General features: G+C 40.1%; 4 protein-coding genes and 1 long non-coding RNA gene across 11 annotated transcripts; 3 read left to right on the top strand and 2 right to left on the bottom strand.

Moving 5' to 3' along the window:
* The first annotated feature begins 1,273 nt into the window (after positions 1–1,273).
* On the top strand, positions 1,274–9,606 carry LOC120741738. Of its 4 annotated transcripts, none has more exons than XR_005697674.1 (3): positions 1,274–1,315; positions 5,028–5,506; positions 9,417–9,606. It is a non-coding gene; the product is annotated as an uncharacterized LOC120741738 (long non-coding RNA). The 4 variants fall into 4 exon arrangements; XR_005697675.1 differs by lacking the exons at positions 1,274–1,315; positions 5,028–5,506 and adding exons at positions 7,991–8,029; positions 8,556–8,557; XR_005697676.1 differs by lacking the exons at positions 1,274–1,315; positions 5,028–5,506 and adding an exon at positions 7,990–8,029.
* A 4,348-nt stretch (positions 9,607–13,954) lies between these two features.
* polr1b (RNA polymerase I subunit B) lies at positions 13,955–21,635 on the top strand. The gene is made up of 15 exons (XM_040044742.1): positions 13,955–14,813; positions 15,183–15,350; positions 15,433–15,579; positions 15,662–15,794; positions 15,873–16,009; positions 16,101–16,324; positions 16,418–16,589; positions 17,866–18,037; positions 18,127–18,408; positions 18,758–18,891; positions 19,410–19,580; positions 19,663–19,819; positions 19,904–20,100; positions 20,175–20,425; positions 20,528–21,635. Exons 1-15 carry the CDS (start codon positions 14,637–14,639, stop codon positions 21,408–21,410), a joined length of 3,405 nt encoding a protein of 1,134 aa, XP_039900676.1. The 5' UTR covers positions 13,955–14,636; the 3' UTR covers positions 21,411–21,635.
* LOC120741721 (N-acetylneuraminic acid phosphatase) lies at positions 21,527–25,370 on the bottom strand. The gene is made up of 2 exons (XM_040044743.1): positions 25,199–25,370; positions 21,527–24,357 (listed from the first exon to the last, which is right to left on the bottom strand). Exons 1-2 carry the CDS (start codon positions 25,361–25,363, stop codon positions 23,725–23,727), a joined length of 798 nt encoding a protein of 265 aa, XP_039900677.1. The 5' UTR covers positions 25,364–25,370; the 3' UTR covers positions 21,527–23,724.
* Positions 25,371–54,109: 28,739 nt separating this feature from the next.
* Positions 54,110–58,663, top strand: LOC120741654 (cytochrome P450 1B1). Its single transcript, XM_040044630.1, has 3 exons — positions 54,110–54,535; positions 54,644–55,648; positions 56,279–58,663. The coding sequence occupies exons 1-3, from the start codon at positions 54,519–54,521 to the stop codon at positions 56,868–56,870; spliced, it is 1,614 nt and encodes a 537-aa protein (XP_039900564.1). The 5' UTR covers positions 54,110–54,518; the 3' UTR covers positions 56,871–58,663.
* Positions 58,664–62,306: 3,643 nt separating this feature from the next.
* On the bottom strand, positions 62,307–101,246 carry LOC120741655 (regulator of microtubule dynamics protein 2). Of its 4 annotated transcripts, none has more exons than XM_040044631.1 (11): positions 101,126–101,246; positions 97,511–97,965; positions 82,405–82,582; positions 82,213–82,315; positions 79,877–79,937; positions 70,117–70,192; positions 69,526–69,603; positions 67,413–67,511; positions 65,554–65,607; positions 65,366–65,446; positions 62,307–64,118 (listed from the first exon to the last, which is right to left on the bottom strand). In XM_040044631.1, the coding sequence occupies exons 2-11, from the start codon at positions 97,954–97,956 to the stop codon at positions 64,065–64,067; spliced, it is 1,230 nt and encodes a 409-aa protein (XP_039900565.1). In that variant the 5' UTR covers positions 97,957–97,965; positions 101,126–101,246; the 3' UTR covers positions 62,307–64,064. The 4 variants fall into 4 exon arrangements, with proteins under 4 accessions (XP_039900565.1, XP_039900567.1, XP_039900566.1 ...); XM_040044633.1 differs by lacking the exon at positions 101,126–101,246 and adding an exon at positions 99,317–101,033; XM_040044632.1 differs by lacking the exon at positions 101,126–101,246 and adding an exon at positions 99,322–101,033.
* Between the last annotated feature and the right edge of the window lie 14,548 nt (positions 101,247–115,794).

The raw sequence follows: 115,794 nt of genomic DNA, 5'->3' as shown, positions 1-115,794 counted from the left end.
GATCCTTGGGACATTCGGTTTCCAAAAGCACAGCACCGACAGAAGTTTTACAGGAGTTATAATATTATAAAATGACACACACACACACACACACACACACACACCACACTATATAAATACAGAGACAAATATAAATAAAATATACGAAGGGATAAATAGAATAATTGGAATAAAAATAAAATACAAGTGAATTGCACATTTCAAGTATGAGGTCTATTGCACCAGACTATTAACAAAAGTATTGCATCAAAAGGTATTGCCAGTGAAGTGGAGAGGCACTACAGCTTTAGTCACCCGAGGGATTAATAAAGTTTTTCTTATCTTATCTTATCTTAGTAGTGTGGGAAGGAATGGATGAGTGGAAGATGATGCATGTAGTAGTGCCAAAAGTAAACCAAACCTAACACAGCCAAAGTCAAACCTGGTGTCTCAGAGCCAACTAAAACTATGCCCTAAAGGCTTTTTATATAGAGTCCTGGCACACTGGCCCAGGTGTTGCCAGTGTCACTGATTGTAAACGGGAACTCCGCCTCTCCATTACCTGCAAACAAGACACACATGAGCCAAAAGGAAGGCAGGGTGCAGTGGGTCGTCACGCAGGGGTTTTGGCTTCTTTGTAGTGATGGTGAGATGAAGCCTCATGATGAACTGAAGCTTTCCACCCAATTGTCGTTGGTTCGAAGCGTTGTGATGATTCATTTGCTCTACTGCGCCATCAAGTGGACAATTCAAGTGAAGCGGGCTCTGTGATTATAATGATGTGTAAACCTCTAAACTGAATAAGTAAATTGTTTTCATGGTTATTTATCCCGAATATTGTCTCAGTATGTGTGACACAAAAGAGAAAGTGGAAACTATTTGGTATGATTGTGTAACTGTTAGCCTCAGACAGTCAGTCAGTCAATAGTATACAGGGAGTGCAGAATTATTAGGCAAGTTGTATTTTTGAGGAATAATGTTATTATTGAACAACAACCATGTTCTCAATGAACCCAAAAAACTCATTAATATCAAAGCTGAATGTTTTTGGAAGTAGTTTTTAGTTTGTTTTTAGTTTTAGCTATTTTAGGGGGATATCTGTGTGTGCAGGTGACTATTACTGTGCATAATTATTAGGCAACTTAACAAAAAACAATATATACCCATTTCAATTATTTATTTTTACCAGTGAAACCAATATAACATCTCCACATTCACAAATATACATTTCTGACATTAAACAAAACAAAAACAAATCAGCGACCAATATAGCCACCTTTCTTTGCAAGGACACTCAAAAGCCTGCCATCCATGGATTCTGTCAGTGTTTTGATCTGTTCACCATCAACATTGCGTGCAGCAGCAACCACAGCCTCCCAGACACTGTTCAGAGAGGTGTACTGTTTTCCCTCCTTGTAAATCTCACATTTGATGATGGACCACAGGTTCTCAATGGGGTTCAGATCAGGTGAACAAGGAGGCCATGTCATTAGTTTTTCTTCTTTTATACCCTTTCTTGCCAGCCACGCTGTGGAGTACTTGGACGCGTGTGATGGAGCATTGTCCTGATATCTCACTATTTTTGACTTTTCTGAGCCTGTCAAGTCCTTCTTTTGACCCATTTTGCCAAAGGAAAGGAAGTTGCCTAATAATTATGCACACCTGATATAGGGTGTTGATGTCATTAGACCACACCCCTTCTCATTACAGAGATGCACATCACCTAATATGCTTAATTGGTAGTAGGCTTTCGAGCCTATACAGCTTGGAGTAAGACAACATGCATGAAGAGGATGATGTGGACAAAATACTCATTTGCTTAATAATTCTGCACTCCCTGTATAGAGAGCGGAGCTGCTTCATCATTTAAAAAACAAAACAAAGAAAACAACGTGTTTGGCTGAGCACAAACACAAGCGCTCAGGAATCAGATTAACCAACAACAGCCAAGATTTGTTTCAACAACTCAGAGTAAAAGAGTAATTAGCCAACACTGAGTAACTGTTGGCCAGTAAAAATCCACATTTGCTAACTTTCACATTCAGAAGCTCATTAAGACACTTCAAATAAATCTAATTAAGACATTTAAATGTTGGTTGTATTTTCCTTCCTGATGCATGTGAAAGGTTAAGACTTACATCTCCAAATGTAGTGGAACTGATTTGAACCAGAGGACTCAGCCACACTGTTACTATGTACTGCATAAACATGTTTACCGATGAAGGTAAACCAGATGCTGTCCTGACTGTGTGACTAAATTCTGTGCTGAAAGCATCAAATTAATTTAATGATTAACTTGCTGTGAGAGGTTTTTACTCCAAGTGTGACTTTTTCTGGGGTTCATAAACCTTTTTCAGGGTCAAATTCAAGCACTTTGTAAGCACCTTCAATGTCCATTTTCAAACTTTTCAGCACATTACCAAAAAAGGATGCATATTTCACTTCATCACCTCAGTAAGACCATGTGAAAGGCCAAATTAATAAGTCTTCTCATCAGATATTGATGCTTCTTTCTTATGTGACACAAAAATCAGGAGGAGACAGATCTTTGCTTGTGTTATTTTTTAATTTCATTCAAAACTAACTGTAAGACGCTTAACTACATTGCAGTCTGTGTTATTGTTAAAGTCCTAAGTTATCATCTTTAAAGTGTTTGTGCTAATAACATCATGTACAGTAAGACAAGCACAGAGAACAGCACTGACTGGGAGAGGCTTTGAACAGATGACATACTCGGTTCAATTCAACACTTTAGATGCACAAGCATCTTTCAAAAACCTATTTAATCTATCATCTGTGACATTATGTACAATTATAATGTATTGTTCATCTCCCTTAAATAAACAAGCAGCCTTAAGGTATGAAATAGTCATTTGTCTACTGCCTCAGTGGCTGATAGGCCTCATTGTGAGATTGAGGCAATTATGTTTAAGTTTTTTAACGATAAACAGATTTTGAATGAAAGCGAGGGAACTTCGGTAGCACAAAAAAGTGGCTATTCTTTGTGTCCATATGGATCAGTCATATTACCATTATTTCCCCCTAAGGTTGCCAAAAGCACCAAGTTAATACTTGGAGAAGCTGCAGCAATACACAAAAATATAATCAATATTCTATTTACTTGGTGACAACGCCGCTTTTAGCCTTCAATCAGAAAGCCTTATGTTGACTAGTTAAGCATCGGGCTAACATTTAAAGCTTTCACTTGAGGGAAATAACTCGCATTACTGCTACTGCTGTGTTGTTATTGTGCAAACAGAGCAGGGTACTGGAAGATGTTTAAATAATTAAGAATATTTAGAATATTTACAAAATGTACAAATTGTGCATCCCCCATTGTGAAAAAATACAAATCCTTCTTCAAGACTCCTTATATTTTTCGTTTGAACACTCATTAAAACGGTATCCTCCAGGCAGGACTGGACTGGGACAAAAAATCAGCCCGGGCATTTTGACTAGAGAACGGCCCACCAGGTATTATAGGAAAAGCCATAAAGCCTCTGAATGAAAACAAATGCTGTTGTGACAGTGATGTACGCTGTCCTGTTGGTATATATGTATCAATCTAATAAACTTAAACCTACACCATCCTCCCTATTCTGGTATTTTAAACAGTACTTACCGGAAATATCAAACAACCTAATCAATAATTACATATACCTAACTAGCAGAGTTGCCAACTCCCAGCAAAAATAGGGAACCGCCCCCCACCCTCCGCCTAATGATGCTTAATCAACGTAATCGACTTTAATTTATTGCCAGGGTAAAACAAATGCACAGAAACCAATTATTTTTCTACAGTAAATAAATAGATTCAACATCTTTCCGCAACAGAATTGCAGACTGCACACATGGTACCTTCCCAAAGGAAAAAGTACTATAGCTTATTAGGGCATATATTAGACTTAATATTTACTATATACAATAATGGATTGTTTTTACATATTTTACATCAGATGACCACTTTGGTTGTAAGATTCAGTTGTATTTATTAAAACCTAGACATTTTAAATGAGAATAAGAAAGAAAGGTATTTCTCTGTGCCCCCCTTTCCCTGTTAATGCCCTACCTGGCCCCCTGGCAAAACTTTGCTAGACCCGCCCCTGCACAGTTACCAGCTGTCAGCTACTTAGAAAAGGATGCTGGTGTTATTTGTCTCTCAGAAACAGTTCATAACTTCCCTTCCAGGTAACCCTGTTTCTCCATCACCTGTTCAACTCTGATGATTTAGTAAGGAACCCCTGGTTTCATCTTCATGTTTCCCTCTCACTAGATATTGGTCAACAGCTTATCAAGCTTAAACGTGCTGCTGTTGTTTAGCACGACGATAAACAAACGAGACGGGACTAAGGACACCAAAGCCGATCAGCTGATCATTGATCAGTTTCATGGTTGAAGTAGCAGCAGGAGATGGAGGGGGAGAGAATGAGAGAAGAAGAGGAAGCTGTGCAGCGTAAAGACACAGCATAAATTCAGCTTTGTGTCTGTTTTTTTTTTTTTAATTTTTGCTGAAGTTCGGGACAAATCGCGTTCCTTTACACCTAAATACGGAACTTTAAAGTTCGACCGCTGTAATTGGTCCAGCCCAGAGTCGATCATGACCAACTGGCCAATCCACCACCTTTCATTGTTTATACGGTTAAAAACCAAACAAACAAACAAAAAATCGTCGGCCCATAAGCGAAAAATCACCATCGGTCCACTGGGCAAATGCCCGGTATACCCGATGGCCAGTCCAGCTATGCTGAAGGATAATGTTGTTGGCTGCTATCTGCAGCACTGTTTCCAGATGACGTCACGTGTAGACACCTTAAAGTCTGCGTAAACGAGAGCGCCTCTCGCCGGGTGCGGTGGCGCGCGCCTGTAATCCAAGCTACCGGGAGGCTGAGGCTGGCGGATCGTTTGAGCTCAGGAGCTCTGAGCTGCAGTGGACTATGCCGATCGGGTGTCCGCACTAAGTTCGGCATCGATATGGTGCTCCTGAGGGAGCTCGGGACCACCAGGTCGCCTAAGGAGGGGTGCACCGGCTCAGGTCGGAAACGGAGCAGGTCAAAGCCCCCGTGCCCCTCAGTAGTGGGATCGCGCCTGTGAATAGACGCTGTAGTCCAGCCTGAGTAATACAGCGGGACCCAGTCCTTTTACACTCTTTCTCCTCTCCACAGAAATATACACACAGCACACACACTCACACATCACGTTTTTACATCTTATAAAAGCGTCAACGCAGTTTCTTTGTCCTCTCTTTCCATTGAAAACCACCGCTGTTTGTTGGTCCCACAGCGCCTCCACCTCGAGGGGAGTAGCAATTACTAAAAACACTGCAACTTCACAGAAACGTTTTTTTTTTTAAATTTCTTTCAGTGACTGAAATGGATAAATGTAAAAACAAACAAAAGCAATCTAAAGCAAAGCTAGAGTTTTTTTATTTTAATTAAATGGAGCACGAATACTTTCAGCTATTAGTATTAATGCTACAGTGCATGCTCAGTTCAATTTTGGTGTTAAGGACCAAAAAGCTCTTCAGAGAGTGATCCGTACAGCAGAACGCTGCTGCTGTCCCACCCTACTGGTCTCCCACAAACTGTTCCAACTTCTGCAATTCGGTAGAAGGTTCCGCATCATCCAGGCAAGGAGAGAGAGACTCAAGAGGAGCTTCTATCCCCAAGCCATCCGGGCCCTAAACCATAACATGCCCCCACCCCCCCCCCCCCCCACACACACACACACACAGAGCATCCATAAGTGACTGAGACAGGACTCTCTTCCAGACACTTTGACTTTGTACATTTCAGATTTTATTTTAAAATGTTCAGATTGCGTATTTTATTTTTTTCATTTAATGTACAAACTTCACCTACTTGCTGCACACAATGCCACTTACTGCTCATAATGTCCTCCATGTATATATTCACTTTATGTATATAATGTTCTTCTCTCCCCTTTTGCAGTTGAAGAGTGTTTCAGGATAAATTTCACTGCGTGTTGTACTTGTATAACTATGCATGTGACAAATAATACATGCTTCCCCTAGGCAGCATCATTAGAAGACATAGCATAAATTTTCACTGCTATGCAGATGACACCCAGCTCTATCTATCTATGAAGCCAGATAACACACACCAATTAGTTAAACTGCAGGAATGTCTTAAAGACATAAAGACCTGGATGGCCGCTAACTTTCTGCTTCTTAATTCAGATAAAACTGAGGTTATTGTACTCGGCCCTGAAAATCTTAGAAATATGGTATCTAACCAGATTCTTACTCTGGATGGCATTACCTTGGCCTCCAGTAACGCTGTGAGGAACCTTGGAGTCATTTTTGACCAGGATATGTCCTTCAATGCACATATTAAACAAATATGTAAGACTGCGTTCTTCCATTTGAGCAACATCTTTAAAGTTAGAAATATCCTGTCTCAGAGTGACGCTGAAAAGCTAGTTCATGCATTTATTACTTCCAGGCTGGACTACTGCAATTCATTATTATCAGGATGTCCAAAAAACTCACTGAAAAGCCTTCAGCTAATCCTAAATGCTGCAGCAAGAGTCCTGACAGGGACTAGAAAGAGAGAGCTTATTTCTCCTGTTTTGGCTTCCCTTCATTGGCTTCCTGTTAAATCCAGAATTGAATTCAAAATCCTGCTCCTCACATACAAAGTCTTAAATAATCAGGCCCCATCTTATCTTAATGACCTTGTAGTACCGTATCACCCTATTAGAGCACTTCGCTCTCGCACTGCAGAACTACTTGTTGTTCCTAGAGTATTTAAAAGTAGAATGGGAGGGAGAGCCTTCAGTTTTCAGGCCCCTCTTCTGTGGAACCAGCTTCCAGTTTGGATTCGGGAGACAGACACTATCTCTACTTTCAAGATTAGGCTTAAAACTTTCCTTTTTGCTAAAGCATATAGTTAGGGCTGGACCAGGTGACCCTGAATCCTCCCTTAGTTATGCTGCAATAGAATAGGCTGCCGGGAATTCCCATGATGCATTGAGTTTTTCCTTTCCAGTCACCTTTCTCACTCACTATGTGTTAATAGACCTCTCTGCATTGAATCATATCTGTTATTAATCTCTGTCTCTCTTCCACAGCATGTCTTTATCCTGTCTTCCTTCTCTCACCCCAACCGGTCGCAGCAGATGGCCCCGCCCCTCCCTGAGCCTGGTTCTGCCGGAGGTTTCTTCCTGTTAAAAGGGAGTTTTTCCTTCCCACTGTCGCCAAAGTGCTTGCACATAGGGGGTCATGTGATTGTTGGGTTTTTCTCTGTATCTATGAAGCGCCTTGAGGCGACTTTTGTTGTGATTTGGCGCTATATAAATAAAATTGAATTGAATTAAAGAATCTTGAATCCTGAATTGTGAATCTTCAGTATAATAAACATCACAGTGTTACATTAAAAAGCAGCTGAATTTGTCAGATGACCTATTATAGTGTCTAAGAATAATTTGGAGTGAATAATCATAGATTTTAATATAATCCACCTGTTTTAAAGTGAAGACTTTAGTCATCAAACCAGAGGCAAAGGCTCAGTCATTAAAGAACCCCCAAAAGTTGATTCTGTTCATCTGGACGTAGCGTTTTGTGGGAGAAATGTTTCGTCACTCATCCAAGTGACTTCTTCAGTCTCAGCTGACTGCAGGTTTCCCCAATCTTATAAACAGTACATTTGCATAATGACTGAAACCAGCCCACTGAAGGAACAATGGGCTGAGAGATCAGTTCCTTCATCATAATTATGCAAATTCTCATGACCAATGACCAAAACCCACTGATCAAAGACCACTGATCAATGGCCATGAGTACCATTCACAGAGAGTTGGGGAATGGCTGCAATCACAGCATTGTAAGATGGCGAAAGATGTACCCTTAGGCCCCCTCCTCAATTCAGAGATGGTCTTTCCCTTTTCACGTAAATGGCCTCCTTGACTCCGCACTCAAACCAGCGTTCCTCCCTGTCCAGGATGTGTACATCCTCATCATTGAAAGAGTGTCCACTGGCCTGTAGGTGTAAATAGATTGCAGAGTCCTGGCCTGACGAGGTAGCTCTTCTGTGTTGTGCCATCCACTTCGCCAGAGGTTGTTTGGTTTCCCAGATGTATGAATCATAACAACCCTCCTGGCACTTAGCAGCGTACACTATGTTACTCTGTTTCTGTCGGGGGTCCAGCGTGCTTTGGGGTTTAAAAGCCACAGAGACGTGGTGTTTAGAAAAAATGTGTCTCAACTGTTCTGATACTCCTGACACATACGGGATCACTACAGGTTTTCACTTAGTCAGCGGTTGTCCTTCTTGGCTGGATTGCATGGAGCTTCCTTTAGGAGCCTTCCCAGCTTTGACAAATGTCCAGCTGGGATAACCACATGTACTCAGGGCCTTCTTGATGTGATGTTCTTCTGCTTTCCTGGCCACAATTCAATCCCTGTTTATAAGATTGGGGAAACCTGCAGTCAGCTGAGACTGAAGAAGTCACTTGGATGAGTGATGAAACGTTTCTAGCAGTGAAAGCGCTACATCCAGATGAACAGAATCAACTTTTGGAGATTTGCTTACCTGGATGATTGAGAATGCATCAAGAAGTCGTTAAAGAAGATTTAAAGGACCATTTATTGCCAAGCAGATAAGATGAAAAACATGCACAACATTATTTCAGTCTATTAATCACATAGAGTCAGTCCACCATATCATCAAGCACTTAAAGTAGCATCATTCAGTACAGACATTGGATAATCAAACTGCCACTCCCTGTACCCGAAGCAAACTGGTAATAGAGTTGTTTTATATGAAAGTTTCTGCATTCATACAAACCCTCCTGTCATTAAGCAGACTCAGCACAGAGCAGTTTTATTAACAACTCCTCAGCTCAAGGAGACTGTTGTTGTTTTTATTTACTAAATGTTGTAGTGTAAAATGATTGCTGCAAGCAAAGTGTAATAAGTGGAGTTGTGGATTATGTGTCAAGATAACCAGTACTGAATGATTTTAGAAACTGGAGCTGACAAAGGTCAGGAAGACAAAGTTATTTGGAGGGGAAAATGTTTTTCAGTTTGATCTGTGGACGTGTCCTATTAAGATTTAGCCTTGAAAAATAAAATGGTTGAAGTTGGTGTGACTTTGAATCGTGTTTTCAATGCACTTTTATTACATTACAATATGTCATTTTCTTGTAATCTTCTATTATTGTAGCATCTTTACCTTACAATATGAAGCACCTTGAGACAGTGTTGGGTTGTTACAGTGTGGCGCTATATAATGAAATTAAATTGAATATGTAATGTGAAACATTAAGATTTAATCTTTACCTTTAGCTTTTTTTAATTTCAGGAATAATAATAATGTTATTTTAAATGAGCAGGTGCCGCGAGGGCAGAGCCTCCCTCTCGGATGACGTCACGTGTAGACACCTTAAAGCCTGCATGAACGAGGGAGCTTCTCGCCGAGTGCGGTGGCGCGCGCCTGTAATCCAAGCTACCGGGAGGCTGAGGCTGGCGGATCGTTTGAGCTCAGGATCTTTGAGCTGCAGCGGACTATGCCGATCGGGTGTCCGCACTAAGTTCGGCATCGATATGGTGCTCCTGGGGGAGCTCGGGACCACCAGGTCGCCTAAAGAGGGGTGCACCGGCCCAGGTCGGAAACGGAGCAGGTCAAATCCCCCGTGCCGCTCAGTAGTGGGATCGCGCCTGTGAATAGACGCTGTAGTGCAGCCTGAGTAATACAGCGGGACCCAGTCTTTTTACACTCTTTCTTCTCTCCACAGAAATATGCACACACACTCACACATCACGTTTTTACAGCTTATAAAAGCGTCAACACAGTTTCTCTGTCCTCTCTTTCCATTCAAAACCACCGCTGTTTGTTGGTCCCACAGCGCCTCCACCTCGAGGGAGGGGAGTAGCAATTACTAAAAACACTGCAACTTCACAGAAACGTTTTTTTTTTTAAATTTCTTTCAGTGACTGAAATGGATAAATGTAAAAACAAACAAAAGCAATCTAAAGCAAAGCTAGAGTTTTTTTATTTTAATTAAATGGAGCACGAATACTTTCAGCTATTAGTATTAATGCTACAGTGCATGCTCAGTTCAATTTTGGTGTTAAGGACCAAAAAGCTCTTCAGAGAGTGATCCGTACAGCAGAACGCTGCTGCTGTCCCACCCTACTGGTCTCCCACAAACTGTTCCAACTTCTGCAATCCGGTAGAAGGTTCCGCATCATCCGGGCAAGGAGAGAGAGACTCAAGAGGAGCTTCTATCCCCAAGCCATCCGGGCCCTAAACCATAACATGCCCCCCCCCCCACACACAGAGCATCCATAAGTGGCTGAGACAGGACTCTCTTCCAGACACTTTGACTTTGTACATTTCAGATTTTTATTTTAAAATGTTCAGATTGCGTATTTTATTTTTTCATTTAATGTACAAACTTCACCTACTTGCTGCACACAATGCCACTTACTGCTCATAATGTCCTCCATGTATATATTCACTTTATGTATATAATGTTCTTCTCTCCCCTTTTGCAGTTGAAGAGTGTTTCAGGATAAATTTCACTGCGTGTTGTACTTGTATAACTATGCATGTGACAAATAATACATGCTTCCCCTAGGCAGCATCATTAGAAGACATAGCATAAATTTTCACTGCTATGCAGATGACACCCAGCTCTATCTATCTATGAAGCCAGATAACACACACCAATTAGTTAAACTGCAGGAATGTCTTAAAGACATAAAGACCTGGATGGCCGCTAACTTTCTGCTTCTTAATTCAGATAAAACTGAGGTTATTGTACTCGGCCCTGAAAATCTTAGAAATATGGTATCTAACCAGATTCTTACTCTGGATGGCATTACCTTGGCCTCCAGTAACGCTGTGAGGAACCTTGGAGTCATTTTTGACCAGGACATGTCCTTCAATGCACATATTAAACAAATATGTAAGACTGCGTTCTTCCATTTGAGCAACATCTTTAAAGTTAGAAATATCCTGTCTCAGAGTGACGCTGAAAAACTAGTTCATGCATTTATTACTTCCAGGCTGGACTACTGCAATTCATTATTATCAGGATGTCCAAAAAACTCACTGAAAAGCCTTCAGCTAATCCTAAATGCTGCAGCAAGAGTCCTGACAGGGACTAGAGAGAGAGAGCTTATTTCTCCTGTTTTGGCTTCCCTTCATTGGCTTCCTGTTAAATCCAGAATTGAATTCAAAATCCTGCTCCTCACATACAAAGTCTTAAATAATCAGGCCCCATCTTATCTTAATGACCTTGTAGTACCATATCACCCTAATAGAGCACTTCGCTCTCGCTCTGCAGGCCTACTTGTTGTTCCTAGAGTATTTAAAAGTAGAATGGGAGGCAGAGCCTTCAGTTTTCAGGCCCCTCTTCTGTGGAACCAGCTTCCAGTTTGGATTCGGGAGACAGACACTATCTCTACTTTCAAGATTAGGCTTAAAACTTTCCTTTTTGCTAAAGCATATAGTTAGGGCTGGACCAGGTGACCCTGAATCCTCCCTTAGTTATGCTGCAATAGAATAGGCTGCCGGGAATTCCCATGATGCATTGAGTTTTTCCTTTCCAGTCACCTTTCTCACTCACTATGTATTAACAGACCTCTCTGCATTGAATCATATCTGTTATTAATCTCTGTCTCTCTTCCACAGCATGTCTTTATCCTGTCTTCCTTCTCTCACCCCAACCGGTCGCAGCAGATGGCCCCGCCCCTCCCTGAGCCTGGTTCTGCCGGAGGTTTCTTCCTGTTAAAAGGGAGTTTTTCCTTCCCACTGTCGCCAAAGTGCTTGCACATAGGGGGTCATATGATTGTTGGGTTTTTCTCTGTATCTATGAAGCGCCTTGAGGCGACTTTTGTTGTGATTTGGCGCTATATAAATAAAATTGAATTGAATTAAAGAATCTTGAATCCTGAATCGTGAATCTTCAGTATAATAAACATCACAGTGTTACATTAAAAAGCAGCTGAATTTGTCAGATGACCTATTATAGTGTCTAAGAATAATTTGGAGTGAATAATCATAGATTTTAATATAATCCACCTGTTTTAAAGTGAAGAGTTTAGTCATCAAGCCAGAGGCAAAGGCTCAGTCATTAAAGAATCCCCAAAAGTTGATTCTGTTCATCTGGACGTAGCGTTTTGTGGGAGAAATGTTTCGTCACTCATCCAAGTGACTTCTTCAGTCTCAGCTGACTGCAGGTTTCCCCAATCTTATAAACAGTACATTTGCATAATGACTGAAACCAGCCCACTGAAGGAACAATGGGCTGAGAGATCAGTTCCTTCATCATAATTATGCAAATTCTCATGACCAATGACCAAAACCCACTGATCAAAGACCACTGATCAATGGCCATGAGTACCATTCACAGAGAGTTGGGGAATGGCTGCAATCACAGCATTGTAAGATGGCGAAAGATGTACCCTTAGGCCCCCTCCTCGATTCAGAGATGGTCTTTCCCTTTTCATGTAAATGGCCTCCTTGACTCCGCACTCAAACCGGAGTTCCTCCCTGTCCAGGATGTGTACATCCTCATCATTGAAAGAGTGTCCACTGGCCTGTAGGTGTAAATAGATTGCAGAGTCCTGGCCTGACGAGGTAGCTCTTCTGTGTTGTGCCATCCACTTCGCCAGAGGTTGTTTGGTTTCCCAGATGCATGAATCATAACAACCCTCCTGGCACTTAGCAGCGTACACTATGTTACTCTGTTTCTGTCGGGGGTCCAGCGTGCTTTGGGGTTTAAAAGCCACAGAGACATGGTGTTTAGAAAAAATGTGTCTCAGCTGTTCTGAAACTCCTGACACATACGGGATCACTACAGGTTTTCACTTAGTCAGCGGTTGTCCTTCTTGGCTGGATTGCATGGAGCTTCCTTTAGGAGCCTTCCCAGCTTTGACAAATGTCCAGCTGGGATAACCACATGTACTCAGGGCCTTCTTGATGTGATGTTCTTCTGCTTTCCTGGCCACAATTCAATCCCTGTTTATAAGATTGGGGAAACCTGCAGTCAGCTGAGACTGAAGAAGTCACTTGGATGAGTGATGAAACGTTTCTAGCAGTGAAAGCGCTACATCCAGATGAACAGAATCAACTTTTGGAGATTTGCTTACCTGGATGATTGAGAATGCATCAAGAAGTCGTTAAAGAAGTTTTAAAGGACCATTTATTGCCAAGCAGATAAGATGAAAAACATGCACAACATTATTTCACTCTATTAATCACATAGAGTCAGTCCACCATATCATCAAGCACTTAAAGCAGCATCATTCAGTACAGACACTGGATAATCAAACTGCCACTCCCTGTACCCGAAGCAAACTGGTAATAGAGTTGTTTTATATGAAAGTTTCTGCATTCATACAAACCCTCCTGTCATTAAGCAGACTCAGCACAGAGCAGTTTTATTAACAACTCCTCAGCTCAAGGAGACTGTTGTTGTTTTTCTTTACTAAATGTTGTAGTGTAAATATATTGCTGCAAGCAAAGTGTAATAAGTGGAGTTGTGGATTATGTGTCAAGATAACCAGTACTGAATGATTTTAGAAACTGGAGCTGACAAAGGTCAGGAAGACAAAGTTATTTGGAGGAGAAAATGTTTTTCAGTTTGATCTGTGGACGTGTCCTATTAAGATTTAGCCTTGAAAAATAAAATGGTTGAAGTTGGTGTGACTTTGAATCGTGTTTTCAATGCACTTTTATTACATTACAATATGCCATTTTCTTGTAATCTTCTATTATTGTAGCATCTTTACCTTACAATATGAAGCACCTTGAGACAGTGTTGGGTTGTTACAGTGTGGCGCTATATAATGAAATTAAATTGAATATGTAATGTGAAACATTAAGATTTAATCTTTACCTTTAGCTTTTTTTTAATTTCAGGAATAATAATAATGTTATTTTAAATGAGCAGGTGCCGCGAGGGCAGAGCCTCCCTCTCGGATGACGTCACGTGTAGACACCTTAAAGCCTGCATGAACAAGAGGACCTCTCGCCGGGTGCGGTGGCGCGCGCCTGTAATCCAAGCTACCGGGAGGCTGAGGCTGGCGGATCGTTTGAGCTCAGGAGCTCTGAGCTGCAGCGGACTATGCCGATCGGGTGTCCGCACTAAGTTCGGTATCGATATGGTGCTCCTGGGGGAGCTCGGGACCACCAGGTCGCCTAAAGAGGGGTGCACCGGCCCAGGTCGGAAACGGAGCAGGTCAAAGCCCCCGTGCCGCTCAGTAGTGGGATCGCGCCTGTGAATAGACGCTGTAGTGCAGCCTGAGTAATACAGCGGGACCCAGTCTTTTTATACTCTTTCTCCTCTCCACAGAAATATACACACAGCACACACACTTAAATATCATGTTTTTACAGCTTATAAAAGCGTCAACGCAGTTTCTCTGTCCTCTCTTTCCATTGAAAACCACCGCTGTTTGTCGGTTGCACAGCGCCTCCAACTGGAGGAGCGGCGCAATGACCACCACTCGCGTCATTTTAGCTAAACGAAATTTTATGCATAACTACGCCCACAAGATGGCGCTAAGCTAGCAGTGTGCGAGTCTAGTTACACCCAAAAAACTTAAGCGAAGAAGAAAACGCTTCTCTTCCTGTGTAGGGCATGTGCTTCCTGTGTCAACCATGCACATGTGGTAAACAAGCGCAAGCATGGATTTTTCAAGTAAGTGGAGTGATCTTCCCAAAGGTCCGAGTCTGAAAAATCTGACAGATGGAAGCTTTGGCCACATGAAGGACACCCAGCATGCTGCCATTCAGGATCTGACCAAAGCTCACATCGAGTCGTTTGACCAGGCAGTCACAGACGGACTCAACCGCGTTGTGCAGGTCAGCAAATGTTTCTTCAAAGTTCTCAACAATGTGATGAATCACTTCATTAAGACCAGCGATTAACCCCAACTAGTTAAAACTACGATTAATAGCGTACGCTGTGTGACTCGGAGTTGTGTAAGCTTGTCTTGAGCACGCAGTGCAGTCATATGCAGTGAGTTACTGTTGGCCAGTGAAAGCCACCATAACAACGATGAAATGAGTGAGTGAAGAATTTGGTTTCCTGCTGGTCGACTAGCTGCTGGTATCATTTCCAGCAGTATTTTCTCTGAAAGCTGCTCAACCTGCTGTGAACATCCCTCTTGCAGTTGCTTCCCATAATCTTTGCCTTTCTTACGTTTCTCACTTTTCCGTCACCTTTCCCAGTCCATCCCCCCATTAGAGTTCATGTTCAAAAATGAACGGATCAGCCTTGGTTTCGTTGAAGCTGCCATCCAAAACCCAGTGGTTGCCAAAGGAAACATCTGCAAGGAAATGAAGGTGTTCCCAGCAGAGTGCCGGGGAAGAAGATGCTCGTACAAAGGGAAAATAGTGGTAAGCCTGAGTCGTGTTTATATTCCCACAGCAACGTTTTAAAATAATCCATGTTGACTGGGTGAGTGTTGACTCATTTCAGGCAGACGTCAGCTGGTCGATCAATGGAGTTCCCAAAGGCATCATCAAGCAGTCTCTGGGTCATGTGCCCATCATGGTGAAGTCCAAGCTGTGTAACCTGCATGGCATGTCCCCCAAAGAGCTCGTAGAGCATCACGAAGAAGCCGAGGTAGGATATGGCAGCTGTACTTTTAAACTGAGCCAGGATGGGTTTAAATATTGTCCTATAATACCAGCATCAACTTTGACAGGAAATGGGAGGTTATTTCATTGTGAATGGAATTGAGAAGGTTATCCGCATGCTGATAATGCCAAGGAGGAACTATCCTATCGCCATGTCAAGACCCAAGTGGAAGAACAGGGGTCAGGGTTACACTCAGTACGGTAAGTATTACTTCTAAAGAAAACAGTGCAGCAATGAGTCCACGCCTGCATGTTTTCACCGGCTTTTTCTTCACTCAGGTATTTCTATGCGTTGCGTGAGGGAGGAGCACACAGCCATCAACATGAACCTGCATTATCTGGAAAATGGAACTGTGATGCTGAACTTCATCTACCAGAAAGAGCTCTTCTTCCTCCCACTAGGCTTTGCATTAAAGGTGAGCAAGCCTGCAGCTTTTATTACAGAACAGATTATGATAAAAAATCCTTTAGGCTCATTGTGTGCTCATTTGCTCTCATGTTCCTCAGGCTCTGGTGGACTTCACAGACTTCCAGATCTACCAGGAGCTGATCAAAGGCCGCGAGGACAATTCTTTCTACAAGACCTGTGTGTCGGAGATGCTGCGCATCGTCATGGAGGAGAACTGCACCACCCGCAGCAAGGTGCTCAATTACCTCGGAGAGCGCTTCAGGGTTAAGATGAACCTCCCTGAGTGGTACACAAATGAACAGTGTGCCAACTTCCTGTTAAAGTAAGTTCTGGGGATGGATACGGTTGACACCCTTCTGCTTTATGTTTGGTGGTATGTTTATTTTAAAAAAGGGGCTTACTCTGTTTTGATCAGTGAGTGTATCTGCATCCACCTGAAGTCAGACGTGGAGAAGTTCTACTTGCTCTGTCTGATGACGAGGAAGCTCTTCACTTTTGCCAAGCAGGAGTGCATGGAAGAAAACCCCGACAGTATCGTGTGCCAGGAAGTGCTCACTCCTGGTCAGCTCTACCTCATGTTTCTGAAGGCAAGAATCTTCAGTATTTTTCTTAGTTTTTTTGTCTTTGTCCTTTCTCTTTTGCTGAGCAGGAGGACTGTAGTAGCATTTCAGCTGCTCCTCTTAGGCAGATCATTTGCCTCCATCTCACCCGATTGCTAACATCTTTCACAGCAGCCCTCTGCATGTCCTCCTTCACTACATTCATGTTTCTTTTCTGTGGACTACTTCTTGTCTTTTTACCTGACTGCTCCATATCCACAGTCAGTGTTGGGTAGTAATGGAATACATGTACAGTGGTCCCTCGCTGTAACCTTTCACGGCCTCACTGTTTCGCGGATTTTTTTGGTGCAATTTTTCATGTTTTTTTTTTTTTTCAGCACATTGTGTTCTGCATCCTGATTGGCTGTAGACCATTGTCAGTCAATCTCGTGCCGTGTCTCCTTTACAGTACAGAATGCGTTCAGCTTGTTAAATTTACATAAATCTTCGATTGCTAGCAGTGTGCTGTACTGTATGTTTGTAACTTTTCTCCCCAACAAACACAATGTCGACGAGACGTTTTGCACCGTCAAAGGCAACCGCGGGTCCCTTTGCCTTCATTTTGTAATACTGGACTTATTTTTCTACGAAGGTTTGAACTTTGAGAGCGTTTAAGAGAGAAAAGTGTGAAAATGTTCATGCCTGTCTGCGAAAAGTGTATAAAGTGTGTAGTGACGGGTTTTACAGCCTTAAAACATCTATAGTAATTGTAAAAAAATAAAGTTGGCTACTTTGCGGATTTCACCTATCGTGGGTTATTTTTGGGACATAACTCCCGCAGTAAACGAGGGACCACTGTACCGGCATTATGTATTTAAAATAACTGTATTCTATTACAGTTAGCGTTTAAAAAGGTGGTATTCAGAATACAGTTACTTTGTTGAAATAAATGGATTACACGACAGTCTTTTCCTGATTCATATGTTAGACTATGCTCTCTTTTGGTATTTCCACGCCGGTGGAAAGCCATTATGGCGAGTAGCCTTCAGTAATAGTAATGAATCACACAGCAGTAGTACATTCATGTAGTTGTAAAAAGCATGATAATATATTAACTAATCCAAAGTATTTGGAATACGTTACTGTCATTGAGTAACGTAACGGAATACCTTACAAAATACATTTTGGGGCATGTATTCTGTAATCTGTAGTGGAATACATTTTAAAAGTAACCTTCCCAACACTTTCCACAGTGCTCACACAAAGTGTCTTCTTCCACTTAAGCCTTCAGTTGTGTGATTTAACCACTCAAACGTTTTTGCAGGAGAGACTGACTGCATGGTTGGTGTCTGTGAAGCTGTCCTTTGACAAGAGAGGCAGCAAAGTGACCGGAGGATGGAGCTCTGAAATGATGATAAAGATGCTCAACATGGGAACTGACTTGACCAGACCATTTGAATATCTGCTGGCCACTGGAAACCTCCAGTCTAAGACAGGTCCTGTCCAAGACTAATACATGGTCAGCTTTGAAAATTCACTAAAACATTCATTCATTCATCTAAAAATGTGCTCCCTCCTCCCACAGGTCTGGGCATGCTGCAGAACACCGGGCTGTGCGTTGTAGCTGACAAGCTCAACTTCATTCGCTACCTGTCTCACTTCCGCTGCGTGCACAGAGGAGCAGCGTTCGCTAAGATGAGGACCACCTCTGTGCGTAAGCTGCTGCCCGAGTCCTGGGGCTTCCTGTGTCCTGTCCACACTCCAGACGGCGAGCCTTGCGGACTCATGAACCACATGACAGCCAGCTGTGAAATTGTGGCATTGACCTTGTCCACCACGTCACTGCCTGCTCTGCTCTGTTCGCTTGGTGAGGACTGACTTCAGGCAGTTGTTGTACAATCTTACCCAGGACCAAAAGCTAGTCCATTGTCTACCACAGAACTAGACTCTATAGATTTGTGACAATTAGGGAGGAGAGGTCGGCGCGTGTGTGTGCAAATGAGAGACACAGCAGTACTTTCATGAATCAATTGTTAAATAGTACTTTTTTAAGGTACTCCAATAACAGTGACCTGCCTGTAGGGAAACATCATTAAAGTAATGCTGAAATAAAAGATTAACTCAGGCAGTCATTGATATACTTCGTAGGCCTGGCCAGGTAAAGTCTCTGCACGTGGCACTGGGTTGAAATGCGTTTGCTGTATCTGCTCGTTTAGGTGTCACTCCAGTGGATGGAACTCCTGGTCGGGCCTTCGCAGACTGCTACCCTGTGGTCCTGGACGGTGCTGTTGTTGGCTGGGTGGAGGCTGACTTGGCTCCAGTTGTGGTTGAATCACTGCGCAGGTTCAAGGTATTGTCTTCTGTTAGCTGCTCCCTTTAGCTGCGCCACAGTGGATCATCTGCCTCCATCCCTAGCATCCTCCCCTGTCACATCGGCCCTCTGCATGTCCATCCATGAATCTTTTCTTGCTCTTTTTCTCCTGCCTGGCAGCTTTATCTTCAACATCCTTTGTCCAGTATATCCACTGTCCCTCCTCTGCACATCCAAACCATCTCAGCTTTGCCTCTCTTCGTTTATATTAATTTCTTATTGCCTCCATCCTGGTCTCTCCCAATGAAAAGCTATGATAACATAAGCTCCACCTCTTTTTGTCAGTTCATCAGAGCAGGTCTTGCTACCTACTTATATCCCTTTTGCTCTTGTTGCTATCACCTCTGACACTGGTCTCCATCCACTCTACCCTGTATCACTCTCTTCTTCACTTCACTCGTGCACTGTCTGTTGCAGGTTCACGGTATACTAACTCCTGCTTGGTGTCACCTGTGTATACTGTGCAGAAAACTGATCTTTAAAACTTATACCTCCAGGTGTTAAGAGAGAAGAAGATTCCTCCCTGGACAGAGATTGTCCTGGTTCCCAAAACAGGCAAGGCCAGCTTATATCCAGGCCTGTTCCTCTTCACAACACCTTGTCGCATGGTGCGGCCTGTACAGAACTTGGCTTTTGGCAAGCAAGAGTTGATTGGCACCTTTGAACAGGTAATGTGTTAAAAGTGGAGGTTTTTTTTGTAGCTGTAAGAGCACCGTTTTAGTCCGAGCACCTTTTCTCCTTTGCCTGCAGCTTTACATCAATGTCGGAATCTTGGAGAATGAGATTGAACCAAGAGTAACCACACACCAGGAGCTCTTCCCTCACAGTATGCTCAGTGTGGTGGCAAACTTCATCCCATACTCGGACCACAACCAGAGTCCCAGAAACATGTACCAGTGTCAGATGGGTAGGTTATTTGAATCTTTTCTTTGACAGTTTTGAGCAAACCCACATTTTCCATGAACCACTGTGCTCATTCCCCTTATTTCAGGTAAGCAGACTATGGGCTTCCCGCTACACTCTTTCATGGATCGCTCTGATAACAAGCTGTACCGGCTCCAGACCCCACAGAGCCCACTAGTCAGGCCTTATATGTACGACCACTACGGCCTCGACAACTACCCCAGCGGCACCAACGCCATCGTGGCCGTCATATCCTACACAGGCTACGACATGGAAGATGCCATGGTGAGTTAAATGAAACTGTTCTCTATTTTTAATCGGCATAGGGTTGAACTCTTGACACATGTTGTTTTCATCAGATTGTGAACAAGTCGTCATGGGAGAGAGGCTTTGCCCATGGAAGTATCTACAAGACGGAGCTGGTGGACCTGGCAGAGAAGGTGAAGGGAGAAGACGGCGTGGTGTTTGGAACCAAGCCAGGCGACCCCAAAGTGAAAGAAAAACTAGACGCTGATGGACTGCCCTTCATCGGATCGGTGCTTCAGTATGGAGACCCTTTCTACAGCTACATCAACCTCAACACTGGGCAGACCTTTATCTCCTACTACAAGTACGCGATAACATTTTTGTAGCAGTGTGATCATTTTTCATCAGCTCAGTTGTAAAATACCTCTTTTATTCACATTTTATGGTTTCTCTTCTCTGTTTGCAGGAGTCAGGAGGCCTGTATTGTTGACAACATAAAGGTCTGCAGTAATGACGGCGGCTCAGGCCGCTTCAAGCGCGTCTGCATCACTGTACGAATGCCCCGAAATCCCACCATCGGTGACAAGTTTGCCAGCCGCCACGGACAGAAGGGCATCCTGAGCCGCCTGTGGCCGACGGAGGACATGCCCTTCACCGAGAGCGGCATGACTCCGGATATCCTGTTCAACCCCCACGGCTTCCCCTCCCGTATGACAATTGGGATGCTCATCGAGAGCATGGCCGGCAAGTCGGGCGCCCTGCACGGCCTCGGCCACGACGCCACACCCTTCACCTTTTCCGAGGAGAACTCGGCGCTCGATTACTTTGGCGAGCTGCTTCGGGCGGGCGGCTACAACTACTACGGTACGGAGCGGCTGTACAGCGGACTGAGCGGTCAGGAGCTAGAGGCAGACATCTTCATCGGCGTGGTCTACTACCAGCGGCTACGTCACATGGTCTCCGACAAGTTTCAAGTTAGGACGACAGGAGCACGAGACAAAGTGACCAACCAGCCCGTAGGAGGAAGGAACGTGCAGGGAGGCATCCGTTTCGGGGAGATGGAGCGAGACGCCCTGCTGGCTCACGGCTCTTCATTCTTACTTCACGATCGCCTCTTCAACTGCTCAGACCGCTCAGTGGCTCAGGTGTGCGTTGACTGTGGCAGCCTTCTCTCCCCTTTGTTGGAGAAACCGCCGCCCTACTGGTCATCCATGCGCCACCGTAAGACTGTCTGCACCCTGTGTGGCAAAAGTGACTCTGTTGACTCGGTGTCTGTTCCTTATGTCTTCCGCTACTTTGTAGCTGAGCTTGCTGCAATGAACATCAAAGTCAAATTAGAAGTCAAGTGAATTTTATAGGATGTAAAGATTCATGCCTTAAAGCGCCAACCCTGCACACTTTGTTCAGACGGGTTTCAATAAAGCTGCTCTAATCATGCGTGCCAACAGAAGACAAACACATAACATGATGTCCATGAAAAGTTTTATTAGCCCCAAAAACATGACCAAGTATCAGTGTATGATGGGATGCACGGGTTGACAATCTTCTGCGATGAATAAAAATGTTCAGTATCAGGTTAATTTGTCATTGCTACAGTAGAAGTCAAGACTACTCAGATCCATTAAGAGAAATTATGAAATATTAAAAGTGCCACATTGGACTAAAATTTCACGCATGACCACCAAATGCACTGGAAATATAAAGTGTCCTGAAAATGTCCCCTTGGGGAAAGTGTGTGCTTAATACTTTACTGAGGTGCTACTAACAGTAAATTAGTGTAAAAGTGATCAGGATGAAGTAAAGGCACTGAGCCCGTTTCCCACAAAATCGTATTTTCTTCAAACAAAACTGTTTCAAGCTTGATTAAATAAGAATAAATTAAAACTGGCTAAAACGATTTCATCACAACAATGGAGAAGAGGGAGGGGTGAGCAGCTCTGGATAAAAGGTGAGTTGCCTACAGTGCTGGGATCATTACTTTTTTTTAAGTAATGCGTTCCATTACTCACTGGAGAAAGTAATTTGTTATCCCACTCATGACATCAAATACATTAGCAGCCTCTTATATAAACCTTACTGGGAATTTATGCTTCAGTGAGAATGCTGTGACCACTGGTGTAACCTGTAAATACACGTTGGCTCAAAGTAGTCGACAAACACTGTCGACCAGTTCAGTACGTCATTTCCTCTTGTGCATTTCCAGCTACTGCTTTGTTGAGGTTTTTGGATTTATTAGTAAGAGAATAATCGTCTCAGTATAAGGATAAATAATAATAGCATCAATATAAGGACTAGCAAATGTCAGCAAATTCCTGGAGGGAGATTGCTCAAACTATTGGAATCACCACAATGAAGACCTGGATGCAGGAGGAAAAGAAGGCCCAGTGTCTTGACTGATACAGCATGTAAAACATAACCACATGGTAATTAACACATAATGCACCGGCACAAGTATAGACGCTTGCAATGAAGACAGCCGCTTGCGTAGTTTAGGTCGTAGGCTCTACAAAGCAGAAGTCTAAATCAAGCCTTAGGCTGCACTCCCACAAATCCCAGCCTATTGAGGACATAAATATTCTCTTATTTTAGTTTTAAGTGTGACTGCAGAGCAAAGTTTAAACAAAAAGACTTTGAATGGGTCAGCACTGATTCTGCTGTAGAAATGGAGGATACAATGCTGACTGCTCATTACTGCCTTTGTTACCTACTAAAGATCAGGCTTTGGCTGCTCAGCTTTAACATCTGCTTGGCTTCCTGAATGCTAGTTTGTGTGGGCGTGCTGTATGTGCTGATGCTCGCAATGAGACGATGTTGTCTTAGCAGTATGATGCAGTTGTTTCTGTCCTGGACACAGTTTGCACTTTACCTGTACACTCTTGTACTTTTGTGCAATAAAACAAAAATAATGTCCATATTCTCCAATTTTCAAAAGTCTAAAGAGCAGGTAACCTAGTAATAGGACGGCTGGTGATTCAGTCCCCATCTGCTCCAGTCTGCACGCCTTGGGCAAGATACTAACCCCAAGTTGCCAATCCATCGGTGTATGACACTGTGAATGTTAGAAAGCACTTACATAGGTAAGGCATAGAAAAACAGTGCTCGTATGAATGGGTGAATGAGGCAAGTTTTATAAAAGCACTTTAGTTCAGTCCATCTAACTCCTCCCAGCACACAAGCTGAAATTAGCTGATTATATACACGTGTTTTTATTTCATCATGCAGGTAACTTTGTGTAACTGAAGAATAAATTATAACTAATGTGATTACTGAATTGAATACAGAAATGCATGTGCTATGGAAAAATTTAACGTGATTACAGTAGGGCATCAGTCTGAAATGCCTTGAACCCAACAGTGCCAATGTCAAAAACATGCTTAATAATCTCGTACAAGTATCTTAACTGTACTCGAGTTTTTAACTAAATGCAATTACTTTGACTGCCTCATGTGTATAATAGTGAAGCTTCAACACACATTTTCTTACAGACTCTATGTTCAAAATTACGGTGTCTAAAATCCCAACCAGAAACCTCAAATTAAAATGCACCTCGTTGAACACTGGAAAACTAATAGGAGTAGTAGTCATATCTAAATCAATTATATCAATAGGTAAAAATTCCCACAACATCTCAAGTAAAACTCATTCACTCTTCACCAGTTGTTCTTATTGCAGCTGTGCCAGAATATCTGGTAATTCCAGAACAGTAGTGATAGTGTAGTGTGGCTTCTCTGACGCGCCCCCCCCTGCACTATTAATCCAAACTGTGGCCCGAACTCCGGCATTCAAGCCCCCCTGAATGTCTGTGTCCAGAGAATCTCCCACCATCACACAGTCCAGAGCCTCTACCTCCAGCATGCTGAAACACAACCTGAAGATGGAGGGGAATGGTTTCTGCTCTTTGTGTTCTCCTGCGATCACAATGGCATCGAAGAACTCCTCACATCCAGCCGTCGCCACTTTCTCTCTCTGGGTCTGGGCTACGCCATTGGTCAGCAGCAGCAGCTTGTATCTGCTGCGCAGCTGTTTCAGGAGGTTGCATACTTGAGGAGAAAGAGTGAGAAGCTCCAGGCGACTGCTTTTCCACATGTTATAACACTGAGCTGGCAAAGAAGGCGTAGAGCAATTCCCTACAGTCTCCTTGATGCTTTCCTCCCAGTGATGCGCACGGACATCATCTATGGTTTGACCAGCTGAGCAGTCAAAACTCTCATGGAACAGCTTCTGCTTGAACTTGTCACAAATGGTGCAGACGGTGCTGTCATCAAGGCCCAGCGTGGTCTTCAAAAATTCACTGGTCTGTATGAAATTCAGAAATTCACCACAAGATGTTAGCCTCCAAAATCCTTTTTCATTTTATGCAAATGCAAAAAATTAAAATAAAAATAGTCATCTGTGGCTGAAGAACAATCAAAGATACAAAGAAGGGTATTTATTTAGGTGGTTGTAGGGGCTTTAGTATTCTGGTACTCTAAACAAGCAATTTTGAGGTGCGACAGGATTTTAGTTCCTCACATGTATTATGTGCTTTTTTTCTGATTTTTCCATGCTTTAGTGGCATTTGGAATTTTTGTAGCAAAAAAAAAAAAAAAAAAAAAAAAATATATATATATATATATATATATATATATATATATATATATATATATCAATCAATCAAACAACTTTTTTTTCTAATCTCCCTTTCTTTATTCTCTTGTACAGTGTGAGTGTCGGGGATGGTCACCTCAGACGCACTGCTCTGTCTGTGAGCACACCCATCCACTAGCTGTTCAAAACTTTGGTTTGCAAGGATTAGCCAATCCGAAAGTTTTAGAAAGAAGGACAAACGGAGCCCCTGCCTGTTTAGTGATTAGCTGAATAGTGGCCCCTTCCGGAATCCGTATGCGGTCCTGCCAATCGGACAATAAAAGTGAAAACTAGGCGGCAACAGCAGCGCAAACGTCCATAACAGCCACTCAGTTAGTTAAAATAGACAATAAAGAGCCCCGAACTGAAGACAGTAAAATAAATGTATCATTGGGTTGACTGAAAGACGTCACTAGTCTACGCACTTCCATGTAAAACTTACAAAAACCGACTGTAATCAGCTTACGGAAATAACTTAAATTCTAGGCGAATATTTTCTTTATTTTATTACCTTTTTTAGCGCCACTTCACCTGCCCGACTCGTTTCAATGAGCGTGTTGTCCAAATCAAACAAAATCGCTTTCACAGCCATGCCGTCAGCGGTAGAGGAGTGCTCTATCATTCTACGCCAAAACGCTGGTCGTTTGCGGAAGTGCTGCCGAGTGAAACGATTCATGGGAGTTGTAGTCCTAATTAACATCAATCCATTGCTATGTAGCTGTTGGATGGAGAGAGACTTCACATACTTAATTCAACTTCTGCTTCTCCTGAATTTGAATGAAATGCAAATGAATGAAGTTTTATTACTATTATTATTATTATTATTAACATTATTATTATTATTATTATTATTATCGTCATTATTATATTCCTCCCTAGTTATTCCCTCTTATGTATCCCTGGCATTAATTGTTAACAATTTTTTGAGAAAACTAAAAAGAACATGATCGTCACGTGAATCGAATAGCCTTCAGATAGTTCCCGGAAGTGCTTAGCGGGTAATTACAATATATAAATACAGAACTTCAAAATTGCCTTTCCTACTGTAGTTTGTATTATACAAAAAGTGTAGTTAAATCTGTGGATAGTTTAACTTGCAAGCCTTACCCTCATATATTTTAAACTTGGTCTTTTTTTTTTTCTTTTTTCTTTTTTTAAAAGAATGCTAAATAACCACAGTCAAATAATAATATAATTACTATATTTTCTTGGAACAAAATAACCATTTTTAAGTTAATCATTTTCTGACAGTTGTTCTTCCTTGTTCTTTCAGTCATGTCGTGATAACTCTGACCGCTAATCTCTGACTAAGACTTTCGGGAAACGACATAATGGGACTGTAAGGTGACTATCAATGATGATTAAGTGCACTAGCATGAGGATAAGTGCTCTTTCTTATTAAATACAATGCACACTTAGTATTTCGAATGACTTACTCAAAGAGCTCTGGGCATTGTGATGTTTTTCCTCGCGATGGCGCCATTAAAACGAGGTATTGCATTCTTGCGTCCAGCATTATGTTGCAGATGAGATTCCTCGCTTTTTGTAATGACAATAATTTTAGTTCTTGTTTCCCCGATTGATAGTTACTAATACCTTTGATTATAACTTTATTCACAATTTGTCAAACTATAAATACAAATATTTGCAAGCAGTACAATAGTACAAGTGATATTTACTTGAAATGAAATACATCAAATCAATCAAGAATCTGATCACAGTGACTCAACAAAACACAAAACATTTACACAGTTTTTGGAACTCAGCATCTATAGTGCATTGGTCTTCATGATTTAAACAACTTGATGAGATGTATTCTATAGTTCATGACATAAATTCTCATTTATATTTTTTAAACTGGAGTTTTTATTTTAATCCTTTAACTATTAAAAAATAATAAATTAAATGTTACTGTCCATATATAGGTTTTAATTTGTAAGATTTTTTTTTGCTATATCGTGCAATGTATTGGTTTAAAAAGTCACTGTAAAATTTGTTCAGGTTTCTCAGAAAAAGAAAAAAAAAATCACACTGAAAGGTCCCAAAAACTCATGTATCAAATATAATAGTTTTGGCTTTACAGCTTTAATTTATATTTCTAAAGCCCAAATATAGCAGCTTTCCTAAATGTATCCATTGCCTCATTATGATTTAGACTCTGTGCACTATTTTCCACAGCCCTAGTTCCCTTTTAATGCGTGCACTTTGTCTGTGTCCTGCTTATCTTAACCACCAGAAGGTGATGATAGAGCAGGAAACCATCAGTGTCATCGCTTGTCTACATAAATTGCCTACGTGACTCCTGACCAGGCATATTTCTAATTTAAACCATATTCCGTGACACACACTCTTTCAAAATAAAAACATACCTCAGTTCTTATGCAACCTGTCCTTAACGCTGTCTCATCTGGCAGTGAGCCAGAGGTTCACACGCAACAGTGTGCGAGCCTGTTGTACTCTCGTACCAAACCTGATCAGAAATCACAACAATCCTTTCTCACGTTACTTCAGAGGACTCTGTCTGCAGCTCGAGCGATTGTGCCTTTTTACAGAAACTGGGGCAAAAATAGTGTGGGAGGCTTAACCTGTTTTTATCTGCCAGACCAAACAGCACCTGATGCTTGCATGCGAAGGATACGCTTATTCAAATTACAGACGTGCATTAAATGAATCCAAAACCTCTTTTTTTTTTTACTCCTAAACTTAAAAGGGGAAACGAAACATAAACAGTGAATGAGTGAAGAGCACACTTACAAGTGTAAAGATGGAATTTCCCCTCTCATGTGAGGGGGGGTGGGGGGGTACAAATAACTTCCCTAATACTTGTCACTCTTTCCAAGAAAGTGCAGGCATCTGAATGACCGATGAGACCTGGTGTCTTTGTGTGCACGACAGCCATCCTCCTTTATCTGTATGGGTAACCGTGGCTGCACAGTCACACGCTATCTCTCAGCTGGTCACGAATCTCCTGCAAAAGACGGTTATTAAGGGTGCAATTCCTCTTTGTAACCTTTTCATAACAGGAATATGATATCAGGGTATTTTTGATCTATTTTTCCCCCTTCACTAGTTTAAAGATATTATCATCACCTGTTTTTCTTGTGACCCTCACTCGGCTCTTTAGATCCGAGGTGCTCATCTGTGTTTCTGATCTCTTTATGTGTGTGTGTGTTTGTGCTTTTGGCGTGTCTTCTGCTCTCTCTGGACTAATTCTGGGTCAGGCCTACAAGTCATTGGGACAGGTGAGTGTAGGATATCAAAAGAAGGTGGTGATCATTTGTTATTAAATGGATTTTGCTGCTCCGCCTCATTATTAACAGCAGGTGAATATGGTTACCTGAACTTTACAGGCATGTTCTGAGTGCTACGTGACACCAGGCATGAATCATAGGAATTGTGCAGGTCAAAAGATATGAGGATCCCCTCATGTAGATAGTACTTCATCTGCACTTCTCATAACCAGGTGACACAACGTTTCATTAAATCATTGAAATATCTAAATGCTCTTCAGTTCTGAAAGATTTGGATCTGTCATGCACGCTGCGTTAGGAAGGATAACTGAAACCCAGTTGTCCCTACTTTGTAAAGTTGCCTCCAACAAACCTCCCTCTGATATAGAGACAAACTGCCACACACACATATACACGTACAAGTGAGATTTAATCGAGTGTAGGGGAATGCATGAACTACAGTCTAAATAGAGAAACACCGGTGTGTCAAATGGAACTTGTCATGGAAGCAATGGGATGAGTTTTAAGCTGCACGTACACACAAACAAAATCAACACGATCCGGGGCAGGATGGTGCCTCCTCGGGCAGTTATGAAATGCTCTCTGTGATCAAGGAGCGATACACCTTTCTGCACAGCTTATATAAATTGTGTGACCTATAGAAGTGTCTCCTCTACAAGCAGCAAATCTCAATAGTCAAATCTTAAGCTTCATGCGTCTCTTGGGTACTAAAAAATCCAAATGCACATAAACTGTCCACTTTCTTAGTGGGTTTTTTTTGTGGCTGATTATCATCTGAAATGTGGCTACTATGAGTGTTTCTGTGTAGGAGAATATAGGACCTCCCATAGTAGTCTGGCTGGTTGCCAGTTCTTCCACTAGCCTCGGTTTCTGTGCTGATGCACCTGAGCTCTCCTGACCGGCCACTGAACCAGCGCACCAGCAGGGAGGCAGGCAAACTATGTGTGGGCAGTGGAGTATAGCACTGAGAGCATCAGAGCCATCAACACAGCAATCGAAAGCCAGTATCCAGAGGGCCATGTGTGAATGTATACTGTGCACATTGTCAGTGCTTTTTTTTTGTATTTGAAATCATAAAGTTGCACACTGCATCAGATAAATGAAACTTCTATGATAAAAAAAGACAAATTTGAGGTTAATAATTGCTGCTGTTGTCTTGAATATATATCTTTCAACCTAAACAAATGCTTAAACAACTATCTAGTCAAAATTGGTGTCAAATATATTTAGTTTATTATGCAATTTTCATAAAACAATCTGTATTTAAATTCACCCTCCTAAGTGTTTACTTTTAAATCCCACATCTCCAGTTTGTAAAGCACTTTTTTACTGCAAATTAATACAAATACAAAGGAAAGACACAGACCAAACCAACAGGCTCAAACAGGCTTCATTAACAAAATGAAATAATTTTATTGGGAAATTTTCTTTGGGATAAAGTCCCAAAGAAAATTTCCCAATAAAATTATTTCATTTTGTTAATTTTCCAGCTCATCGAGTTTTCATTTCCATGAGCTGAAAGTGATGTCATTTCCCTAACACCTATAAAGATGTTGTATTTTATTATTACGGGCCTATTAAATCAGAGACGCTTGTTTTTTTTGTATTTGTTCCGGCAGGCCTACCAAAAAAAAAAAAAAAAAAATTCCACCTAACGAATAATTCACAGATTTCAGAAGAGGTGCGTTCATCTTAACAGTAAGCCCTGGACGGTGACTCCCTTCCTCGTTTCTGTTTAGGCAGGAACAAAGTCGCACGAATGACTCAGGATGTTAAAAATACACAGAAATGCTGCGTAACCGTGACTTGAAATAATCTGTGACTGCTGGTTTCACCAGAACGGCCAAGAAGTTGCAACAAGCTGAAAAGTTCCCCCGCACTGCTCTGCTGGCATGTCGCTGACATTAATTATAATGTCACATTTTCACAAGAGAGCAAAATAAACTGCCAGCAGAGTGAACCAGCTGACATATGTTTCCATGCATCCAATTACTTTTGCTTTTCAAAATGTACATTTATGTCTCTTTAGGTGTGGTCAAAATATGGCTTTTTGTCCCATTTTTAATTATTGGAAAATTCTGATATATTTTGAGGTGACTGAGTGAGATTCAGACTCACAATACACTAAACCTACCTCAAAATACACAATAGGAAATCCCTGTTATACATTCATGTTGTGAATATAATGAATATCGTGGATGTCGTGTGTGTGATGACACAGCAGCGATGCTGAATGATTCTACATCGTGTCACTGTATGCCAGTGGTGCAGTTTTTCAGGCTGACTGGATGAAGACAAGATGGGGGAGGCTGGGACAGATGAGTGGATGAAGTGGATCCGACGCTCTGATGGTTCCTTCTCACACGTGCAAGGAAAAACACAACACACATGAAACCATAGCCAGTCGCTTGTACTGCAGCTCCTGAAAAGCAATTTAATCTAATGAAATTATTATTTTTTCTATCTAGGACTCTTTCAGTCTTATTTAGAGTTTTAAAATCTTGGTCAATACAAATTAAAAGAAGGCAGAAACAGATTTTTATAGCACTGCTTCCAGTAAGAATGAAAGGAAAGGCTGAAAATGTAATACAACACTGGAAACAGAGTCGACTTTGTAGCCAAAAATCTGTCAACTTTAGCAGGTGATTTGCAACTCCTACTTTCCCATGTAATCTTGAAACTCTGACATCATGGGTTGTCGCACGCCATTTGCCTTGGAAAAACCCCCAGTGGGACATTTAGAAAGTTCCAATCAACTGACAGCAGTTGATTGGTGAAGTCCCATGACTTATCACAGGTTTCCGACCCATTAAAGATGATGATAAAATCTTAAAAAAATCTAATGGCCCCTATCATGACTGAGGGGTTAGGATAAGATATGTTGTGCGTTTCAAGATTCTGTTTCTTTTTGAGGTTTTCCCTAATTAGTTTTCATTTCTGGGAATATGATTTTTTTTAAAGTAAAAGTTCAAGTTCAAGTTTATTTTGCACCAGGGTATTTCCTCATTTTCTTCTTGTTTTGTTCTTTTTTTCTGCAAAATGTTTACTAGACATAACTTTGCAATATTATTTTCACTAATTCTAAAAAGAAATTGACACGTTTGAGGAATTTGTTTGTTTGTTTTTTGTTGACTTTTAAAACAGATTTACAAAGCAGCACACAGAAATTGCTCCATTTCAGACAGTCGGTTACTTTTACATGGACATTAAAAACCCCATTATGAGTCCTCTCCTGACTGGGAGTCATATTTGGGATCTGGCATTTACACTGAACCTGGTCAAGCAGTTTTCTGATTGTGTGACTGCCCTCAGTGTCATAACTGTAGCACGCCAGGCTGTTCCAAACCAGGATCCGGCCTTATCCAGGTTTTCTGAAACCAGCAAGCATATGGCAACACATTTTAGGATCCTCCATTATCCTTCTCTTTTAAAAAGCCACTGTGGGTAAACTGAAAGCTCAGCTCAGCATCTAGTAAATGATAAATGGCTTTTTTCTAGTCTTATTGCCCAATCAAAGCACTTTAACGCTGCCAAATTAATAACTTCTCTTATCGACAGCTGGAAAGCTTACAGATTAGCAAGTTATGTCATGTTTGTTTTATCTGTAAAAACCACTGAGTAAGAATTACAACATGTGGTGTTATAAGTGTTAATTATCACACACTGTAACTTTATAAAAACTTTGTGTTTTGATTTTATGGATGCTGAGAAGACAAGTAAAGTGGCCAAATGCCCTCAAAACAACCTAAATAATTATTATTGTACATGAATTAAAAAAAAATAAAAATGTTTCAACAGAATTGGGGGCGAAACATTACTTCATGTATACACACACCACAGTGCGGTGTGTGTATAATGTGCAGGGCTCTTCTCTGATATGACAAAAAACCCGCCCCCGATCAAATCTCCCTTTCCGTGCGCTCTCAAACTGGATCATCTGCTCGAAAAAAAACCCGGAGGTGGAGAGAACAGATGGCGTTTAGCTGCTTGACACTTTCCATCTGATGTTTTTTTTCCTTCATCAGGGAGGAGTGTTGATGACATGACATGCCCCAGTGTCGTTGCAGAGGTTTTAAAAGAGGCTTCCAGATGGAGGCTCTGGCACTGACGTGGAGGAGACATGACTCTGTATGGATTTTGTGTGTCATTCCTGCCTGTCCCTGTCTATGGGCTCACTATGAGATCACCCACCAGTCGCCTCCAAACGTATGACTTTAGAGCCATGACAAATAAGCGTGTCCTCTTTCAGTATGGAATAAAAGAGTGATCATTTAAAGGAAAAGTCACAGTCTTTTTCTGGTCATTATGACTCTGTGTGTAAACTTGCTTCAATGTGTAAACTGAAATGAATGTAATAATCAGTGCATCAGATTGAAATAACTCATTTTGCATGTCTATGTCATGTCACAGTGAGTTGCAGAAACCTTTGTAGGTAAAATGAAAAATAAACAAATGAATTGTGGGATAATATTTTGTATAATGTGTCCCCAAATGGCACACATGATCCAAAAACAGGTTGCTGTAATTTGGATTGTGCGTGGAGTTGTGTTTCTTGTGCATCTTGTGCCTCTGGGATTTGGAAAAGTCTTCTTTTAGCAGGGACTATATGGCTTATGTCATTACATAATTGGATCAAGTGGGTTTTGTTACCTGGGCGATGAAATCAAGCATGCTCCAAACTATACTAACCAGTTCCCATTAACACACCCCTGAAAATGCTGCTGGCAGAGATCTAAAGTACATATCGGAAGAGAAACCGTTTGCGTTTTAAAGATGCTTTTTTTGACTCGTTGGCATTAACCAAAGGTTCAGAAATGCTGGTGGGTTACATTCCACGCTCAACATCCTGTGGGTCTTTTGACAGAGCTCTCTCGTGAAGTAGGACACCAGATCTGGATAAGGGTGGTGACGGATGGCCCCCAGGAAGACTGTTAGCTGGACCCTCCTTTTATCTCACCTGGCTGGGAAGAACGAGGCCTCTGACCTTGGATGCAGAAGCTGAAGGGAGCCTTTGTTGTCAGTGTGGCATGGGAATAACGTTGGATAACAAAGAGGCCCTCTCTGCCGGGCAGCGACCTCCTCTTTTCATCTGTAACTTCTACACTGGTGAGAGTTACACCTGTGCCTTTGTGCAGGCTGTCAATGAGGTTATACAGCAGCACTGTTTATCTGCTGTTGGCTAAAACGATTCCAGCATGTGGAGCAGAGGGATGCGGAGTCTTAAAAGAAAAAAAAGGAAATATAAAAATAAGAGATAGGAAACATGAAGCTGTGACAATAAACAAAAAGCAGCCTAGGCCTGTTGCAGTGTAACAAACTGAGGACCTTATCCAGCACTAACTATATGCTTTATCAAAAAAGGAAATTTTAAACCTAATTTTAAAAGCAGGAAGGGCGTCTGTCTCCAGAATCGAAACTGGGAGCTGGTTCCACAGAAGAGGGCCCTGAAAGCTGAAGGCTCTGCCTCCCATTCTGCTTTTGATATCCAATTATAAGCCCGCAGTCTGAAAGCAACGTGCTCTGTTGGGGTGATGTGGTGCTATGAGGTCTTTGTGAGGTCTTTACCAAGACCATGGTGCATTCATGATAAGCAAGTGGGTGTAATGTGTCCTGCCAGCCAAGAGAGAAATGGATCTCCTACTTTATGTTACATGTAAACGATATTGCAACATGAATTTCCCAACACGGTCTGGAGTTCATGTGTGAACTTTAGTGGGGCGTTTTTTTCTTTCTTTCTTGATGAGGCACAAAGATAAGTCTAAATAAATCCTAATGTTGCACCATGTGTGCTGGATCTGTCAGCACAGGTGATTCTGTGCTAACGTGAGAAAAAGTAAAAGCAAAAGAAAAAGTAATAGAAACTAGTAATATCCCACCTTTTTCTTTGGTAATCATTCGGTTTTTATCTGCCTTTAAGTGCTTCATGTTCATATACCAGATGGGAACCGTGAACCAGCTGAAAAGCATAAGGAGTGTCTATTGGTCAAGTGGCCAAAACCAATTCAGACTTGGTAGGAATGACAGTAGGACAGAGAGGCCAAAAGACATCAGTCACTATTTGAAATGAAAGCCAGTGCAGAAGTACTTTGAAATGCTTTACACATGAGCTGCCCCCACAAAATCTTTGGCTCTGTGTTAGTAAGTTTTTTTTCCCCACAAGTCAATGTGACATTATTATGTAAATGTACTCTTCAGATCAATGTGCTGGTATTCATTTTGAAAATAATCCCATAATTAGGAAGGTTTTAAATGTTTGGGGATGTGATTGGCTTCACTGACGTGCTTGGTCTGAAGCGACTGACTGGGCACAGCAGGTCAGGAGGCTTGTTCACGGGTAAATCCAAGTCACATTCAAACAGTTTCAATTGCAGTGTAATGTAAAGCCTGCAATCATGCGTCATCTGTTGGTGAAGTAGCCAGGATTTTTTCCACAAACAGCTTTGCTGTTCCTTAGCAATCATTCGAATCAGTTTTCCATTCACTGTTATTACAGCTTCTTCTGTTAATTGTACAAACAGTCCCTCAATGAAGTCTAATATTCATTTTTGTTTCAGTAAGTAAATGTTTGTGCATCTTCCTATGGTTTACACTTTATCTACCTCAATCCCACTAACCAGAAAAGATGGCCTGACCATAAAGCTATTTTTCGAACTTTAATTTGTCTCCAATGTGTGAACCAATGCGTGCCACCATCAGACAGCTGAGATCACAGCACTTCACTTCAGAGTTTAGAAAATGAAGTGTAACCATGTTCTTGTTTTTCAGCTTGTATTAAAGAACACGAGGAGTGTCTGCTGTGTACATGGCACATTCAGCCTGTACCTGCTTTAGCGGTGACTATGCTTTGGAGAATTTTTGTATTTGTTCTCAATGATTGATGCATATCCTGAAGGTACATAAAGTACAAGCTGCAAAAGCACTTAGATCATTTTCCGTGACTAAGAAACGGTGAGTAAGCTGATAGTGATGTGTTGGGGCTTGGGTTTGTAAGGGCTGCTATCTTTGCTAGTAAGCTAATGATGACCCAGACTATGGTTACATTCCAGGAGGGATGTTAGTGACTCAAACGCCTCTGAACAGGAACACCGTGTTTGGAGCAGAGATAATTGGTGGGTCGTAGAAACGTAATCCTGTTACTGGATTATGTTTCTCATGACATGAGAGTTATACTGTAAATGTGTACATTTTATCAGATTTCATTGTACCTGCATTGCCAAAAGCACTCATACGTTACACGTTTATAACTGACTAGTGCATCTATAAAATAACAAAGTGTCCCAGTGGACGTTCGGTCTTTTCCTTTCCCTCTCTTTATGTTATTATCACTTCACTTCTCTTTTGCTAACCTGGCCTTCACCCCCTGTCAGCTCCGGTATAATAAGCGCAGAGATAATCATAATGAATAATAGATAAAGTAAAATAAAATAATAAATAAAATAAATAGAATAAAAAGAGAAGCCTATAGAGAGTCTATAGTGCTGCTATGAACTCCCTTTAGAAGCAATGAACCCTTAAGAAACAGCCCAAAGAGACCACATGGGACCACCCTCCTGTAGGCCCACCACCTGCCAGAGGCGCCGTAGGGGACGGGTGCACTGTCAGGGGCGGAGCCTCTGGATGACCAATCCCTGGCTATCTAGGCTGGCTATTTAATAATTTAAATCATGGAATGTTGATTTGAATTTGTAAAAATAAATATTGTAAAAAAAAAAATCTTTCAAAATTTAATTCACAAGGATATTTTTAAACATTTTATATTAATTACACACAAAGATAAATATTTCAAGGCTTTTCTTTGAGAGATGACAATGGCTTATAGCTTATGGAAATCCCAAATCCAGTCCAGGGTCTCAAATTACTAAAGATCCAATGTAGATTTTGGACATTTCTCATTTACAATACAGAAAAGTCCAACTTGTGCATTGACTTTGGACGTGATCAAACACTGGACCAACAATGCAAGAAGATGAGATGGCACAGACTGCAAAAACTTCACACGGGATTGCAAACACTTTGGATTCAGTGTCTCTCCAATCTTTCTCTGAAATCTAGGAGAAAGACTAGTCCAGAGAAGAAGCCTCCGACGCTCTAACTGGTTTAGGAGTTGGTTGACTCTTAAAACAGATATGGTTTCTGTTGCAGAGCCATTAGCCTTTCAGAACAGCTCTGAAAGGCTAATGTTTCCCCAAAAAACACCTTTTTCTTAATTTGCAGTGCGTTTGACCTCTCACCATAGAAAAGACTTACTGTGCCTTTCCCTACTTATGGAGAGTGTTTATGACCGCCTGGAAAACTTTCAAGTGTTCTCCATGATCAGGGTTTTATGTATGGAATTAGACTGAGGGATACACCATGTTTATGCCTTTTGAATAGTTATAAGCTGATACTCAAAATGTTTTTCAATAATGTGAGATACTGGATTTATAACTACAACAAATAAAGGCATGAAATATTTTACTTGAGAAAGGTTTATGGAATATACAGTCCAGACCAAAAGTTTGCGACCACTTGAAAAATGGCAAAAAAACATAATTTGCATGGCTGGATCTTAACAAGGTTCCAAGTAGAGCTTCAACATGCAACAAAAAGAAATGAGCATGCAAATTATTGAAGACTTTTTTTTTGATATTCTACATTGTTGAGATGCACAAGTATTTGTGGATGAATCTTAACCCCTTACAAAATTGTATATTTTCTTTACTTAATTACTTTTAACATTTTTTGTGCTAATTTTTAATTTAATTAATTAAAAATGCCCAAGGCTGAAGGTTCCTTCCGTCTTCCTGGTCAGTCACAGATATACAAAAAACACCTTAATGCATTTGCCTTCATCAGAAAAAAAATATATGCAAGAGTGGGTAAGAAATGTGGTGTAGAAGATATTTTCCCATCCCTCCCCAAATCCAAAACCAGGAAGCTGTAAATTGTTTGATAAAAAGACTCAGACAAAATGGCACCACATTGTTGTTTACTGTACCTGGCCTGACGGTTATTTTCCGACTAAACACCAGAGCAACAAAACTGAGCCAACTGTGCAAACACAATGGCAGCCAACAGTGAATACAAGGCAGCGATAAAAATAGAAATGTGGATATATCACGTACTGCACAGGTAGACAATCCATTTTTAGGAAATATGTCAAGTGATGCATGGGAGTAGGCGGGATATGCAGGCTGTGACATACACTGAATTTTATTCCATTATCCTCTGCCACCAGGGTTCTTCTCTCTCTTTCACAGAGAGTTCCAGTTGAGGTGCATTGCTTTCTTTCTCAGGGTGGGACAACGGTTGCCTTAACACAGTTAAGTGCTTGTAAAAACATACAGACCATAGTGACTGCCTTGTTGTGTGAAGGTGAAATCACGCCATACAGTATTTAAATGAGGTCCACTCAAACCCTCTGGTTTACAACACAATAGATCCATAAAGTAACAAACATACTGAGCACGTAGCGTTCCCATCAACACCCTAATCACACGATTCTTGGATCATTACTGGGTTTCGATTTCATATGTTGCGTGTTCCTGCGTTCCCATGAATTACACTTACACTACAGCTGAGGGATTGCAGCAGATGTTGACATCAATTAGCAACGAACAAACATGCGAAAACAAAGGTGTGTCACAAAGTTCTGAGGAAAGTGTTAAATTCAGCAGGCGCATGTAAACACTGAGACTTTACACACCACGGTGGGAAGCTGTCAGTGCCACTCTCAGCAGCCTGATAATTACCAAACACTATTTTAGTTGCACTGGCGGGAGACACCTGGCTCCACTGTCACTAAAAAGGCCTCGATGCCCAAGTGAGGCAGGGTACGTTTGAACATTTGGTAAAGATATGCAGCTGGTTTATTTGTAAGAGTTACTTTAACCAAGTAGAATAACAGTAGCAATAACAGATATTACTATTCTCTGGCAGGTATCTGCAAATTAAAGCATAAATGCACATTTTTTTAAATAATTGCATAGGAGGCCTGCCTGACCTACTGGTTCAGGGGGCTCAGGGAACTTTAAAAAAACAAAAAAGAGTGGTGCCAACAAGAAACATTGATTAACTTCTTGGACATGCAAAACTGACAAAAAACCAGAGGAAGATGCCAAACAACTACTAAGAGATGAGAACAAACCCTCTGACTGAAATACACATTTACAATTATTCAAACAGGAAATTAACCTCTTAAGCCCCAACGCCCCCTGAAATGGGGGTTAACTATAAATGATGGATGTGACTAAAAAGACATTCTGTGCCTTTGTGTGTGCATGCATGCTGTTCTCTCTCCAGCTGTAGGACTGAGAGCCACTCGAATTGTGCTTCAATCTTTTTTCTTCCATGGAGCAGCAGCTTTCCGAGTTCCTGTTTCAACTGGACTGATGGCTTGAATGCCTCAAGCTATACAATTGGATTCAAGTGTTGCACTTGAGTCTAGTGTTGAGGTACTTCTTCAATTTTCAGACTCCAATACATTTCAAAAGGACTTGTTCCTCTGCATTTACAGGGCACCTGCAGTGCTTTAAAATAAAAGTCTAATGAATATTAAGTCAAACACTGAGAAAACTTACATGCTGGCTGATTTTTAAACACTACTGACAGACATTAACCTTATAAAATTATAAGTTTATTATTTAAGCAGCACCTGTGTCCCAGCTGTGTCCGGTAATCATTTTGCAATCAATTTTTTCTGTGTTGGGGCAATGAGGTGACTAACTTGAACTCAGGACGACAGCAAGTAAGTCCTGCTGCCTTTAAGAAGAATAAAATAGAGTAAATAATAATCAGAACCATAATCATGTGTTACTGTGCTCTCTCTTGTTTAAGCTGACATGTTTAACGGACCTGAATATCACTACTGATGATAAGTATTAAAAAAACTTTTATGAAAGAGCAGCTTAACAACAAGAAAAAAAATGCTAAAGAAAATCACACATTTACATAAACAAGAACAGGAACATGAACAACTAGATGTGACATTACATATCTCAATGCATATTGACTTTACTCACTATTTTAAATAACATTGCATTGTTTGTTCCTTTAATGCACTTATTTTTCATTTATTATAGTATTTTGTTATAAGAGCTCAGACATATAATATTATATGTGTATATATATATATATATATATATATATATATATATATACATATATATATATATATGTGTATATATATATATATATGTATATATAAATATATAAATAGCTGCTACCCTATAACGGCAGGTTGCAACTAGCCTTGATCTTGATTGCAACACAATTGGCATTTAAATCTAGTGGAGACTTATTTTACAGTATTTTATTGTTCTTTCAAAACTCTTTTTATTTTGTACCTGTTTTTATGTGTCTGGACTGACTCATTATATTCTGTGCATTACAGCGGGTCTCTGCTCTGTGCACTGTCCCTGCCAAGTACACTAGCTGAATTTTAAAAATAGATTTTATATATAATGCTTCTTAATATTTACTTTTTTGTAGATTCGCAAGCTACCTTGCAGGGAGGTAATCCCTTTTGGTTAAGCAGATAATTAGAGCAGTAATAAGTTCAAACTATGCTTCACCATTCTGCAGAAACACACACATATAATGGTTTGTCATCTGCGAGTCTCCTTAATAATGTTTTTTTGCTCAGTTTTTATTCTAAACGTTTTATAACTCAATATAAACTCAGTATCGCACGTCATTTTAAAACACAGAAACCACCCGAGTACAAGAACAAAAGACTGCTGAATCTGCTTTGTGTTGTTGCCTTCAGATAACAGATGACAAATATTCGGACCGAGCCTACACCCATGAAACTCGGTGTTTGCATACCTTTAGGGAGCACACAAAACCTCGATAAGTTCATATTTAGGCCAACTAAGAATATATTACTTGGCCACTCATTGATTGTGCTGATCTCAGCCTCCTGTTGAACTGTTACCCTCCTGAGGCTCACACAGACATCCCTCTGACTCTGCCCCACTGAGGTAAGCGCTTCTAAGGCTTTTAACTAAAATCTTGATATGCATGCAAGCAGCATTCATCTGATGTCGTGGAGTCTTAATAGCTGCTTCTGAAAGATTCCTCATTAGATATCGCACCGCCCTGCAAATCCTCCCCTCCCTCGCTCGATCTTTTCGTGAGAAGAAGGCGCAACAGAGAGCTGTCCGGGCAGAGCTCCACACGTGATGGTTGCAGTGTAACAATAACTCTCCGACAGCTCATCTTACCATCTTACCTGCTCCTGTCTAGTGAGCATAAATCAGACACAGGCTACAAGCATTTGCAAAACAGGGAGTTTGTGCTGTTAAACGGGAATGAATGCATTTAAATATATTTAAAAAAAAATCCTGATGCTAATTTCAAAAGCCCTTCGAAAGTATTTGTGGCTGCAGAGCAAATGTCTCAGCAGGCGTGTTTGCGTGCATACATGAAAGCAGGAGTTGAAGATTACAGAGCATTGCGTGCTGCTGCAACCTTGTCCATCCAGTTTGGTATGTTTCATTCAGCCTGACACACACACTCAATTACCTGGTTATAAACAGGAATGTAAACTACAAGGAATGTCGACAAAAAAAAAAACCCTACAGGACAGAACACAGGGACTTTTATGAATGGGAAAAAAAGCTGTTCTCACATACCATTCATAAATTTGCTTTGATGCACTCGCAAGACAATCCAAGCCTGCAGAGAGAGGCTAATACAATAAGCTGTATTGTTGTGATATTAAAATTACTCAGTGTCAGTTTTGGGGGAAATTACATCTTACAATCTAAAACAAGTAAAAATAACCCGAAGTTGCGACAGATATTTTTCATCTGCTGATCAAGTTGCTTGTGTGCTGTAAATGCACTCATTTGAATGTTCTTCCTGCTTGTAAAAGTTATCTGAGGCTGTCACAGCACATCAAAGTCTCACTGAGACGGAGTTAATCCAGAGTGACAGGCCAGATTTTCACCTCTCTGCCAGAGTACCAAAGCCATGACAACATTTTCTCTTTTTTTTTTTTGTTCCACCGAGACAAAAGTCAAACAAACAAACAGTCCCATACAATCCTAGTGGTGCTTTATGCTCCTTGACAACCAACCGGCAGAGGTTTCGATGGGAGTTGATGCAGCAGCACAGGAAGTTATGTCACAAAGGCTCTGAAAAAGATGCTTCTGCTCAACCTATTACAATTCACATGACTTTGTAAATGGAGGATTGCCAGACCTGCTTTAAGGTCTCAGAGGGAACACAACAGAAAGAAATTCTCAGTGTTCTCAGTGGATGTGCTGCAGCGCACTAGAACCAGGCACTTATTGAATAAAATGGCAGTTAGAGGTCCTTCTGCCAATCCAGACAAGAGGAGAAGATTCAGTTCAACTAAATGAGTACCCAACAACGCCACTAATTAGAGTTCAGTCTGAATTAGTAGAGCATGTCGAGAAACACTCAAACAATGTTTGACATATATATACATCAATTAGACCAATCAATCAACAGCAGTATTGTAAGTTCACCCCCGCAGTCACGAAGGTTTTACACAAAATTACGTGAACGTGTAAACTTGGTTTTTTGAGAATAAAGGATGTTAAATGTTGAGAAGTGGTGTCTTAGAAAAACAAAACCAAGCTTGTGGTTTTACTCCAGCCTGCTCTCAGACAGGAACTAAACATCAAAGGATATTACAAGCATAAGACTGTGTTACAGTGAATTTAACTTTTTAGGTAAAAAAGCAACACTGGGGGCAACAAAGTAAACACTGATAGTCATCTTGCGATGATAATGTTGTTTTTGTTCACAAACTCTTGTCTGTCGGCACATCCAGAAGACGTGTAGTAACCCAGACACCTGACAAATGTGCTACAGACTCTCCCTCGAGCCATAATCTGGCCTCCTCCACCTCTGAGGAACATCCTGTATTTTGGCTAACTGCTGTTAAGCCAACAGAATCCAGCAGTTTATTTGGGATTTCCCTCAAAAACGAGCGTGTTTTTGAAAATAACACTGATGAGCACTGTGAGACTGAACCGAACTCTATGAAGCACAAAGCATGTGGGTTATAGAACCAACACAACATGCTGAAAGATGCCAAAATGTCTTGTAGAGCTAAAGGTACAGCTGCAGTCATTTCATAATTATTACACATAATCGTCTGATTATTCGCTAACAGACAATAATATATTCACTCAAATAAAGTAAAGCACGCACACACACACACACACACACACACACACACACACACACACACACACACACACACACACACACGCACAATGCTGATTCTGGCCCCCTCCACCCTCCACATGCTGAGGAGCTCTGGTAGTTTTGACAATGTTGTGACAACACGATGAGGACATTATGCTTGAGAGCACTGTCACTGCTGTCTCACAGTCAGTTTGGATCTTTTCACCGTGTGTGTGGTTGTGTGTACATGTAAAAATGTTTCCTCCTAACACAACAGGTTCCTTTGTGGTACAGGGGCCAAATCCCCACTATTCTCTTATTGCTTTGACTCCCAAAGATCCGGGGTCGTGACTCTTAGTTTCAACTTTGGCCTTATTTCTACAACTTTGCTTAATTTCCTTCTATTTAACTCCATTTACCTCATCTGCCGTTAGTGAAAATACACAACAGCTAAAATGAACACAGACCTTTTTGGATAACTAAACAAAAAGATAACTTTATAGTCATTCAGTGGCGTCTGGGCTTAACTTCTCTAGCCAATTAACTTCCTTAGAGACTCTTAGACTTCCTGTCACTTAAGTAAAGAGTTTTATGTTATACAGAAATTTATTAGACCACCTGTAATAAAAACAAGAAAATACAAATATTTGAGAAATCTGTCAAAACTTCTTTCTTAAATTTATTTTTTACTAAATTCACTGAACTGATTTCCCTTTTTTATACCCAAAGTTAAGCCGACACACAAACAGCTTTCAACCACTAAACCTAATTTTTCTGGTCAAGAATGCAAGTAATTAAATGTAATTTTGCATGTTAATTAAAGAAAAAAATACTGGTAGATTAACCATTTCAGAAACATTAAAAATAATTTTGGTAAATTAACAATACTGTTAATTTAAGACAGATGGGCTGCACACTTTGTATATATTACAATATATTGAGTGGTGGGCAAATAAATCTGTTAAGCACGGTAGCTGTGAGGCTTTTGAATGATGAATTGAAGTTATCCAAACAGAAAATTTACATGTATTAAAATAATTAAATAATGATGGCTTGATTAAGAGCTCCTTTTGTTAAATTGACCACATTACACATACAAAAAGAGAATGTGCATACGTGAACTCAGATGATGTGTTTTGCTGTGTTGCTCTTTCTGTATTCCTCCACCCTTCCTTCTCTCAATAGAATCAGATCCACTGGGACTCTATTATATTTCTGTCAGGGGTTTTTTCAGTCTAAGGGGTAGGGTGTGGGTGGAGAGGAAGTAGTTTCCAGCTTAGGAAACAAACTACTTATTGCACGGTGGTATTTATTGCTCTTTGTAGGACTTTTTTTAAACTTGATGTACCACCCTCATCTATAAATGTTTGTCTTGATTCTTTATGTATTTGTTATACATCAATAATTCATGACATTTCATAGGGAAGAATATAAAAATGCTGCGATCAATTGAATGAAAGTGTAAACAGTTAATATCAGTAAGAGGATTTAGGATATAGGATATATTTCCCAGCAATAAAAAACATTAAACAAAAGTTAAATAAAGTAAAATAATTATAGTAGACTAAAGCAGACAGTGAAACAAAACCAAAAACCATTTAACAGAACAAATGGGCAACGAATGTACATACATGTTTCCATATACAGTACACAGGATTATATGTTAATGCTCACTGAAACATTTGTAACTGCACAACTTCACATATATGCCAGTAATTACTTGGACACTATTCTGTGATATTAAAAAATCTACATAAAAGAGCTGTGTTGCCTTTTTTATTTACCGTGCTGGACTTTTCTAGATTGACAGCATCTCCTGTGTTATCATGGCGCCTGGATGAAAAGCTCACACATTTTAAATGAAGTGAATAAAGTGAAGTTTCAGACACAAAGAATCTGATGAGGAAAGCAGTTATAGACAGTTCAAACACTGCACAAGCTGATGAGGGAGGCGTCTGTGCATGATCCCCTTTTTACTTTGCCCTGATTTCTTTTCTTTCTTTTCTGTTTGCTCGGTTGTTCTTCTAAATCTGCAAAAACGTGCTGCGCTGCGTGGACAGAGAACAGACACCTTAACAGAAACTAAGAATCAGTCGATAATTATTAACTCATGAAACAAAATTCAGAGACAGAGTGGCTGTTACTTAATTTTGTTTGAGCACGCAAAAAGCAAATCCTTTCTGACTTCTAAAATTTGTATTTACTTCATTATGCATTATGCCCATGCCTGTGCTGAAGTACAGTTTGTAAGTGATGATATTCTTTGTTTTTCTCAACTGCCTGATGCCAGCAAAAAAAAAAAAAACCTGAACTACTTCCATATGACTCCGTCTGATAGACTGTGAGTGCTGCATCAGCAGGAACTGCGGGCCCAAAGGAAATACCAATCCCCTAATGAAACAATAAGCTAAGAATATACAGTTCAGAGCTTGAGTTCAGTATAATAGAGGATCTCATGTGGCTTCTTCCTGCTAGCCTCGTGTCCCGGCACTGTCCTTGATGAACTGCACACAACTGTATTTCGCATCAGCTGATTTACAGAAAATGCAACACGATCTGTAAAATAACCTAAATTATGATCACACCAAATATTCAACATGCTCCTCACTACAAATCAATTCATGTCACTTTTATATTTACTTGCTCGAAGCATTTCAGAGTTTTGAATGTACATATTTCAGCCGTTCACTGGTTCCATTCATAATTCTGCCAAACAGCCCAAGCAAGTTTCAGGTCTACTTTACATGGTGTAATCATACATGTTCCCGCTTTAACCGTTGTGTGATTAATACAAGTGATGTAATGATGTTGCTAATGCCCCAAAACAAAAATCCAGCCCTACTTCTGTAAGTATTGTTCCAGTACAATCAGTGCTTTATTTGTTCCAAGCGTCATCGCAATTACGAGCTAATACTTGTTCCGGGGTGTAATAATTTCCAGCATCTTCGCCATGATTGTGTAGAACCAAACTACAGAAGGGTAGAGTCACTATTTTTCAGCTGTTGGTATCCAGCCATTAGAAAGACATCGAGAATCCCAGATAAAAGTAGCAGAAGGGTGTCCGTGGATGTCATAATACAGCCGAGCAGGCGACCTGTGAGACGACCTTCTGATTACATTTCTCAAAATGAACCCAGGATGTTCATCTAAAAGCACAGAATCCCCATTTCTGTGAAACTTAAAAGCAGCTTTAAACACCAAAAAGTTTAAAAGAAGGAAGAAAAAGACAATCATTTCCACGGAAACCAATGTTCTGTCCGCACCATCCACCTTCTTGGGCACCAGATCATTTCAGTGTTGTGGCTGGGCATTTTATACACCCTTTGTTTTCACATGACTGGCAAAATATGTCACAGTTTAATGCTTCAGAGCACTGATGCTGGATTTGTTTGGGGTTTACCAGCCATGAAGACACAAACATAAGACAACAATGTAATGTGATACAAAGAATGAGAGCGTTTGCATAGCTTTGGTATACTGCATTTGTCCTTTCAAAAACCATGTTGTTAAATTGATAGGATGGAAATAAAAACCAGAAAGCATGCCATTTTCTTTTTTTTAAAGCTTGAATTTGATGTCAGCAACACTTTTGAAAAATGTTGGGATAGGGACAAGTTCATACTGTGTTACACAACTTCTTCATGGCTACAGGCATCAGAGACGAGGAGGGCAAATTCAGTAGTTTTGAAAAGCCATTGTTGCTTCATACGGGATTTCAGCTTGTTTGCAGAAGCTCTGTGGCTGCTGGATGTGATAAAGTAAATGCAGAGGAACAGATGAAATGAAAGTATGAATCAGCTCATTATTGTCACAGTAAACAATCCAAATATTAGACTGGCACATCCTTCATTTCCATGACAGAATCATATCTATTTCCATTTTCATCCAAGTCACTTGGATGAGTGACGAAATGTTTCTCCCACTGAAAACGCTACGTCCAGATGAACAGAATCAACCTTTGGAGATCTATTTTCATTATTGCTTAGTTTGACGATCAAGGCTATTCACTGCTTGTCCCTTCTCTACAGAGATTACCTGAATCTTTTATCACATTATGTTCTGTATATAATGATTTTTAATTTAAGAAGCTTTTTTTTTTTAATTGTTCAACTCTTGCAGGTTTTTTTTCCAATGCATTTCCTGTCCTAGCATTTCTAAAATGATGGCACAATTTTTTTTTTTCAGATAAGTAAATTAATAAATACATTTTACACTTTAACCTTATGTTATCCAGATAAATATGGGATTTTAAATGATCTGGAAATCAATTTGCTTTCCATTTTCAGCTATTATGCACACAGACTGTATATAAAAGATGGACAAATCTTTGTGGTCTAAAAAGTGTAGCTAATGCAGCACAGGCAAAAAGCATGACGTTTACAGAAAATTTCCCGTTTTCTCACTTTATTTATGACATCGATAATAATAATTTCTATCATGTCAGTGGTAAGTGACTGACTTCACATAACAATAAGTGACGTCAAGGTGGCCACATCAAGCTTTTAGATACCGTCTATAATTACAAAGCTACTTTCATAAACCAATGCTATTCTAAATGTAACTCCAGTTTTTGTGTTACTTATATTTGAACGTCATACAACAATTATTACATACAGTAACACAAGGACAAAACTTTGGATAATTCCTTGCTTTGCATTTCTGAAAGTAACCCCTCATGATGACATTATTATGATCTCAAAGCTATGCTAAATTACAGCATTTACTGGGAAATTGGGTTTGAAAGAAACTGGTATTAGTGAGAAGGGAAGCTAAAGTGAACAGATGATTTATGTTTTTGAAATGTAGGGTCAGCTTTTGGTTTTGGAGCCAGATATGTGTGTGGCCATTTGTCCTCTAGGAGCTTTCTGCTTGGCTACTTACAGCCAACCACAGCTGCCTATTTTCTCCTCCTTCAAATATCCCTGGTCTGATTCTTATGGTATATAGGAGCTCTGTGTGGGACAAGAGGCCACACTTCGCGTGACTTCCTCCTCTGCGGGTAACAGCCTATCGTGCGTGACTGTCCGTCATCATTAATTTCTTGTAAAAACACCAAAGACAGGACCCGGGAGGGGGTCGTAGAGAAGCGGGTTAGCTTCCCTTTGAGTGCTGCTTCACCTTTCACCTTGCACAGGGAGGAAAAGATAAACACAAGGGGGGAGACAAGTAAGCTTCAGTGACTTTTAATGACAGAGCCGGTTTGGGTTAGAATAGCAACTCTGTAATCCTGCAGAGACTAGATAAGATTAGGCGTCATCAAGCAAGTAGGAAGAAATGGCAGCCTCTCGTGTTCTGTTTTCCTCTGCATTTGTCTGTATGTATTTGCACAGATTTGTGTTTTGTGCACGAGGTGGATTTAGATATACACACTGTGCACAAACATCAGAGGTCATGTGGTTCATCACTTCCTGAAGGATGCAGTCGTTTGTAACAACAGCTCTACTTGGAGCAGCACTCGGTAAATGCGCTTTGGGACAAAACCCACAAAGAGCAAAAGCATGTCTTCACCAATTTTCATATCAGAGGTCTTGATCAAACTTGTCGTCAAAATGAATTTTCACATAATCCTCACCCCATTCCATTCACACAGTAATCTGCAAAAACAAAACACCTCCACATTCATTAAAAACTATTCACTGGTTATTTTCCATGGGCTTCTTGTCAGTCTCTTCAATTAAGCCAATAAAAACAACGACTGACAACAGTTGCGAGGATGGAGGCAGGCAAAGCTGTTTTTAGTTGGCGTGGATTTGAAAAGCGCAGTCATGCGGCTGAACACGTAATAAGCTTCCCATTCTTCCCAAAGAAACACCAACAGTTCAGTCGGACTCCGCAAACCCTTGAAAAGGTTTCCACCACCAGTAACACAAAAAATCCGACATGGACGCCGATTCAGAATTCAGGGGGAAAATGCCCTTTCAGTGTGAGAATGGAGAAGAGACGCCTTCACGGGCTGCTGATTACACTTTGGCAAGGGCCTCCTTAGAACTTGGCCAGACAAGAAAAGACCGTACAGATAGAAGTACCTCAATGAGCGCTCAGTTAATCCGCAAGGTCATTAGGATACTTGAAGCACTCATTAGCATCATTCTCATGCTTTTACATGGAAAGCTGGTGCTTTTTTTTTCACCGTCAGTTAAGAGAAGATAAACATGGGATTTGTGGACTTCTGGGAATTATTGGGGTGAGAGTTAGGGGGGAAGGTTGTTGTGGGACAGTTTGACATTTGGAGTCACTGAGGTCGCTCTGTTGTAATGAGGCGCTCGCGGGCGGACCAAAGTAAAGGGTTTGCCCTGGCGCTCAACTCTCCCTGTCTCATCGCCAAGCCAGATGACAGTTTCGTTTGGTGTAGGAGTAGTTAGACCAATCACACGGCGGCGGGCCGATTCATCTCTAATGGAAAGTAATTAACAAGACAGGGCCATACAGACAATCCTAATGTGTGTTTTTTCTGTGTTTCTGTTAGTGTGTGTATCTGCACTTCTTGAACTTACTTTTATTTCCTCTACTAAAATCTTGCACCAACTTAGCAATAGAGAGAGTAAAGAATAGAGCTCAATAGAGCTCAACAGTGATGCTGAAAATGCCATTTATATTCTCCATAGAAACTGTAAAATCTAAAGTAGATTTACTATGTGTGACACTGTGAGTTTCGTACTCCATTAGAAACCACAAGTCTTTATGACATCAGACTTTTTATAAAAAAAAAGGGCATTGTATTTGCGAAGTCGTGGAAAAAATCCTATCCATCCTGATTTGAAACAATGATGTCGTTGATTTGTAGAGGCTGCTGTAAAGTGTGTGAAACTTCAGGAAAAAACAAAGCATTGTACCATATTGCTAACTGGACTGTACTGCTATTAGTTACAATACACACTCTTCTTTATTTTCCTTTATTTTCTTTTAACTAAGTCCAATCCTGTTGTGTCATGACAACTTGTAGCTGGTTGGCTCTTTATTTAAGGATTTCTAAAATATAAAAAGTAAATAATAAATATGAAAATAAATGTGGAAATTCACTTGTGGAAATGGAGTGTTCACAGTTTTGTTCTATGGAGGCTAATGTCAGCTAAATGCTAAATGCTTAGCATAGTAGAAGATTATAACTATTTTGGGAATTTATTGTTACTGTTGTTAGACATATTAACCTGGTAATAACTTAAATCAAAATCTTTATATTTACTTTTGGCTATTTGGAACTGGCTGGTCCGCCTATATCCGGTTAACATCAAGACGCTATCATTGCCTTTTAATTGTTTTCTGGCTATTTGAAGCCCATTGTAAAATATGGAATGTAAAGCATGGGTCCTTTAGCGCTATTAGCCTGATCCATATAGCTTATTTCAGATATATAGCTTATTTAGTAAAACATGCTAACATCTGCTCCTTAAAGGAATCTGTAAATATAGTTTTTACGTTTTAGGTTATACTTTTGGTCTCTTTGGGGCTGTAGAGTAATGTGTAAAAGCAACTTTAATGATGTAATTGAATAATGCCATTAACAACAGTGCTAAACAAAAGCAGTTAGCGCAATACTGACCTTAATTTTGAGCATTTTTTCAATCCCTCATATATATTCATTTTCCTTTTTCTTTTTCCTCTGGGCTGGTCTTTACCAACTCCTTGGAGGAAATATCTAGCAGTAAGATGTTTCATTATGTTCATGATATAGCTGCTTACTATGCCTCAGCATACTGTATATACAGTTCCTAAGAGCGTTTTCACTTATATTAGCGGCTTGCTATTCAAAGGTTTGTAAAAGTGCTAAGACTGAATCAAAATGGTAACAGGAAGTTATACTGCAAGAACAATGATGTTAAAATGCTTTATGCAGCTTAAGTCATTTTACATGAATACTTTACAAAGTATTCATCTGATCCACTGTCTACACAAAAATATTGACTTGTGCAGCTTTTAAATAACTTTGCATACAGCTCTGGGCAAACAGTTTTGTTCTTTTGAAGCTGTTTTCTTGCTGCACTGAAAACTCAGAACAAAGTGCTGACTCAGGTAGAGTTTCTGTGGGGTTATTTTCAAGTCCACTTCCAAGAACTGCATTGTGTTCTAGTCCTTGTAGATGCCAAAGCCCCTATTGTGCTATAAATCACAGAAAACTGGCCAGTGACACAATGAGTTACTGCCTTTTGAATTACTTTCAGGGTTTAATAATCAGCATAACTAATCCATCTGTTCATTTTTATGAGAATATCTCAAAGATAACATTTATCTTTAGACCATAAATCTGATGATGTTTTAATTCAAGCATGACTTGTAAACTCTCATGGGCATGCCAAGATTGGAATAAAATATCTTTATATATTTACCAAGCCTCAGTTATATATTTACCAGCTTAGCAGCTCTTTTCTGTGCCTATCCATGACAGGCAGATGGAGGGAGACCTGTGTTTAGTGAAGCTGTCAGCAGCTTTCCCTTCAGTTGTCACCCCTGTGATGAAGCACATGTGCGTGACTGCACGGCACCTTTAGAATAGCCTTGGGCAGTCCCCTCTATTCACCGCACTGATTCACAGAACATGATAAGGCCCACAAGTGCTCTAGAAGGCATTCTTTTCGTCCAAGGTCGTGCATTGCTCCACTAATAACAGACATAAATCAGTGTAATGGCCTAGTTTATTAATTATTTGTGTTTGCAGGTTATGCAATTTCCTGGTATGTCTTACCTTGATTTTCCTTGCACAAAACTATGCTCTGAATGTGAAAAATGTTGCTGGAAGTAGAACTGTGCTGTGCTGTGCTAGGCTGGAACTTTACATTGCAACTGTACCTTTACCGTCTAAGCAAATCATCACCTGCACACACCTTTGTGAGCTCCTCCCCGAGCTCCATGCTCACTCACACGCGATGAGCAATTGAGCTGTCAGTCAAACAGGAAGGGAAACTGGTATCAGAGCTGCTAGCAAGGAGAAGCTTCAATGAAACGCTTGCAGAGTTGTGTAGGCCTGTATTTCCTTTTGCAGCTTTGAAAGGATTAACTTAAATGCCATGCACTAGTAAATTTCAGGTTTAAGGACTTTGTAACTCAGAGTTTATACAATATATTTGAAAATGCAGTGATACTAATAAAGATTAAAGGTTGCTTACTAAAAATATAGACTTCAAATACTGGCAACATGATGTGTTAATGCGATAGATCATTGATGAATAACTTTTTTTTAGACAAATAAAGATTATAAAGGATGTTTCTTGATATATACTGTAATTGAAAGGCATGTTGAGTGACTGACTTGGACACTTAGGAATATTTGATTTCTTTTCCTTAAGAAGAGCTCGGCTTGTTTTTCAATATGTTTGAACTCATTGTCATTGCATTGTGAAGCAGTCTCAAGAGTTTTTATTTTAGGATTTGACTAAAAATGTAGCGCTAAACACTACAGGAATATTCTGTACATTTTCACCTTGCTTTTTTTTTTTTTTTTTTTAAAGATGTTTAGCCTGGCTTTTTAGTTTGGTTTGAATCTTAAAGTAAACAAATAAACTGTCTGTATTTAGATTCATGACGGCAACTTTACGCTTAAACTGTTGATTTGGCCTCCTAAAGTTCCTACTGTCTCTGTAATAGGTCCTTCTGTCTTTTTAAAAAAAAATCTCCAATAGGCTTTGATTTAGTAATGTTGGTAAATTCCCTTCACTTGAAGCTGAAACCGTCACTCTTCAAAAAGGGATTCGACTCTAATATAGGCTTCAGAAGAAAGAAGTGGTAACTATGATACCCCATTTAATCCCATTTGCCTCAATTTTTCGTGGCAGAAAGAAGCGGTAACATTTTTTTATCATTTTGTATATTAACAGCAACAGGAAATAAGCATATGCCTACAAGAGCAGATAAATGAGTCCACATTTCCTCTCACCATTCAGTGGTACAGAGTTAAACCTATAACCTGCTGAGTAAAAGAAGTCAGCACTTCCAGTTTTTTGTCTTAACTGTGCGTTTTAAAGGATATATTGTGTTTAGAATGATTATGATGAGGTCACGTTTGGGATTATTTACACTCTGGAATAAAAGGCGGATGGACGTGCTTGGTCTAACAGCCGGGTCCTGCCAGCCAAGGAGGGGGCCAGGCACTTCACTGACTTGTCCCCACCCTCGTGTATCGGTTCATTATTGGAATAAAAGAAGATCACACACTGTCACCTTATGAGAAGTTTTTCAAGCAGCAGCAACAGCAGCAGTGGAGGGTCTCGTCTCAGTAAGTCTCTACGCCCTTTACATTCATTTCATCTGAATACATTAACATTACATTAACAACCTGCTTTTATACACTTTATTTATAACTCTGCATCTTAACAACTTGATAATGAGAAAATGTGTGTTTTAATTAAAACACACCATATGGACTAAAGTGATTGAAATATTTTTTTAAAGGTCGTCAGACCCTTTTCTAGATATCATGTTAGGCCACAGACAAAGTATACGCTTAATTAACGCAGAATTTTCAAGGAAATTTGAAGTGTTATTGACCCGTAATTTTCTATCCTAATGAAATTTGTTTAAATGTGGTTTTGCGTGTACTTCTATAACATAGTTTAGACATGTAAATATATACGACAAGTATTGTAAAATCCTTTTTCTGGTCCTTAATAATTTGGATTACATTTCGTCAAAGGAAAAAAGGGGGAAAGAGATGGAGTTAAACTGGCCGTATTTGATGGAGTTGGATATTTCTGAATTCAATTTGAAGATACAACAAACAGTTCAAATTTGCGCCTGCAGCTTCTCTGTGAAAGTTTTGGGTCACGGGACACGAGCCATCGTCTGAGCCGCTGTCCGCGGTGCTGAAGCGGGTTTCCCGAATCACATCATTTCAAAACCAGACCAGATGTTAGCAGGAAGGCTCGAGCGGGGCTCTGACACTTGAGCAATACTTGCAGATTCAAGAAAACTGAAACAGATTGAAATTAAATCTACACAGAATTTAATAGAAGAGCTATAAAATCAACCCGAACTCCGGATTCTATTTTTTAGATTAAATCTTAGAGGGGAACAAATATTTCTGTCATTTAAGACTTGACCAGAATCAGCTAAATATCTGGACAGTAGATCTAAAGTTCCCGTTCGTCCACACGTGTTTGTCATTTGAAGATCTGAGAGAGAAACGAGGGTGTATAACCTGCCGCTAGAGCAGCTCCGATGCCCGGCATGGCTGTTAATTGGGGGGAATTAATGAGTCACAACACGGGGTTCGCCTCCTCCTGGTGGCTCGAGCGAAAAGCGCACCCTCACACCGTCACCCTCGAGCATCAAGAGAAGTACTCCGCCAACACACCGAGCCCTGCGCCACGGACATGTGAGCCGGGAGTTTGTAGAAACAAGAATTTTTATTCTCAAAGCCGAAACACCAAAACGAGTAAAGGAGCAGCAAACATGGATTCTAGATTCCTTTAGCATTTTAAAGCGTCCCCATCACCCCGACTGCGTTTCTACATTTGCAACATACAGGCTGTTTGATCACACGCGACCAATTTCCAAAACTAAATATATTATATCATTTGATTTGATCAATATATTTATATAATATATATTAATGTATATATATTTTAAATACAATATAAAATATTTTTTAAAAACTATGTTTTCATAAAAAAGTAAAGTAGCAGTTAACAGTTAACGGGTCCGGACTATATAAATTATTTGAAAAGACTGAGACTGTGTCGGGTGTTACATAATTCCCTCAGGCAGACTCGCTCGTCGTTACAAGCACTTTGACTTGAAGCCATATTATTTAATACCGCATAGAAAGACTACTTATTCTACTTATTCCTCGTATTATTATTATTATTATTATTATTATTATTATTATTAATATTATTATTAATAATAATAATAATAATAATAATAAGATGGCAAACTATATTTAGGACTTGTAACTGGCAGTCCTGCTTTTATATTTTCTTAGAAGAATATCCAGTCATATAATTAACGTATTGTTTAGGTCCCGTTCCCTGGGCGTGAGCTATCATAAGAAAGAGAGTAAAAGAAAAAGAGTCAGTGAGAGAGAGAGAGGTGTTGGTGGTGGGGGTGACACCCTTTTGCAACAAACCTGCCCACTGTAACAAAGCCGTGATGTTGCGCTGTGTGGGGATAAATTACTTCGCCTGGTGTTGTGGGGCTTCAAAGCATGAGCAGGCTGCGGACAGAGAGGACGGATCTCCCACACAAGCTGCTGCACTGCCTGTGGATGCACAGTAGGCTGCTCACAGTCTGTTACTTTAAATCAGGCTGTGTGTGAGAGATATGCGCTAACCGGACTCTCTTTTTTTTTGAATGATTATTTTATTTGTCGAGGTTCTAGTGCTGTCCTTCGGCTCACAGAGAAACGTGTTTGATTATTTTTATTTTTATTTTAAAGAATATATTTTTTATTTTTTGGATCAGGCGCATTCAATATTTTGGAAAAATTCTAAAATATAATATTTTGCCATGAGGGAAAATACTAGGTATTTAATTATGCATTTTTTTCTACCCCATTTAATTGGGGTATCATATTTCAAGCCTTTAATCTGCAAACATATGCATTTAACAATGATTTTATGTCTTGCCTGCAGCATGTCTATCATGGATGTGACAGTGGAGGGAGTGAGCCCAGCAACTCCGAGGGCTCTGTTAGTGACATGCATGACTCTGCTGGTGTCCCTGCACCTGTTTCGGTGGCTGTGTCGGCAGCGGTCCCATTCCTGGCCGCCCGGCCCCCTCGCCTGGCCGGTCATCGGGAACGCACCGCAGCTTGGTAACGCACCGCACTTGTATTTTACGCGCATGGTGAAAAAATACGGCGACGTCTTCCAGATCAAGCTCGGCAGTCGGACGGTGGTGGTGCTGAACGGGGGGTCAATCAAACAGGCGCTGGTCAAGCAGGGCTCCCACTTCTCCGGCAGACCGGACTTCACCTCCTTCCAGTATATCTCCAGTGGGAACAGCATGGCGTTTGGCAACTCCACGGGCTGGTGGAAGATGCACCGCAAAGTGGCCCAGTCCACAGTCCGGATGTTTTCCACAGGAAACCCCCAAACTAAGAAGACATTTGAAAATCACGTGCTCAGCGAGGGCAAAGAGCTGCTGCGGCTGTTTCTGAGGAAAACGAAGGAGGACAAATACTTCCAGCCCCTGACCTACGTCGTGGTGTCCACTGCCAATATAATGAGCGCGGTTTGCTTTGGGAAGAGGTACTCCCATGAAGATGAGGAGTTTCAGCAGGTGGTGGGCAGGAACGACCAGTTCACCAAGACTGTAGGCGCAGGGAGCATAGTGGACGTTATGCCCTGGCTGCAGTACTTCCCCAACCCCATCAAAACCATCTTTGAAAATTTTAAGAAGCTCAACCTGGAGTTTAATGAATTCATTCGAGATAAAGTTGTGGAGCACAGAAAAACAATCGATTCAAGCACCATCAGAGACATGACTGATGCCTTTATAGTGACGCTGGACCAAATACGAAATAAGATGGGACTTTCTGAGAAAGACTATGTGTCCTCCACAGTCGGGGATGTGTTTGGAGCAAGTCAAGACACACTGTCGACTGCCCTACAGTGGATCATCCTCATTCTCGTCAAGTAAGAATTTTTTTTAAATCATTTTAAAGAATGATTTTATAGAAGGAGTTATTTATATGGATAAATAACTGCATGATAAATGACAGTTTATCTTCAACTTGTTGCTAAGGCTCTGCAGAATTGATGAAGTTTAGCTGCATTTGAGTTATGTAACAGCCCACTGGAGGTGTGTGTGTATGTGTGTGTACGTGTACTGGCAGTAATAAGCTGAAACTTCACACCACAATGAAAGAGAACAAAATGCCCAGTCAGCGTTTTAAAATCTTTAGTGCCATTTAATCCGTCCTGTGCCTGATACCTTTATCAGTGGATGCCTGGATTACAGAGCCACTATTTTTTTTTCTGCTTGAGTTGTGGCAAGGACTACTCGTGTCTATGGACTATCTAACATGATCCATTTAAGCTGTTAACATCCTACAGGTCACCAGTCATGCATCTAGGTGTAGGCAGTTAAATTAAACCTCATTTTAGTTGGAGGTGGGGGCAGGTGGGGGGGGGGGGGGGGGTGTTAACGGCAGAAACCATTTTCTAACGAAAAAGATTCTTCATTCCACTTTGTTCACCAGCAAGAGTGTTTAACTTCTATCCTGGCAGTAGTCACCTTAAATGTGTGTTCACCTGTGATTGCAGGTATCCAGAGATACAGGTGCGTCTCCAGCAGGAGGTGGACAAAGTGGTGGACCGGAGCCGTGTCCCTGCTATCGAGGACCAGCAGCAGTTGCCTTATGTCATGTCCTTCATCTACGAGGTGATGCGCTTCACATGTTTCGTCCCTCTCACCATCCCCCACTCCACCACCACAGACACATCCATCATGGGCTACACCATACCAAAGAACACAGTCATCTTCATCAACCAGTGGTCCGTCAACCATGACCCAAGCAATTGGTCCCAACCAGATATCTTTGACCCAGAGCGCTTCCTGGACCAGAGCGGAATGCTGAATAAAGACTTGACCAGCAACGTGCTCCTCTTCTCCCTGGGCAAGCGGCGGTGCATCGGCGAGGAGCTGTCCAAGACGCAGCTGTTCCTGCTCACAGCTCTCATAGCGCACCAGTGCAACATCACAGCCGACCCTGCAGTGCCGGTGAAACTGGGCTACAGCTATGGCCTGACTCTGAAGCCTCACCCTTTCTCTGTAGCCGTGTCTGCGCGCGATGATATGAAGTTGCTGGAAGCAGCTACCAGTCAGCCCTCATCAGACTCACAAACAAAAGAATAAATTAGATTCAAACTATAAGGTGCTAAAAGACATGAAGGCAGAGGAAAACGTAGAAACTTTAGCTTTTGTTTTAAGGCTGAGCACCATATTTAATGTCTGGAAATCTCAGGCCACTGCTTTTGCTTTTTGATCTCATATACACTGTTTAAAATGTTTCATGTATCAGAGTCGAGACTGATTTAACAGCCTTTGATTACTGACTTATTCTAATCAGGGCCAGAAAGAAATAGCCTTGGTATCCAAATCAAAGAAGATGTACATCTTGTAGACGCCATCTCACCTGGATCAATCTCACATCTAACTTCAAAAACAGTCTCACATGCCAGCCAGCAATTAGGCACACTCCTTTGATTCATCAGATTAGAGGACTGCAGCACATCACCAGCTGTGAACAGGACTTTCAAAGAAAGTCACACTGTGGTTACCTGAGTTCCAATTTACTGAAAAGCAGAAAGTTAAAGCTGTCAGTTAATTTGTTTTATTGTTGTTGTTTTTTTTTGCTGTTCTTTTGTGCTGTCAGTTAAAAGAAAACCAAAAAAAAAAAAAAAAGCCCCACAAAAAGCAAAATATGATTTTCAGGAAGCTCTTAAATTCTCTTTCTCTCTGTATTCTTTGTGTTTATTTTCCTAATTAGGGCTCCAAACCCTTTACAGTGCAATATCGAACTTGTAAAAGCAAAAATACGTGACATTTGAAGGTAAGCACTAAAGATTGGAGTTAATCCATTTTTGTGTGACGAAACAGAAAGTGCCAAGATCAGACATCTTGCCAATAAATAAGCTAATAGCGGAGCCTAAAGCTTCATATCTGCTAATATTAAATACCTGACTAACACGCAGTTGTTGTTGTTTTAATATAAGGTATATATGTGTAGATACTCAGGAATAAGGCTGATAAAAGCCAAATAGTATCTTTTAAGTGCTAATGTGATACATCTATATTCTGAAACCTGTTGTAGATGCTGTTTTAAAGAACGAGGCAAAGGAGGAAAACAAGGAGTACCCCGAGCAGACATGCTGAAGGGAACACATGTCTCTTCTTGCTGCCCAGTTCATGTATGAGAAAGTTAATAAAGCTAATATTAGATCAGTGATGAATTAGGGATTTGCTTCTCCTTTTGTTTAAATTTCAGTAATGAACCGAACCAGTTATGTCCTCTTTTGATTTCCACACTCATGTTGCCAGTAACCAAATTTCTTTTACCTTTTACTTTTTTTTAATCCCATTTTTCTGTTACAAAAATGCTGATGAAATTGGCTTTGAGACAATACAAGTACTTTGTTAATTTTGTTTATAGACTCATCTAATTGCTGTGTGAGCACTGGAGACTAATCCGACTGTAAAGTCTTGGATTTGAGCGTTTGTTGGCTTGCTGCTGATGCATTTGAATGAAATTCTGGCTAAAAAACCAACCGATTTTAGGTGTTAATGCATTTACAGCAGGCGGAAAAGCACGATGTCTGTGGACTTGTTCCACTGATGCTGTAATTCGCTTGATGAGATCAGAAAAAGTTGTATTGAAGATTAAAGCCGAAAGCATGACGAAAGTCAAGAAATACCTCAAATCCAACAATTTACATTACCTTTACCTCAAATGCGTTTTTTAATAGAAATATATACATTTGTGTAGATTTTTGGCACAAACAAGACATTTAGCTCTGCTTAAAGTAACAATACAGTGCTTTATGCTTCTGAGTACACAATGCTGCAGCTGTGATGTTATCTTGAGTGTTTCTTTAGTCTGTAATGAGATTGTACAGTTGTATAATAAAAAGATTTCTTTTTGTTTTTCACATTTGTAGTTGGCTCTGTTGTAATCAACTTAAAGGGAGAAATGATTACATTTAAAAATCTGTATTTAAAGCTCATAAATCCGACCTGATTAATAAATCACTCTGAAAGTGAAGGACCCTTCGCCGGGTATCATGTCAGGTGGGAACAAAGGAGAAGTGTTGGCGAGGTGCCTTTCCCTTCTCAGCATTTTATCTCACTCTGTCAGAACATCCTGTTCTTGATCAGCTGGATGATTATAGAAAGCTAGCCAGTGCACGGCCAGTTCAGACAGTAGTTGATTACTGATATGCCGTTGTCCACGCAACCCTTTGTCCATTTCTAATAATACAAAGTGAAATCTGAAGACTAAATAGTGCCAGTGAAGTCATGTGTGGCAATGCTGCAAGCATAATCTTTATGAATGGGAAGGAAAACAGTGGGCTTTCTTCAGCTGAAATGAGAAGACAGATGATAAATGAGTTAAAAAAGAGCAAAGAAGCGGACAATATTGTGGTTAATGCACCCAGTGCAGCTGCACAGCAACTTCAGGTATAACTGCAGGGACGGGACAAAAGCAGTAACCCACTGAAGGTTGATATCGTCTGTCGCCTTGCATTTCAGGAAGCTGCAGAAGGAAGCAAATATTCTTCTGTACAGTAACAGAGAGTGAAACATACAGACAAAGTGCATGGTGACTGAATGAAGGTGACGAGAAATATCATGCCTTGCACAGATGGGCGCGTGCTCTATACAAGCTTGGTGTGCACAAACCATAATAAGAAGGGCTGTGGTGGTTTTATCCTGCTAAGAAATTCAAAATATTGCAAGAAGTGGCGCTAAGACGCATCCTATGTCATTACAGCTTAGACCTGTCAAGGCTGCATTAACAAGATTAGCATGAAAGCTTGTATCCTTCATTGGCTGAAGATAAAGCACGTACACATGCGGCCCATTCACACAAGATCCATCTGCTGTTGACTGCAAGTTGTGTAACTTAGACATAGCTGAGCTTAGATTGTGAATGGAGGGATATACGGAGATCTGAATGAATGCGAGTGAGATTAAAACAGATGTGGTATTCAGACAGAAGGCAGCCAAACTCTTGAAGCCCGCTGCTAGGAATGGTGTGATAGAACTGTAATGACACTGCACGGTTAAGTTAAAATGATCTTAACCGAGCAAGTTATCAGCAGGCTGTGAGCAGCAGGGGTCAAAACCTTCATAAAGGGGTTAAGTTGAGATCAAGACAAGATCAGATTGGTCAAGATATAAAGACATGAACAGAGATCAGTAGGAAGTATGAAAACAATTTTGAAAATTTTGAAGAAGGTGATACCTGCAGTGTTATATAAATGCAGTCCTCTCTTGTGGAGGGACACCTGATTTGAAGACTAATTTATGTAGGTCAAATATGGACCTATAGCTCTAAAGTACCTGGGCCTACAACAGGGTTAAAAGAACTTACTGTAAGTTTGTTTGACTCTCTAATCAACTTCAAAATGGCATAGGTACCATTTAATGAAGATAATGAAGAGCTGGGAATGTCATACAATCACTCTGTTACTGAATGATTAAATGGACTATGTAGCTCATAACCTACAGAGGAAACATAAATGTACCACATGAATTGGTACAGTTCATGTAGCTAAAATCTTTTTAGCTCTTTATGAATACATCCAGGATTCAATAGCTCACAGAACCACCTTTAGCAGCAATGACTTAAGTAATTGTTTTCAGTCTCCATCAGTTTCTCACATAGTTGTGGTGGAACTTTGGCCCACTCTTCTTCACAGCGTTGTTTCAGTTTATTGAGGCTCGCGGTCATATTCGTTTATACGCAGCTCTCATAAACTCTTTTGTCCAAGCTTTAGTTGTCAAACAGATGGCCTCACATTTCATTCTAGCATATATTGGTATACACAGGAGTTCACGATTGACTCCTGTGGCGGCAAAACAAGCCCGAATCTCCACCCAACCACCACCGTGCTTGACAGTTGGTATGAGGTGTTTCTCTGAATGTGCTGTTTAGTTTTTGCCAAATGTGGTGCTGTGCATTATGGCCAAATATCTCTACTTTGTTTTCATCTGCCCAAAGGGCAATCCTCCAGAAATCTGGTAGTTTTTTAGGATACAATTTATAAACGTAAACCATGCTGCTGTTGGCAGGCTTCCTAAACAAGCCTGTAGACCACAGGTGTCAAACTCCAGGCCTTGAGGGATTTTAGATGTGTCCTTGATCCAACACAGCTGATTTCAATGGCTAAATGACCTCCTCAACATGTCTCGAAGTTCTCCAGAAGCCTGGTAATGAACTAATCATTTGATTCAGGTGTGTTGACCCTGGGTGAGATCTAAAACCTGCAGGACACCGGCCCTTGAGGCCTGGAGTTCGAGTTGTACATCTAAGGTTTGAACCTGCAGTGAGCTTGCTGAGATGTGCACTCACCAACACACACCAAATGTCCCAGATCAGCAAAAATATTAACACAACTGTTGTTTTTATAGAGGTGCTCACTCTTGCTGATGATCAGTTATTTAAGTGCAATTATTATTTAAGTATCAGCGACTGGCTGCCAATTACCCTTTTAATTCCCATGGAAGCAACAACAGCATGCACCTTGTTTTACCGTAGGACTGCAAACAGTTCTGTCAAGGTTTTATTTTTCATGACTGCACAAATAGATAGTAAATTATCCTTTGAACAACATGTAAATAAGTTGAGCACCAGATAAATAATTGCTGTCCATAAAAACTTGTTTGGACAAACTTGAATCTTGTGGGACGACAGGGGATCAGCAGAGAACAACTAGCCTAGCTAAGCTTGGTCACATTGCCCCCCCCCCAAAAAATACCATGTACCCTGCAAAAGTCTAGAATTTGCTGTTGTTTGTGCCTCTTTTGCACTTATTTACATTTCAGTCGAAATGTTAGAAAAAAAAAAACATTAGTTTCTCTAAAAGAAAACAAGCCAGCAATAAACTCTAAAGAAGAAATGTATCCCCGTTTGACTCTTTAACTCCTCCAACCCTCTAAATGCAACAATGCAACACCCTGTCTGCAAAACCATTAAACAAAGAGTTTGATAAACTGCACGTCTGTTTTATGATCAAAAACATAAATGACAGCCCGTCAGTTTCCTGGATAACAAACAGGTTATAAATCTGTTATGCAACAATGGACAGCTAGTGTGTGCACACACATCCAGACCAACGTGTAAGTGATTTCTGCAGCTGTCTCAACTCAGACTTTTGATTAAAGAGTACAGGAGGCTCATAAAATCAGCCAGGAAAGGTGAAGTTTTCATTCCTGTATAAACAAACACCTGTACTCACTTGGGAGGCACCCTTTTAAAATGGCTCTACTGCGGGAAAAAAGAAAAGAAAAGTTGAAACATGACTAGGCGGGTGGGAAGTTAGCCTGAATGTGATCCAGTAACAAACTCCGAATTGCCCTGGCACAAAATGTACAGTCTCCGTAATCATGTAGGCTCCAGCAGGAGCTTGTTACACTCTGTTGATTCTGGATTAAGATCAATTTAGAGTATAAGAAAAAAAAAATAAAACAAATAAATCACTGTATAGCTTAATTATAAGTTACAGCTTACATAACTTTACTCCTCAGCAATAAAACCTCAAAAAACATAAACAAGACAGACAAGCTGGCAAATTTGATCAAGATTGCACAGATTTAATTGTAGATTCCAGTACCATCAATCATTAAACACACACTGTCTAAAATACAGCACAAGTATAATGCATAATCTCCATCCGATGCGATACAACCTTGAGGAACTCGTTATGGCATTAGAAAAAAAGAAAAACATTTGTAGTGTTGGTAGAAAAATACATAAAGCGACAAAGCAAAATAATTCATTTTGTAAGTAGACTTAAAAAATACAATGAAATAAAAAATAAAAGCCCTAAACTAATTTCCAGTATCAACAGCACCGACGTTTTCAATCAATATGCACGTTTTTCTTCATTGAGTAGAGATAATAATAAAAAATAACAGCTGAGAATATGTAAAAGAGTAATAAAAGGAAACATTCAAACTTCATTTCAATCTGATTGGGTCACATTTTAGTGGCATTATGCAACCAGGAATTCAGTGCTGTGTCATGATAAACAACGAGTCTGAACCTGGCATTATTGATCGGTTTTAATGGACAGCCATCAGCCCTGTGGTTGTTGTTGTTGTTGTTCTTGTGTTTTTGATGGCAAAAAAACAAAACACGCCCTCAGATTTCCTGTCAGTGACTCTTTTTACATGAACACCAGATTCATTTGTTTTTTTTAAGTTCCTTGAATCCCAAGTCAGATTTGTTTTTCCATATTAACTGAAACATATCCATTTCACAGTAACCAGTACAATAACGTGTACTATATATGCAGCATAATGACACCTCTCTATATACATCAAACACCTTTTCGGTTTCCTGATTCATGTGGTACATGCTACATAGCTCTCCAAAAAAAATGCTGACTCAGAAAAATTCCTAACATGTTTCAAACTAATCACATGTGAGTGTGTCAGAGCTCAATTTAAAAGGTTAAAAAAAATGAAAGCGTGGAAAATCAAATGTTCTTGGTGACCTATGAGAGGAGGAAACCTTCCAGGAATAGGAACTCTGGAGTAAAAGGCGCTTCTGTTCAAAAAAAACCTGTTGTGTTCCTGTACAGGTGCTCTTTGAATCTATTAAGAGGAAGTCACTGACATCATTTATGGTTTCATTTTTTCCATGATCTGGCAAACATGCAAAAGGGCACATTAAATACAGGACTTCAGGTGTGTGGTGTACACACAGAACTTACTGCTGTCCAATACTACACTTCATTTGGTGGTACTGCTGTCACAGAAACTGAGGAGCAGGAGGTAAACGAGTTTGAGTCATGATCAGAGAATTTATCTGTGAGAAAATAATCTCATAAAGTCTGCATGTGAATGTTAAAAGAGACTATTATTGCTGGTTTGTATCGGGAGGGTGGTGGTGGCCGTTCAGTGGTCACAGCAATGCAAAATGTTTGGGTGCGTCATTGTCTGATGTGATAGGACGGAACAACAAACCCTGTTTGTCACTTTCCCAAAAGGCGACAGGTCTGTGTTATCAACCTGAGACACACTGGAATTAAGTTTCCTATCAGAGCAATCAGACCTCAGAGAATGTCTGCTACGCACTGCTATAAGCTGAAGAACACTGGTTTAGCTCACTCATTTAGCTGGAATCCTTTATGATGATTGGTTTCTACTTTTAAAAATTTCATAATACAAATATGACTGGAAAGGTACAACAGATGATCTGGATGCAGTAGCCTTTTACACCCACAGGGCGCTATCTACACTCACAGAGTGAAATAACACGATGGTCTATCACATGCAGCTGCAGTACTCGCATACTGATTCCCAAAAACCTTTCCTCTGCTGTCACACTCCAAGTGCTGGGCACAGTAAACTCAGCTCCTTTTGTGCCTCTTCATTCTGAAGGTAAAACACATGATAATGAATGAGTAACACCTTCAAACAGTTAAATATCTTGGTTTAATTTGCCTATTACAGCAGGCTATGATTAGGGATGGGTATCGAAAACCGGTTCTTGTTGAGAACCGGTTCCCACTGTTTCAATTCCTTGGAATTATTTGACATTTTCGCAAACGATTCTCTTATCGATTCCAGTCGACAACTTTTCTCCATGCCCCTGGTACACTGCTGAATAACGTCACCACGATGCGGAGCGTCATTTACCTGGCAGGAAACACGGCGCCTAAGCGGCTCAAATGCTAAAAAGTTTGGTTGTACTTTACGAGAACGGATGACAACAGGGCAACTTGCAATACTTGTAAGTAGATATTTCATTTAAGGGAGGAAACACTACGAATATGCAAAAGTATTTGCTCACAAAACACGTGATGACCTCGTGTTTTTAATTCCGCTCCGGACTCGTGAATCTCAACCCAGCAGCAGCGGTAACGTTTGCACGTCCTCTCCCGTTAATGCGGCAGGTAAATAATCAACTAACAGTGCATATTATGTTAGCGCAATCTGCCTTATTACCAAACTTGCCATTACTGTGCATTTAGGTGACCATGATGAGAGAGACAGAGTCTGGCTGGCTCAGATGCTGGCAGTTCTCGCTGCAGTCTACCGGTAGCGTCTCCTTTCAGGCCAGGATAGACGAATGTCACCGAGCAGTGAGTTTGTGGTAAAAGGCTTGCACCCATTTGCCACAGCAGATGCCCCCGATTTTCGGTAAGTGAATGTGTTTAATTGCAGGCAGGGACATTACTGGATATTCTTGTGTAATTGCTACAGAATAATTTATGTTATACTTTGTTATTGCTACAGAAGAATATTTATTTTACATTTACAATTTTTTCCCTGGGGACCCTGTGACACCCCATTGAAGAGCCGTAGGCTGGATCTCTTAAGGATCTCTTAAGATCTCACTGTTGGGTTTGTAAGGCCGTGCTACTCCTAAATTTCTATCTTGTTCAAAGAGAAGATATAAAACAAAGTTCTAAGCTAATCGACCTTAGTGTTCTCCTTTGTTTTAAAAAAGAATCGATAAGAGAATCGATAAAGAATCGAATCGTTAAACAGAATCGAAAATGGAATCAGAATCGTGAAAATCTTATCAATACCCATCCCTAGCTATGATGCGTTTTTGCTAGCTGGATTAGATGAGGCAAAAACAAACAGATCTGAATACAGACGGTCCTGAAGTGTACCTCTTTGGATTCAGCACTCATTGAACAAGCAGCTTGACACATCTTCTTAGCCTTTTCGCACTGGCCCAAGTCTTTGTAGCACTACCAAAGAAAAGACCCAGAACTGTCAAACGACTGTTTTGTCCTATTATAAACCGTTTTACAGGATGTTATTTCACAATCCAAGTACTGATATGTCTAGTACTAACCTTAGCCAGAAACACATAGTTGAGTTTAGAATAAGCTGGATGGAGCTCCTCGACCTGGTTAAAAACACAGACAAGAAAAGTTTCACAAGACTTAGTTAGACATAGTTTTCCAACGACCGCAAAAGACGCTAACATTTGTAGCATAGAAATAAAAAGCTAAGGTGCAAGTGCAAAAAAACAAAACAAAAGCGGTTAGAGGCAGCACCAAAAGGAATCCAATCCCCAAAGACACCACATGAGCCCATGTCCAATTTCAGAGAAGAAATAAAATACTTTTAAAACCGGTTACAACAGTTTTGACCTCTTAAGTCTTTTCCCCATTAGCTAACCAGAGCTAGTAATCAATGAGAAGTCCCAAGAACAAACGTTGACTTCGAATACCAACATGTCTACTGTGAAAGAAACAAACAACTAAACACACGCTGGAGTCATAAATAAGGCACCACAATAAAAGTCCACAAAATAAACGTCCATCTTTTATATACAGTTTATAGATTAGGTCAAAAACATTCAGATCACAGTCTGGACCTACACCAGAACTATTACTAGATTTTGACAGACCAGACTTTATCTTTCTATTTTAATCTGTGCAGCTTTTTCTTTGTTTTTTTTTCTTATGGTAGGTAACGTGTGTACACGTGTGATATTCAGCCAATCAAATCCTTTATTCGGCACATGAATACAGAAAATCCCACAAGACAGCCAGCTGTTGACTACATACAGACACTGATACAGATATAGTGATATACTGTTGAGCTACTTCAAAATATGTTGCATTGCATTAAAATGTATGCAATGCAACACAATGCAAGTTTGTTCAGTTGAGTTGAGGCGCTCCAACTCAGTACTTAGACAAAAGCAGACATATCAGCAAATTCCTCTGAACTGAGTGTCAAGCTAATCACACAGACAGAATCACTGTCTAAAAACGATAAAAGCCATGCTGTCACGACTTTCATTCACGTCTGTAATAACAGCTTCTGTTACTAACTGAAGCGTGTGCTTTTGGACTACACATGAATATTTTGGTTTCACAGAGCTTGCTTTCATTCTGAGAATTCGATCTTCACACAGAAGGAGTAACAAGTTTAGTCTGCAGCATTAAATATGTCAAGAACGGAGCCGCATCTCTACACTAAGCTCTAGCAAGGCTGGGGAGGTGTATAATGTTTTAGTTAAAGCTTCTCCAGGTCACTGGTGACATGTTGTAACTGTGACCACCTGAATCAAGCTTATGGTCTAGAAGACATGAAGATGAGGCATGCATAGGAATATTGGCCAAAAGCAAAAGTAATTTCCCCCACTACATAAACATTTCCAATGTAGGAACAGAGATTAAGCCTTTCTAAATACAGAGGGTTTGGGCTTTAAAAACAGGGAACAGATGCAACCTGCAGGCAAATTGCAACGTAGCACAAGATAAACAGGGGTGTGATTTACGTGTTTCATAACCGAGGTCAGAACAAGTATTCAGTTAAAAAGTACAAAAACATAAACCACTGAATAAGAAATAAGTCTCACTTCTTGGTTTGAGGACATGGACTGAATATTACATATAACCATCATGCCTACTTTATGCACTTTAGTTCAATGTGCTTAACTTTCTTGGTAAACTTTAAACCTCAGACGGCTACGCCCATCGTTTGTGCTCAGAAATGATTGCTCTTATTTGTACAGTTCATCGTGTTTCACCCCACTCTCTGACTTTGCCTCAAACACTTTATTCAGATGTGGACAGCATATTGCTTCAAGTATAATCCATTGGTTTAAAAAAAAATAAATAAATTAATTAATATTATATATATATATATATATATAAAAAACATCGCAGAATAGCTTAAGAAACAAAACACCAGTACCTTAAGGAAATTCTTCAGTGCGTCTTCAACTGTGGCGCTTGGTGGTTCTCCAAACAGAGTTGAAGCAACTTTCCTCTCAATCCACGATAACTGAGACACCTGAAAACAAACATCACCAATCAGAAGAAAATTGGCCACCTTGGCTTAACATTAATGGATGAGAGGGGTAATGCTACAGTCAAAGGCATCAAGTCAGTGATGAAATAGTAACAAGTTGGAGTCAGTCTAATTTCAGTTTGCAGCTGAATTGGTTGAATTAATCTTTACATGTAATCTGTTTACGACATGACGATTAAATGTGATAAAATGGCAAATCTTTGCCACTATTCTAACAACTCATCTGCATAATGTCTCTTTGCAATAGGGGACTGAACTCTTGTTGCCAGCATGTTGTATTCTAGTTATATTTCTATGTAAAAGCAGGGTTTCTGTGGGCCGCTCTTATTTTGCAGCGATTGTGTCACTATTTGTGGATGAATTTCTGAAGTTCTGTTTCATACCTATCAGGTTCCGACTATACTCTGAATGTACAGTGATGGAAAAAGTATTTTCGCCTTTGTGATTTCTTATTTTCTTCCACATTTTCACACTTAAATGTTTCAGCTCATCTATCTTTGTCTGATTCTAAAAATTTAATGTGAAAATCTTCGCAAGAAATGCAAAAAACTTCCATCCAGTTTTGACTCGTGTGACTGAGCCATAAAAAGCAGTGCATCACCGCCCCTTGTAACTGATATTTAAAAGCCTATTTTCTGACAGTGAATGAAAATTAAAGAACTGTTGTGAATAACCAAGACAATTAAACTTTCACAAACTTTCACACATCCTCTGACTTTTGACATAAAAAACAAACAAATAAACCCCCCAAAGAATTAGGTGTAGGTACAAACTTCTAAAGAACACTTAGTAATATACGTATATATGTATACATGTGAGCCAATATTTATAACTTTGACCCTATGTGGATCATAGAAATCTAGAATAAAGTCAAACTTGCGCACACAATTCTTAATTTTTAGAGTTATTAAAGACGAATGTTGTACAATCTAGAGAAAGAACAGTTCTAAGAAATCATTAAAAGCCCAAAATGACCCTGACATTCATGCCAGTGATGATTGTATGTAAACGTATGACCACAGCTGTATTGCTGCCATCTCTTGAGCTGTTTAGGTAATGTTGATGTTCAGTATGTGACATCCAAAACACCCTGGATAATGTATAAAACAGCAGCATCTCAGACCAAAACAAATGGTCTCATTTGACTCTGATATACACAACATGTAATAGAAATGACATCTCTGAACAAATATGAAGAAATGTAACAGTTAAAACATAGATTAAAATAATCTGCACCCATTTACCAGCAGGACTGGTTACATATCATTTTTCAGAACTCTTACAGCCAACTTCCTGTTATTTTACTAGTATTTCCATGACAACGGGAACCCCCGTCCACTTCTGCTCTGCTACTGACACCTTTTGCAGAAGAATGTCACCAGCCAGCAGCAGCTTGAGCCTCACACAGTCATCAGAGCCGTATCTAACTCCAGGTGTAGAATTGCTCTGGCAACATCAGGAAATTTCAAACAGAGATGCTGGCTGAATGTGAACAGTAGGTCATTGTTTAACATGAATGCCCCGTAGACAGCCCGTAAAATACAACCCCTGAAAATATCAGGTGTTATGAGCAGCTCATAAAACAACAGGAACCGTCAAAAGCAGAACGTCTGGAAATTTCGATCTAAACAACAGCAATTCATCATGTTACGTGAGTTTCTGAAAAGACTAGACAGTTACAGAAACAATCACGTGCTGCATCCCAAATGACTGCAGCTACTGAGCGAACACGAGCCAAACAGAAACAGGATGAAATTATCTCCCTGGTACAATCTGATTTAAAGCTAACAATGGATGGTGTTAACCTCCCATAGCGCTCTCTGTGAATATCGCAGAGGGAAAAACAAACCTTGAGGAAACCTAAACAGTGGAAATGAATGAGGGGAAACCGTGGGTGGGTTAGCATAGGGAGGTGGGAGGTCACGCAGACACGCTAGCCTTCATAAATGTACATCATGTTGAGCAGAGATAGAGATGTGCTGTACTGGTCACATACAGCGTAGCACCAGCGGCCCAGAAGGTAGTAGGACAGCGGGTCCTGCGGCTTCAGCTCAATGGCTTTATCCAGATGATCCTGAGAAGAGAAGCAGACAGACAGAGAGAAGATTTTCACTGTTGATTCATAGCACAGCTGCACCGCCTTCTGTTCTGACCTGATCTGTCCTGCTTCACCAACCCACAAGTATTTCACAAACACCTCTCACTCACGCGATCTAGTCGAGCTACCGCACACTCCTGGCTGTCACGCACCCTCCCTCGTTCTTTCCATTCTTCTTCTGTTTTTTTTTTTTTAATATCTTCCCTCTCCAGGGCTCTATCTCTCGCTTTCACCTGTCAAAGAGTTTTGAGGGCAAACAGTGTTTGCTAGAGGCTGCTGACAGAAGATAAAATGCTACGTGCTGCTATTCCACACTCTGATGCAACTTAATGACTGTAGGAGGGTCTTATTGGCTTAAACTGTGAAAATGACCATTCCTCTTTAGCCTAAGCACATATAGATGTATAATGCATTGTTTGCATTATATTATTATTTGACCATTCCAAGAATTTGCAAGGTCAAAACTAGCTCTCCGTTCACATGCCTTACCTTAAAGACGTATCCGTTCTTTATCTTGTTTTGGATGGTGTCATATTCGGCCATAATTCCACACATGATGGCATACCTGTGGGGAGACACTGCTATTAGAGGTTCAGGCCATCCTACTCTTAAACAAGCTATGTGAAGAAACACCCCAAATAACCCTAAACAAACAAATCGCACCAAACAGAAAATTAATATTTAATGTTTTCAAGCCTGTATGATATCATAAAGGGTTCAAGGAACTGAAGTTGCAGGAACCGTATTGGCAATTCTTCTAACCCTTCTGCTTATTTATTATTTGGCACCAAATTTGTTGTGTGCAATAAAAACCTTTGAGTTCTGGAAACATGAAAGTTCATGAAGTGCTTCCAGGTCATCCAACACTCAGACCCAAAAACTTGAGGTGGTGCTGAAATAAGTTTTACAATTACATTCTACCCTTATAAATATATAAATGGAATGAAAACAGCCAGATCCTAGGATCCAAACTGCATATTTTTATTAATTATATTCTGTATTTGTTTTTATTGCATAAACCATCCATGCAACTGGGACATTTGTCACACCACTGTGCTATAACACTGCAACTTGAGCCTTGGCTCTCTGTGCTTGGTGCTTCTTCAGGCATAGTACAAGTTTCTAAACAACAGAGGGGCCATGACTAAATTCAGGTGTAAAATGTAGTTATTGTTGTAAAGGTTGTGTGGTTTATTTGCAGCAAAACTCAGTTTCTATCTATATTTTTTTACCAGATTGAAAGGAAACTAGCCTTAAAAGGAAAACCTAACCTCTAACATCTTTAGCTTTTCACACAATTTGGATTTTAAGCAAAACAACGGCAGCATCAGGCATTCTCGGTTCCCCGGTTCTGACAAAACAGAAGTTAAACAATGATATTTTGCAGGGGGCGGTGAGAAGCACAGAGATGGTCAGCAGCACCTCACAGTCACACCACCTTTTCTTTGGGTCACTAACAACCAAAGGGCCTCCAAAAAACCCACCATACTCAGTGGTCTGTGGAAAGACTCCTCATTAGACAGCACCAGCAAAGATAAGCTGCTCCACCTTATTCCCCCGCTCTCTAATTAATACGCTGGCCTTGGACCAGTGGGCAGGTGGAAGCGAAACAAAGGGCGATTTCAGCTCTGGGATCTGTAAGTCAGCATGACGCCGAGGGTTTGGAGAGGAGAGGAGTGAGCTGATCAAAGCCTTTTCACTGCACGGCTGCTTTAATCCTGCTGGTACTCTGTCAAACACCACCGAGCAACATAAACACCTTGTTATATGAAGGATCAGTGTGTGCAAAGGTCATCTGACAGCGTCGCCTGACACGGTGGCGGTGATGGGAGATGGAATCTACAACTGTACGTGTGTACTACGGTGTCTGGTATGTGTGAGTAGATTTTTTTTAGCACAGTATAATGAAATGATGGGGTCTATGAAGTAAACTGCAGAGTATACTACACGATTAGCAGGTAATTACTAAATTAAGATCATGACGGCAGAAAGATTAATCTTATGAGCAAACGAGGAGATTTCATTCAGCTGAGAATGTTCCAACTATTATCTGATCGGTATCTGATGAAAATAAATTCACAATCATTGTGGTTATGGTTGGATGAAACATCATAAAACATGAATCTTCACACGAACTACTCACACTTACTGGAAAGTTGTCAGAGATGAGACACGCGTTAATCTCATCACTTTTAAATGCTTTAAATTGGCCAAACACGGGCAGATGTAACTTTAAACAAAAAAGACGTGTTTATTTTTCTTAAGTGGAGCAGGGTGTGCCCATGCGCCCAGTGGTTGGCGCTTGATGAGTGGAGCGCTCTACAACATCAGAGGAGCAGAGATGCTATCTGTCTACAGTTGTGCTGCCTGGCTTCCAATGAAAACACACAGCTGGATGTAAATGCTTTGAGCAAATCTTTGACTGGCAACTAAATATCTGCAGATAGGAAACCAAGCCACGACACAGTTGGTTTGCACGTGACCGTTTCACTTAAAAAAAAAAAAAGTAAATTAGTAGTTAAAAGCTGCTCACAGTATTTAATGGTTCACTGTTAGCAAAGAGTTAAAGCAAAAGTTTTTCGTTGGACATTGGCTGCTTTTATAGTCACTTCCAGTCCGCTCTTTATAACTGACCATTTTTTTTCTCCCTTGCTTCTTAAGATGCTCAACGGTGACCTATGAATCGTTCAGGCACAAAAAAAAGGAATAACCCAGTGTTGAGTCTACAGATAACAGACAACTTAGCAAAGAACAATTTTAAATTGCATCTTTAGGCACTTTGTTTCTACCATCCTGTTGCAAAAACACTTAATTTGTTCCAATTTCTTTAGCTGATCATCTATAAAAATGTTTGACAGGCTTAGGATATTTATTTTACACCATTAAGATGATTCTCAAAGGGGTATTACCTGAAAACTAAACAGTAACTCAAAGCCATGTCCTTAAGAACTGGGAGACACTGACACAGGGCCTGAGAGAGCCATCTGGCCCTTCATTTTATCCATCTACTGTTGACTGAAGCCGTATCAATAAAGGTCTCACAAGAGAAGCAGTGTTCAAAGAGTGATTCTTAAGGAAAGGAAACACGGAGCAAAGGTTGAACGATGGTTAATCAAACAATAACTTGTCTTAAAATCAGTTGCAACATGTTTTATGGAGTGATGAATCCAAATATGAAGTTTTTGGTTCAAATTGTAACCAGAATAGATTGAGATGGTCAGTGGAGACGTACAACAGTGAGTGTCTACAGCTCGAAAACATGGTGGAGGCTCTGGCATGGACTACATTATTGACAAATTTTCATGCACAATGATTGCTTAATTTTCCACATGACAATGATCCCAAACAGAACAAAAAGGCAACCAACAAGACAGAGCTTTGAATGTCCTGTAAGAAATATGGAGTACTATTCCTGAAAACTACTTGACGTACTGAAAAATAAAGGTGTGTGTGCTATGTGTGTAGATTGTTCCTGTATAAAATGTCTCAAATCTCTTGAATGGATTAAATAAATTCAACAATTTGATATTTTTTGTAACTTTATAAATAGAATGTCATTGCTTCAGCGCGTCAACATGAGGATTAGCCGTTTTGGTGTTTGTTACCCAATCTCTGTAAATTAAATTCTGCTGTGATTAAACTATAAAGCAATGTTTTGACATTGTGGCAGCAATTTTTGAAATACTTTTAGACAATAATAATTAACCATGAAAATCTATCTACAAATACGTACATCAAAAAGTCCAATGGGCTCTAATGACATACATGCATTATGTACGTGTTGCAATATGCTGATGTGATTAAATGCAATAAATCTAAACAGTAACAACACGAGGAGACCAAATACAACCAAAGAAGAGCAACTAAGATCAATTATTTCCCAGGTGACAGCTGTGGGAAAGATTGCCCAACATTCAGATTACTGCAAAGACATATTTTAGCCTCCCACTCAGTGATTAACACCAACATTCAGCATGGAGCAATTCAAGCAGTGTTTACTAACACATGTTCCCCAAGAAAAGATTTGGTAGAGTAGCTAATTATTGGACCATTATTGGACCAGCAGCTGGACTGTGGGACGTAAGCAGATGTCTGTCTGGGTTAGAATCTGCAAACACCATACAGGAGATCAAGTGTGGCATTTTGGGGTTTATTGTCACTCTGTGAAAACAGGATTGAAATGCACCAGATCCTCAGTGGAGTGTGGGCAGAGGGTAAGTGGAGGGAGTGTATGAGGAAATTAGATGCGAAGGTGTACAAAGGTGCGTTTGCCCTCAGGGTCTACCTGCTGTTGTTTATCCTTTCATTTTTACTGATAGTTGAAATTCTATCTCATATTTGAGTCTCTAAGGCAAGAAAAGAAAAAGGAATCAGGAAAGAGTACAATAACAGGAGGACAGAGCTCTTAATTGTGCAAGGTCAGCCCATGTTGTTAACAGACTCAATATCACCGACTATACTTGGCAAAAAGCCCCAAGTCTCAGCTGCATGGAAGAAGCAGCAGATTGACTTTCACATCCAAACACACAGAGCTCATTGAACTTTACACCATCAGGCACCTGTTCAGACTAAAAGCTGTACAGAAACAGGAGGAGAAACTTGAGGAATTTCGGCTAACCTGTGTGAGAGTATGCGAGTTTGCTCAAGACAAAATTAGTTGATTTTGTTTTTCTATGTGTGGGAGACGGAATTCATGGCACGATAAGTGTTCCAACGGTGTAGAAAGAGGTGTGAAGTTTAAGCAGACACAGGCTTTCCAAGGCTGCTGGGAACACAGCACAGTGCTGCCACCAATTATGAGGCACGTGTTTAAAATTAGGGTTGTCATTGCAAAGTTCAAAGTTACTCCATCCTCCTGTCCTCCTCTGTCTCCCTGCTTAATCCGTGGGTCTTTGTATCATCAGTGAGGCTCTAAAGTCGGGGATTTACTTTGGATCAATGAAAATGCACCTATATACAAAGCCAGAGATACAAGAATGCCATCACGCCTCCCGTCAGTCAGATTACACAAACCGGCCTCCACGCTCAATGTCCCCAAAGCCCCACACGTATGCGTATGCATTCATCTAATGTCATACACGTGGTCAATACATTAGCCCTGTAAATAGACACCATAGCTATAGACTGAGTGCTTTTGAAAACTGAAACCTGGGAGAGGAGAAATTGAAGTATTAAGAGTTGACATGGACATAAAATTTATTTTAACAGCTCACAGTGCGGAGTACACTGGTAGTATGCAGGGGTAGAGGTGCTCTTTGAATAAGTTAAGTGCCTCTATACACATCCAACTTCAAAAGAGTCCTTATTCACCTTCTACTCAAAAAGACTGCATGACATAGTGGGAAAGTATGTGTAATCTCTCCTAAGGTGACCACTGTTACCTCATCACTTAAAGCCTTAAACAACCATAAAACCCCAGAGAGGATGTGTTTTGTTCTTGTATGAGGTCCTACTGTCTCCAAACTTTGGTTAGTTATTATTTTTTAACAATAGTTTTAAATAAGGAAGTCATTTTTTTTGCTTTTAGTATAATCCTTGTTTTTGATGGAGGTGTAATGATGACGTCAACATCAACGTTATCAAACGTAGACACAAAAAGAGGTTTCTTGATTTCTTTTTTTAAAAACAGAATGTTGTTTCTTAATTTTTTAACAATATTATTCAATTCATTCCAATTTTATTTATATTGTGCCAAATCACAACAACAGTTGCCTCAAGGTGCTTTTAGAGTATAGCTACTATAGTAAGGTCATAACTTTAGCATTAACTTTATTCTACATAACCACATGTAAACATACACACAATGAAGACCCTTTGATCTATAACTTGTTACCGGCATATTCCTAACTACATTTGCTTATATACCAATATTTGCTAGCAATTTGCGAGCAACAGATATGGTTGATACACTGGTCATTCGTCATTTCATTACTGTCAGTCTCACTGCTTTAAAAAAATGAAAACAAAACAGAAACACAAAACAGTGCTTCACTGAAACTGTGAACCAAGCTGAAACAGAAAACTAAGAGTTCAGTAAAGTCTTTCTAGTATTTCTGCAGAATGTGTCATCTCTCTTAACTCTTGGCACAATCAGTCAACGCATCATTAAAAGGCAGACCAAGCTTCCAGGTTAGATTCACTTGTCATGCCGTTTGCACCAGGTAACAAAAATCGGGAGTTTCCCTAGAAGAAGAAGAAATACTGAAGCATGCCAGCAGGTGTGACATCATTTAAGGTGGGTGACACTGACAACAGTAAGGATTTGCTTACCTCATTACTTGAAACTTTAAACATAACACAGCAAATTGTAATTTTTTTGCGTTAGATCTATTTTGATCTGGTATCATTCAGAGTATACAGTATTGGCTGGGCGTAATGAATGAAGTAACATAACGGGTGGGGTCCTATAAGGAGTAGTTCTGACTATGGCAGTCCAAACATTTCAAAAGCTTGACCAAAAAAGACAACACCCATCTGTTGAAGATGAACAACCAGAAGATACTGCTTATTGTCCACGTGTTAGCTGTGTAATGGATTCAGAATGTGTCCAAGTCTTGGTCATGATGGCGACAAGTGCTGAAAAGTAAAAGGCTTGGAAGATTTTTTTGGCAAAAAATATTCAGTTATGTTTTTAAATAGTTTGAATTTGAATATACAAATATTTAACTTGAGCATCTTGACATTTTCACTAAATTCTCACAAGAATCCAATAGAAATTTGCAGCAACATTTACTTTGCATTTACGTTGGAGAATTCTCCTCACGTTGCCGTGCGTACTTTATCTGAAAGGTAAGAATGTCAAATCTTGTCATAAGAAATTGTTTTCCTCCAAGTGACAGTGGATATTTTCTAAGGCTTTGATGCAAGTGAGAAAGGCTACTTTAGTGTCCATTAAACCTTGATCACGTTTCTCAAAATAATGTCCTTTAATGACCTTGTAGTACCATATCACCCTATTAGAGCACTTCGCTCTCGCTCTGCAGGCCTACTTGTTGTTCCCAGAGTATTTAAAAGTAGAATGGGAGGGAGAGCCTTCAGTTTTCAGGCCCCTCTTCTGTGGAAACAGCTTCCAGTTTGGATTCGGGAGACAGACACTATCTTTACTTTTAAGATTAAGCTTCAAACTTACCTTTCTGCTAAAGCATATAGTTAGGGAGGATCCAGTTGACCCTGAATCCTCCCTTAGTTATGCTGCAAAAAGCGTAGGCTGCTGGGGGATTCCCATGATGCACTGAGTTTTTCCTTTCCAGTCATCTTTCTCACTCACTATGTGTTAATAGACCTCTCTGCATTGAATCATATCTGTTATTAATCTCTGTCTCTCTTCCACAGCATGTCTTTATCCTGTCTTCCTTCTCTCACCCCAACCGGTCGCAGCAGGTGGCCCCGCCCCTCCCTGAGCCTGGTTCTGCTGGAGGTTTCTTCCTGTTAAAAGGGAGTTTTTCCTTCCCACTGTCGCCAAAGTGCTTGACAATAGGGGGTCATACCATTGTTGGGTTTTTCCACTGTATGTATTATTGTAGGATCTACTGTACAATATAAAGCACCTTGAGGTGACTGTTGTTGTGATTTGGTGCTGTATAAATAAAATTGAATTGGAATTGAATTATATCATGAGCAGTAAAAGATACAGTAAAGGTAACAAAATTGTTTATGTTGTCCGTTTTTGAATTATCTTCAAGTTCCCTACAATAAATGTTATGTAGTAAAGAATACTAGGGATTCAAAACATTTTCTTCCATGATCCAAACTTAATTTCCTGATGGAGAAATCATGTCATTTAGAACTGCTGTCAAGGGGAAAGGCAAAGTCCTTCGAAGTAAACTAGACAGTTGACTAGTTATTCATTTCAGTGAGCCACTGGCTCGATGTTTCGGTTAGACTTTTGAATCATTTTACCACTTAGAGTAGACCAAGCAATTTGTCCCTTTCTAATCATGATGCCCTATTACACTACCTGGAATACTGTTGGCTGCAATAGACACACCCCACCGTGAAGCATATTTGGCCTAGAAAAGCCAGGGTAGGTGCACCTTTGACAGAGTATTTAGAGACATACTTTATGTGATATGCCATGCAAACTGCAGATACAACAAAGCAGGTTTGTTTAGACAGTCCCCCTCACCCAACCTGCTCGACTGTCACTCATAGATGCAAGGGTGACAGGAGTTTACTGGCAGCCATTTATAAATCCACTGCAATTTCAATAACGATTTGGGCTTTCAATTTTCAGTTGTGCCTACACCGTTTATCACTTTTACATCTTTGACTTCCAGGTAAATCGCAATCAATCAATTTAAACACCTTAAATGAGGTCACACGGCAGAAAAAGGTCCAAAAAGACATTCTTTCACTGGTATGTAAAGTCTATAAGTAGTTTCAGTGGCTGAGCAGAAACTGACTGGCAGCCTGTTTAATCAACATCTGTGAAACTGTGACAAGCTGAACAGCATTCAGGAAAACAGGTGACAAGTTTTCTCACGGCATCAGTACACTAAGTAAACAGTTACCTCAGACATAAACTTCCTTGCAACACTGCCTGGCACCGTCCCCACTCCCTGCCTCCTCCCTTCCCAAAGTGCAGCTTTACCTACTTTGCTCTGTCCGTTCAACTTAGATGCTGTTTATGCTCGGTTTAAGAATCTTACAAATTCCATCAGTGGATACAGGATTAAGAATTAAGGTTTTTTCTTTTTTCAAAGCCGTTCCTCTTAATTAGCTAAACAAACACAGCCTTCTTTTTCACCTGCTGTCTCGAGTGCTGCGGTATGTGCATGAGCTAATGCTAATTATTCCCTAACGAACAGAACAAATAGGACTTCTGGTGCAAGCGGGCAGTTTTCTGTGAGAGAACTTTGTGTGCCTATACATAAAGTAACCACATAATCTCAACTACACTGGACACTCATTTATGAAATGCAAGTACCAGTAAACACTTTAAATTGGAAACGTTTTTTAGAATGGCCTCCATTAAGGACGAGTTTAAAAAAAAAAAAAAAAAGCTAGATAAATGTGCTCGCATTTTATTGGAGCTGTGCACGCGTGTGTTCTGAAGAAATCATAACTGTATCTAGTGCAATTTTCATCTCTCCGTTTCAGCCACAGATTCCATCAGTCAAGTTTTGACATGAGCAGTGTTTCAGATGAGGAATGCATTGGGGCCTGCACAAATACAAACGGGATGCACGCCATCAGGCCCACTATGCAGAGCTAATTAAAAGCAAGGGGATTTTTGCTTGAGTCACAGACTGACTGGGGTGGTGTACAAGTGGAGAGGAGGTATTCCTGATATCCTTTCCTTTAATTTGTCCGGGAATAATCTGTGACTGCCACTTACACTAAGGACCACAGAGGACAAATAATAGTCATTTTGTCTGTTAGCGTCAGATTCAACAAAGGTATCATTAAATTATGCTGATGTTTTGTGACAAGAACATGTAAAATGAAAATAAATGCCTTGGAGCGACCTGTTCAGCAGCACATCCCTAAGCGCTGAATACGTACGGCTACAAACAATGCATGTACAACTTGCACTGCTGTGAAGCAACTAACAACCTGCAGAAAAAGTTAACTGTTGCAACTTCTGCAGACACGAGTTACTCCACTATAACCGTCAGTCGAACTGAGCCAAGCTTGTGCTTACATTCCTAAATTGGATGAGATGCTATCAGGTGGATGAGGGGCTGATCCGAAGGAAGGAGATGTTTGAGATGTAAGCTACTACTATCTGACAAGCATGCATGCTTTCAAAGGATGCGGCAGTGCTCTGCTGAAGGACACCATTTCACTCGTATTTTACATATTGCAGGGCTTTCTGGTTGGGTGTAAAGCATAAACCAACAAATTCATATTTAAATTGCTTTTTTCATTTACCCGTGTGAGTTTTCTCTTTTCTTGTTCAAGCTGCATTTAGTAGGCTACCCAAAGGAAATGCCTGAGTCAGACGTTCATCTATTCAAACACAGAGGAACAGGCGCTCCAGGGTAACAAGTCACTCAACCCTACTGACACCTCTAATCTGGGGAAAGTACCTGCATTTGTGCTTTCATTTGGTCTCATAGCATTTAACTTAAAAATTAGCTGGATTAGAAATCTGCATAACATTGATTCTCACATAATGGGACTTCTCTCATATTCAGGCTAAGCCTCATCTCAGACATCTTTCATTGCGAAAATCAGAAAGAGTTTATTGAACAGAAGAAAGTTGCATTTAAATGATAACAAGCATAAGGAAACGGCTCAGACCTACCACTGATGACTTTCAGCACATGTAGGATTTAAGCTCACTGCTTCCTCGCCAACTTTCTTCCCTGAGAGGAAAGAGAAAAAGACAGATAAACGGATAATGATCCTCTGCTGAAACATAAATCTGACACACACTCTGCAACCTGGACATTCTTGTTCTACGGGACGAAAGAACAGAGACTGGATTAGTACAATCAAGGGGTGTGTTGACTAAGAAAGCACAACAGGATACACATAAATCAAGAAGCATCAATGGGCACTGGATTAAAGCAATAAAACAGAAGTTACATCAAATGCAATCCAGGAAGACAGCTCAGTTTTTAATCCTTCATCACTTAGTGGAATGCGTTTCATTTTGTCCGCTCTATTAATATCTAAAAGAATGTTAAACATGATGCTTTGCTACTTTAAAATTTCAAGGCTTTCACACGTTCAAATGCTTTGAGACAGGTGCCTTAGCAGGAAGCACCTGGCTGGCTCTGATTAGAGGTACAATGATGAGAAAGGATTACAGAGAAACAGGTCAGTCCAGTATGAAAACGAAAACAAACAAAAAAAACAAAAAAAACAAAACAGCCTCTGTTTGGAAAAATAAAACCCACTGTGGTCAAATGTAAACGATTAAGAATAAAGCAAATTAGGTCAAAGAACAAAGTGTTTGTTATCATTAAGTTAATATGAAAGTATCTTCTTTTTTGAGCGTATTACCTATGTACACAGGACAAAGATGGCAACATAAAAGGACAATTTTCTGAAGTTAACTTCAGACACAAGTATTGTAAATGCTGCTAGGGTCACCTAATCTTTTTAACACTTAAAGTAGCTCACAGGAGACATTTTGTTGTTACATTTTTTTAATTTATAGATAAAAATACACAAATGTCAGTTTTCATCTGGAACAGTCCAATCGTCAATTGAAAAACTGTCTTTGTTTCATTTAAGTGTACAGTACCATTAGCTCCACTGAGCCTACACTCACCTGCCACCTCATGGATTACACCTTGCTAGTATTGTTGCTTTGTGGCACAGATTCAACAAGATGCTAGAAACATTCCTCACATTTTAGTCCACAGTGACACAGCACTATCATACACGATGACGTGAATCTGCTGTTCCAGGAAATCCCACAGCCGCTCTAATGGACTGAGCTCTGGTTACAGTGGAGGGTATTTTGAAGTCAGTGAACTCTGCCACATTAGAGAAACCACTAACATCACTGAGATGACACGTTATCCTGCTGAAAGCAGCCATCAGAAGATGCACTTTGGTCATGATGGGATGGACACGGCCAACAACAATACTCAGATAGGTTGTTGCATCACACCACCGCCAACTGCCTGAACCTTTGATACAAGGCAGGATGGATCCAAGATTTTAATGCTGCTGACACCAAATTCTGACACAGCCAATCATTTTGTCAATCTTCTACTGTGTAGTTCTGGTGAGCCTCTGTGAACTGTAGCCTGACCATTCTCTGTTTTCAGACCTAAAGATGGCTGTGTGGAACAATCCCAGTAGATCAGCAGTTTCTGAAATACTCCGACCAGCCTGTGCTACAACAACGACTACACCACATTCAAAATCACCTTCAGTACTCATTCTGATGCTGAGTTTAAACTTCAACAGGTTGTCTTGATCATGTCTACATTACTAAATGCACTAAGTTACTGATTACCTGATTAGATATCCATGTTAATGGGCATCTGTACAGATGTACCTAAAAGCAGCCATTGAGTTTATTATAATTAGTACCTAGACTTGTTGTAATTAAAAAGATGAGGTACTAGACACCGATGTTTGGGGGTTTACCTTGAACAGAAATTAGAGTAAATGACTAGAATATAACACTATACAAGGATCTTTGCACTGGTCATGGCAGAAGTTCCCAAAACTGTGAAAATAAGTTTTCTGTCCTGATTGTTGCTATTTGTAGGGGATGGCTGGATCAATAGATTACATCTATTTTACATTACAATATAGAGTGCCTCGAGAGGAATATTGTTGTGACTCAGTGCTGTTTAAAGAACTGAATTTTTCTAGAAGTGTTGCGTAATTAACTTAAGCAATATGCTATTATACTGAAGATACATGAACGTGTTGCATCCAAGCTAGTATGACAGATAAATAACAATCCAGGGCTATGTTTGGTCCAAGCTTGCCAAGCACTCCTGCCAATTCCCTGACATTGCTTAAAACCACATTTGGATTTGGGTATTCCAGATGAGACACTGACTTTTGAGGGTTGGCCAGTGTAACAGTCGGATTTATTATAAGATAACATCTCATATCCAGCGTAGAATGCTAGTCAAACGAGGCATGAAACAAGTTTTAGTAAATTACCAGTCTCTGCGTAGGTCTTCTTCTCCTCCAGAGTCAAGCTGATGTCATGGACGTCACAGTAAGCTCGGGTTAGCCGCCAAAGAAATGTCGAGTTTTGTCCAAACTAGAGAAGTACATGAAAGTACACAACTCCATCACACTGTTTTGTATTTATTATGGAGACAAACACGAATTAATGAAATGTATATGCACCTCTTCTCTTTGTTCCAAAAGGATATTAAGACTTTCCCGTTTGTCAGACTCACAGCCCTGATGCAAACTGTCAATCTGCTCAATGAGGAGAGACAACTTGTCCACAGGATGCTCTTGATCCCTCTCTTCTGCATCACTTAGCTCATCCTCCTCTGAGTCTGTCAGCGCAGTCATGTACCTGTAAGTACAAACAAATGGCAAAAGAATGAGGTGCAGCTTCATTTTGCTGTCAGCATGTGCAATTAAACGTTACTGATGTGGATTAGAAAGCTGTGCTGAACGCGTACATGCGGACCACACCGTCTCCATCCTGCTATCAGCAAAGTGCATACGCTGACCTCAAGAAGAATTAATAAACCGCCCTACATGTGAGGTGAACTCACCCCAGCTGAGGAGCTTTTCAGATCAATCAAAATCCTGTCATCATGAGAATTTTTACAAGCCACTCTGTGCCACATGCTGATTATAAAGAAGCCCTATTCACTGCCTGTTTATGCACAAAAAAAAAAAAAAAGGCACCAGGTTTGTTTATATAAGTTGGTCTGTTAATTGTTTAAAAATACTAGCTCTTAAGGAATTCCTAAAGTCTAACTTTAGTTACCTGAAGGCTTTTTCACAAACACAAGGAGACTTGTTTAGCACTGTGAGGCACGCAATGCCTGTGTTAGAAGTTTTATGGTGCCCTTTCAATGGCTGCACACGCACACTGACTCCCTAAGCTAACACTTAAGTAGCAATGGCAGAAAAAAAATACCCATATTAAAAAGGCAGGTGAAAATGAAAGACAGACAAAGGTAAAAAATATGAAAGGCTTCTATTAAGTGTTGGCAGTGGCTGCATGTGCGTCATTGGTGGTTAAGAGAATGTTTTGGGCTGTGAGCCATGGTTCTGAAGGGATGTGTCGGAGCGGGCCTCAGACATAAACCCTGTGGACCCAACAGGTGCCTTGTGCCGCAGGGCTGCTTGCCAGCTCCACCCCATAACACACACACACGCGCGCACGCACACACGCACACGCACACACACACGCGCGCGCGCGCACGCACACACACGCGCGCGCACACACGCGCGCGCACACACACGCGCGCGCACACACGCGCGCGCACACACGCGCGCGCACACACACAACCCTGAGTGCAGTGATTACAGGAGTAATATGAGGGCATTTGAACTGCAGAGATTTTCCTTAGCCAAGAAAGCAACTGTTGACGATAAAGTGCCACTACAGTAAAAGTCAAGTGCACAAATCGACTTATACACTGAAATTATGGGAGTTTTTCCCACTTTTCAATCAATTTTACTTCAATGAAAATGCTTTTTAACCCCTATCAATATTTTTATACAAACAGTTAAGTGCATGATAGTTTACACTGTAGGAAAGGTGACCAGCTACCGAGAAATATTATATTCCCAGGGATCCCAGAGGCTATGTTGTCGGGGGGCTTTTTCCCCGTGGTAGGCTCTCCCATGGCAAATTGCTCCTGGATGAGGGACCAGACAAAGAGTGATTCAAAAACCCCAATGAGTGAAAGATCTAGAGAACATCTCACCCTGCCCGGGATAGGGTTACTCGGGCCCTGCCCTCGAGACAGGTGGGGAAGGTGCCCAAGGGCAAGTGCCTGGGGATGGGTCTTAGTCTAAGACATACCAGGCAGGCACATCCCGAAATGAGGGACATGGGCCCACCCTGCAGTAGGCCCGCCACCCGCAGGAGGCGCTGTAGGAGTCCGGTGCAGTGTGTGCTGGGCGGGTGCAAACCCTGGTGGACTGATCCCCAGCTCGAACCCGAGCAGGGTTCTGTTTCTGGACTTCTGTGCAAAAGTTTGTCCACAACGAACACGATTTTGAAATAAGGACACTTAAGGCCACAGGTCGGTGACTGATTTTGTAATCGTATCATCAGATCTAAGGCCGTATGTTCTGGACACTTGGGTGAAGACAGGTGCCTAAATGTATAGTGAGGGTTACCTTCAACTCTTACCACCATTGACAGCATTCTGAGGGAGAATGGGGACATTGAGTCCGAATAGACCATGTTTAATACCTTAATTGCTGAAGTTTCTCCACTGAGCTGCAGCCACAAGGTGGTTGGTGTCTGTCTTGGTGGTAACCTTTGAACCAGATGGTGGGCACTGAGCCAGTTAAACAACTCCTTGGAGGCATCCACCCCAGGGGATGAAGTTTACCCTGAGTTCTTGAAAGCTCTGGATGTTGTAGGGCTATCTTGGTTGGCAGGAATGAGAATCAGCATCTCCAAGTCGGAGGCCATGGTCCTCAGCTGGAAAAGGGTGGAGTGCCTACTCCAGGTCAGGGACAAGTTACTGCCCCAAGTGAAGGAGTTTTTCCAATTCAATTTTCTTTATATAGCGCCAAATCACAACAACAGTCGCCTCAAGGCGCTTTATATTGTAAGGTTTACCCTACAATAATACATACAGTAGAGTTTAAGTATCTTGGGGTCCCACCAAGAGGAAGCCACAGGGCAGACCCAGTACATGTTGGAGAAATTATATCTCCCAGCAGGCCTCTGCGAACACCTTGGTGTTACCCTGGACAAGCTGGAGGAAGTGGCCATAGAGAGGGAGGTCTGGGCCCAGATAAGAGAAAGAAAGTGGATGGATGGACTATCACTTTTACCACTGTTATAAATTTGAGAACTGGATTGCATAAAGATTAATCATTTGCCATAATGTCTGGAATCTATGAGCAGGGTTTCTTTCCCTCGAGATGTCTTTAGGAGCGATCATGGCTCAAGAGTTGGCAGTTCGTCTTGTAATCGGAAGGTTGCCGGTTCGAGCCCCGGCTCCGACAGTCTTGGTCGTTGTGTCCTTGGGCAAGACACTTCACCCATTGCCTACTGGTGGTGGTCAGAGGGCCCGATGGCGCCAGTATCCGGCCTCTGCCAGTGCGCCCCAGGGCAGCTGTGGCTACAATGCAGCTTGCCATCACCAGTGTGTGAATGTGTGTGTGAATGGGTGGATGACTGAATGTAGTGTAAAGCGCTTTGGGGTCCATAGGGACTAAGTAATGTGCTATACAGGCCATTTACCATTTAACTTCAGATGCCCCCTCTGCCTTACTTTTTATCATTTGTGAGCGAAATGCATGCACTTGTAACGTGAGTTTTTGCAACAGTGAAAGACCTCTACATCAGAACAGTCTACGGGTGGAGGAGAAAATGAAAAAAACACAACTATACAGCAGTATCTATACAGGGACACCAAATGTTGATATTTTATTAAATACATTTAAATAACAGTCATTCAGTCAAATAGTCACAGCCTGACTTGAACTGACTGAAATAAATCTCAAGAGAGATTGATGAAAGTTTACAAATAATTGCTGTATAATTTATAAATGCAGACAGATTGCCAACATGTTGTCAGTCTAAATGAACACAACCTGAAGGGCGTCAACTCAGCTGGCTGCCAGCTGGATGCATCTGGTTATAGTCCTATAAAAGAGGACGGTTCCTTAGCACAAAATTAATAACTGAATGTGAATTTCTGTTAAATGTGAATTGCTCTCTATTTAGTTTATTGCTAAATGTGCTGATATTTATTCCTGAGAAAAAAAGCATGTCTTATTTTTTGAAATAAGACATGATATTGAAATAAACTGATTGTTTTTAGAACGGAGCATATTTTTCCCCATTTAGTGAATCTGGCTTTTCATGTGTTGCACATAACAAATATCCAAATATCTAAATAAATACATAATAATAAAAATAAAATCAGATATATGTATTAAAACTTGGGTCATTAGAAACATTAGCACAGTTTAAAACAAGGTTGCAAGAGTGTTTTCAGCAAGGGTAAATCTTATTGCTCCAAAGTCCAAATTTTTAACTACAGGATTGATTTTTATTTTTTTAGCATTAGTCAGGAGTTTAAATAACCGATTCATTGGCTTGTCACATTCAGCAGCTTAGCAGGAAACAGAGAAACTCTGTAACTGCAAAAGAAACCAGACTTTGCCTCATACATATTTTAATCTCCGTTTGTTTTTATACCATCATTTTGAGATAGTCTGCCAAAGCCTTGCTACAATCTCCCTCTGCGCACTAAACCCCAAAGTAAACCCTAATACCTGCAGGCGAAGCTCAAATCATTTATTGGCCAATACATTTCAGCTTAAAAAAATTTGAATGTGGGTGCTTTTGTGTTCTTACTTTTTTTTTTTGGTCTAGCTGCAACACAGCAAGCTGCACTAACTTTCACCAAAAAAAAAAAGCCTTGCATTTATCTTTAGCCTCACTGCACTAGTCATTCATTCTCTCATTCATTCATCCTTTTGTCTTTTTAATTCATTCAACAGCCCTTTTTCCCTCGCTCACTCCCTCTCGGGTGGAGAGACAGGCAGTGGCGTACTGAGTGATCAACGCATTCCTGTCACGCCATTCCACGGCTCATGAATCACTTGAGTTGAAAGAAAAAGAAGCTAAGGATCTATTTGTCTTACTGTGTGTTTATGTAATGTACATATGTTTGTACAGGAACCATTATTATGTTGGCGGTGTTACTAGCAGCGCACAGCTCTGAAAGAACAAATCTAAATATTGCCCCTACTTTTTCAACATCAGCCACGCACATAATATACAGAAAACCTCCTGTTACTTGCATGCAAATTAAGTTTGGGTTAGGGTGTGTGGAAAGGACCTCACAAACAAAGACAACAGTATTACAAAAGAGAGAGAGAAAGGGAGAGAGACCTTCTGTGACTATAATCATGGTGCAGATTAGTGAAAAACAATGACTGACTTCGATCATAATCTTTGACACCTCGGTATGACCCTGAAAATTGACCATTTGGTCAAAGCATTTAACAGATAACTACCAGATAATGTAGCAAACATGGATAATTATGTATTAGATTTTGCACAGCATCACACAGAATGATAAATGGTAAATGCACTGGTTCTTCTATAGTGATTTTCTAATACACCTGAGCACCCATTCACCATTCACAACCATTCATACATGCATTTTTTCCTTTCTAATTAAAATTCACACACATTCATACGGATACATCCGAAACTAACTTGGGGTAAGTATCTTGGATATTTAGCATGCAGACTGGAGCAGCCAGGGATCAAACCACCGACGTTCTAAGTAGTAGATGCTCTACATCTGAGCTACAGCCACCCCCATATAGCGTGACAATGAGAAAAGCGAATCATGTCTTCACTTTACGATTACATCATTCAGCTCATTCAGATTAAGAGTCCAGCCCAAGTCCAAGTGAAGTGTTACAAAGAGGAATTTATAACAAATAGCTTTACAAGCTTAAATTCATGGAGATTACTGTTGTATGGAAACACCTAAAGAAAATAATAACAATATACAGGGAAAAAGCAAGTGCTGCATGGCTCTAGAGGTTTATCCAACAGGTGTTTATTAGTAGTGTGAACACAAGCTCAATATAAAAAAATTAAATTAAAAAGGAATTGCTAAATATAATTGCCAAAAATCATGTAACAAGTTTATTCTTGGTTTGTTTTGCCTGCTGAATTGCTCCAAGAATAAACTTGCTACATGATTTTACCCTAAACAGACTGGCTCAGCAACCCCTCCTCCTCCCCTCCGCCTCCTCCTCCCCTTGTTGTTTTTTTATAAAAAAAAAAAAGTAGAGCTTTGGTAACACAGCATGGGGTTTCAAACGCTGCTAATTGAAAGAAACCCCCTAAAAATGGGTTCATAATTAATTTTTATCCAGTCAGTACTGGATCCTGTAAAAAGAGAACTTCTTGCTTTGTAATCAGCACCATGCACAAAGCTGTGAACAACACTGTAACTCCCCACTGCAACGTTAATGGTTCCTGAAGCTTTACTTTCATTTTCAAACAGGCTGTGCGCTCCCTAGGGGAGATCATTCAGTGTGCAGAGCCTAAGGGGGCAAAGAAGGAACCTCTTAATAGAGCTTACTAATGGCAGTTTCCACGGTTACCGCCTTCAAAACAAAACCCCAGTTACCATCCCAACATCACCGGGCCTAAGAGCATGCAGCTCAGCTTATTCAGAGTCTGGTGACAGGTCCAATGAAAGCCTGCTGTGAAACAATGCCTGACTGACTGGAGCGAATCCAGTTATTTATTCTCCAACCCTCCCCCTAAAAACGCTGATGTCACCTTTCACTTTCCCTACCGACCTACAAGCCAGCTGACAGCGTCACTGACTTTCTCAACATGATCCCCTGCGTTGTGCTGGAAAAAGATGTGGGTGATAAACAACACATCATTCATTTCTCACAGTCACAAGATGACACTGCACATTAATAAAGAATAGAGCCATTCATTCCAGCCATGTTATTTTTATCTCTACTGTGTATCCATAAATAGCACTTCTATTAGGATATGATAAAATGTTGTTCCTGAAATAGCAGATGAATAAACAAGTTTTGAAAGTGGGGATGTACACAGCTGCACATTTGGCATTTAGCTGCAATGTCGCCAAAAGTAAACAGGAAAGAAACACGTGTATGAGAGTCATCAATGTGACCAATAAACCTGTTAGAAGGTCACAAAGATATTTAAGATAAAATAAATTACAGCAGAGTGTTTGGCAATACACAGTAAATAAGAAACCGAGTATAGAATAAGCAATTTATCCGACAGGTTACTCTTTTTGTGTGTTTTATTACACAACTTCCTGAGTTTGATGTGTTGTGATGGATTGCTTCCATTAGCTGGAAAAGGTTTTTAATCAGCTAGGAAGGATCATAACTCTAGTGACAGAGGATTTGACAGCAGGGTGGCAGCAGCACATTTCTTGAGAATACCAAATGTTGCTTTGTTCTTGTAGCAAAACAAATAAGAACAGCAAAGAGTAAAGAACACAGCTCAAAGAGCTTTCCAGTGAAAGACATGTAGGCCCATAAAGCCCACAGAGCGAACTAGAAGTCAGTGAATGACTAGATTTGGTAGTTTTAGATATATTCACACTATGATTATATACATAATTGTTGAATTGAAATGATGACTGACCCACAGACTCTGTGCACCTGATTAGTTGTAATAGCTAAATCACTGTCCTGATCAACCTCTCTCTGCATTATTAATGCTGAAGCAGACTAAAATTAGTACTGGGAAGCAAACTGGAAGAGTATCGGTATTCCAGTTTTTCAAGCTTGACGAGAATTTTTCCAATACTACTATACCGATGAACAGGAAAATAGACAAAACACCCACTGTGGCTTTTCAAGGGTTTCAACATACAAAATTACCGACTACCAGGAGCGTCGTGGAGCAAACTCAGAGGTTCTAATTATATGACACAACAATTATTAGCAAACACTTCACTCTAAAGGAGAAAACAACAAAGCAACATAAATCATTTGACACTAGCGCATGATTAATACAGGATTTTTAATGCCGATAACATTACTGCCCTCTATTGGGCAAACTATGCAATGTAACACTCTTTACATAGTTGAAGGGTGTTTCTGTCATTTTTTATCCGTTGTAAATTCTGACACCAATAGTTTATCAAGTAGCTAATAACAGCCAATATAATCAACTTGCTGATAAATTGACTATTTGTAATCCCCCCCCCCCCCAAATGATGCCACCGAATAGCAAGAGAGTTAATGCTAGCTACCAGCTACTAACAGCTGTCCTGCAAAGTTTGGAAGAGAAAGCTGAAAGGAAGTTTGTCTTAGCTCTGCTGTGGAAACAGTAAAAGCAACACAAAAAGTGACATTACACTAAAAGCAGAACAGGCCATCTGTTTAGGACTGATTATAAAGACCTCATTATATTAGTAACAGAACCTAAATGGAATTTATTAATTATTTCGATTTTTTTTTACTTTATAAATTTATTTTTTCATGACGACAGTAAAATTCATTATATTCTAGAAACTCCTGAAAGGTGAATGGGCCAACTAGCAAGAGTTCTATACATCTGGAGGAGCAATTGTTGGTCAAAAGTGTTGGTGCTAATGGCCACCTGCAAAATAACCGATCTCATTAAGATGAGTGAGCATCAACCTTTACTCTCTATACCACATCATCTGAATATAAATTAGAGATGGACCAATCCAATATTACATATCGGTCCGATAATGACCTAAATTACTGGATCGGATATCGGAGAGAAATAAAAAATGTAATCCGATCCATTAAATATCACAAAAGCACCTCACAAAACTAGCGACACAGCGTAACCCGGGTCATGACCTTAGCACGTCGGAGCGGTGTGCGTCTCGTGATAGAGTGGCGTGCGAGACCTGTTGGCGGTCTGGTTGAGCATTTGGAGCCTCACTACGTGCTTCCAAACCAGAATTTCATTTTGGAGAAAGCTATCCCAGAGAAGTAAAGCAAGTGTGTAAGTTCATCTCTGAATGTTCGTAAAGCATTCCCACGTTAAGCTTAACAAACGATATATGGAGCGACTGCCTCTCTCTCCCTCCCTCTCCTGTTGCTACTTCAAATTGAAACTGATCAACGATCAGCTGATCGGCTTTTCTGTCGCGACCCCCGTCTCTCTTGTTTGTTTTTCACCCACTTTGCGGCAGAAAGAGGAAACCAGGCTGAACAACAGCAGCACGTTTAAGCTTGATAAGCTGTTGTTAGAATTTATTTAAGATTACTTTCTACACCAGGATCTAGCAAAGTTTTGCCAGGGGGCCAGGTAGGGGATTAACAGGGAAAGGGGGGCACAAAAACATACTTTTCTTTCTAATTCTCATGTCTAGCTTTTAATAAATAATTATCTGAATCTTACAACCAAAGTTTTCATCTGATGTAAAATGTATAGAAATCCATTATTGTATATAGTAACTATTAAGTCAAATTTATAACCTAGAAAGCTACTGTACTTTTTCCTTTGCAATTCTGTTGAAGAAAGATGTTGAATCTATTTAATTACTGTAGAAAAATTATAGACTTCTGTGCATTTTTTTTTTAAACACGTGCTTTAAATTCAAGTTGATTACGTCAATTAAGCATTATGGGGGGGGGGGGGGGGGGGGTCCCTATTTCTTTCTTCTTTTTTTTTTTTGCTGGCAACCCTGTTAGTTAGGTTGTTTAATATTTCCACTAAGTACTCTTTAAAATACCACAATAGGGAGGATGGTGTAGGTTTAAGTTTATTAGATTGATCAGTGTTGCTGAACTATGAATATATATATACCCTATATCGGATTTATATTGCTATCGGCAGATATCCAAATTCATGATATCGGTATCGGACATAAAAAAGTGGTATCGTGCCATCTCTAATATAAATACGGATTAAATACTGTACAGCGAAAACTTGATTAAACAATGTTTGACTGAAACTGTTTAACAGATTAAAATGCTAATGGAAAAAAAATGTCTTTTTTGCATCACGTTTATAAGATCGGGTCTATAAAGAAGCAACCTAAAAGGGAGACGTGGGTGGTCAAACTTAACACATATAGGTCAGAGACCAGCCAATTTGACGAGGAACGCATCAGACAACTGAAATGGGTGCATAGTATAAACTATTTTCCTCGAGTTAACAGATGTGTTTGTTTGGCTAATAGCCTTTCATTGAAGAATAATCTGAGGACATAGACGTGAATGTAGTGGATATGGACAGCTGCGAAGCAACACCTGCATGACGTCACAGGGAAGTTAGACTAAATCTTTTAATCACAAAGCAGACAATGAACTTCTTTTTTTTTTTTTCTAAACATTTCTGTGTGTTGATCAGGCTTGCCCGCCGCTAAACAAAACTCCTGCTTAAATCTGCTTAAATCAACAACTATCCGATGTCATAAATGCTTGTTTTTTTGGAAAAGGAAAAAAAGAAGTGGTAATGTCCTTGAGCTACAGCGACGTGATGTGAATAAACTCAGTGGGAACTGTTCGAGGATTTACAAGTTCCTACAAGACACCTTTAAATGAGGCCTCTGACAGCTTGGCACAAAGACAGTGTGATTGATGGGTCTGCTTACCTGCAGAAAGGTAGCTTTGAGGAAGTCGCCGTGACACATGAGCAGTGAATGGAGTAAACAGCTGGAACTTTTGACCCTGTACCCGCTTTTGATCAACACTACGCCGCTCTGTAACTCTGCCATTATGTCACACTAATTGTTCTCTTGTTTGAGTAAAACACATTATTGCACTCAGGTTGGAGGCAGGCTGTACTGCCAACACTGGTCACACTTGAAGTCTCTTTGTAAACAGAGGACAAAGTTGATTCATAAAAATAATCTTTGCAATTATGCAAACAGAAAAGTATTACACTTGAAGGAATGACCTCCAGAAAGGTAGAAAAAAGTGCCTTTGCCTGGTCACGATGTGCACATATCATGTTTTGCAGCAGAGCTTGCTTTCGGATTGGTTGAAGGTCCTGTTTACACTTGCACGATGCCCTCTGTTGGAAACCTGCTTCTTTCTCCTCTGTGCTGTTAGTAAATCATAAAGATTAAGATAGTTTTTCTTTTTTACCCGCTTTTTCTGGAAGAGAGGTAAAATGTTAACCTGAAATGTTTATGTGAAAAAAAATGCACTAATCTTGCTAATCTTAAGGATTTGGATTTCAGCAAACTCATAATATCTTCTACTTAATGCTTAGAGTGTGGGTTTTACGGGGATAATTTGTGGAGATATTGTGCTTCGAGACGGCTGAAAAGACACGAAGAGGCTTTTGAAAATGGATGTGAGGATTAGAAATCTTAACTAGGAGGGGGACGCCGCTCACTCCCTAAGGGGCTGGAATTTCTTCACTCCACTGTTCCCAGCTAACCCCCACACCCTCTGCTCTTACAAATAACAGAGCGGCAGGAAAGGCTCTTTAATTATAGGAGGTGTGTGCGTGATGTGATGTCTTTTAAAGCATAATAACCCCAACTGTAATTAGGAGCATTTGATGCGGCCGATGGCTGTCACTCAAAACCTGTGAACACATTTGCTAGAGGGCAGTCTGACACCTCCCAACTGTTTCTTTAGCCAATCAGGAGGGCAGTGGTAGCGACCTGAAAAGTTTATACATCATGAAAGAGGGCTCCTGGTGTCTTCTAAATAAGATCCAACTAAAGTAATTCATGCGCTACTGGCACAAGCAACAAGCACACCACTAATTAAACACTCAGAGCACGCTGGATGTTCAGTTGGCCTACTTTAAGTTGTTTTTTAAAAAATCTGCTCCAAGGCAGTACGATAATCACTGGGAGGATGGTAACAGAGATGGGGAGGAGTCATGCACCTCTGATCCAAGGCTCACTGCACACCTAAAAAGAGCGCGGCTAGGATGTGAATAGAGCTGCACCCAGTGTTGTGATGTCTCTTTGGCACTTGACATGCTCCACTTCCTCCATAAATAAAGCAGGGGGTTAATCCAGGTTAAGTGGCTGGATAAAGCATGCTAAAATATCCTCTTTCTGGTTTGGTGCTCACAGTTTATACAAGTTTGAGAGTTTGCATGTTCAGATTGTCTCTGTTGGGTCCAACAAAAACTTAAGTGCTCCTAACCGGTGAAAATATTAAGGCCCCGGATTAATCGTCCTTATTTAACTGCTGATAATGTTTTGATAAGATGAGATTTTAGCTGGTTGTCCATTCACAATAGACACACCTGTTGTTTATGTTATCTATGGCTGGCATGAGTTCAAGACATCTTGGCAGGGGGTGGAGGTGGATGACTGGGCATGCGGTGTTTGATTGGTCTGCTGTTATCTGCAGCACCTGAGGCATTTCTACATACTGTCACATATATAATTTAGTGCAAAAAAACAGCAAGCGGGTTTAACTGGTAAAGTAGGTGGGCCAAAAGTCTCCTAAAAGCAGATAATGATCAACAAATACGGCTGTTAACGTGTAAACTAACCCGAAACTAATTTACCACTCACCACCTGTTAAGATATTTATCTGCAGTTTATTTTTCTGTTTGCTTCTTTGTGATTAGAACTACTTTCAGTAAGAAATGACTACAGCCTGATGATTGTATGGATATAGATAATTAGCATAAAACTGATTATAATATAATTACATTTATTGCTCTTCAACCATAAAGTGAGGCAGATATTTTCAAACCTTTTACTCAACTGTTATATTCTACAGGCTCATGGGGTGTAACTGAGTGAAGTGTGCTGGACAAACAGTGGAACAATGTCACAGATTCTTTGTGTCCATATAAAAACTTATTCATACTCTATACTTTATGAAGATATAAAAGCCCACTCTTGCTTCAGGTCAGGGAGGTTTGTGGGCATTCACTTATGCACAGCATTTTACTCAGATTGAAATCTGGACTTTGACTGGACTGTTTTTTCAGTCACTCTGTTGCAGATTTGCTACTTTGCTTGGGATCATTGTCCGCTGGCATGGCTAATATTTAACATTCTAACTGAGGAGTTATGTCTGAGATTCTTTGAGCACTGCAGAGCCTGACCTTGTGGTGAATTTTCTGGGATGTCCACTCCTGGGAATATTGATATTCGTCTTGAAGGTTATTCACTTGTTATTCAGTCCTTCTCATTGTATGAATGATGAACTCCAAATTGTTTGGAAACAACTATATAACCTAGGGCTGGGCGATATGACCCAAAATTCATATCTCGATATTTTTTAGCTGGATGGCGATATAAGATATATATCTCGATATTTTTTTTTTAAAGCCATAAGTTAAGAACAAAAAGAGAGTTCTTAGTCACACTGTGTCCCAGATGTCACACGGGCACTTTTATTTACATACAGCGTAGATGTACATGAAGAAATTACTCAAAAATAAATTATCAGCATTTATTAAATAATCATGGTCCATAAATAAAAGAAAACAATGTTGTTTTTGTGCATAACAGAAAGCTCACAATTGTGCAGTCAAAATGTAAACTAATAGACGCTGAGCATAATAACAAAGAGACAGATTTCACAGCTGCACCACGTCGTTAGCACCACCGCGCTAACGACATCAGCCAGCTTAGCAAAGTCATATTAAAACATTTTTTGACAGATTGCTGAGCGCTGTGTACCACATAAAATCGGTTCGCGGTCAGTAAGCACAACCAGAATTCATACATAAGGCGCACTGTCGATTTTTGAGAAAATGAAAGGATTTTAGGCCGTGCATCCCCTCCGGGCTGCATGTCGTTAGCGCGGTTAGCTCGCTAACACGTTGACGCCGTCCAGCCCCACGCACGGTAACTCGCTAACGGAGATTTTCCGCTTTCATCTTGTCATTGCCTGCAGGTGAAGCTATGGGGGAGGGGGAGTTGTGTTCAGTGAAGGAGAGGCGAGGCCGAGTAACGTTGCGTAGAGACAAAAGTGGACGAAAGAGAGGCAAACCTGCGGCTCCACAAGTATAATTATAACGTAACATAGACTATATCGATATAAACGATATTGTCACATCTTATATCTCGTATGAAAATATATCGATATTTTTAAAAAACTCGATATATCGCCCAGCTCTAATATAACCCTTCCCAGACTGAACAAACAGCTGATATCTGTCCTCCTCAGCAACTAACACACCTGAAGCCTCCAGACCTGCAAACTGATAAAACATCAGCGTTCAGCATATTTACAGTTGCTGATGCTCAGATAATCAAGTACATGTGATTAGCAGCAGATAACTCCTCTGGATACCTATATGATTTCACACACTGGTTCTATAGGTTGCCTTAGTTTTTGTTAAATGACACATTAATGACATTAATGGCTAAAGACCAGATGGTTTTTTTATGTATTGATACATAAAACATTAGAACTGAAAGAAGATGTACTCAGAACATCACTGTTCTGAGGTTTTGGAGATCTTATTCAATTTCGTTCTGCTGAATTCCTTTAGTTTTTATTGCTATCTTAATTCCTATTATTCTAGTGATGTTGAGTTTTGAATTCTTATGTTTTTGTTGAGTTTTTCTAATTTTTTGGCTCCTCTTTTAATGTCATTTTATTATTTAGCATAATTCTAATGCTCCAGGTGTTTTCCCGTTGGCCCTTCCTCTGTCTCATCTATGTGTTAAGAGCTCATTATAGTCACCACAATGGTTGTGTTACAGGCAAACAGTGCAAATCACTACAGGTAAGTCACAGTTTCCACATCTGGTTCTAAACCCTAATCAGTCCCATCTTCCCCTTCATCTTTATCAAAGTGTTTTGTGTTGTTGTATTAAATTGGAACTCTTGATTTTTTTTGCATGTGCTTTCTGTTTCATTTTGGGCTTTTGCTTTAGCCAGATCACAGGTTCCCTTTTTGCTCAGTGACTCACTTCACATCACTTTAATCTAACTAGCTGTTTGGCTCCCAGGAAACCACAGAAAACCATATACTTTTCCCTTCACAGAACATGAAATAAAAGTGAGATTAGAATTCTTCTTAAGTGCCTTTTCATTCCCACATCTTAAAACAGACCACAAGTGTGCATTATCTTTTGTTTAACTTTAATTGCAGCACATGCTTTTCTTACACCACAGATTCGCTTCTGTGATAATGTTAACATTTGTTAAGGGTGTAACAATTATGAAACCAAGCCAGAAACTGCAATAGAGAAGTCTGTAACTGACTTATGGAGACAAGCTAAGTGTTACTCACTTAATCCCTATTCTATAATTCACAAAGAAAGAAAAGTGAAGGACACTATAGTCTTACTTTACAAATATGTCATTATTATTGAGCCACTGCACTTCCTGTATCAGCGTACCAGCATTAGTACTGTGATATTGGCAGATTGGCCACATGCAGTGTGTGTTCCTTAACAGCACATGAGGTGCACATATTTTATGTGCACCTCATGTGCTGTAGATGTATCTATTTATTCAATCTAGCAGCTTCTTCATCACTTAAAATTCAAAACTGCTGTAGCTAGTGAGGCTGGTGTAATGGGATGGAATTGTAAGTAAAAAGTAGCATTTGTTTAGGTTGGGCATAATTTTGTGTGTGAATCCTGTTAATCTGATATTTTCAGTTTAAGTCTATATGTATCTATGTGTATGTGAGCAAAAGAGCGCTTTGGAGGAAGTCAAATGACTTCTATGGCTTGCTCAGAGACAGACAATTCAGGAAAGCATATTACTGTCATAGAATCTGTTAATGGAAAAGATTCTGATGTTGTTGTACATTTGCTCAGACATTTTTAAGAAATCTCTAACCAGATAATAAAAAGGGAAAACTGTTTTCAGCTTTTAAAGTACTCACCCTCCTTCACTCTCTGCTTCCTCTGAGCTCCGGCCTGTAGCTCTGGCCTCAGCGACAGTGGCTGCAGTTCTTTTCCTTCGTGTTGGCGTAATCCTGTGCAGAGAGCCAGTTCGCCGCGCCTCTTCACGTCCCCTGAACTCCTCTCTGACCTGGTCTTGCAGCGATGGCAGAGCGTTCTTCAACGCCTTCATTTCATCCTTCAGCTCCGACACACACTGAATCAGGGCTTCAAGGCGATCCAGCACTTCGGCCTGACCGCTGGGCAGACCAGGACCATCCACCAGCGTGAGACCATACCCTTGCTCATTAGTGCGGTGAAATTGGAATCCCGGGCACGAGCCTCTTCGCCGAGACCTAAAACTTTGGTAACACACCACAGCCAAGCTGACACCAGCCACTCCAGCCAACGCTCCCAAAACCAGTACCTTGCTGTCTGTCTGGGCCATCCTGCAAACCTGAAGATACGCAAAGAAAAAAAACAACCTGAGGGTCACTGACTGCAGAAACTTTGCTGTGAAAGGAAGATTGTAGTTAATTCTTTTGAGGCTGCGGCCATCCCTTTTGCTTTCACACCTTTTCTTACCACACTTCTCCCTTCTAGTCAGCTTTGCATGAGTACATTTTGATACAACACTATTGCCAACAAGCAGCCATTTCAGCATTGACCTTCTGTGGCTCACCCTCCCCATGAAGGGTGTCTATAATTGTCATAAGCGCAGCTCTCATGCCAGCATTCTTCTACATGACTGTGGTTTTGTGAACTGAACTAAACTCAGAGATATATTGTATTTATACTGTTTGAACAGCCATTTCCTCAAACTCAAAATGAGTTTAATATGTTATGATAAGTTTGCTACATTTTTTGAGCTTTTAAAGTGCTTGAAACACTATAGCTTCAATGTAATGGGTTTAAAATATATTTGATTTTCACATCCTTAAAAAAATGATGGAAAATATTGAAAATTTATATTATATTTATATTTAAAATGATATATTTTTTTCCACCATGCTAACAGAGAAAAACAAAAGCCCTTTCACTCACATGTGTCTCATGACTTGCATGAATGATCAGTGTCTGAAAGGAGCATTGTCAACACTGATTTCAATAAGTACTTAGTTCTTGCAGAAAGATTTGCCTGCACAGGGTCTACTTAAAGTGAAGCAAGGACACAACAGCGAGAGTTTAACTATACGGAAAACAACATTCCCCTGTTTGGATAATAGGCTATACTTTGCTTTCTTTAAGACAAATGATCATGGCATTTAAATTCACATTACACTTCCGTCCAACTTTAGCATTTGAACCCCTTTCTGATTAACGAAGCACCAGATATGAAACACATAAAACGAGACTCTGCCAGCACTGAAAATTTCTAACATTGGTCAGCAACAAAGTGTTTACAAAGACATATGCTAGTAGTGGCTAGCCTCAGATAATTGGATCAACACATAATCTTCAAGGGAGCGTGTCAGCCAGCAGTCAAACAGCAGCTATTGCAGCCCGAGCACATTAAGAAATTTAAAAGCTTTCACGGTTTTCCTTAGCAGTACCCTACGAGATACCACAGCTTCACTAGAAGCACAGAACATATCTGTGTTAATTAGCTTACAATATCATGAAGTTATGCTGCTAGCTCTTAGTCGCCAGTTACCAAACGATGTGCCAACGTTAAAAACAGAGCGACACGCTAACGTCACACAGATACAAAAACATAAATTGATCGCTTTCAGTAACAGAGAATCATCTCGAGGTCTTACATGAACAAAATGTACGTAAAAGTAATGAAAAGTGACATTAATATACACCTTACTGTAAGGTAGGGAAGGAGGCACTTGTCGGCTTAACAGCTATCTGGTGCGACAGCAAAAACATTCCGTGCTGGCTCAGGCGCCGAAAGGAAGAGTTCCGGTTATGTGCCAAAAACAAAAATTGATTGCTGATGGTTCTGTGTGCTTATGTTTAATATATTTGGTTAAACTGGTAAATAGAATGCTGTCGACGAGTTTATGAATGGGCTATATATATGAAAAAAAGAAAATAATAATAATAAAGAAAGCCTGTATTGCAATGACTTTTGTCACTGCGCTATTGTGCCTTATCTGTGTTCTACATTATATTTTATTGAGCCCTTTTTGGCCACTTCAGATATTTAATGCATAGCTATTATAATATATCTGTTGTAATTTCTGCTACCGCTTCAGTTTCTGCTGTCACAAGATTTCTCTTGAAAATCACATTTTAAATTTCAATGAGACATTTCTAAAATTATTAATTTATTCATCTATCCCTTTTCTTAACCTCTTATTCTGAGGGGACAGAAGGTTCTCATGGCATAGCTGTCATAGGGTGATAAGCAAGATACTCCCTGCAAAGGTCACTAATGCATCACAGGGCCACTAATGACATGTTTAGTAGAAAGAAAACTCCAAATTTACATTAGGTCTGCTTCCCTGTCTGTATTTAAGCCATTCATAAAAACAATCCTTTCTACCCTCTACCCTCAGTGCACAAGAAACTTTATTTTGTTAGTTACTGATTTATTTTGAGTATGTTCATTTGGGAGAAGCAACGGTGTAAGAGCCACTGCTTCTATTTCACCAGGCAGAATGTGGGTGGACCATTTCAGTTACTCCCACTGATGCAGCTAAAACCCTATTGGCTGTCAAATATGCTTATCTGTGCTACACTGTGCTTACATGCATAGAGCACGATGTGGCTTTGATGGAAGAGACTTCTCAGGCTCCAGCTCTAATTTTAACAATTCTAATACTGCTTACTGTGTAGTGTGCAAAAGCATTGATCTAGCCCTGTCCTATTTTTATTTTTCTTCCCAAGAGACAGACTATATTGTTTTGAAGGCTCTCCAGATTGTCTAAAGGGCTTTCAAAGTTTTCACATAATGGAATACTATCAACCATGGATTGGCTGAGTACAGAACAAAAGGCAGCAAACATGTAAAGAAGAGCTTTGACATCTTTCAAGAATCCTGGAAAACTATTTCTGAAGAATAAGAAATGAAATAGGGTTGACTAAAGATTTTTGCACATTACTGTATATTCAGCTGAACGTGTGCTCACATATGCTCTACGTGGCAGTACAGGCCTACACTCTAACAGAACAAAAACAAATCACAGAACATGCCTTTTCCTATCTTCCAACTATCTCTGTGAAACATGTCCTTCATGTTGATAAAGTGAGCTTTGATATGAAATGGATAATGCACAAACAACATCCTTATATGCCATTCAGATCTTTTTCCTTCTTGTTGCACTCCAATGTTTGCACTGCAGTCACCTTTTTTAAACTTTACTTGTTGCATCTGTCAATTTATTTTTCAGTTTCTAAACATTCCTCGCTTCAATTTTTTCTCAACTTGGCTTCAACATGCGAGTTAATAATCAGGCAAAGAGTGATCAAGGTCCACTACAATAGCAAATGTGCCAGAACTGCATTTAGAAAACACAGATAATAACTGCTTCAAAATGTTATGTTCTTTACAATTACAATCTCTAACGAAAGTGCAAAGGCTTTGTCATCTAATTAGTTTTTAAAAATCCTTTTATGTAAAACTAGTAGCAATTATTCTGAAATAATAAGCACAAACAATGACTCACCGCTGTGTATGCTTCACTCACACAAGTGTCTCTCTGCAGTGAGCCTGAGCAGAATGTCCTCCAGGATTTAAAAAAACTGCTAAGCACACGTATTATCACTGCATAAACCTTGGACCTGCACTCTGCAGTCATGGAACTGTCCTTACATGGTCTGATTAAACAGAGAAGCACTAAAGCCTAAAAAAAAAGATCTTCAAGGATATCAAGCTTTATCTGATAGAGTTTCCCTAGTTATCAACATATATCATGTCCAATACAAATCCCCAAAAAGGTGACCTTGAATTATGGCAAAGGCCAAAAATCATTGAGTTTTGTATTTTTTTTATCATCCTTTTCTGTTTATTTACATTAGTATTAGCTGATCTTCTTCTTCCTTCATGCTTTTTTTTAATCTGCACATAAAGACAAGTTCATGATTAATGGTTTGAGAAACATTTCATTCAGGGGAGGGAAAAGAAAACAACCAACAAATGTCCTTGCTGACCTTACGAGTGGGTGAATTACATAAATGACTTCTTTCTAAGTTGACTGTGTTTATTTGATTTGGAAGATGAACATGAGATCTCTAAATGGATGTTTCCTTTAGCCTATAGAGAGGGAGGTAAGCACACTTTCTTGAAAACAGGGGTAATGAGGAGTTCCCTTGCATAATATGCCGTGGGAATCGCTACGTGCAGTTTCTTCCTTGCTCTCTGAAAGCTGTATTGTTCCTTAGCCCACAGCCTGCATCCAGTTACCACAGGGAACAAAAAGCCCACCTGAAACCCAGAGGCATGGTGGTGCAAAAAGGAGAAGAAAAAAAAAACAAAGCTTGGCCAGCAGCTCTGGGTTGGCCCCACAGATGAAGATATGGCGATAAGAGAGGTGCACCCAGCCATGGCCTTGCTCCCGTCGGGTCAAAGCTTGGAGATGAGCAGATATTGTCAACGATTTTGTTTTATCCACTCAGCACGCATCTGCCAAAACTTTCATATCGCAGAATTGCCTTTGTGCACACACAGAAGCTCATCACAGCTGTCAAACAATATGTGGGAGAAATAAGGCATCGCTATCAGAACTGCACACACAAACCACAGTGTGAAGCCTCATTGTTCCCTGTCGGTCTTGTAGTAGGAGTGTTCATGTGCATGACATGCCTACCTCAGTGGGAGGAAAAACTTCTGTATCAGTTGCGTGCCGTGTTAACAGATAGTTTAAAGACTCATTCAGCCATGAAGATGTGGCTACTGTTGTGTAACAGAATGCACAACATCACGTTCGTGAGGAGCTGGGGAAGTCTAACTCACAGCACTACCTGATGACTATCTCAGCTGCAAGCACTCAGTGTTCTTATCCTCAGGTCTGCCAAGAGTCTCAGCTGTAGTGAATTAATGTGTATGTCCCCCAAGGTTAGAAAACCAACAAAAATCAACACAAACCTGTGAGTTGCATCCCAGTTAAACTGAAATTCTTCCTGCTGAAAGTCATGGTCCTGCTTGTGTGGGGGCTTATGCTATGGTGTCTGGCAGGTTAACTGGGTTAACCAAAATTAGTTTTTCAGGCTTCATCTGTGGATGAAACATGAATATTTTTTCCAAGACATGATCCCAGTTTAAAAGTATTCCCGTCAGTCTGCAATAGCGGCTTCCAACTGCGGTATTACTCAGCAGCATGAATAGCATTCCTGCATGTTTGCATGGCGAGCTGTCTTCCCTTTTCCCATTGCCAAATGAATCAGTGTCCGTTTCCTACATAATTTTGGCTTGAGCTGTAAAAGTATGCACAAGTAATAACTATTTTTCTAACTGAATGCAGTCAAAGTATAGACGATAACAGAGATTAAGTGAACATTAAGTGGCCTTGAACTTCTGTCTCCTCATCATTTTCAAATTAATCATCTCTTCTTGCATTAATTTTTTTATGCTCTCTTTTTTCTGTATGGCAGGTTAACCATAACCCCAGCATTTTTATGTTGATGTTGTATGGACATTTACATAAAATCCCAAGTCTGTTTTTTCTTTTGTTGTATCAGACAAAATGAGTATTTCAGCTGTTTCCTGTTGTTTTCTTTCCTAAAAATATTGCTTGGTAGAAACATAGGTTCAACAGGAAACATCATTTTCTCCCTTGTCTAATCAAACTCCCGTTCCCTTCTCTGACGGTCACTGCACCATGGTGTGGCAAACAGAAATAAATGCACTCTATGTTCTGAAACAAAAATGATTATAATTGCCATACCCAAAACTGTAAACATATTCTACCGAAGCCAGAATATATATATTTGCATCCACCCAGGTCAAGTTTGGTAATGGCGACCCTGTTGGAGGATTAGCCTGTTAAAGCTTAAAATCTGAAATAATTGCCAGAAAATTCTAGTTTTTTGGGGGGTTTTTTTTGGAAAATTAACAATTTATTGAGCCATCTGACAAAATTATTTAAAATTTAAATTTACATACATGACTTTTAATTTGTAATTTATTTGTGACATCTGGCGGCTTGTTTTTTAATTGCTTAAAATGCAATTTATTCAGGTTTTCAGGGGGGGAAATCACACTGCTGATGTAGAAGTCTCAACAACTGAAAAAACCCTGTATTTATCAAATATGACACACTAGGCATTAAGGGGTTAGGGCACTGTCTTCACTTACCTGACTTGTCGGTGCTGTGCATGTCTTATATTAAGCGAAGTCACTTTCAATAGCACTCACCACACCATAATGTGTCAGATTGTTGCTTAAAGACTATACAAATCATCAATATGACATCAAAACTGCGTTTTAAAGGTAAACGTGTTACAGTTGTTTTATTAACTACACCAGTTTTCTAATTCATGCACAGTTTTGCAGCGTTTCATATTGGTTATGAAGTGAATTAGCTTGCGTTGCACAGATTTCCATCCTGGCCATTTATTTGGTCCAATGGCTTCTAATCTGATCATTTCAAAATTCAACCAATAGCAGCTTTAAGGGGGATTTTGGGGTTAACAAGTTATGAATTCTAGGAAAACCTAAGACAGGCCGATTGCATCGAGAGACCTCTCTGTGACTTTTGATTGCGTAGTTTAATGATTTCTTCCTTCCTTGTATCCTCCCCTGCAGTGACAATCAGTCATGCAATCGGACACTGAGCATTCCTCCAGAAGGAGATACACATCACTCGCAAATTTGTGGGCCAGATTTCTCTTGAGATTTTTGTCCACAACAATAAAAATGTTTATCTACTCAAAACATGGAGTACTTGGTAGGACTACATGATTGCCTAACAGCACAGCCAAATACAACAGCAGCACATAGCTGTCCTTGAACTTTGATCAAACCTCCCTGTCCTCTCCATTTACTATGTAAACACACAAGGTCATGACACTTATCTTCTGAGAGATTAATGCAGTCTATCAACAACATTTCAGCTGTCAGTATTTTAAATTTATGTATGAAGGTCATCCTGTGCTGTAAAGGGGAAAAATATGTTAATTATTTATCTCATTGAAATTACTCTGCATGTATGTAAGTAAGCTACATAAAGTCAGTGGTAAAATGAAAGTGAAAGTGCTTTTTTTTCTTTCTTTTTTTATATGTAGGCAAGATGTGGCCAGAAGGTGGCGCCTAAAGAATTAGTGTTGAGATGCACCAGATGGACGAGCTGTGGATGAGGATCACTGTCAGGACTGGATATTAGTTGCAACGGGACACATTGCTCAACCTCAGCATCCTCAGCAAGTCTTTATTTTAATAGAACAAACTAAGTTTCATCACTAGTCTCTGCTGACTGAGACACAACAGCCCTGTGTGGCTGAGAAGAGAATAAATCCAAGATCAAGATAATCTGCTCTTAAACACAGCCTGCACTTGATGTCGACAGCTCCAGACACATTATCCAGTCAGCATTTGTGCATGTCAAGGTGAGGACAGTATGAGTCATGTCTATCTGGTTACATTATGTCTGCTCTACTCAGGTAGACCAAAATAAGATAATTAGATATTATCAAGTGCAAATCAAGCTCCACTTACTGTCTGTACAAAACACCAAAGCCATAATGCCATGCAAGTCTGTAATGTGTTTTAAAATATCTTTTTTGAGCTTTTACGCCTATCATTACCAATATAGTAAAGAATATATATAGGAACAGATGTCAGAATAGCACTCTCCCAGATGACCAAATAATCCAAAATAATTCAGTGTCTAATAAAATCAACCACATCATAAAAAAATAAAAAGATATGAAGAACTTGAACATTTGGGTCGGCTGTGGATCAGGTGGAGCCATTTAGAGCGGGACTAATCAGAAGGCCAGTAGTTTGATCCGAGATCCCTACAGTCCATGTATCAAACACTCCTTGGGCAAGGTGCTAAACCTTAGAGTTTAGCACCTTGCCCAAACTTGCCCAGACTTTAGTCTCTGTGCTTCTGTGTGAGAGAGTGGGAATCTTAGTTAAAAGTGTTTAGGTGGAAGTAAAAACACTGTATAAATATGTGAGTCTTCAGGTGAATAAGAATCACATTTATTCAATTGAGTAGAAAGTTGCTAAATAACCATGTTAGCTGCTAGTAAACATTACACTAACATCTAAGCTAATGTGAATGCTAACCTGCTAGCTGATGTTAACCTCGTTTGTATTACTAGCAAAAGCCCACCCAGGTTTTCACATTTTGTTTTAAAGAAGTTCCAAATTCCATATTTACTGGTGACTTAAACATAATTCCATCATCGAAATTTTGGAGAACAATTTTTTTTGAAACACTTTAACTACAGTATACGCCAACGAGAACATAACATGAATGAATCCCAATTTTTTTGAACCACTAATGCGAGGCAGGATGGATCGAAGCATCCAAGCTTTTAGGTTGTTTACATCAAATCCTTAAACTAAGATCTGAATTTCACAGCAGAAATCACGACTCTTCAGACCAGGAAACATTTTCAAAAGCATATTGAAACTGTGATGTCTATGTTACCATGAGTCAGCTGGCCTCATAAAGTGTTTTGTCTCTATTACAATATCAGGGCTGAACATCTTAAAGCTTGCCCCTAAAAATACCCCCACAATTTAATAAAGGAAAAAACCCAGGTAAACTAGTAAAATAAAATAAAAAAGAAACTGTAAGATGTAATAATATAGCCTGACTTAAATAACATTTAATTACACTGGAATCATGCCCTCAGTTGCAGACTGTACTATAGAGTGTGAACAATGAAATGAAGCCAAATACAGCGAGAAGCTAATAATTCAGCATGTGCAGTAGTCTCAGGAGACTCTGTTGCTTCAAAGAGCAACAGAAGTTGTAGTGCTTCTTTGTTTTCTTTTAATCAATCTTTAATGATTTCATAAAAAATGGAATGGTCAATCTACTGAATTCACTATCACGCCGAGAAAGAGGTGAGTCGTACACAACATCACAGAGTTCACAGCTATTAATGTTGTCTGTCCTCAGTCGGTGTAAATCGTGCTTTCTATGCTGATGGGAATGTAGACACAGTATAAAAGGTAAGATTAAAGAAAGGAACTACAAAGAGCTTGTTTCATGTAGTTGCAAATGTTTTATTCATCTCACATTGAACTGCTGCACCATCCAACACTTTGTCTGAAATCTTTAAATCATTGTGTTTTCTTCTTTTTCCTAAAGTGCTGCTATCAGAGGACATAAAGGTTACATTCTAGTTCGCACTGGCCAAACCCATGTCAGACTTTTCTCCAACATTGATCGTCACGACAATATCATTACACACTAGCAGCTAGGACAGCAAAAACTTTGATTCTTCTGTCTTGTGAGCTCATGTCCGGCCATAGTGAGATACTTTTAACCAGAGTATATAAAATAAATGAAAAGTGGCTCCCAGATGTGCACATATGTGGCAGTAGTCCAACCAAGAGTTAAAGTAGCTCTATGAAGATTTTACTAGAGATCTGAACAAAGATTTAAAAATACAAATAATTCAATCAACCTCATCAAGAGGACTTAGAGAAAATAAGAAAGTGGCTATAGACAGGAAGAGAAGCAGAGTTTATCTGTACTTGTAGTCAGTGTTGACAGTGTTAGCCAGCAGCCAGAGGAAGCCCCCCACCCACCCACAAAAATTCCACAACAAGCAAAGACACTTCAGTCGGAGTCAGGACAAGCTGGACCCTAGCTGGAATGCTCAGTCACAGTGTTTCTTGTTTATTGGAATGCTAGCTGTGCTTCTGCCTGTTCTTTGTCACATATACTAAGCTGAGGGTCATCCTAACCTACAGTTAAGCTGGCAATTATTCATACGCCTTCCCTGTTTTTATGTATTGTGAAACAATGTCTATCCTTTATGTTTATCTGCAAAAATATATAAGTAATGGTGGTACAATAGGTATAAACACTTTTTTAGTTTTATTGACATCGATAATTATCCTCTAATTTTAAGGCAAAATACAAAAATTCTTATAAACGTCACAACTTCAAAACATTTTAGTTTTGATTAAAAATCTAAATTTCCTGCACCATGATTCTAAAATCACATGTTGCCAATATATCAAATGTTACTGTGATAAAGACTGAGGAGCTCAGTGTTGACTTGAGGTCAAGATTTTGCTAGCCCCCATGATGCTACGTGGATTCTCTTTTATAATTATTTATTTATGTGTTGTGTTATGTTGGTCTGTTTTTGGTTGTCTGTGTTTGTTTTGAAAATGTGGATGGATGACTTATTTACTGCAGACCAAATATTCCTGTGAACTAAAGTAAGTAACCTGAACCTTGTGACTGCCCATAAAGAGGTTCAAAGCTAAAACACGGCTGCAAAACGATTCCAAGTTCACAAGGCTACTGTACAATCCATCATGGGAAGCTCAAGAACACTCAGACACTTTGAAAGTTCCAGGTTGGAAGTTCAAAGTGTCCCCAGTCTTGGCATGGAAGTCATTAGCAATCCAATAACCACTTCCAAGGCCATCCTGAAGAATCTGTCAAACTAGTGGATACAAATTTCAAGGGCTACACTTCAGTGAACTCTTCATTATGTTTGTGCTCAAGCCCATGCTTCTGAAAGCACATTTGGCATTTACAAAACAGCGCTTGGAGAAGGGAGAAGCTTTCTGGTTATTTATTTTGTGGTCTTAGGAAACAAAACTTGAGCTTTCTGGACACATGGGCACAGCCTTTGTATGGAGGACAAAAGCAAGGAAGCATGATGGTGGGAACTGTGGTCAAGGTCGAATGGATCATGATCATGACCCTTGAAGAAAGTGCAAGATATTCAACCTCTAATCTGGGTTTATGCCGTAACTTCACAGCAGTAAGTTCACCAATAATCGTGTGAAGGTTTAGAAGTGGGCATTTCAAAGTCCCGACCTCAGCGCCAATGAAAATTTGCTGAAGGAGCTGAAATTCAAGGCCTTCAACCTAACTCAGCTGGAGGTCTACGGCAAGAAGGAGTGGTTTAGGATACAGGAAGTTAAATGCAGGATCATGGTTACGAACTACAATGACAAAGTAGAAGATGCGATTAAGCAAAAAGAATATTCTATTGATTGCTATGACGGGTATGTGTAATTATAAACACTGACATTTTGCATTATTCTTAACTGTCCATGTTAAAAGTTAAAAAGCATTAAATCGTACTATTCTACTATTAAGTATTTGAGCCCTTTGGCAAGTTAATTAGGTAAATGACAGACACTGCTTCACAAAAAACAAACAAGCAGGGTATGAATAACTGCGGGCTTAGCTGTATATTCTGCCACTCGCATCTCGCTTCTGTGAAATACTACTTTTTATGTTTGTTTATTTTACTTTAAAACATTAGACATGACCATATCTTGGCCCGAGACAGTTTTAATCCCAAGGATTTCACTTCCTCCTTAGGTAAACGTTAAAACAAATGCTTGTGTTGTGCGTCACTTTCAAATCCCACACATCTGCATCCAGATTTACTCATGTATTTACTACTAATTCCACATCCCCACGGATAAATCATTAAACACGAATGAGAAGAATCTCTGGCACCGCCTCTCAGTGGCTCTTGGTGACGCTGATTCATTGGCCACAGGTTTTTATATCACAGTACGATGACTTAAGAGACTATTGTGAAATGATGAGTGTATTTTTATTGCATGACAAATATTCTGACGTGACTTTTTATACTCTTTTATCAAATTTAGTCCTTTAAGTTTAACAGGAATTAGTAATAACGTTTTTAAAAGAATCTTAAAAAATTAAACTCTATGCTCAGTGAATCTACTTATGGTAAAGTAGTCAGTTTTTACTGCTCACCCGCTACTATTGACTTGTGATAGCATCTGATTTGCTCATTTCCTGTGGGCAGACAAGTGACCACGCCACATCCTAGAATTTTAGCTATGTTATCAGTATTTTAACAGCAGAGTAATGAAAATAAGACTCACATAATTTAACTGTAACTTGGGCGGTGCTTCCTTTTTAAAGGATCATTCCGAGTCTTATTTTCCATCCTTCGTAAAAGCTTTAATGACACCGTACTCGCCAAGTTGATAGCTGACACTGGGAATGTGGTGATACTGTTAGCAAAAACACGAGTGACATGAAACATGATCGCATAGGTTCAAAAACTAACCATCCGGTTAGACAACCGTATCTAAAAAGAAAGCAAGGGCCCAAGCTGATGATTGCCAATCACTGATTATCATCTAACTTTGAGTTTAACTTTGACCTCCCGTACTTACCTTCTCACCTACTGAGAACAACATCATGACAGAAAAAATAAGACTTCAGTTACATAAAGCAGATTTATCCTTTAAACCTTTGGGAGATGCTCGTGCCAGCTTATTGTAAACTCCGGCTAGATGACTTTGTTTTAGCGACGCCGCAGTCCCGTAAATCAGCTCCCTAACCATATGTTGGCAAGTGGGAATTAAAAAAAAAAAACAAGATAAACAGTAAACAATGCATCTCCTCCCCCTCCTCTCCTCTACCTCCAGTTTCTCATGTTTTTCTTGCTCAGGCTTTATTTGTGTGGTTGCTGAGTGAAAGCCACCACAGTGGCAAAGAGGCCCAGAATAGCCGAGGGTGGGGAAGGCCAGTGGACTTGCATGTGGGCTGCTGAGCTGTGTGCTCTGTAGTGTCTCTAAACCGTCCGCTGGCCTGTGGAATGGAGGCTGCTTCCTCATGCATGCCAGTGGTCAGAGCCGGGCCTACACACCCTCAACTATTTCTGTCCTCTTCTCTTACTCTTTTTTCACAGACTTACCTCCTCTTTCTTTTCTTCCTTTTCTGCCTTTAAGGCTTTTAAAATATGTGAAAATGCACTGGAAGCATGCACGAGGATGAAAGGTAGGAGGAAAATAGAGTCCGAGGGGGAAAATAACTAGATTGACTTTGCCCTCTACCCTAATTTCCACTTGATTTTGTGTCAGCCTGAACAGAAATAAATATAAAATTTTCCTGTTCCTATTTTATAATTTATTATGAGCTAAATAGCTTTCTGCCAAAGTTAGTTGGCTCATTTATTCCACATACTCTGTGTTTTCAACCAGTCCCATCTTATTTTTGGCAGCTGTGCTGTAATATAACACCAGTGACACAGGAATATTTATCTATTTTTTCCTCCTCCTGCTGTAAAATGCTCAGGAGAGGGAAACACTTAAATTTAAATGGAAGAAAAATATAGTCACCGAGTTAAATGCACAATGCTATTTCTAGATGTTAAAGAAACAGTAAGTGCTGCGGGGGAAAAGGATAAACACACCCCGTAGTGCCGTTAATCACAGCGTCGGTCATCAGCGTTAACGATAACACCGACATTCCTGGGGCGTTACTGCAGCTGATCACACAGTGATGTGGAGCTGATTAAGTCTAATTCAGTGACTAATGAATGTTTAGCTACCTCAGGGCAGCAAGAGAGAAATGCAAACCATTCCTTTTTGTTTGGTATCCGAATGTGTCGGCAAAGTGCGCCTCTGGGAAATATAAATTCTAAACAATGTAATGGCAGGCTGCTGGGGAATTTTTCATGCGTACAGAGAGAGGCATTGTTTCAGGGAGGCCTTAAGTTAACATTTGTTACTCTCAGGCTTTCTTTGCAGGCCTAAATGTGCACCGTTCAGCGACACAAAAGACCATACGAGTGAAATATTGCCTGTTTGCTTAGATGCATTCCAGACACCTGGTGAAGCAGAAACGCACACACATACTCGACACACAAGAACGTGTCGACTGAAAACCTGTACAGAACTTAAATTGCTGCTATATCTCCCACTCAAACACTCTCACTCCCTCTGTCATCCTCTTTATTCACAAATGTATGCACAGGCTTACTGTATTTTACTGGTCTGGATGCACGCCAGCCGGGCCCACCGTATTTCTAAAAGAGTGCATTACAGGCATGACAGACGGACCGTAGAGGCCCACTCATTGTGGGTTAGTAACCTGAATTGCCCCTGTTGTCAAACCCAACACATTTCAACCAAGAAATGAAAAGAAATCCTGTCAGAGAATAACTGAATGTCAGGCACCAATGCCATGCCCTCACATCTCACACAAGCGCTGCTTTTATATTTTCATATATAAATGTGTAACTTTGAGAATGCTTTTATTTTTTTTTCCATTCTTTTCTGCAAGAAGCACACAAAGACAAAAAACAACCAACTGTTAACTCACATACTTGTGCACATAAGAATGTCCTTGGAGTAGGATCCTTTGAAGGCCAAGTGAGGTCAAGACTGAAATACAGGCTGATCATATAATACAGCGAAATAGTAATAACAAAAGCATGTGCAATAAAATATTCTCTGTTCTCTAGAAAACTGGGGTGGGCACTGAACAGAGTCTAAAGTGACTGCCATGCAAAAAATGTAGTCTTATTGCAGTGCTCTGGGAAGAGTCAAAGGAGGAGTTTTTGGGAAACCAATATCACAGAGACTTCTGGGATTAGCTGTCAGCTCTGTGTGCTGCTGTACAAATGAAAACTGTCTTCCCAGAAAGTCATAAGCTTGCAGCAACAGCAGAGACTTTTCACAGGTAGCAGAACAAAAAGAAAAACATACGACACTGAGTTGAACCCAATCGTAGAACATAGTTTTATCCCTTATAGTCCTTTTGCCAAGAACTCATCCATAATCGCCTCACCAGTATCCTTAATCCACACTTCTTTAATGTGGGGAGAAGAGGCTGCCAAAGAAAAAAAGACCAAAGGACTGTGAGATTCTTCTTGTTTAGAGGGAAGCTGAATATTCAGAAACCAGCTGGGAGATCTTTTATGGTAGATAGGGCCTTACAACCAATGTAAAAGAGAATCTTCAACAAACATTGGAAAAGCCTTCACTTGCCTTAAAAACTGAGGATGACACAAAATAAAGTCATCGAGCTGTTTGATAGATTCAGATTTAACTGAGAGTGAGCATTTATTATGTATTTAATCACCACTTTGCATTTATTTATTAATGATTTTAACCTCTGGCTCTCTTCCACAGCATGTCTTTGTTGTGTCTTCCGCTCCTCACACCCAACCGGTCGCGACAGATGATTGCCCCTCATTGAGTCTGGTTCTGCAGGAGGTTTCTTCCTGTTAAAGTTTAGCTTTTCCTTCCCACTGTCACCAAAGCACTTTCTTATAGGGGGTTACATGAATGTTGGGGCTCTCTGTTTTCTTTGTATTATTGTAAGGTCTTTATCTGACAATATAAAACGCCTTAAGGCCGCTCTTTTTGTGATTTGGCGCTATATAGATAAAAATGAATTGATTCTAAAAGAATGATATTTTCAGAAACATGTTGGATGTGAGCAACATACAAGGCAACATTTATTTGTTTGAGCTTTAGAATCTTTCCAACATGCTCTCCAAAAATATGTTTAAATCAATATTTTATTTTCTAAATAGCATTTAGGTCTTTTTTTGGATTGTTTTTGGACAATTTTTGTTTATGGGCCAAACATTTTGAATGACTCATAGTCACAAAAAGATTTCCATTTATAGCGACGTACAGAGTCGCCAAAATTGATTTTCACTGAGAGAAACACATGGTCAGTTCAGACACTTCTGTATATCAGTGGCCGTAGATTTGGATTTGATGACAAGCCCTGGCTCCAGAAACTTGGTGATAACCAAGCACAGATGGGGCAGGTCAGATATGTCTTCCCACATGATTCAGCCCTGATATTGGGATGGCGGGGACCAACACTGACCTTGCACCCCCCCATGTCAAATACATACCACATGGGAGAAGTGTAGATATCCGTTTGATCAGCCCTGTGGGGGGATTTGATTCCCAGATGGGGATGGGGTGTTTCTCTGTCTTCAGCCTTTGTATGACCCAGCTACCATGGGCAGAAGAAAGCTGTTGGCTTGGACTTGAGCCTGACTCTCATCCTTTTAGAGTTTGGTTTTCCATGACTGATCTGACTTGTAAGGTTAGGAAGGTGCTGCAGTGGAACAAAGCAGGATGAAAAATCCCTGCTAATCATAGCAGAAGAACATAAAGAGTGGCTGAGCAATGGTAACAGATGCATGTGAAAATATATGTTTCTCTCTGCCCTGGCTGAATTAAAGGTTACTTCATCATCATCCATTGTTTTGCAATAAACTGTAATAGATACAAAGTCACTGTCTGTCCGGAGACAGAAGACTGGAGTCTGATTTGATAAAAGAAATCCCAGACTATACTGTATGCAGCTATCTCTAATATCACTATAATTTATTGCCTTCTAAATCAAAGCAACATTGTATAGGGCAAATGCTGTAGTACAGTATATTGCATAAGCCTTACCGATAAGCCTCACTCATCTATCATGTCTACCTCAAAAGCTCTATAACAGAACAAAAGTCTTTACTTCTCCAGTAGCTTTCATCCTAATTAGTCTTTAAGGTGTTCATGCCAAAAATCCTGTAAACTACTATTACAGTTTGAAGTGATTATGAGTCGTTTTAATGTGTGAGTCGCTCAAAGGTGGGAAAAGTACCAAAGAGGAAAAAGAAGTGCAATTTATCACCAAAGACAAACTTAGTAGTAAGTAAATAAGTCAGTAAGTGCTTTACATGACTAAGGCCAGGATTATACATCAAAGGCACGTCATAGTTCCCGTTGAATGAGGATATATGCATAACTGTTGTGAAACAATCTGCTCATCACCCATTGATTTGTAGCTGATGGCTGCTCATTGGTGGACAGTCCAGACAGCAGTGGCCTTTATAAGGCTTTGATCCTACAGCAACACTGGGAACCTCGGATTGCCAGGGACAAAGGTGTATTCTCTGACTGGTTAACCGACTGCAGGAGGTTACAAGCTGTTGCTGGGTGTAACTGGTCAGAACACTGACTTGTCTGCAAACACTTGCTAACTGACTGCTAAGCAGTACTGAAAGCTAAAAAAATCCAAGGAATTTGATATCAAAGTAAAATTGTCCCTTACCATGAATCCAAAAATTTGCAACTTTTATTTTGAAGGCAAATGGTCTCTATTTTCAGTTTATGTTATACTCTTTTTAGTTTCACTACAGCTGTAGTAGCTGGCAACAAACTATAGGCAACTGCAGAAATCTACCAGTGACCAAAGCAATCGCAACTAGTTTCACTTACCAATAGCCAGCAACCACTCGCCAACCAGTTGGGGAATATATATTTTTCTCTAGTAACCAGTGATTACTAGCAGGATGCTGACTGGTGTCTAGGCCTGTAAAACTAGAGCTTTAGCAATACATTTCACACCACCAGTAACCTCAAGCAACAACTTGCAAGCAGTCAAGTAACACTCGTTTTTACCTAAATACCGGTCGTTGTCAGGTGGTTACCAAGCAGTCTCTAGGCCTGTGTGGCTGGGGGCTAACCATCTGCTATCCTTCACTCTCATTGGCAGTTGTTTCAATCACTTGCTTCAAAGTTGAGAAAAACTGGGGACTCACCAACTTTATATCACCACTAATTCGCCCACTTTCACTTGAAGTCACTGAATGTCACTGCCACGTCTCTGCTAGTTGGTTCCATCAGGTTTGTTGCATTTTAAGGCCCAATGAGTGTTTTTATCCGGTGCTTGTTACTATGTTGCAACAACCCTTATCTTTTCCAACTTTTCTCCTCTGACATTATTCCAAAAGGTAAACTATTTTCAGCTGAGAGTCACGTGGTTTAAAGAGGGAAAAGAAATCTGCTCTGATGGCAAGTTTACTGAGGACTGTCAACCTCTAACCTCATCTGATTTGTTTTGAAAACAGATGCTACCAGCACAAAACTGCTGTTATAGTCAGATGTAGCAGCTAAATGCTAATGTTTCAGTGCTAACAGGCAGATCTTTAGCACATTAGCCAAAGTACACAGCAGAAAATCTTTTTTTTTTTTGGATACCAAAGTTTAATCTTGATTAGTTCAGTTATATCAACCCTTCAAAAGAATCAAACAATTCAGTTATTATTAGCAGCTTTTCACTGAAATGTGCTGTCCTGCTATGATCATTGCTAAATTACAGCAACATAAGGTCCTTTATTTCATTACTACAAGAACCGACTTTATGTTTAGGTATTCTTCTGGCTCTGAGCACTCAGATCATTCCAGGACATTCATTAACTAAACCTTTAATCGAGAATATTGGATGCTTACAGGCAACATTAGATCATAATTAGATCAGTCAAATGGGTCAGAAACTACTAATTTGTTAACTGGAAAGATGCAATTGTGAGTTAATTATCAGCGCACCTTCCAATCAGAGTCCTCTTTGATGGTCTCAGTTGATACCACACACGTTCCTGTATCCAAATGATC

This window comes from Simochromis diagramma, unplaced genomic scaffold, assembly GCF_900408965.1.
Source record: "Simochromis diagramma unplaced genomic scaffold, fSimDia1.1 OVJJ01000486.1, whole genome shotgun sequence".
Classification (NCBI taxonomy): domain Eukaryota; kingdom Metazoa; phylum Chordata; class Actinopteri; order Cichliformes; family Cichlidae; genus Simochromis; species Simochromis diagramma.
The sequence above is the reverse complement of the archived record's forward strand: the minus strand, read 5'-3'. Positions and strand labels throughout refer to the sequence as shown.

Excerpts from the sequence above, each read along its gene's own strand:
- polr1b (XM_040044742.1), top strand. The coding sequence starts at position 14,637 with ATGGATTTTTCAAGTAAGTGGAGTGATCTTCCCAAAGGTCCGAGTCTG. Across the intron at positions 18,038-18,126 it reads AAACCTCCAGTCTAAGACAG|GTCTGGGCATGCTGCAGAAC; the intron begins GTCCTGTCCAAG and ends CTCCTCCCACAG. Across the intron at positions 18,409-18,757 it reads TGCTCTGCTCTGTTCGCTTG|GTGTCACTCCAGTGGATGGA; the intron begins GTGAGGACTGAC and ends CTGCTCGTTTAG.
- LOC120741654 (XM_040044630.1), top strand. Across the intron at positions 55,649-56,278 it reads ATCATCCTCATTCTCGTCAA|GTATCCAGAGATACAGGTGC; the intron begins GTAAGAATTTTT and ends CTGTGATTGCAG.
- LOC120741721 (XM_040044743.1), bottom strand. The coding sequence starts at position 25,363 with ATGAATCGTTTCACTCGGCAGCACTTCCGCAAACGACCAGCGTTTTGG. Across the intron at positions 24,358-25,198 it reads GTGAAGTGGCGCTAAAAAAG|ACCAGTGAATTTTTGAAGAC; the intron begins GTAATAAAATAA and ends AATTTCATACAG.
- LOC120741655 (XM_040044631.1), bottom strand. The coding sequence starts at position 97,956 with ATGGCCCAGACAGACAGCAAGGTACTGGTTTTGGGAGCGTTGGCTGGA. Across the intron at positions 82,583-97,510 it reads GAAGCAGAGAGTGAAGGAGG|GTACATGACTGCGCTGACAG; the intron begins GTGAGTACTTTA and ends TTGTACTTACAG. Across the intron at positions 82,316-82,404 it reads TTTTGGAACAAAGAGAAGAG|TTTGGACAAAACTCGACATT; the intron begins GTGCATATACAT and ends GTACTTCTCTAG.